Genomic DNA, 123,376 nt, shown 5'->3' on the forward strand with positions numbered 1-123,376 from the left:
CCCCTTAGGCTTGCCAGACCCTTAGTCCTAAGCCCATTACAAGCTTATGTGGACTAAGTTAAACTCGAGGGGAAACATTCCCTTATGCCCATACGGAGAATAAATTCACACGAAGACATAAGGTATATGAATCCCGAAGGTTACTTGCTAGGCCCATACGGAGAATAAATTCCCACGAAGGCGTCGCTTTCGCCCCCACTTAAAAGGGTTCAGAGCTCGGGTATAGAGCTAGAGATGACAATTTTGAAAAATCTGAAATCATTAAAAAACATCAGTACAACTATTTATTTGAAAAATAATCAAAGATAAATAATTGGAATTGAATAAATAAATTAAAATTTAAACTTACCATTTTCGCACAAAAAGACAACCGAAAAAATTAATTCTGGCCTGACTCACTTACCTTGTCCCCAGTGGAGTCGCCAAGCTGTCGTAACCGTCTTTCGGTTGGGCCCGGAATTGGGCTTCGACTTGAAAAATGTGGATTGGAGTTAGAGTCCGACCACTTTAAAACGAATTTAGGTGGGTCGGACACCATCTTACCTGATCTGCGTTGTACCAGAAACGTGTCAGGTTCGGGAGTCGTTTACAGTCAATGAAGGGTTAGCACCCTTGAACTACCATTTCGGTACCAATTAATTTGTCGATTGTCTTAATTGCGAAAATTAAAAAGTTTAAATTTAAATTTAAAAACCCGATTCAAATTAATTACCTTTGATTGATTGAAAATATCCCTAAAAAGTCAAAAATGTTAAATAAAGAATAATAAATAAATATTAAATAAATGAAAAGAAGGAAAAGAAAAAAAGTACTAAAATAAGGAAATAAAAACATTAAATAAATCAAAAGAAAAAAATGAAATAAAAAGTAATAAACTAAATGAAATAAATATAAAAAAGAACCCATAGATGAAGGACCATATGTTGAATTTACCAAAAGTTCAAAAGCATTGTATTTTTTTGTTTGATCTCACGCATGCAGGAGCCTTTTCTAAGGCATTTGCAATTTAATTTAAAACAAACTTTCCCTGTTAGTGCTAGCAACCAAGCAACCTTCAGTGGTAGCCATGGGAACCGAGAACTCTCCTCCATTAAGCAACAACAACCCAGCAATTCCCTCGGAAATCTGCAAGTACTTGATCGGCATCTCACAATGGAAACCCAAAATCGACTTGTAATCGAACCCCTCCAAGGGCAATCCAGACAATGACTTGCCCATTAATCTCTGTAACGACTCACGCCTAACTGCAACCGCTCTCTTGCAATCACCTAATTCCGATTCCAACGAATACGAAGGAATTGTTCCCGCCACAACAGATTTAATTATCTCCTCGTCTTCCTCCGTTAAATCTGTCAAAGGCTTTTCATCGAACAATTTCTGGACAGCTAATGTAGAGAGTTATAGATGAGTATTCGATTACGTCGATTCGATCATCATCAAGCCTTGCATAGTTAAATCCTAAAAGATAATCAACTTGTTCTAATTGATATTGCAGGGCCATGGAGAAGGAAATTAGTAAAGCCTAAATCTCAACTCCATAAGTGGTTCTCAGTATTGGAGAAATAGCAGTAATTTGAAGTGAACATTACCTTTCTTTTTTAATCAAATCAGAAATTGATAAACATAGATGCAATGATAACATCATATAATTATTGTAAGATAAGCACTCCAAATCATCCAAACAAACCCGTGAAGAAATTCAAACAAAAGATTATTGAAAAATAAAATAAGAAGTAGGCCAAATACAACAGATCTAAAGTTCACATCACTTATCTCAATAGCGATTCTTAGGCTCCTCGAGTTGCTGGTTTAACTGCACGATTTTAACAAGAAAGCTAGTAACAGAGAAAAGGATCCAGTACAGAATAAGGGCAGCGATGATGAGGAATGCGTGGCGTTGGCTTAGATAACGTCTTTGGTCAGTCCGCTAATTCGATTGCTGGTTCAAACCGGTGGCTCCTTGGTTTTCAGCAAGCAGTGATGGACATAATCCAGGTTCCAAGGATCCCAAAGTCGAGCCATCTATCAATCTTCTCTCCGTTGATGTTTTTGTTGTTGAAACTGGTGACGTTGAGACTCTAAAAAGCACTGATTGGAAGTGGAAAACGTGTAGCGTTGGTGGTGGAATCGGGTTGAAGAAAAATGTTGTTTAGTTTAATGTAAGATCAATGAAACCAAAATGCAGGTCGAATGGATCCCAGTATTGTTGTTGATGATCAGTTTGAACTCCCCCTTCTGTCATGGACATATCACCTTATAAGCACATCCTTTGCTTTGGCTTCCCCCCTTCCCAGATGTGAGTTGAGGAGATAATGGGTGGTTATGAATGTTGTAGGAGTAGTGGAGGCTGTTGAGTACTTGGAAATGGGCCCTGCAAAAAAATAAAAGAAATAATAATAATAATAATAATAATAATTAAATAAATAAATAAATAATACAATAAAAATAAAAATATAAAACCTGGTCAAAAATGGGTGTCTACAAGTGTTTTATTTTAAGATAAAAAACCTTGAGATTTGACTAAATAATCACTTGATTTTTTTAATATTTTGGTCTCTACTATTTCATTTTAGGGGGAAAAATATGTATTTTAGAGAATTGATAATTTGTTGACTAACGGTTTTTATCCATGGAGGGATCTTTTTTATTCCAAAATAAACTACTGAATTAAGAAATGCTTAAACTTGATATTTAATTTAAAAAATGCTTTTTCACAAGACAATATTTTTTTACACTAAAATCAATGATTTTGCATTAATCAATGCTAGAAGGCAATGTTTTTATAAGTATTAGTATACTTAAATATATTTTTGACATTGTATTAAATTATTTTTTGTTTAATTTAATAAAAAAATAATATAAATTTTATATTACATATTTTTTTTTGAATTAGAGGCTCATTTTTTATTTAGACTCGACCCAAAAAATAATCAAGACTGGCCTTAAGGGTTCACATATGGCTTTACCACCCAGTAGAATAGATATGAACCTAAATTTGTTGTTTAGCTGAGATTAGGTCATAACTCTATCGCATAATTTTTTTTTTGGGATAAGTAAACTCTATCGCATAATTGGTGGTTAGATGATATTTGATCTTTAAAATTATAGAATAATGATCCACCGGAGAGATGGTATATGACTTGTATGTATAAATTGTGGGTTTTTTTGGTATATCCAGTTGTAAAACAGTCTGGAACCGAGTTGAAAATGATGAGAAAAAGAAGACAATTATGGTACCAGAACATTTACGCGATACATGCACTGAATGAGAAAGAAAACTCGTTCTATTGCACTGAATATGAAGACAATTGTCTTTCCCTCGATGCAAGGCATTCAACATTGCTCGACAGTGCATTGATGTGCTCCATCCTTGTGATCTGAACACCACAAGGCATTGGACAACCCACAAACGTGTGGCCGGAAACACACATAATAAGAAACACTTTATCGTTGTTAACGTCACCAACAGAGTATAATTAAAAAAGTTTAAATAATCATAATTTTTAATTAAAATTTAAAACGATAATTCATTTAATTTTAAATATATATTTAAAAACGGATGAAAATACAATAATTTATGATGCATAAATGTCATATGATATCCATTTACAGCTACCAGCAAAAGCTGCCAATGTAGATATAGGGGACCCTACATTTATTCATAAAATAAAAGGAAATACGTTATTTCCCAAAACGCCATTACCTTTTACTCCAAATTCTGCCTAGAACCTGTATACGACATCAGGGATGAATTGGTCATTCAATAAGTCATCCACCTGCCGTTTTTTTCACATGCGGTAACTTCCCTATTTTAGCCCTACTGAGAATTTGTTGTCGGTGTTTTCTTGAACGGAATTTTCCACTAGCTTAAATGTCCAGCTCGTTACAGTCTGCCTAAAATTTGAAACCCTAATTTGTTTTCTTACAAAACCTAATTATTATTCTTATGCTTATCAATTATTGAATCCGAATTAGAAGTAGAATCAAAATCAGATTCATAACCAATGGAAATTGAAAGTTTTGTTAAATTCAATTGATCTCCATAGAAATTCAATTGTTTCGTGACAATAGATTGCTAAATCTCGACTGGCGGTTGTCAAATGGCGGATCAACAAGAAGAGGAGGACCTGAGAATGGCTCTACGGAAGAGCATGCAGAAATCCCCGCCAGAGCCTAAACGAAGCAAGCCCGGAGAAACTGCCATCTCACCGGCAACGACAACGCCGGAGGAGAGACGCCGGTTGCAGCGCGAGCTCATGGCAGCTGCAGCTGAGAAACGGATGATGACTGCTGCTAAAAGCTCTCCGTCTCCCAATTCTCCGTCGAAAAACGAAAGGAGCCGGGGTTTAGGAATCAAAGAGGCTGAAATGAAAGCCAAAGAAGTTAATTTAGGCAATAAATTGTCAGAGAGAGAAGAATATCATTTATTTTCAATGGTGTTTGGAAGTGGCGTTTCAAAGGATATACTTGCTCAGTGGAGCAATCAGGGTATAAGGTAAAGTGTCGTATTTTACTATTACTCCAGAATTTTATTTTTTATTTTCAAAAAAGCTTGCTGTTCGGAGATCAGGAGTTACTTAAAGAACTAAAATTGATGGCTCAGTTGAATTTTCCTTATTTATGATGGTTAAGGATATTGATCCCAGTATAAATGGGTGGCCTAAACTGCAATTTAAATTTGTTGCACTAGCATCAAGCTGCAATGGACTATCATGTGCTATAGACGGTTTTCTGCATATCAGAACGATGGAATTTTTGTACTTCATTTTGATCTCTTACACATAATGTAGTAGGGGGAAAGTTCATTCTTAGTTTTTGAGGCAAACAATTTTTTTTACTATGGAATAAAAAGAAATTTTAGGAATCTAATGTTTTCTTCATTGGTTTCTTTAGATAGCCCATAACGCTTTTTTAGTGAATTGCTGTTGTAATGAACACTTTCTAATATGCACATGCTTATTTCACAGCAAATTAATTCTGAAGGGATAGGATGATTAAGGTTAACTTCTAGGTTTTTTAATGAAAGACTCTGGTATAGTTGACTAATGATTAGAATTTGTTTCTGCATAGGATTAAGAACTGATGAATAATAGAAAACGACATTGGAGAGCTATTCTGGTATGGTAAACTATACCCATGAATAGTGTTGGGAACAATATCTAGCAGTTTCAAAGTTGAGTTTCGTGGTGTGCATATTTCAGTTAGCTTAAAATCATAAAGAGACTCTATTCAAGTTTAGGTCAGATAATGTCAGATACGTTAACTATTCAGCATGATTTTTAAGGTTATGTAGGCCTTTTATTCTTAAGGTGCTACATATTGAAAGAAGTTACATTGTACACAATGGCGGACGTATGTGTCTTTCAGGGTGGGCATGTGCCCACCTTGAAATCCAACTTTCTTTATGATAGTTGTTCATTTTACTGATGGTACCCACCCTGAAATTTTATTTGTGTCTACCCCATATTAAAAATTTCTATTATTAATACATTGTGCCCACCCTGAAAAAATATTTTTGGATCCGCCACTGATTGTACATGGTAATTTATTAAGTTACAGAATATCTTTATTAAATTGATGGTAAGATATCAAAATTGGCTAAACAACTCTTGAACAATAAGGTAAAGCCTAAAATATTTAGAAAACCGGAAATGAAAAGAATTTTTTTTTTACTATAATCATACAAGGATAAAAAATGTTTACTATAATCATTCAAGGATTCTCAATATGAACTGATAAAAGTTTATTCAAGGCTCTCCCTAAGCTTTTCATCATTTAGATGTTCCAAATTAAGGCTTGTGCAGTAGAGTCAGCCTTGAAACATGTTTCTAGCTGCTGTAGAAGCTGTTACATAAAGGTGCTATGCCATGCAACCCTTTATTGGAAAAACCTGACCATGTTGATAAAATTTTGGCTAAGTTACTGCATCTGTTGTTGAATCATGTCTAATTGGGATATGGTGCCTTGCCTTTTTATTGTGAAGAAACTGATGATTATGACTTCCTTGTGGAATGCACTAGCCAATCAACAATACAAGTATTCAAAGTAGAAGACATCACTTATTCTCATACCATTATAAAACTCAAGAGATTAAGTGTTTAAGATAATTTTCTTGAGAACCTTCTAGGGATAAAAGAACCCTTAAGTAAAGCTTTTTGTGTACATCTTCGAGATACCTTTTTGATAATTAACACGTGTTTTATAGATTTCATTGGTCATCATATTTTTCTTTGAACTTAAGAATGCACATCCATGTTTGTCAAGTCTGACTATGAGCACTATTCTTACTACTTCCCTTTTCAAACTAATCAAACAAATTTGTACCTCAATAACATTCTAACCCCTTCCAAATATCATGGCGCACTGAACAATGCAATTGCCTAACCATCTCTTCTTTCAAAGATGTTTCAGACAAATAAAGGTTAGTTTCCTTGAACAGATAACCATCACATTGGGAAAACCCATGATAAACTGCTTGTAGCAGCACTGATAATTTTGCATATATAGTGGTAAAGTTTTTGCCATATGGTTATTGGTTAGTTTCTCTTGAGCAACTAGGCCCATAACTTGGATACCATTGCAATTAGGGCCTACGCTAGTTGGTTCAGTGCTTCAGTTTCTTCTAGACATGTGCTTGATAACAAAGAATATTATTGCAAATACCATAGAGATGCTTGGTAGATTGAAGTTGGACTTTCATTCATTCATTGATTTCTTTGGAAATTGTAGAGGATATCTCATCCAAAAAGAATGATCTTTAGCTGTGAAATTTGTGATGACTATGTTGTGGTGCATAAATTCCCAACCAAATGCCTTTAAAACATTGCCAACCTGAAACCTATGATTTAGCATAGTCGGATCTGACCATTATTGAATAGAAGGTTTTTTTCCTTGCATCAACTTTAAAAATTTTATAATCACTAATGCACCCTAAAACAGAGTGGTTTTCTTATTAAGGAACCGCTAAAGTTGTTATGGAGCTTTCCATGCAAAGAACTCTTAACACTTCATCCTTTCTTGCTGGGTTAAAATGTCTATTTAAAAGAAACATGTAGAAGGCTGAAATATTATATGATTGGGCACACTGATAACAGCTCTAACGGTGTGGTTGTTTTAATGCCTAAGCTGAGGTTTTGTGCGTGTGTTTTATTCCAGACTTAAAGTTAAAAATGTTTAGTGGTATTATTCCACATTAGTTAAGTCTTGAAGTTGCTATGGCTTCATATTCAAGTTGAGCCTCTCCATTGTTTGTCACTTTTCTTTTAGGCCGGATGCTTGATGGGTGTCATTTGGTACTTGTTTGTTCACATGTTAAGCACTCTTTTTTAACTCTTAGTGTCGAGCTATTCAAGTTGAATCACCCATTGTCAATTGATTTTTAGTTGGATGCCTATAATAAATTCCCTTTTCCTTCTACCTTTAACGATCCTATAAATGAACCCCTGAAATTTTCATCAACCATGTTATCCACCTATCAAAAAGCTCAACCACACTGCAGTAGTTCCTGTCTTCAATGAACATAAATTCCGCACATGTTCATATGATGGTACTTTTATTGGTGACCTAACTAGTAAAAAACATGAAAAGGCTTAATAAATGTTAAATTAAAGGATCTTAAATATGATGCCATTTGTAAGTAAGTTTATCTAGAGTGATAAATCCAGCGTGTGCATCTTCCCATTATCTGGAATGTTAGCAGGCTATTTTTCATTTGTGATTCTTTGTGCTTAAAAATGCCTCATCTTGATGTATTATGATTACATGTTGTGAACCTGGCCTGGAAATTACTGGTCTAGCTGACTTTTTTTATTCTTCAGTGAACATAATTTATCTTTTATATCCATGTGGAGTTACTTCTTTTGCTTATTGTCTAATAACACATGCCTAAATATTATGTAGATTTAGCCCTGATCCAGAAACATCTATGGGCCTAGTACAACATAAAGGTGGGCCCTGTGGCGTCCTAGCAACTATACAAGTAATTCCTTTATTTCTCACTGTATACAAGTTTCATCTACCATGCTGCTTCTGAATTGTCAGTTGGTGTGCCATCTGAAGTTCTTAAGATTAGACAGTTATTCGATTTATTTTGTTTCTAAACCAGAAGTTATGTAATTATCATTTTATCTTCTGAGTGGGTTAATATTTATTTCTTTGGACAGCTAGTTTCATGTTTTTTTGTCATTGAATAGAACGAATGTATTACTGAATGGTTATTCAAATATAAGGAACATTCGATCCATTTAAAATATACCCATTAAATCTACTTAAACTTGTTACTTTTACCATTGATGTACTTTACTTATTTTTATGCAATCCTTTTGGTAAGTTAACTGTTAAGAAATCTTAGATTGATGCAAGTTGAGTTGATGACCTAATGCAAAGCTATTAGGTTGGACCTTGGGTCACCTTCTTAAATAACCTAGTTTGATTTCTGTTCTGCTGTTTATCACTTGATAAATAGTTAATACCGCTGCTGCTGACAGAATTTTGTCTCTGTACAGGCATTTGTTCTTAAACATCTTCTTTTCTTTCCGGATGAACTGGGTAAAGTTGCAGCAAACATGCCACATAATTTGAGTTCCAGGAGATCATCCAAAAGTCAGTATGTTGCGTCAAATAATTTTTCTGCTTTTACTGAAGATGCAAAAACAAGGTGATTAAATTTTGCAGGGCAAATTGTATGCTGTATTCTAAGCTGCATAAGGACACATCTTTTTAGCTTATTTGTCTTTAAAAGTTTTCTAGCTTATATTTCATGAAATGAAAGGATTAAACAGTTGAGCGCTTTTAATTGCATCTTTTTCCAACTGGGTAAATCCTTTTCCTGCCTATTCCTGCCTTTTTATTTACTTTATTAGTCATCTAATTATCTTCCACATGTCTCAATGTTCCTTCTATTGAATGCTTTCAAGAATGATAGAATCTCTATTGCCAAAACTGTCGGAAAAAGGTATAATGCTGATCCCAATAGATGAAGTCAAATCACATGTGTGATTTCTCATTTGTAGGTGTTTTTCCTGAGATGTATTGCTGTTTGTGTGGACTGCTAGTTGTATATGTTTTGAATTATTTCAGCTACATTTTTTTCCTGCTAGGAATATATTGTCTGATCTCAATAGGTGAAGTCAAATCGCATGTGTGATTTCTCATTTGTAGGTGTCTTTCCTGAGACGTATTGCGGTTTGTGTGGACTGCTAGTTTTATATGTTTAGCATTATTTCTGCAATTACCAGTTTGGAAGGATTTTTTTATTCATGTTTTGGAGCTGTTTCATAATTCATATTTTCTTCTTCCCTATTATCTATTTCAGCCAAAATTTTTGTTTCTGTGCACAGAGCCCTGGTTAAAAGTATGAATGAGATATTGTTTTTATGTGGAAATAACAAAAGGGCTGTAATTGCAAATTTAAACGTTGTTTCTGACAACATTGAAGGATCCGAAGGCAGCCCAAAGGATGTGGTTAGTGGAATTGGGTTGACCTGAATATGTTAATAATTTGCCACTATGCCCTTTTTTGTGTTATTACTGGCTGATAATTGTTTTTGTTTTTCAGATCATTGCACAAGCACTTGAAGGTCTTTCAATTGAATCAGCTTCTGATTTGCAGAAAGTGCTAAGAGTAGACACGTTCACATCCCCTACAAGTGCCTTTAAGAGGCTTGAAGGAATGATTACCATTTTTCAAAGTCGCATGGGAGCGCTGCTATTCCTTATCTCGGCATTACTTTCTCGAGGGCTGGTGAGTTTCTTGGCTTGAAAAGTCCATTTTATTTTCATCTTCATCAATATTCTGGTAGTTCAGAAAGAAAATTCGAGACGAAGGATGTACATGTTTGTCCAGAGCTAAAATTTTGTTTGCATGAGAATGTGACTTATCTGTGCTTCCTTTTTATACTTTAGGACCGTGTTCAAGCAGACAGGGACGATCCCAGCTTACCCCTAGTAACTGCACCATTTGGCCATGCTTCTCAGGTAGTAAATTTTGCATATATTCATTGAATGGATGGGGCTTCAATATCTCCAAATTGGTAGTGCTGTCTTTGATGCATTCTTTCATCGTAATACGAAATTATTTCAGGAAATTGTGAACTTATTGCTCTGTGGGCAAGCTGTTCCAAATGTATTTGACGGGAGGATGGATTTAGGTGGTGGCATGTTTCTGAAGGGTATACCTACAAGTGTGGAGGTTGGATTCCTCACTCTTCTAGAATCCCTTAATTTCTGTAAGGTTGGTCAAAATCTGAAGTGCCCGAAATGGCCAATATGGGTTGTTGGAAGTGAGTCCCATTATACGGTCCTATTTGCTCTGGATACAGCTGTTCAAGATGAGAATGAACTGGAAGAAAGGGAATCACAGATCCGGAAAGCCTTTGATGCCCAAGATCAGAGTGGAGGTGGTGGCTTTATCAGCGTCGAAGGTTTCCATCAAGTACTCAGGGAGACTAGTATCCAACTTCCATCTGACAAACTTGATAGCCTTTGCAGCTCAGGCTTCATCGTATGGAGTGAGTTCTGGCAGGTTATTTTGGATTTGGACAAAAACATGGGAGGCCTTAAGGATTCGACTGGACAGATGGGTAGAAAGATATTTGACCTTTACCATTTCAATGGTATTGCAAAATCAGATTTGAATGGCAGCCAAGCCGGAGGTGAGTCTCCGGTACAAAGACCCAGGCTTACAAAATTGAGGGTCTCAGTACCCCCAAGGTGGACCCCGGAGGAATTCATGGCAGGTTTAGCAGTTCCTTCTGGTACTGCAGGTGGTGGATCGAGTGGGAAAGACGCTGAAGTGGCTAAACCTGAACAACCTCCTCAGCATGCACCATTAGCAGACTGCATTAGAACACGCTGGCCTCGTGCTGTTTGTAACTGGATTGGGGACCCTCCTAGTATAGTCTGAATGTATGTTAGATCAATCACCTCTGGTATCCTTACCTTAGTGTTCCTGGTGTCAAATGAGATGGAAAATGCCGCGAGAAAGTGGTAAACCTGGTTGATTGCAAACGAGGAGGCAGGCAGAGTTATTTTCCTGGTTTATTTCATTTCAGGTTCTGTTGTGCATTTGTTGTAATGATTGACATTCGAGTTCAATTTTCATATGTTACATACCAAGGCAAAAAAAATGGATTTAACGTCAATCAAATGGGCATGCGTTCATGTTTGCGTTTGTTTTAGCGAGCAAATGTTAAAAATTTTCACTGCAATTTTGTACCGTGGGGCTCTTCAGTTTGGTTCACTTGATAAAAACTCATTCGAATATTGTACTAAACACGTACACATCATGGTCGATGGATTTAGTGGTAAAAACAACTTTTGTTCTGATGGAAGTTTTGATCGACACACGTGAATTTTGTAGTTATATTTTTCTACAATTAAATAAAAAATAATCAGTAAAATGTATGGTGAAACGATGTCTAATGCAAAGCGATTACAAAAGTAGCCGATATTCATGAAAAAACATCTATATGAGTAGTCAAGTCCAAGTGGTCTACGTTTGAAACTTGAGCAGACAATGAAAAAGAGTTCTCTCGTTGCCCCCTTTTGTCTGAAATAGATGATCAACAAAATTACCAATGATCTAAAAATGTGCAAATATTCCATCAATATGTAGGCAATAATCTTTTAAAGGGTCAATGAGACTACAGAATCAACAGACCAGAGTAAGAAATTTGACAAAAGACGGTTCATTCCCTGAAAGTGTGCTAGATACTTCCTTCTAATCAAGCAGTCCTTAGAGGTGGAGAAACCAGTATGACTCCATCACCCCTTACAAACAGAAATGGAACCGTGCGCTTTGTGGTCTGAAATGAGGAGAAAATAGGGTCATCGACTAAAAACGTGAAAGAAAAACCCTAATCTACAACAAAGACCCTGCCTCCCTTCTTTTAATCAGTCACTTAAAACAAAAACCCTAAATTCATGTTCACTTGAAATCTCCAGATTAATAGGAGAAATCCATGTTTGCTTCCACCCTGAAGTCGGATTCTTGCATTTCACCCAATATAAAATAAGTTCATCCCGTCAATCACTAAACAAAAAGTTAAGGTGGTACACTGGTACTAGCAAGGAATCAGAGAGAAAACTATTTATAACAAGCCAGTATGATTGTGGATGAGGAAGCATCTTTCTTCTAAGTTCTAATGCCTAATATAACTTATTAAAGCTCACCTTCTACATCTAGTTCATACATTAGTTTTCAAAACAAGCATTACACATATTGAAAGGGAACAGTGATGTGGTAACTTACCCGAACAATCTCCTCATAGGTTTCATCATCTATTTCAACTGTAGTAACAACCTCTTCAACATCCCCTAGAATCATATTCAAATGCTGATCATAAGCCTGCAAGACACATTAGAGAAGAACTAAGCATCAGAATGAAGAGCTACAAGCTCTTAACGTTATGGCCAATTATAACGGCAAGTAATAAGAACATAATTACTAATTCGTATTACTGAGTAAGAAAATACTCTCCCTGTAGAATCAAAGTGATCTGTATTCATATCATCACCTACAGTTCAGATGGTAAATAGCTATAAAAAGATATTTCCCTTGATGTCTTGCCAAAAATTAAAGAGAACTCTAAAATAATATTATAACAAATGAATAGCCATTGGCTGTTATGAACCAAAGTACGATGTTAACAAAACAACAAAATCATGTTGCAGTTGTTCTGACTAAACCAAACTTTCACGAAATTTGCAGACAAAAAATAAATACTCACGTCAATCTTTTCACAGAAAACATATGAAAATAATATGAGAGAAGCTAATTTATTTTTATGTTTAAAAAGGAAAATTAAAAGAGAGAAAAGGTAGGAAAACATAAACTTAAAGAGTTACTTAGGGGAAAGAGGAAAAAAAGAAACGAAAATGTAGTCGGAGGTCAGCATCAGACACATAACATCTCAATTCACACTGTTCCGGTAGCAAACAACTTCAGCAGCTGCTTAAAATGTTACCAAATCAATGTGAACAACAGATATCAGGCAGCAATTAAAACAAATAGATAAATAGACTTGCATGGAAGGAAGGCATAACGATCAGAAATGCTAGAATGAGAGAACTTAGATTATTGGTATAGAGTATCAATATCATAAATAAGATTAAACATTTAGAAACCATCCAATAAACAGACTAACAGTGTCATCTCAATCTCTCCATGAACAGGAAACAAAAGATTTAGAAAATTTATTAATCACCCAAAAATTTACACCATTGAAGCATAACAATTGAACAAGTCAAGTAATTTGAGGGGGGAAGATACCCAAGATTTTGATTGATCCTGGTTAGGCATATTCAAGTCGGAATATTCTCAATGGCTACCTAATACTACCTGAATTAACATACCCTAAATTACAAAGGGAGAGGAGAAGAATACCCAATTTAAGGAACCCTAAAATGGAATTAGAATATTTAACGTTGAAACTTAAGACTGGTAGAAAGGGGAGGCATAGAATTAACGTACATGGAGCTTGCCACGGAGTTCACGTTCAGAGCGGAGCTTGACGTAAATACGTTCGTCGAGGCTGAGCCTTATCAAATCCAAAGGCTCCTTCACCGCGCTCTCTTCTTCGCTTGCCATTCTCTCTCAGCTTTGCTCTTTCCTTACTCAGTACCAGTTTAGGGATAGCACTTTTAGGTTGCGAGCGAAATAAAATATAGTGAAGTCTTCAATTTATGATATTATAGGATAAATTACCTGTATGGTCACCTATATTTTAATTTTTTTCTATTCTAATCACTCAAAAATTTCAAGATAAAAACGAGTTAAGATTATAATATGATAATGATCTGTGTCTAATTTGGGATTATAATATGTACCTTAGTGATGGTGATATTATGAAACTCTATCGTGGCTGTACTATATTACGTGATTTTAAGGTAATATCTATTTATGTGATTTTAAAGACGTTGGAGAAACAATTAAATTAATGAAATTGAGTTAAGATAAGCATTAAGAAATATTAAGATTTTTATAAAAAAAATAATTGTATTATCCTCCGTTTAAAAATTTTAGTTACAATCATTAAATTCAATTAACCTAAGGATTTAAAAAATGTTAAACTTTAAAATTTTATATTGTAATATATATATATATATATATATATATATATATATATACAATTAGTTTTGTTTATTCAATTACATGACACGTATTTTTATAGGTAAAGTATAAAAATAGTCCCTGAACTTTTAGGATACTTGCATTTTGGTCATCTAACTTTTGAAACTTGTAATACAATCATCGAACTGTTAGTTCGTTTTCAGTAAGGTCTCTCGTTAGTTTTAGCTGACGTGACACTTAATTCTTGTTAACCCTCCCTCTTCTTCTTCTTCTCTCACCCCACTTCCAGTTAACGGTGGCTCACACTACCATTACCATCGTCACCGGCGTCGCCTCCTGACCACACCCCGACCCTTGATTCATACTCATCGTCCATCGTTCGTCCCAAATCGCAAAAAATCGTTCAAACACCCATTCTCGATCTTCGTTGTCAATCATTGGTACCAGTAGGAGCGTCGCTCCATTCCGACCAAAACCCGCTAGCCACTTGATTGGACTCACCTACATTCGTCGTGGAGAGGGCCTTGAATCTCGTCGAAAAACTCCAATACCTCTTTTATGTTTTTTTGGTCGATTGGGTCGTTCGTTCACCACACCACCACCACCGTTGTTGTCCTCACACCATTTTGACCAAAACCCAGTAAGTGGTGCATCATCCTCCTCGTCCTTCCTTTGTCCGTCGTTGTTTAAGAAGAAGGGGGTTAACGGGAGTTAAGTGTCACGCTAGGTAAAACTAACGGGAGGTAATGACAGTGACCTTACAGAAAACGAACTACAGTTTTGGTAATTGCATTGGAAGTTTTAAAAGTTAGGTGACCAAAATATAAGCACCCTAAAAGTTTGGGGACTATTTGTATATTTTACCCTTTTTAATATTCAGCCATACATGATTATGCATATGATTGATAGAGCCAAATTAAATAAAAATTATTAAATTATTAAAATTATGAATATTGATTTATTATTCAAATTTTATATTTAAAAAAATTGAATTGAAACGTGTCAACTGAGCCTTTATTCCTCATTGTAACTTTCTTATCCATATGAATGCGTTCCCTCTTAGCATTTTTGTTTTTTCAAGCCAATGCCCTTTGTTTCTGGCTCAATATGGGGCCTCCATTTAGTGCTTTCATTCGGCTCTTATGGGGTCACCTACATTCTCTTTGTTTTTACTATTAGAATTTGTCGAAAATATTTATTTATTTTATAAAATGTTACTATATACAGAAGCGCATACTTTGATGGTATAATTATTCTCAAAAGCGAATGTAAATGGCAGCTGTAATTGCTTATAATACATAAGCAATTAATTTAAGTCGCTGGGCACATGGTTTTGTGATTGCTGATTGCTGATTGCTTTCATTTTATTTTACTTTTTATTTCTTTAGAAAGGAAAATCACCCTAAATGAAACTTTATTTTATGCTTATAGATATAAATAAAAATGATTAATATTGAGAACAAAGAGTATCATTTTTTAATTTGAATTTTTAGTTAGAAGACAACAGAACCAATGGGATAAGTGTAAGATGTCATAATTGTTTGAAAAGTTTACTATTTATTGTAGAATTTTATTTTATAAGTTAAGTTAATCTAGATAAATAAAATAATAAAAATATATATTTAATTGATTACTTTTACTAATGTGATATAATAGACTTTAAATTATATATTTTTATATCGATTTTAATATGGCATCTCTCTATATAAGTCAGCTAGCAACCCTCATTAAATGTCTCCACTTATATGCTCTATTTTTAACTCTATATAAGGCTCAACAAAAAATATATATACTAAAACAATGTTTATATATATAGTATGTATACAAGATTTTATGTTAAGAGTATGAACTTATAAAATTTAGGAGATGTGAAATTATAAGAATTTTAAGGGGTGGAAATAGATTATCAATAAAAAAATATAAAGAAAATACTTACAATACATAAGAATTTAAAATTTTAAAGAGTGTAATTGTCTCTACACACCCTTTAAATTTATCCCTAGACTCATATATCTATATATATTACATCAATATTATAAAAGGTTAATCATGAAATGGAAAAATGCATCAGGAAAATTCTGTTTTTTTATATATATATTAAAGATTATGGTGCACATTGTATTCTTTTATAAAATGCATGAGGAAACCATCTCCCATATCTTTCGCTCTTGTATGATGGCACAAACACAAACAGTATGGATGGTTGTAATCAAAACCGAAGCTTTGGATGAATTTTCAATATTGCCGATAGTTGATTGGATTCAAATTAACATCACCCAGACAGATTATTTTGCAAAGAATAATGATGATTGTGATCTGCTATTTGGGTCACTAATTTGGAGTCTCTAGATCCGACCTAATATTTTTTATCCGAAATTTATAGAGATAGAAAATATTTTACAACATAGGAAACTCTCGCAAACTGAAGCACTTCATGCGATAACATTGCAGGCAACGAGCCAAATTCCTCGATGGTCGATGGATTAAAAGCTTCACGAAAGCAATTGGTGTTTGTTCGTATTAGATGCTGAATTGTAGGGAGTCTTCGTAGGATTGGAAATAACATGGGATATGGAACTTCGATCAATTGTCGTAGAAACTGATAGCAAGGATGCTTTGAACCTATTGACGAAACGTACAATGATGGATAATGTCTCGCCTATGGTTCCACGAATTATTGCACTAATCTACATGCCATGGAACTTAAAATTTGTTTATGCACCTCGCCAGGTAATAAAGTAATGGACAGTTTAGCTGAACTTGCATGATCATTCTTGTCTGGTCTCCGAATTTTTGAAGAACCACTAGATGACACTAAATTGCAGCTCAAAGAAGACTACATTATCAACTCCTAAGTAGCATTACTATTATCTCCTCTATCTTTGTGTATCCAATAAAGAAATTGATTTATATAATTTTCAAATATTTTAAATGAATAACCAATTGACTGAAAATATTAATTTTGACGTAACCACGTGTTGTGAGTTTTATTCTACTTACCATTTGTCTGATGTTACGTAATTTGTTAATGTGCCTATATGTTTGTGAATGTTAATTTTGTTAGTCTGTTTTGATAAATCGTCTTATGTGTGTCCATAGTTTATTTATTTATTTTGTTTATTGCATCTTTCAGATCACATAAACTTTCTAGTTTATCTTTTTCTTTTCAGATAATTTACGTGGTAAGGGATTGATATGATATTCGGATGATTTAGATTTTAGTTTTATAAATATAATAATAAATTTGATTCTTTATGTCTGTTTATAATCATGGTATAAGATGTCAAACTGATTTTGTAAAATAAATTTATCTTTCATTTGTAGTTTATTTTGTACCATTTCGATAATTACTATGGCTTAATGTTTGAATTGGATGTAAGAATTATAATCTAATTTTGAAATTTTAATTTAATATTTTATGTATTATGCAATTGATATTAAATTGTTTGAGTTAAAGAAGTTAATTAAGAAAATCTTTAAAACTTATAGATTTGGATGGGTAGGCATGGGAGTCACATCCCACACTAATTGTATGGTACAGTCACCTCTCCTAAGACAGAATTAGTGAAACACTCCAATCGATTCAACCAAGTTAAATGGTCCCAGAAATTCACAACAAATTAATTCTATTATAATTATTATTTTTAAAAACCTTGCAAATCACGGATCAATTGATAGAGCTTAAAATCGATTTATAGCCATGAAAATATGAAATTTAAAAAAAAAATTACGGTAGGTTTCAACCTAACAGAAAATGGCCACCGATTCTCTTCATAAATGGCTTGGCCCCTAATAACATGACCTACAACATGTTTTTATTTCAACAATGGATCCCATTACAACATGCTAATGTCTCATTTTTTTTTAAAATATACTAAGTTTATTTATATATAAATTACTATTATTGAGTAACATAATTTGAGTTCACGATTAAATATTACGTCAAAGATTAAAAGAATCGTCATTGAATGTGGAATTTTCATAAAATAATAATTTTAAAAAAATATATAATGTGCTAATATTTGATTGATTGAAGGATTTTTTTATTCAAATAATAATATATCCAAAGTAATTAACAAACTATAATATAGGTACATGATTCAACTAGAAAACAGTTTAGGTATTTAAAAAAATATATAGTTTGGGGCGTACCGATCAGTTAATCCATTTAAAAATAAATATAGTTTAGTATCTATAATATATTAAACAGCTACAGCAAAGTTATATGCATATTAAAGATAATTATGAGTACTAAACAGATTATTTTCCCAAGTACAATAATATTTTTGAAAACTACGTGCTTCAATGATTAAAAGTTCCGTAGGCGATTTATCGGGATCCATGTTAGGGGTATTTTAGTCAATTACGGAAAATGTTTGCTAAAGCTCTTTGAAAGCATGGAAAATCCCCCATTTTAACTTCAATTTCTTGATGGATCTTTTCACTCTAAGGAAACAGAATTTTAAATATAACAAAATAAATATATTTCGAAAAAATAAAAATGAAAAAGCAAGTAAAATAAGTTGAAGAAAACGGGTCGGCTTTTAGCTAAATATAGGAACACAAACACACAAAAAAAGTAATAATCACACTCAACGGTTTGCGCAGCTGTAAGATAAAACTTTGGAATTTATTTATTCTTTTTTTTATTTTCTCTATTATTATATCATGTCTTTCAGTGCAACCACTCAATTATTAAAGGGAAACGGAATAAATAATAATAATTTAAAATAAGATGTATATATTTAAAAATAATAATATATGTTGAAAATTTATAAAATGTTTCATATCTCAATCAAACCCATACCACTGTTTACTTTTTCCCCTTTAACAGACTGTCTTTTAAAAAATATAAAAATATATTGAAATTGACAATAAGATCCCACAAACAAGAATAAATTACTATTAAATTAACAATATACAAACTATCTTCTCTTTGAATATAATAAGTAATTCAACGTCTTATTTCCTCTGTTCATAGAGATAAGATCATAGGAATAGAGACACACAAAGTTAAATATTTATTTATGTTTATATTGGTTTATTTAAATTTTTTATTTTTTTTCCATTTCGTCATTGAAAGTAGCAAGTAAATCGCAAGCTCTTGCCAACCGGGGGGGGGGGCAAAGAAGTGAAAGAGAGGAAGAAAGTTGTCGTATCTACAAGATCATATATGCTGGGTGGTGGAGACACATCTGCTAGTGTTCTTGGGAGCGGCGGCGAAAGCACTGATGGAAACGTCGCCGCCGCTGCTGCCATGGTTAGTAGCGGTGGAGCTTGTGATGGAAGCAGTGAAGGTGGTGGTGCCGTGGTAGCGGCCAACATGTTTGGCTCCAACGGCAATAATAGCAATTCGGGTGATGATGAGAGAGTTAGGGTTGACGAAGGTGAGCGTTTTCTCAGCGGCAACCGGTGGCCGAGGCAAGAAACTTTGGCACTCTTGAAGATAAGGTCGGACATGGATGTTACCTTTCGTGACGCCAGCGTCAAGGGTCCATTATGGGAAGAGGTTTCCAGGTGATTATTATTTTTCCTTTTTTTTGTGATAATTCAATGGAAATTTGACGTTCATTTGAGTATAATGAGTGGGCGATCTGTATTTTCGAATTATATTCTTTCTGTTTATCTTTGTAAGTTCAAGTTGAGAGAATTTAAGCATCTTCAATGCCCACATAAGTAAGATATTTGGACACTTTGGGGTATGAGACTTGTTATCGATTCTGGCATTTTGCTTTTCCCAATATTTCCACAAGGAATCTTAAGCTGGATTTTGCTAATAAATTTAAGCATCTTCTATTAAAATTTTAATTTATGAATTAGGTTTAAATTTCAGTTCATGGTTTATTTTATGTGCGAATCGGTGTTTGTGTTTGTTTTACTGGGTTATATAATTTTTCTCTAATGTCGATATCAGGAAACTAGCAGAGCTTGGGTATCATCGAAATGCCAAAAAATGCAAGGAGAAATTCGAGAACGTTTTCAAGTATCACAAGAGAACCAAAGATGGCCGGACAAGTAAATCAGATGTCAAGACTTATCGTTTTTCTGATCAACTTCTAGCCCTCGAAACCCATTTTGCCGTTCAGTCCCCAGCAACAGTGCCGCCGCACTAAAGCTTCAAGCTCGGCCTCAGGCGACAATGGCAGTACCTAGTAGTCCTCCGTCTCACCCCAATAATGTCACTGTTTCATCAGCAACGACACTACACCCCAGTTTGCCTCAAAACATTGTACCGACTAGTGTAAACCCTACGATCCCTTCTTTTCCTAACGTCTCCGCAGATTTGATGTCGGATTCGACCTCCTCATCCACCTCGTCGGATTTAGTATCGGAAGGTCGGACGAAGAGGAAACGGAGGTGGAAGGACTTTTTCGAGAGGCTAATGAAGCAGGTGGTTCAACAGCAGGAGGAGATGCAGAAGAAATTCTTGGAAGCATTAGAGAAACACGAGCAGGAAAGAATGGTCCGTGAAGATGCTAGGCGAACGCAAGTGATGGCGAGAATCAATAGAGAACGCGAATTATTAGCCCAAGAAAGATCAATAGCAGCAGCAAAAGATGCAGCTCTAATGGAGTTGTTGCAAAAATTATCCGACCAACAAGTTACGGGGCAGACACAAAATAATCCGCCGCCGCCGCCTCAGCAAGCGCAACCACCTGTATCAGCGGCGGCACCAGCAGCAGTTCCTGATCCACAGCCTCCACCACTACCACTGCAACGGGTGCCAAAGACGGATAACGGGGATCAAAGGCCAAGCTCATCGAGATGGCCTAAAGTGGAGGTTCAAGCATTGATTGAGCTAAGGAGTAGGCTGGACAATAAATACCACGACAGTGGTCCAAAAGGACCATTATGGGAGGAGATATCAGGTGCGATGAAAAGGCTGGGTTACAATCGCAGCGCCAAACGATGCAAAGAGAAATGGGAGAACATAAACAAGTACTTCAAGAAGGTAAAAGATAACCAGAAGAAAAGGCCAGAGGATTCCAAGACATGTCCCTACTTTCACCAACTTGATGCTTTATACAGAGAAAAGAACAAACACGACAGCTCCTCCAATCAATCAAAATCCGATAACTCAGTCCCTTTGATGGTACGCCCCGAGCAGCAATGGCCACCTCCTTCCCAGCCTTATCTACAACAACAACGTGATCACACAATGGAAAGCGATCAGAACGACGAGGAGGAAGAAGACGAAGACGAAGTGGGTGAGTATGAAAACGTAGCCGGCGGACCGGTTTCCATGGGCTCGTGTGAGTGATGTCATTTTCAAAAGCAAATGCAATTAGCACCCTCGAAATGTCATCAGGAAACGGCGCATGAATTGAATGTTTGAAGGTGAGTACACACATTGGTGGGGTTGTAGCATATAGATATAATCAGCGGAATTTTACATGTTCATTTTCATTATATTATTTATTTTTGGGGGTTAAATAAATAAGTTGAGAGCAGATGTAGATCAGCGGAAGAGAGGTTCAAAATCTCATTCCACATAATAAATAAACAGGGAAAATAAATGGACCTGTGCTTTGTTTTTGTTTTGTACGTAAATCTTAGAATTGTTTCTACCATATTTCTTATAAGGTTTCCAAGTTTTCACACTAAGTTAATTTTATCCTTCTAAAAAATTTACAAGTTTATTTATAGTAAAATTAATCTTCTTAACGTAAAATCATATGTTCACCTTTGCAACAGAAAAAATAATGAATTAGTTCTGATTAAGTAAAGCTTAGACAAAAACACATTAAATAGTTTAAACGGTAAATGAGAGTGAAATCTCAAATTCAAATATTTACGTTTGTCGAATACACATATATCATCAATAAATTAAGAAAATATCAAAACACATACAACTTTATAATCATCTAACATAATTCAAAAAAAAAAACAAAGTTAGACAATGAGCACAATCACAGACTTTTTGCAGGGAATATCACATGTAGTGTCATGGTACCTCTTTCAACTTGAAGAGGAATCTTCCAAGTTTGTTAATCCAAAAACCTAATAAACTAACTTTATTTGATTGGGTATTCATTATTATTTTTATAAAAATTAAAGTTGATTAGTATATTCGTAATATAAAACAGTATTAGTTTTTTATGCATTAAAAGCAAATCATCCATTTATCTTTTATTTTAATAAAAAAAATCTCTTTTAATAAAAAATATTATTTTAACAAATCATTCATAATAGAAAATCTATTTCATGAAAAAAATAATGTTATATTTGATGTCATGGTGTCTTTCAACACAGTAAGATAATTTAAAGAAAGTGTAATTACTTATCATTTTAACTTTAAGAATTAAAAATATTATTGATGTGTTTCAATCATGCGTAATTTAATAGAATTTATTTATTATAATTTTTATTTAATTAAAAAATAATTTATAGTGGTTAAAGGAATCGTTGTTGTTCCTAGAGGTCATAGGTTTGAGCACCAACGACTACAAAGGTGATTGAACGTTTATTGTAAAATGATTGAGAATACTTGGAATAAATACTACTTTTTAATAATCTTTAGCTTAATAAAAATAATTTATTGAATTATTTTAATTAAAAATAATTTATTTAATTTACAACAACATAGATGTAATGAGTCTGAACACAATACATTTGAGGTATAATGTTAAAATCAACCACCAATATTTATTAAAATAATTACTTTGATCCTATTCCTTTTTTAGAGTATTTTGACATCTAATATTTCAATTTTTAGGAAACATGTCCCTAAAATTTGATAGGATAGTCACTTTGGCTCTTTTTTTTTTCTAGAGTATTTTGACCTTCAATGTTTTATTTTAGGGTAAAATGCTCATATTTTGGAGCATTAATCATGTGTTAACTAATGATTTTCATTTATAGAATGCCCTTTTTATCCTAAAATAAAACGTTATAGGTCAAAATGTTTCAAAAAGAACAATGAAGACCAAAATAATTATTTTAATAAACGTAAAGGCTAAATTAAAATTACGCCTATATTTAATGTATTTTATATTTGACACTAAAATGAAACACGAATAACTCGCATTAATATCCCTTGAATTTTCATGATTTTGATTGATGAGAGATGTTCTAGTTTATGGGTTAATTTGGTGGACAAATAACATTGTCTACGCAAACGACTTTAGTGTTCCTTCATTATTTAGGGTTATATTTTACTATTGTTTATGACTTTCAATGTTGATGACTTTATTATTATATGTTGAAAAATAATTATATAATAAATTATTTTTTATAATATATTTTATTGATAAATTTGAGTTAATACAAGGTAGAATATGTTCAAAGATTTAATATTTTAATAATGAATACTCGTATCTTCTTATATGTTATACTCGAACACGGAAATTCTAAAGATAATAACAAATCTTTTAATTACTGAAGTTATTTAATTTGTGTATTCTCATAATATATAATTGAATGATTAGGAAGTATAGATAACGTGATAGGTCTCTTTCAATGGGTTGCTTCTACCTTCAAATATGTGATTGATTCTCATTACTTAGCGTGACGTGTATAGATAATGTTTTCAGTTTTGGGCCCCAAATTTTTAGAATTCGATTCACTTTAAGGTAACTACAAGTTTAGTATTTTTACTATTGTTTTATTTTATTTTGATCACTCGACTATTATTATTTAAAATAATATATTTAATGTTATGTTTTATTTTATTTTGACCAGTCGTTGTTAAAAAATTAACAAACTTATAATGTGTTATTTTTTTAAAAAAAATTCAATAATGACGTGATATTATTTATTATAAAATATTAGCATCGCCGTTAAATAAAAATAATAGTTGAATAATTAAAATAAAATGAAAATATAATATTATATATATTTTAAAAAAATAGTTAAATAACTAAAACAAAATAAAAAATAATATTTGAAGTACTAAACATATAATTTACCCTTCATTTTATTATAAGCAAGAAAATGAGATTTCTCGCTGACGGCAGGAGCTTTTATTTATTTTGAGAAGATAATAACAATAAAAAAAAAGTAAGAGCTGAATACCTGTGATGTCCCAATTCAAAGTAGAGCATGACCGCTCAAAATTTGTGGGCATACATAGGTGAATTTTTAAAATTTTAAAAATAGATGAGTTATAAAATTTTAGGAATAATAATAAATTATTAATAAAAGATATAATTTTTTAAAAATAACTGATAAATAACTTTTTTAGATTGTCACCTTCAATCTATCCTTTTATAATACAATCACCCGGATTTGAACATGGGATTGCCAACAAAATGTCCCGATAATTATTTAGAGCGGGAAGTTAAAGAAATAAAGGATGGGGATTTATAAATTAGCTCGGAGACAATTGATTAAGTTTGTGGATATAGTTTTAGTATTAGTAGAAAACAATACATATTTTGGCAAATGTTATTCCCTTAAGGAACCCCTACAATTTGAAAAATACTTAACAAAATATAGTGTTCTACAAATTGGAGGGGTTCCTTAAGTATTTTACTAATCATATAAAATACTCCAACTATATAAATTTCCAAAGATGCTGTTTTCAGCCAAAAACAAATCACAAAAAGCCACGTCTTCCATTTGCACATTTGCAGCAATTATAACAGAAAGAAACCATACAATGCTTTTACTTTTTATACAGTATAAGCTCCATTACCCCACCGTATACCTTTTCCACACTATTAATGTATTTATTTAGCTAACAAATAATAAATTATAAAAAAGAGGAAAACGATTTAACCCCACTATATATAAAATTACATCCCATGTGCATGCGCTGTCAATCCAAGTCATCCCCGCCAGTTCCTGCTGAATCTGAACTCACTTTTACCCCCTCTTCGCAGTTCAGACCAACTGGGTTTTTCACTTCCCAGTCAAAAGACAAGATAAAAATAAAAATAAAAATCATGTTTTTATGATTATACGTATGTTTTTATATATTTATTACTACAGTAAACATAGTACTATAGTAAAAACAACCTCTGTCAGTGATGATGCCTCCAGTTAATGTCATCTTTGATTAGAAGTTTCCTTTGTTGTCTCTCACTCGCCGCCACTGCCGATTCGAGCAGTTTTCGCTACCAACTTGAAATCATTCCCTTCGTATTCATCCTCGGTATCACCATCGTCTTCGTTATCTTGAATCTGATCCGGGTTTTCCTTGTCAGCTTCTTCTTCCATCAGCGCCGCCGCCACCGCCTGGCGGCTAAATTCTTGCTGCGGCGGCCATTGCTGTTCCGGCCGTACCATTAGTGGTGCCATCGTCCTGCTGTCTGGCTTAGTTAACTTCTCTTTGTAAAGTGCATCCAGCTGGTGGAAGTATGGGCATGTCTTGGAATCTTCGGGCCTCGTCTTGTTGTTTTCTTTTACTTTCTTGTAGTATTTGTTGATGTTTTCCCATTTTTCTTTGCATCTCTTTGCGCTCCGATTATATCCCAGATTTCTCATGGCGGATGAGATCTCCTCCCAGAGAGGACCCTTTGGTCCGTTTTCTGGATACTTAATGTCGAGATTGGTTCTAAGCTTTATAAGAGCCTCGATTTCAGTTTTTGGCCATCGTGAAGGACTTGGTGAAAGTGAAACTGGAACCACATTATTATTATTGTTGTTTCCTCCATTATCGAAATTTAAGGCTTGGATTGGCGGTTGTGGTTTCGGCTGCTGCATAGGAGCTGGAAGCAATAACGAAGGATTCTCTTGTTGCAGTGGAGATTGCACTTGCACCGTACTCGGTGCCTGCTGAGCTGATATCTTTTGCAAGAATGAAAGCACCGCAGCATCTTTTGCAGCCGCCTTGGATCTTTCCTGGACTAAAATCTCATGTTCTTTATTGATCAATGTCATTTCCTGAATCCTCCAAGCTTCTTCTCGAGTCATCCTTTGCTGCTCGCACTTCTCAACGGCCTGCAAGAACTTGTTTTGCAACTCCTCTTGTTTCTCGATCACCTCCTTAGTCAGCCTCTTGAAAAACTCCTTCCATTTCCTCTTCTTCCCGCCGCTTCCCTGATACGAATCGTCGTTGGACGTGGTCGAAGAGGAGGTGGAAGTCGAGAAAAGATTCGACGACAGATTAAAAGAACAAGGGTTCGTAGGAACCGCCATCGATGGTACAGTGGCGTTGTTGGTTTGAGGTGCATTCAGCATCGGCTTCGAAGGTGATAATGATTGGAGTGAATGACTATTTTGAAAGGCTTCTAATTGATCGAAGAAACGGTAAGTCTTGGTCTTGCCATCCGCCTTGCTTGTTCGGCTATCTTTGGTCCTCTTGTGGTACTTATAAACATTCTCGAATTTCTCTTTGCATTTCTTGGCACTTCGATGATATCCAAGCTCGGCTAGTTTCCTGTTAACAGCAGCTTCTGTTTACTCTTTTCACAAATTCGGCAATAGAATAGAATATGCGACATTAATAAAAGAGAAAAATAACCCCACAAGAAAGTAAAAACCTAAGCAGCTAAGCTCACATGGGAAACTCATAACCCATGTTGGAAGTATGTGTTGACATTTATTAGATGGACAAAAGCTAAAACAAACCATAATTATCACCATCTGGGTTTTTTCTGTTAAGTTTTAAATGTTGAATTCAATTCCCAGTTTGTAAAGCACTGAATTCCATGAAACTGAATTATGCTTTCTCGGATTCCCAAAAAAACTATCAATACTTTTCATATCAGATGAAGCTATGAACTGTTGATATATATCAAAAGAGAAACCTAAATTCAGCTTGGAAATCAAAATCAAGAGATCTGCATGCAAACAGATTGCTTAACTTCTCCATCCAATGAAGCGAATAACAATAGATGAAGAATGAATTATAGCTCACCTGGAAATCTCTTCCCACAATGGACCTTTGAGAGTAGAGTCCCGGAAAACGGAATCCATGTCCGAACGTATCTTCAACAAAGCTAAAGTCTCTTGCCTCGGCCATCGATTTCCTCCGCAACTCCGGTCACCTTCATCAACCCTACCTTTATCTTCTTCACCTTCACTTCCGTTATGGATTCCGGCCACCGTCGCCGCTTTGGCGGAGCCTTCAACCATACTCGAGTCCCCCATCACAGGACTCTCCCTTAGCAATTAAGCACCAAAAAAGGAAAGAAAAAAAATATAAAGGAAATGGTATAAGAAGCGCAAGGTGAATATTATCAAAGGGTTTTATGTAAGATAGATGTATGGTGAATTTATTTATTTTATTTTTTTGGGTGTTGATCTGTCTGTCAATCTCAATCCCTTAATAAATAAAATAAAAATTAAAAGCAATTTGAGAACAACAACCTTTTTCTTTTCTTTTCTTTTTTCTAATTTTAATTTACATTAGATCTTTGGGGTTTTTTTTAGCTTTTGCTAATATGATTAAAATTTGATTTAATATTTTTTTAGTTTTAAGTTATTTAAATTAATTAATTATTTTAATTTTAAGTTTGATTAAGTTTAAATTTGTAAATGTTAAAAAAATAAAACAATATGTTTTAGTCAAATTATTTTATGGTTTAATTTTTAATTTGTTTTATTTCTTCAATTCATTTTTAACTGAAGATCATTTTTTTTATCAAATTTGAACAATATAATCTTCAATCAATGTACAATATATATGTAATTTCAATTTCATTTTTAACAATAAATTTCATTTCTTAATATAGTCATATAACTTTATATTTTATTCAGTTTGATCCTTCAATTATAGCTCTTTGTAAATTACCTCTTCTCGCCAATTCTTCAATTTATTTATACCCTTGTCAATATTTTATCTTTAAAATATATTTTAAAATATTATAAACATATTATATAATTTTAGATCACCTTTAATTTTTAAAAGACATGATACTTCATACTTATACAAGTGAAAAAGGATATGAATATCTGTATACCATTTGTCCATTTATGGTTAGGGAGAAATAGTTAACTTAGAACCGGTTAGTATCTTTATAATATAAATAATTATAATTAAATCTAAATAAAAACTAAAATAAATCTATTTGATTTGAATTTTATAATTAATTTAAAAAATAAATAAAATTTAAATAAAAATAATATTCGTAAACTAAAATAAATGTACTCAGGGTTTTATAGTAAAAAATATAAAAAAAATATGTAAGATAGATGAAATAAAAATAAAAATAGAGGAAAATGTATTTTTATTTAAATTTAAATATTAGAAATAGTAATGGGAAATTTATTAGCAACAATGACTACAGCTGCAGATAGCGACAATGGGGGAAATAAGTTGGGAAAAAGGCATGTAGGTCAGCTTTTGTTTTTGGGACGTTGTGGAATTAAGTGGCCGTTGCTGCACCTAAGACTTAAATTACTAATAACTCCCTATATGTATCCCGTTGTTAATGTCATGTATTTGTAATTTTTTATGGGTAAAGTACACATATGGTCCCCAGCCTATAAGATACTTTTTGTTGAATTCTCCAACTATTAAAAGTTACAAAATGATCTCTTAACTATAAGAAATTGCTTTGTTGAATCTTTTGACTATTAAAAGTTATAAAATGGCCACTCAATTATTCATTATGTTTCAAACTTGTTATTTTTCGTTAAAAAGTTAATTGTCATCCGAGCTAGACATTAATATACTGACTGAGGTATGATAGTCATTTAAGATTATGAGATCAGATTTTATCATATCTCAGTCAGCATATTAACGTCAAACTCGGAGTACTGTCAATTTTTTAATAGAAAATGACGAGTTTGGAACATAATGAATAGTTGGGTGACCATTTTGTAACATTTAATAGTCAATTGACTCAACAAAGTAGTATCTCATAATTGGGTGACCATTTATGTACTTTATCCATTTTTTATTATATTTAAAAAAAAGTGTTTTTCGAAGATTTATATATATTTTACAATATAATAGTTTGTGTTACAAAAATGTATTAGCTTTTTTTAATACGTACATCGTTTTTGTATTCTTTTAATATAAATATTTTTAATTAATATTTTTGTGTGACGAGCATTTATTTCTGGCATTGTCAACTAGCTTATGCGATTAAAGAAATAACATATTTGGAGTTTTAAATTCAATTTGACGGAAGTAACCCGTGAGTAAGCTTTATATTTATCACTTGCAAATAACGAAATCATTTCATATCAAATAATTTAATCCAAATCAATAAATTTAAAAATCGAACCTTATATCCTAAATCATGAAAATTCAAATCCGCTACTTAAAAAGGAAATATAACATCCTAAAATATATGTAGTACCTGCCGACAGTTCATACAGCCTTAACCCCCCTTTTGTTTAGTGTAAAAGAGGAAGTTAAATTTTACTATTTTTTTTATTAATTTGAGTAAGTGCAATATAATATATGTTTAAAGATAACTCTCGAACATTCGATATTGAACGCTCATATTTCTGATATCTATGGTGCTCGAACCCGAATCCTTAAAGAATAACAATAATTCTTTTACTACGAATGTCACTTAGTTCGTGCTCTATCTAAACTATTATCTTCGAATCTTGCTCCACTTCCAGCATGATTCTCAGCACGGTAGCTTCCACGCAAATTTTGCCTTGCGTTAGTGTTTCCAAACTTCATTTCTTTATTTATCTAGGAAATATAAAATAATATTTGTTTAAAGATAAATTTCAACTGTTAAACTTTGAGCGCTCATATCCTTGGCATTCCTGGTACTCAAACTCGAAACCTCAAAATTAACAACAATTCATTTACTATTAAGATCACTAAAATTCATGTCAAACTTCATTATTTAAATACATTGATTTTATAAATTATGTATAAATACAATACACTTCAAAAAATTCATAAAATATTTACTTTTATCATTAAAATAATAATGTATCTCATTAAAAATATCTTTTAAAAAAATATTTTATAAAACGTATCTTTTATCTTTTATGACAAGTCAACCAACAAATAATCCTATATATAAAGGCTTTTAAGAATTTTATAATTTAAATTTAGGTCGGAGAAGTTAGAAAATTGTGGAAGATAAAATAAGTTTTCCCGCCCAACATGTGCCCATGTGTTTTCCCCAATTGCTCTCCACCTTCACCACCCCTAAAAACTTTCTCCAATAAAAAGATTACAAACTTTAAAATAATTAGATTAAATCTTTCGAGTCTTAAAAAATTAAAATAAATTTTATTATTTATAAAAAATAATTGATTACAGTAACTGGTCTAAGAATGTGACATAAGCTATATGATATGATATAAGTAATTATATTCACATGTGATATACATGAGACATGACCCATGTGATTACTTGTGAAATGATATAAGTTATGTGATGATTTGTGTTACTATGTGAATATGTAACAAATATAAATGATAATACCCATGTTATGTGGTATGAGAGTTAGGGGTATAGTTGACATGCCAAGAGTCGATGGTTTTATGTGGTAATTCAGGACATATATGCATCCTTTGGAACATATATGTGGTAATCGGGACATATATGCATCCTTTGGAACATATATGCGGTCATTCGGGACATATATTTGGTCATTTTGGAACATATATGTGGTTATTTGGGACATTTATGTGGTCCTTCGGGACAAACCTATGTGGTCATTCGAGATAAACTTATGTGGTCATTTGGGATAATTATGTGACATTTCGGTGTAAATTATGAGTTGTGGTGACAATATTTGTGTACAACCTCAATGCACTCACATACCGGGCTATTAAAAGAGATAACAAATAAAATGTATGTGAGGTTATATGTATTGTTTTGTAAAATGTGTTATGATTCTATGTTATATGATGTTGTACAAAGATTAAGTATCAGTTATATAATAAAAGGGATTAATGATAATGATGAATGATGACATGATGGTATATGTGTGTGTATATTTCGTTATATGAAATGTTTTATGGTTCTGTAGGTTATTATGGTATGAAATGCTTGTGTATTGTGAAGTTTTAAAGTTTATATTATACTTTTTTATATGTCTCACTAAGTCAACAACTTAGCGTGTGAGTGTTTCACACGTAGGTTTCGAGAAGCAAGAAGGCAAAGCTAGGCAAGACAAGTTCGCTTCTCCTTTACAAAGATCAGATCAGAAAAGAATTTGAATTGTATGTATTTTTTATAAGGAATGTAGTTGCATGTAATTAAAGATTGAATTGTATATGCTTTGATCGGTTTGTAAACCTTTTGGTTTAAAATGTATAAATTAAGCAGTTTTATTTAAAATAGTTTAAATGTTCATTATCTTGTACAAGTATATGCATTGAAAAGTTAATGTGACACCTCAGACTTGTATCCGGGTCGAATACGGGTTTGAGGTGTTACAATATGAACCTTAACTATCATAGCACATGACCACTCGGATGCTCATTCAACAATTGTATAATATATAAGATGTGTTCATGATAGAATGTGCATTTATCTTATGTGGTAAAAATAGTGTCACTTTTGTAAATAAATTTTTAAGTATTATATTTATGAATCATTTATAAAATTGGTATGTTTGAATGTTAAAATTGTGTTTTCCCGTACGTTGGAATAATTTTTTTTTTTAATAACTTTTCTACACCTTTTTGTTTAGTTTACGTGAAATTTGGCAACCAAAGCGGTAAGGAAGTGATTCTTAACTCTATAAAGAAAAAGAAAATATGAAGGGCAAAGTGAAGAAAAATAAGAACAAAATCCAAAGGGAAAATAGAAAAGAAAAGGAGAGTAAATGATGATAATATAATTACGTATTTAGCTTATAAATATCGACATATTGCTGCTTAAATCGGATATAACAAAAATATTCATATAATTAATTAAATTCGGATATTTGAAAATTATAAATATTTGATTTACTATCATATTTAAATACATCATTAAATTTGAAAATTTTAGTATCTCATCCCATTAGATTAAAAACGTTTTATATTTTTAAAAGGTTACAAAAATCTTTTAGCGTTTTTAAAAACAATAGTAATTTATAAAATTTGTATTTGAATATATCTTTTAGTGCAACAAAAAACTATAGTAAATGTTACATACTAAAAGTTTGAGTGTAAATAATATTTTATTAAAGATTTTGGATTGTTAAGATATTTTGATAAAAAAAATAATTTTGATATGATTTTAATAGTTTTGATAAATTATTAGAAATTTTGGATGAATAAAATATTTTGGTACACAAAAACTTAACTGATATTAATTTTTTAAATATAAATTTTTTAACCTATACTAAACTTTCACTGTTTAATTTTTTTTATATAACTTCAAAATTGTTGATAAAACGTTATACAATTTGAAGTAAAATAAAAAATGTAATATTATGGATAAATAAGTTTCTAACATTTTTAAAAAATTATAATCTTGACTATTTATTTTTTGATCTTTTAAATTAACACATAAAGATCTCAAAGAAAATACTTTCGTTCAAATAACAAAATTCAAGATAAAATATAAAAATAAATCACCATTACTTAAAAAACAGTAAATTAGCCTTTAATTCGAAATTACAATAGTAAATAACAATAAAAACAATGTATATGGTAATTTTTTTAAATAACATGAGGTGATTATAAAATAATATTTGTCTAAAAATATTTCAACTTATTAACGATATACATATGCCCTACAGACACAAATGCTCAAATCCAATACTTTTAAGAAGAAGAATATTTCTCTTATACATTAAACTTAAAATTTCATAATTCGTCAAACCAATTACATAAATGGCATTAGATCGTACGGATTCATCTTCCAATCTAATTTCTTAAGCAATAAATGTTGCATGTATATACTTTTGAGGCATAGAATTTTGACTTTCATCATTTATGTGTGAATGATATCCTTTTTGAACTAATATTTTTTTTCTATGGCTTGAAACGGTTCCCACAATTCTGGAATAGGTTCAATGATGTTGAAGGCGCATATGAAATAAGACGGGATGAATTCTTAAAATTTTAGAAATAAAATATTGGTTTAAAATTTTATGAAGGGATTATTAATAAAAAATATTTAAAATATATAATAAATTTAAATTTTCAAGTGTCCCGCTTGCTCCTAATTAATTTATGTATAATTGGATCAATTTTTATTAAAGGAGTAAATTAAATAATTTGTTAAGTTGAACATAGGATAGTTGGGATGATAATGCCATAATTCAAGTTTTCAACTCAATTATTGACGGAAGAAATTAACAGAATGAAATAGGCGTGCAGCACATTCTTGTATATATAATGCAAGAAAGAGGGACCCCATTAATCAATATTATATGCTGGATTGTTCATGTTCAATACATACACGCAAAGAAAATTAAATGCAATGTTGTAATAATCAACTCGCAACCAACTGATTTGATAACGAATTCTCGGTTTAGTCCATTCATATGTTGGATAAATAACAAAAAGTAATTTATTAATTAATTTTTACTTTAGCAAGTTTAATTACTTACGAGGTATAGTAAATTATATATTTTCATTTTTAATTTTATCCAAGTATAAAATATTTAGATAAAGGAGAAACAATATTTTACAGATAGGTTTATAGATTATGTATTTTACATTTTTTGGTTTTCAGATCAAGAAAAACTTTACGTTGGCGTGCCAAACAAATCCAGGAAGTTAGATGGACGTTTCCTTAAACACAGGGATTCCAATAATTTGGTTTTATGGTATTTATTACTGATAAGCTAATTATAATTAATAATAATAACATAAAGTGTCGATTAATACATCTGAAATGTATTATTAATCATCAATTTCAGATCAAAGAAACAACAGCTACCAACAACCATTTGGTCTAGTGGGATGAGCCACTAATTCCTTAAGCAATATTAGGGGTTTGAATCATCGCGTTTGCGAAAGATTGTGAATTTTTAGATCTATTACCGATTTAAGGTCATGGTTACCATTTTGACATGTGTACTTATGTTATGTTAAAGGCATGATTGTGAATTTTATGATATGTTTATGCATGATAGTATCATATTATTGGTGTGAAAGTTATAAATCATGATAGTGTGTTATAGCTTGATATAATCACTGAGAAATGCATGGAAAGGTGTATGAGAAGTTATGAATACATGTTTTGATGCATTTTTTAAGTGTATGTGATATATGTGCTAGAGTAGAGTATTTATAATGTTGGAAAAGTAATTAGATAAATCATGATGTATAGAAATATGTAACGTAATAAAGGATGGCATTTATGCAATATGAAAAGATTTAGTAAATTGTGATAAGAGGTATTAATATATAAACTTGATAAATTACTAAAATGCATTTTACCTTTAATGTTTAAGTGGCAACGGATGATATGAAGTTGAAAGAAGATGATACCTACTTGTATGTGATATCTATGATAAGATCCTAATGTAAGTTTAGAAATCATTTTATCAAGTTTAAAATTTTTAAGTTATCTTAAAAAATGATTATATTAATACATATCATATGGTAACGATATTTAATTGTAAGATAACAATATCATATATTTAGTAAGTATTTTCTTTTATTTTGAATTTTATTTTCATACTGATACAATATTTACATAAGAGTGTCAATTTCGTAGCGACTGTATCGTACTCAAATAGAACTATTGATATTATAAATTTATATTATTTTTTATGATTTCTAAATGTAAAATCGACAACGATATCTCCAAGTGATGTTGATACATATGTTTATTCTTTTACAAATTAAATGATTTACTCGAGTCTCAAGTTATCTTTTTAGTATTTATTTGTAGTAAGTTATTTTCATGTGTATATTTAAATGTTGATTATGATCAATATTTATTCGTAAATTCAGCTATATTTCAAATAAAAATAAATTTTGATCGATTATTCAAATATGCGATATTATCTAATTAGTTTTTGCATGTTAACCTTGTGTGCATGACCCGACACCATTACATAATCGGATTAAAGGTAATACCATTTTAATTTAAAACTGTCATAATAGCTTTTCTTAACTTACAGGAAAATTGTTCTTGATGATTTTAAATTACAAGTGTATCCCAGCAGTAAAACCTAAAGAAATTTTGATTCTTCACTTTAAAATTTGGGAACGAAAAAAAAAGGAAATATTCGACTATTTAAACTTTTCAAGAAAATGTCGTTAGAACTGGAACTAAAGATCTGGTCTCGATATCTTTAAATAATCGAATATTCTTTATCTTTCTAATGGCTTGGTAATCCTAATTTAATTTATTTCATTGTTTTTGAATATTATAAATTTTGCATTGTTGTTTTAAGGGATCGTAAATCAAATTAAACTCGAACTTGTGAAATTCGTTGCAAATACATTAATTAACCGATTAGATACCGATTTAGGGCGATGTGGGGGTGCTAATCCTTCCCCACGCGTAACCGACTCCCGAACTCAGATTTTGATAACGCATACCTTGATTTGTTGTTTTAATTAAAATTAATTTTTATTTAAAATGACAACATTTTTTTGGCTCCAATCACACCCTAATCAAATATTGGTGGCGACTCCTCGAACCACATGTTTTTATCATAAAGGAATTTCCAAATTTTCGAAACGAGAGGTTTTCTAAAAACGCAATGTTTTTAATTAAAATTCAATCGAAAAGAGAATAATTAAAAATGATGCGGTTTTCAAAAATCTCGCTCTCCACGCGTTAAAAATCGTTTCGAAAGCTTGGCGACTCAGCTGGGGACTTTTTTAGAGAGTCAGGCCGATCGTAGATTAATTAATTGTCTTTGCAAACGAAATTTATAAGTTCGCTTTAATTTGGTTTTTGATCCCATCCCTTGTTTGTTTGAATTGTTTTATTTACATCTTAATTTGTAATTTGGTTAATGAATAAATAGTTGTACTAATGTGTGTTCTACATGTTACAGTTTTCTGACCTTCGTTTTAGTCTATTGTTTTTCTTGGATCGAGGCATAGGATTACGAGTTTCCCCACTGTTATTGTAAACCTTTAATATTTAGAGCCTTCTAACTGTGCTCTGTCCCGTTAGGTAGGTGTGAAAGCTACGCTTACGTGAGAAAAAATATTTTTCTCCGCATGGGCTTTAGCTAGTAACCTCTGGGGTACATGTCTTATGTCTATGAGAAAACATTGAGTTTCCTCGCATGGATATAGGGAAATGTATCCTCTCAAATTGAACTTGATTCGTTTTAAGCCTATAATGGGTGAGAATCGAGGGTCTGACAAGCCTAAGGGGGCACCAGTAAAGGACAATTCGAGGACCCTTTTTAGTGATACCAAAACTCTGCCCGTTTTATGCTGAATCTCTGTCCATGGTCATGGGGGGAAACTCATTCTAACCTTTTCCTCGAATATATTTATTTATGCAAAAAGTAAGCGAACTAGAGATCATGTGGTTAGGTTTATTTTTCGAGCAAGCATGGGAATTATATATCATGCAGTTAGGATTTTTTATGAATAACAAAGCATGTGGGTAGATATCATGTTGGGTATGATCTACTAAAGCATGACTGGGTAGATACCATGTTGGGTAGATATCACGTGAATAAGGTTTAGGATGTATATATTTTCTATCTCCATGTTGTTTATTTATTCTTCGACTATTCATTGTATATACTAACACAATCTTATTTTTGTTTATGTTTTGTGTTTCATTTATTATTGCTGCATTGCATCATCATTCATGAAGAAAGGTGTTGGTTCACGAGGTGGTCAGTCTAAAGCAAAACGATTTGCAGGAGTTACGCGAAATTTGGGAAAGTTAGAATTCTGATGTGAAGTACTCTTTAGAGCAAAAGTATAGTGACATCGCCCTTCTGTTGTACGTGAAAGTAAACGAACCCCTAATCAAAGCTCTCATCCAATTTTGGAATCCATCATATAGCTGCTTCACTTTCAACAAGGAAGACATGACTCCCACGTTAGAAAAATCACCTCCTTGTTTCATTTCGAGATGGTACACTTGGACCGAATCTACTCAAAGGCCTCAAGGACACAATTCTTCAAGAGCAAATTCGTAAGGATTACTGGAATGGGAGAGAAGTGGGTTGCTGATCGAATCCAAAAGAATGGAGAGTCCGATTGCTTCCCTTGGTCATGTCTCAAAGAGCTTATCGTCAAGTATAGAGATATCGAGAAGCGCATGGAGATGTTCGCCTTGGGAATTTATGGTTTGATGATTTTTCCGAAAGTTCTTTATCATGTGGAAGCCGCAGTGGTCGATTTATTCGAGCGTTTGGAAAGGAAAGTGAATCATGTTCCTGCAGTTTTGGCCGAGACATTCAGAGCACTTAGCAGTTGCAGAAGAGCTGAGAGTAGCCGCTTCACTGGGTGTGTCCAGTTACTTACTGTTTGGATACGCAGTCACTTCTGGAAGATTGACCTAGAGTATAGTCGACGGTTTTCTACGACCTATTCACCCTTAAAAGATTTCCTCACTAAATAGTGGCCAGAGCATCTCACCAAGAAGGATTGGGTTTCACTCTTCAGAAATCTACAGAAGCATGATATAGTGTGGCGTGTCCCATGGTTAGCTTTTTTGGATGTGATGTACAAATACGGGGATTTCGATTGGGTAACCCTATTAGGGTTATGAGGTGGAGTAGGCTATGCACCGCTGATGGTACTAAGGTAATTTGGGGCACGCCAATTCGCCCTAGCTACATCCGATCTGAAGACATCTAAATTTGTGTAATGTGGAGATCACTACAAGAAAATTACTCGTGCAATGTCAGATACGTGGAAGTCAACCTTTAGAACTGATTTGGTGGTAGCTGAGGTCATGCTGACACCAGATTATATGGCATGGAGAGCATGACGAAAAAATGATATCATTCTTTTAGCAGATCGTGATCAAGCAATTCCTTTGGAAGCACAGTTTAGATGCGTACCATCTAGGTTGGAGATACTAAAGTGCGAATTCGAAGCGGAAATCACCAGAAAGGAAGTAGAGTGTGAGGCCCTTAGACAAAAGAATTTCATGATGGACATCGATAAGGGGTTCTATAATACACGATTTGAGCTTATGCGCAAGAGAAAAGACGAAGTCGAGGCCAATCTGACTAGTTTACAGAGCGATTACCAAAAGATGAGTCGAGCTCGGGGAATTGCTGGCATCGGAAGAACTTCGGAGCAGTGGATGGTAGAACTCAGGACTGAGAGAGATCATCGAGTTAGAGACGTCCGAGCTAAAAGAGAGAGTCGAGTCAGAGAAATAGAGACAGAGAAGAAGAAAAGAAATCAAGAACTTGAGTCCGAGAAAAAGGTCATGGGTTAGGGTACTGAAGAGTGGAATGACAGAGGCTAAAGAGTTAAGACAAAGGTACACCTTGAGCAAGAAGCGAGAAGAAGAGTTGCGAGCTAATATTGAAGAACTCAGGATGAAGGCAAGTAGCATGCAACATGAACTTGAGATTAGAAAGCAAAGAATTGATGAGCTCGAAACTGAGAAGAGGCAAAGCCAAGAGGAGTTAAAATTAGAAAGACAACATCGGGAGAGTGTGCTCCAAGGCAAACAAGATAAAGTATTCCTCTGGATACAAAGGTGCGGAGCAAAGAACGAGCGAATAGAGGTACTCAATCAAGAGATGCATGAAATGAAATCAAGGCATGAGGAAGAGTTAGCTCGAGCCAAGGCAAAGAATGAAGAGTACAATGCTTACGTTATGCAGCTTGAAATTTCCTTATTTGCAGAAAGCAGTCAGCGTTGCCCAACGGATCAAAGTGTTGGCCTCGAGGAGAGCGCTACTCGGCAAAAGAAGATTCATGATTTAGAGGCTGCCTTACGAAACTGCCAGACATAAATCGCTGGTCTCGAGCGCACCATCCAAGGCACCAGGTTGTAATGGCAAAACTTAAACGATCACTTTAGAGACTGGAAGACAAACGTGAATCATGTGATCCGAGAAACCATGAATCAGTTAAGCGGTGTTGCGAGGCAGTTGGGAGAGATGAACCTCCAAGCAAAAGTCATCCAGAGCTACACAAATCCAGCATCAGATATGAGAAAGAGGGTCGATTGGCTTGTTAATGAGATAGTGGAGTTGAACATTAGAGCTAGGCATTTTTTGTAATGGATTTTTCTTGTAACGATGATGCTTTTGTCCTAAATGAAAGTTGTTCTAAGACTAATCACGTCTTATGAATCAATGCCTTTCTGCATGCATTTGCATTTTATTTTAAGTATTGTGTTCTATATTTTATTTACATTTCATCATTTTATTCTCGCATAATTTACATTCATCCTCGAAATATTAAAATTGACAATGAGGGATACATTACAGAATACTGGGACCTTCTAAGCATCCATACAATACAAGGAAGAGAGTCATGGATGATAAGATTGCTCAGATTGAAAGAACTCAACTGCAGTTGCAAGATTATCTAAGGAAAATGCAAGAAGATATGCTTAAGGCTCAAGAGGATATGTTGTCTAAATTGGTAAGTATGCTGGGAGGGAGAAATCCAGAGCACGGAAAGGCCCACGAGCAAACAAGTGAAGAACCACTTTACCCTCCGGGGTTTACCCTGGCACAGTCTACGAATATCCAAGGAACATCTGTCCCTATTAAAGTACACATAGATCCCGTCAGCATTGTTGTTAATCCGCAACCTGGATCTTGTTCGCATCCCGAAAAAAGCCCACATCACCAAGTCCCGAAACTTGATGAAAAATCAAAGAAGAACGAAAACAAGTTGTTGCAGGAGAAATATAAGCAGCTAGCAAACGAAGTACAAGCTATGAAAGAAGACACCAGCTTGTATGGTCTCGACGCTAAGGAATTGAGTTTAGTTCCTGATCTGGTCCTACCTCCCGAGTTCAAAACTCCTGACTTCGAGAAATACGATGGTACCCAATGCCCTTCTGCCCATATCACAATTTTCTACAGGAAAATGACTGGTTACATAGGGGACGACCAGCTATTGATCCACTGTTTCTAAGAAAGCTTGACAGGCTCAACATTGCGATGGTATAATCAACTAAGAAGGGCTGATTTAAGTCATGGAAAGATTTAGCCAATTTATTTCTTGACCAGTATAAACATGTAAAGTATGCCAGGCCCAACAGAATGGTGTTGCAAGCAATGGAAAAAAAAGCATAATGAAAGCTTTAGACAATATGCTAAAAGATGGAGGGAGGTAGCAGTGCAAGTCCACCCACCATTGGTAGAGGAGGAAACAAACCTTCTTTTCATTAATACCTTGAAGACTCCTTTTTTCTCGCACTTCATTGGCAATCCTTCTCGAAGTTTTGCTGACATAGTTACGGCGGGAGAAATGATTGAAATGGAAATTAAAAGCGAGAAGCTTGAGGGAGGAGAGTCTAGCAAGAAACCTCCAATGAGGAAGAAGGAAAATGAAGTCAGCAACGTAAGACAATATGATTCTCATAACATCACGGTGTCCCAACCTCAGGGAACGACAGCACCACCCCAAATTGACAATAGACAAGGGGCAGGGGATCCGAGGTGAGAGAGGCCTCAATTTGATCCAATTCCTATGCCCTATAAGGAGTTATTCCACGAGTTATACGATCGACATGTAGTCTCACCTTATCATGTGGACCCTATACAACCCCCTTATCCCAAATGGTATGATGCTAGTGCTAAATATGAATACCATGCGGGGGTTTCCGGACATTCCATTGAGAATTATTCCGATTTCAAAAAGGTCGTCCAAGCTCTGAGAAGAAGAAACGTCATCAATTTTGATGACAGTGAACAACCAAACGTAGTCCAAAATCCATTGCCAAACCATGCAGGAGCCGGGATTAATGCAGTCGTTGAAGAGAAAAGAATGATGACTATAAAGAATGTTAGGGAGGTGATATTGCCCATGTCTTGGGTATGGTGCCAAATGGTCAAAGTATGACTCTTAAAGACCAATCTACTATGTGAACAGTTCACAAATGAAGAGATGTGCCACTACCATAACTGCACAGGACATAGTATACAACAGTGTTCTGATTTCTTAGGGCTAATGCAAGAGATGATGGATAGTAAAAAAATCGAGTTCTTCAAAGACGTGGCTGAGGAAGAAGAAGCAGAAGTTTACGCTTCTGAGGGGTCATCCAAAGGGGTCTACAGTGCTAGTTGTCCCCTCGTCATTACTCCCAAGAATCGAGTGGCTGAGAAGGTATCTCCAAAGGTGATTATTACACCTCTATCTCCGTTCTCATACAAAGATAATAAACAGGTGCCCTGGAGATATACTTGTCAAATAGGAGAGGTGGCAAAGCAACAAGAAGAAGTAGACGAAGTGGGACGCATGACCAGGAGTGGTAGATGTTATCACAAGGAGCCTGAGAAGAAGATTACTGTCGAGAAAGGAAAAAGTATTGACGTGCAGATAAAAGAAGATGAGCCCGTCGTCAATGAGCCGGTAACGGAGAATGAAGTGGTGGAATTTTTAAAAATTTTGAAGCATAGTGAATACAGTATTGTTGAACAACTGCATAAGCTGCCTGCCCGTATTTCTGTCCTATCACTTCTTCTGAGTTCAGAGGCTCATCGCAACGCCTTGTTAAAAGTTTTGAACCAAACCTTTGTCCCGAAAGAGATACCCACAGAAAAGCTAGACCGACTAGTTGCCAACATACAAGCCGATAATTTTTTATCTTTTTCTGAGGACAAGATCCCTTCTGGAATGATTAGCAATCATAAGGCTCTGCACGTCACAGTTAGGTGCAAATGGCATGTTTTATCCAGAGTACTGATAGATAACGGTTTGGCGTTAAATGTGATGCCCTTGGTAACCCTGAAAAAACTATCAGTTGACAATACCCTGATGAGAAATTGTCAAAGTGTAGTTCGATCTTTTGATAGAACGAAAAGAGAAGTTCTAGGTAAGATTGATATTCCTCTGACTATTGGTCCAGCGATATATGAAGTGGAGTTTCTCGTGATAGACATCATACCTACATACAACTGTTTATTAGGAAGGCCCTGGATTCATCAGGCCGGTGCGGTTTCGTCAACTTTGTACCAAAAGATAAAATTTACAATTGATGGGAGTCTTATATGCATTCATGTTGAAGAAGACATTATCGCTTCGGTTTCTACTATGGCTCCATACATTGAAGTAGAAGAACAAGTTGTTGAATGTTCTTTCAGATCGTTGAAGTATGCCAATGCCACGTTTGTGGCAGAAGGAAGAAAAATCCCGAAGCCTAGATTGTCAAATTGCACCAAAATGGGGCTTAAACTAACTCTTGGAAGAGGAGCAAAAACTGACAAAGGGCTTGGATATTCATTGCAAGGACTGGGGCCCCCAATCTACCCTATAAATAAAAGAGACATGTTTGGTTTAGGGTATCAGCCAACTTTAAAGGAAAAATTGAGAAGCATCAAGAAGAGTCAAGAGTTAAGAAAAGCAAGATTGACTGGTGATGACTTAAGCTGGGAGCCCATGATATTTCCGCTATTAAGCAGCACTTTCGTGTCAGGGGTATATGTTTCAAGGGACTTTGGGAAGTAGTCAAGTGATAGTTGAGAATGCCTTTGGGGACTTGGACGTTAATGTCATAACCGATGAGGAGCTCAAAGAAGTGAGAGCTACGGGCATTTATCCTGCGCCACCGGGATTTGTGTTGACCAACTGGACTGCGTAAGAACTGCTTGTAGTTTACAAGTCTTTTACAGAGTAATACGCTAGAACTTTTCCCTATTGTTCATACCCTGGGGCAATAGGTGATCTGATGTAAAGGGCTAAGCTGTGTGTTTTTACTTGCTTTCAATAAAAGATGTGTTCTGTTAATTCCCAAATGGAAAACATTTTCTCATGCATTTTTGGTTGAATATATGCATATATTATTTCTTTCTATTCGTTTATATGGGAAAAGATTCTCACATATGTATATATGTATATATATCTTCTCTTCCGTTGTCCTTTCAGGAACTCAGATATCAATAATACGAATGCTAATGACTCTGACCCGGAGATTGATTTTGAGATGCCCATATGTCAAGGGGAAGTCGAAGGTTGTGACGATGATGAGGGATGTAAACTACCTTCAGAATTACTAAAGATGGTGGAACAAGAAGATAAGCAGATTCTGCCTCATGAAGAGCTTACAGAGATCTTGAATTTGGGTACGGATGAAGATAGAAAAGAAGTGAAGATTTGTACTACCCTGACTGTTGAGGGAAGACATAGTTTGATAGAACTATTTCAAGAATTCGATGATGTATTCGTTTGGTCGTACGAAGATATGCCAGGTCTGGATACGGAATTAGTGGTCTATAAACTGTCAATAAAGCCTGATTGCAAGCATGTACAACAGAAGCTGAGAAGAATGAGACCTAAGATGCTACTCAAAATTAAAGAAGAAATGAAGAAACAACTTGATGTCGGGTTTCTCACAGTGGCTAAATATCCCGAGTGGGTAGCGAATATTGTCCCAGTACCAAAGAAGGATGGGAAAGTACGAATGTGTGTCGACTATAGAGATTTGAATTGAGCTAGTCCAAAGGATAATTTCCCTTTACCCCATATAGATACGTTGGTGGACAATACTGCCAGAAATTCCTTATTCTCATTTATGGATGGTTTCTCTGACTATAATCAAATTAAAATGCACCCGAAAGATATGGAGAAAACGATGTTTGTCACTATGTGGGGAATGTTCTGTTATAAAGTCATGTCGTTTGGACTGAGGAATGTAGGGGCAACGTATCAGAGGGCCATGGTGACGTTATTTCATGACATGATGCATAAAGAAATAGAAGTCTACGTCGATGATATGATTGTCAAGGCCAAGACGGAGGAAGAACATATTGAGAATTTGATGAGGCTCTTTCAAAGGTTAAGGAAGTGCCAACTAAAACTTAACCCAAATAAGTGTACTTTTTGGATGACATCGGGAAAGCTGTTGGGATTCGTAGTGAGCCGAAAGGGAATTGAAATAGATCCCCATAAAGTAAAATCCATTCAAGATTTGCCAGCCCCAAGAACACAGAAAGAGGTTCGAGGATTTTTAGGGAGATTAAATTGCATCGCTCGGTTTATCTCGCAACTGATTGAAAAATGCGATCCTATATTCCGCCTTCTTCATAAGAATGATTCAGGGGAATGGAGTGAGGATTGTCAAGAGGCTTTTGAGGCGGTATAGAGATATCTTTCGAATACTCTGATCCTAGTGCCACCTATCCCATGCAAACCTTTAATTCTTTACTTGTCCGTTTATGACAATTTAATGGGATGTGTGTTGGGGTAACATGATCAAACCGAGAAGAGTGAGAGAGCTATCTATTACTCAGTAAGAAGTTCACTGAGTGTGAGGCCAGATACTCACCAATTGAAAAACTATGTTGCGCTTTAGTGTGGGCTACCAGAAGACTTAGACAATATATGTTGTATCATACTACATGGATCATATCCAAGCTGAACCCTTTAAAGTATCTAATGGGTATACCTGCATTGTTTGGAAGATTAGCCCGTTGGCAAATCCTGTTGTCCGAATTTGATATCTAGTATGTAAGCCAGAAGGCAGTTAAAGGGAGCGCCATAGCATAATTCATTGCAAGTAGGGCTTCAGAAGAATATGAACCGTTGAACTTCGATTTTCCAGATGAGGATTTAATGACTATCTCGGAAGAAGAAACAATTGCACTCATCGGTAAATACTGGAAGATGAACTTTGATGGTGCTTCAAATGCCTTGGGGCATGGGATTGGGGCAATCTTCGTCTCACCAAGTGAAGAGCATTATCCTTTTACCAGTCGGCTCAATTTTGATTGTACAAACAATATGGCTGAATATGAGGCTTGTGTTATGGGTCTTAGAGAAGCTATTGAACTCAAAGCAAAAATGCTGAGGGTATATGGGGATTCAGCTTTGGTAATTTACCAGCTCAGAAGAGAGTGGGAAACGAAAGATCCCAAACTTGTGGAATATCATAAATTAGTTCTGGTACTTATTGAAGAATTTGAAGAAGTGACTTTCAACTACCTCCCCAGAGAAGAAAATCAAATGGCGGATGCCTTGGCTACTTTGGCAGCGGCCTTTAAGATGAACGAGCATTCAAATATGATACCTATTGAGATGAAGGCTTATGAGTATCCAGCCCACTGCTTTAACATTGAAGAAGAAGATGATGGAAGACCTTGGTACTACGATATCTTACAATATATAAGATATCAAAGTTACCCCGAACAGGCAACTGAGAATGACAAAAGGACCATTAGAAGAATGACAGCGGGGTATGTGCTTAATGGTTAGACCTTATATAAGAAAAGCATGGATCATGTCTTATTAAGGTATGTGAACACTAAAGAAGCGAAAATGATTCTTAAAGAAGTACATGAAGGAATATGTGGCACCCATGCTAATGGGCATGTAATGGCCAGACAGATTATGAGATTTGGGTATTATTGGTCAACTATGGAAACTGATTGCATCAATTATGCCCGAAAGTTTCACAAGTGTCAGATTTATGGGGATAGAATGCACACCCCTCCTCATCCGTTGCAAGTGATGACGCTCTGTGGCCGTTTTCTATGTGGGGCATGGATGTTATTGGGCAAATTTTGCCGAAAGCGTCAAATGGCCATCGCTTCATTTTGGTAGCAATAGATTACTTCAACAAGTGGGTAGAAGCAGCTTCCTATGCGAGCGTTACCCAGTCAACGGTATGTAAGTTTTTGAAGAAGAAAATCATATGTAGATATGGCTTACCGGAGAGGATTATCTCTGACAATGCATTAAACTTAAATAACAATATGATGAAATCTGTATGTGAGAAATTCAAAATAAAGCATCATAATTCCACGGTTTATCGCCCAAAGATGAATGGGGCAGTGGAGGCGGCTAATAAGAACATTAAGAGGCTTATAGAGAAGATGACTGAAACTTATAAAGATTGGCATGAGAAGTTTCCATTTGCTCTGTTTGCCTATCGAACTTCTGTACGGACGTCAACTGGGGCAACTCTATTTTCTCTAGTTTATAGGATGGAAGTTGTCTTCCCTATTGAAGTGGAAATTCCCTCGCTTCGGGTTTTATCGGAGGTGAAGCTAAATGAGGCAGAATGGGTACAGGCCAGATATGACCAATTGAATCTGATTGAAGAAAAGAGATTGAAAGTTATTTGTCACGGTCAGATGGACCAGAAGCGGATGATACGAGCACATTATAAGAAAGTTCGCCCTCGAGAAATCCACGAAAGAGATCTAGTGCTCAGGAGGATATTGCCCATTCAAAAAGATTTCCGAGGGAAATGGATGCCCAAGCGGGAAGGACCCTATGTTGTCAAGAAAGCCTTCTCTGGGGGAGCTCTAGTCTTAACTGAGATGGATGGATCTGAATTACCTTATCCAGTGAATTCTGACGCAGTTAAGAGGTATTTTGCTTGAAAAAAAAAAGAAAAAATGAATAAAAAATGAAAAAAGAAAAAATAATAAAAAATGAATGAAAAAAGGAAAAGGAAAAAAAAAGAAACAAAAAAGAAGGGTTCAAGATGAAAACTCGAAAAGGGCGTCTTGAAACCAAAGGAGGTTTCGAGTTAAAAACCCGTAAAGTGAGGCTTGAGTTTTAATTTCAGAGTTCGTGCATGGTGGAGGATCTGAATTGTTTTTGGAAATATGAAGAGCTCCTGACATGGGTAACGACAATGGCAGTTGGTGATCGGGGTTGAGAACAAAGATTAATGAGTCTCGATGAAAATAACCAGAGGAGAAATTAAATGCACATGAGAGTCAATACTAGTTTATGTCATCCAGTAATGGGAGATTTGGGGGTTCATAAAGAGCTTCGCACTCTCAGGTGTCATCACAATTTTGGAGATCCTTTTGACAGAAGCTACACTCAAGTCATTCTAACGGCGTGCCAGCTCAAAAGAATTTGTGGTATTGATATTTGAAGACGCCTATCCTTTTGTTCTTTTTCCAATTAAAAGTTTGCCATATAGTTGCGTAAAAATTCTCTGCGTTTATATGAATAAAGAGATATTTTTCCTTTTCAATTCCCCTTTTGCAAGCATTTGATTTTGAAAAGGATAAAAACATATAGCTTAACTTGGGGTAAATGAGATCATTTTGTATTATTATGCAAAAGGTTTTGGAAAATGCAGGTATTCTGAAGCTAACATTGATTTTAGCATGTAAGTTTGTATGGTTGTGGGAAGCTAAAACATTGGAATTCATAGACAATCCCAGTCATTAATAGATGACCCAAAGAAATTGTCATTTATCAAGAAGTTGGTCATGTGTACTGGCAGGTTTCAAGAAAGAAAGAAGCCAAAGTCCTGTCAAGCCGAAAGTTATGATGTTGAGATTATCAACTGGGGTGAATTGGTCAAATGTTCTGTGCCCAAGACAAAGCCGAGATCCATCGAGAGATGGTGTTCCCTTGAAAAAAAAAGTGCATTAAATTGCATAATTGCATACATCGTAGGCATGAATAGGATCATAACATCACATAATGATTTAAAATGTCTACAGGTCCCCCAACGATTATTGAAGATTGTTCGAGTCTTATACTCTCTAAAGAAATAGGGAGCAGCCACGATCGTTGAAGAATTGTTCGAGTCTTATACTCTCTGAAGAAATAGAGAGCAGACACGATTGTTGAAGATTGCTCGAGTCTTATACTCTGTAAAGAAATAGAGAGCATACACGATTATTGAAGATTATTCGAGTCTTATACTCTCTGAACGAATAGAGAGCATACGTGATTGTTGAAGATTATTCGAGTCTTATACTCTCTGAAGAAATAGGGATCAAACACGATTGTTAAAGACGTTCGAGTTCTATACTCCCTAAAGAAAGAGGGAACAAACCTATCCCCAGAAGATTCTTCAAGTTCTATGTTCCCTGAAGAGATAGAGTGCGAACTCGATTTTGAAGAATTTTTCAAGTCTCACTTATCCTGAAGTTGAAGTGAGGCGATTTTATCTTTTGAATATTTCATGACCGGACAAATTTGACCATCTATTAATCTTTTCTCTATTCTCGTTACACGACAATGAGCAAAGAGAGGCAGCTGTTGATGCTTGATTTGTCCAGGGTGTCATTCAAATTTAATTTGGGATTTTATTATTGTTATTGTTGTTATAATTTTGGTTATTATTTTAAGTTTGGTATTTTGTAGGTATTAATATATATATATATATATATATATATATATATATATATATATATGCAAACAAAAAATTATTATTATAACATATACTAAAATTTATTATTGTTGTTATAGGCCAATGTTAATCCCTAAATAGATTGAACCAAACAAGCCCAAATTGAAGTAACAGGCTTGGAATTCAGCAGCCCAATGCTGCAGTCCACCCGTAGAGGCCCGAGACCGCTAGGGTTTTCCCTCGCCAGCTTTCATGCGTAGCTGAGCCTCATCCGTTGGATCTGGCTTCACGATCCAATGGTCCCGAGCTCTCTGTGATCCCCGAACCAACTGCAGACCAACGTGAAAGCCACCACCACACTACCAGATCACGCACACCCAACCAGACAATAGCTCGGCTCCCCAAAGCTGTCGCCCGTGACCTGCTCTCGCCAGTGCCCTACAAACACACCAAACAAGAAACAGAACGAGAGGCACATAAAATGGAGAGGGGAAATCAAGTAGAAATAACCACAAAGAAACCAGAGAAAAGGGGGATCATCGATTATCAGATAACTACCAGCCATCAACAAAAAAAACAGAAAAGTATCCATCAATAAAAACCCAAAGGATAACGAGAGACAATCAAAAAACAACTAGAGATCCAGAGACAGAAACCATCAGCAAAAAAAATATAACAGAGAAAAGAAGATTTATCTTCCCGATCCAGAAACCTTCAACCCCGTGGTTAGGAACTAAAACCCCATCGAATAGAAGGTAACCCCTTAGCTCCTTAGCCTTTAGCTTCCAGTTTCGGGGTAAGGTTGGTCGTCGGGGGTTTGGGTATAGGTTTGACTCCTCGTCAGAGTCTGATGACTACGACGGGTGGGGAGGTTTCTGTTAGGGTGAAATGTAAGGATCGGGTTCGTCTGTTTTAGCAGTGGGTTTTGAGGGTTTGAGTCTCGTGTTATGGTCAGGTTTTAGGTAGATGTCTATTTAGGGTCTTTGGGGCTTATGTGGCTCCTCATCAGAGCCGTTGAACTGCGGTGGCCATGGCGGTGACCTTTGGTTTCATTTGGGGTTGAGACGAAGAGGAAAAGAAAGAAAGTTTGGGGGAGAGAACAAAACGGTTGGGGGTTTGTCTATAAGCTGAGGGTAAGAATGAGGCTAGGTTAAGCTTTACCTTAAAATATCCTATATATTCATACGTCCAAACGACGTAGTTTTAACAGCTCCAAAACGGCAGCGTTCTGATAACTGAGGGAATTTGTGTTTTGAGTTTGTTAGGGGGTAATTGTGTGCGTGGCCATCCAAACTCTGTTTCGTTTCGATTTGGTCCTTAAATCAGGTTTATTGGGACTTTAATGTTGTCTCTTAACTTTTACGTGTTTCATTTTGATCCAGATTCATGTTAGGGCTATTTTGATGTTGATTATATATTGGATATGTAATTTGAAAAAATGTCATTTTGGTCCTGGATTATTGTTATGCTTTACTTTCGAATGTAACCTATAATTTTGGAGATTTGACATTTTCATCACTTAGTGCACTTTTTACTTTAGTGGGTAATTTCTATTTTGTTGGACAAATTTTATTTTCATGTTGTTTTGGTCCTGCATGGCAATTTCAAATTTGGGATTAAGTTATTAACAACATATTTAATTTTATATTGTTTCACTCCAGTGCATGTTCATTTTTTATGCATGTATGTACTGTGTCAGTGTTGAGTATGAGTTTGATGTTATTGGTAATATATTTAATTTTGTAGTGATCTATATTAATTTAGTGCATGGGTATGTGTTATTTTAGACTTAGATGTTTATTCAAATATGCAATATTATCTAATTAGTTTTTGCATGTTAACCTCGTGTGCATGACCCGACACCATTACATAATCGGATTAAAGGTAATACCATTTTAATTTAAAACTGTCATAATAGCTTTTCTTAACTTACATGAAAGTTGTTCTTGACGGTTTTAAATTACAAGTATATCCCAGCAGTAAAACCTAAAGAAATTTTGATTCTTCACTTTAAAATTTGGGAACGAAAGAAAAGGAAATATTCGACTATTTAAACTTTTCGAGAAAAGGTCGTTAGAACTGAACTAAAGATCTGGACTCGATATCTTTAAATAATCGAATATTCTTTATCTTTCTAATGGCTTGGTAATCCTAATTTAATTTATTTCGTTGTTTTTGAATATTATAAATTTTGCAATGTTGTTTTAAGGGATCGTAAATCAAATTAAACTCGAACTTGTGAAATTCGTTGCAAAGACATTAATTAACCGACTAAGTGCCGATTTAGGGCGCTGTGGGGGTGCTAATCCTTCCCCACGCGTAACCGACTCCCGAACTCGGATTTTGATAACGCATACCTTGATTTGTTATTTTAATTAAAATTAATTTTTATTTAAAATGACAACGTTTTTTGGTGTCCAATCACACCCTAATCAAAGATTGGTGGCGACTCCTCGAACCACATGTTTTTATCAAAAAAGAATTTCCAAATTTTCGAAACGAGATGTTTTCTAAAAACGCAATGTTTTTAATTAAAATTCAATCGAAAAGAGAATAATTAAAAATGACGCGATTTTCAAAAATCTCGCTCTCCGCGTTAAAAATCGTTTTGACAATTAGAATCTTAAAGGTTATTTTAATAAAGTTGAATTATTCATTAAGTTTTTTTTTTCTTCTTTTTTCTTGAGGAGATTTCGTTTTGATCAAAATTAAGTAGTGTAATGTTTCCATCTGTGTAACTCGTAATTATATGTTTAATATTATGTTTCCATTTGTTTTGGTTGGCAGACAGGTGATATCAATTTTGGTGTTGTTCGTCGATCGCCAGTGTTTATTTTTTTTATATTGTATATTTGATTTTTTTTAGTTTTTAATAATTTTGTTTTTATGACACGTTTTTATCTGTCTGTATGATACATTTTCATATGTCTTTTAGTACGTTTCACTCTTTTCTATCTATTGTTTAGTCTATCTTATCATTTAATTTTCTAGAGTTGAATTTGACTTCCCTTCGACTTATTAAGATGATGTTTATTTATTATCCTACTAATTTGTCATGCTTTAGACCCTTAGATGAAATTAGATATGCAGTTTGAGTTCAAATATAGTTTTCTTACGACGTTCGACTCTGATTCGCGATTGTCAGTGGTCTTCTAATAGTTTGATTCCCTGATTTGGTTTGTTTGTCGATACATCAGATCAATTTGTATCTTTAGCAATTTGTATCTTTATTTTGTTCGAATTTTTTTGGATGAGTTTTAAAATTTTCCTTGTATGATCTTTAGTGGCTAATTCCGTGTATATAATTATAGGAAATGTCCTAATTATATGTTTAATTTATACTTATAATCGTAAACTTTTATTGTAATTTTGGATTTTTCTATTTTAATAAAACTAACCGTTTTTATTTGCTTCAAAAATAATATGTTATAAATTTATTTTTTAAAAATTATATAATATTAATTAATTTAATATAAATTTTAATACAATCATTAACTTGTGTTATGTTACTCATTTCCTGAAGTAATGTAAGACATGATTTAATACTAATTTCTCATATACTTTAATTTATTTAATAGTCATTATTAACCAATTTGTTTTACTGCAGTACTATTAATCAAAGAGAAGTTTTGTTTGCTGTAGCAAGTGGCTGGGAAGGGATATCTGCTTCGGCAAACGAATCATAAAGTGGAACGTGCCTCGGCAATTCCGCTGCTGGCTGCTAATGTAGTGATGTGCTTCCATTATTGTCCGTCAAACACTTGGTTCTATATTTCAACTATTGCGAAATCAAAACAAAACATGTCTAAATTCCTGGGAAAGGACATGCAACCAGCTTCCGTTCTTTGCGGTATAGCCAATAAGCTCACATGTTCAATTTATTTTTTTATGTGAAGAGGATAAGAGTGGAGCATTGGTTCATGATTCCCCTGTTGACTTATGAATACTGCAATGATTCATGTCATGTCGGTGATATAAGATGTACTCAAAATTGACACAATATGTGCAACCTGCAATATCATAAAACGGGAAATTGAAACCTTGGACAAAGATTGCGATTGTGAATCGGATCACTGGCCTGTCATTCACATGAATACTGCAATATTGTATCCTACAATATGTTAGAAAGACTCTTTATTAGTGTCTGCACGCCTTGTCCTAAAAGAAGCCTATGCATAAAGCATTGTCCTTCGCCTCACAATCTGTCGTACCCAAAAAAAGGATCACTGAACGCCACTGGAATAGATTCATTTCTCTCGACATTACAACCGGTTCTTTCCGGATGACATTCCATAAGCAAAGCATAGCCTAGCCTACTCTAACCCAGGCAATGAACAATTCTTGCAGTTAATCCAAACCATTGTGTCCAAATTTAACTCGTGGGGTGCTCTTTGCCATATGCCATTGCCTTTAGATGGTATCCCTCCACCACCATAGGGGATATGCAGATGCTGAGTTTGCTTATGGCATATATGCAGTAAAAGTTTTTTTTCCCACTCTACTGTTCACTAATCCATGCTTCTGCCTACTCTTGAGTCATGAAAAGTAAGAAAAGAAGTGTTTTTTTCCCTAGTGGTCCACCATACCACTATGACAGGGCTCCGATAATTGTTTTAATAAAAAAAAAGTGCCAAAGAAGACTATTGAGTGCTGGGTTTTTCTATATATTGAAGATCTTATCAATAGAAGACTGACAAAAGGAAGCTAAGAGGCATCACCACAGCATGAAGAGTTCACTTAAGTATGCAGTGCTTGGGGAGAACCATAAGCCTTACATTGCAATGGTTTTTGTGCAGTTTATATATGCAGGCATGGCCTTGTTTGCCAAAGCAGCAATTTCCAAAGGAATGAACCCTTATGTGTTCGTGGTGTACCGGCAAGCCTTTGCCACGATCACGTTAGCTCCGTTTGCTTTCTTCTTCGAAAGGTTTCTTTCGGTGTACATAATATTTCTAGTTTGAATTAACCCTCAAGTCTATCCCATTTTTTCTCATTTTTTAGTTTGGGGAACTTATAATTTGCAGTAAGCAGACGTCTCTATCATACAATTTAATCTGGAAGATCTTCTTGATTTCGTTATTCGGGTAAGAACATGGTCTCATTCGATGTTATAATCCAGTATCAATCCATAATTCAGGATTTTCTAATAGTATTTCATATACCGAAAATGCCAGGCTCGCCTTGAGTTTAAATCTCTACTCTGTTGCAATCAAATACACTACTGCAACATTTGCTGCTGCCACAACCAACACCATTCCTGTTCTTACTTTAATCATTGCTGTTTGCTTAAGGTATTTTGCAAAAGGCGAAAAGAATATACTCTAAAGGTCTCTTTCACTAGCTGAATGGAACTAATTTCAAATATTTCAGGACGGAAAGCATATCGGTACAAAAACTTCCAGGATTCGCCAAGGTGTTAGGTTCAGTAAGTAGTCTCTCAGGAGCCTTGGTGTTTGCTTTTGTTAAGGGGCCAGCTATAAATTTCATGAATTGGTATCCATCAACGCATCACCAAACCGTGGACTCCGTGATCAAGAATCACTCGGTCGGGGAGTGGATAAAAGGTTGCTTTATCATGCTTGCAGGCAATACAGCTTGGTCTACGTGGCTTGTTTTGCAGGTTTGATCCGATTTAGTATACTCTCCTTTTCATTCTAATATATCCTTTTATCCATTGCTTTTGTATTCATCCTTTGACGATGCGTTTTTTATCTCTAGGGCCGCATAGTGAAGCAATATCCGGCCAAGCTACGCCTTACCGCTCTTCAATGCTTCTTTAGTTGCCTTCAATCAGCAATTTGGGCTATTGCATCAGAAAGAAATCCATCAGCTTGGAAGCTTGGATGGGATGTCCATCTTCTAGCTGTTCTATATTGTGTATGCTATTCATCTCATCCATTATAAACTAATTTGAATACACCACTTGCACAACATAATTCAACAGTAAATTCTAGATCATAAGTGCTTATCTAAGTACGAAATACTCCTCGAACTCGGCGTTTGACTAAACTGATTCATGCAATCACGTATCGGCAGGGTGTGATTGTGGCCGGCATCACATACTGGCTGCAAGTATGGACCATAGAGAAGAAAGGTCCAGTTTTCATAGCAATTTTCACTCCATTGTCTCTAGTGATAACAGCCATCTTCTCTGCATTCTTGTGGAAGGAGACCCTTCACTGGGGAAGGTACGGCATACTATTTACTCCCTCTATATATACATATTAACAATTTGATTACGAAATCACAACCATTCATTATGCGACGTTTTTCGAATCATTTTATACTTATTTATCCATTAATGTTGCAGTGTTGCTGGGGTTGTCCTACTGGTTGGAGGGCTGTACTGCGTGTTGTGGGGCAAGAAGAGAGAAGAAGGAGAAAGGGTTACAAATGAACAAAAGATAGATTCTAATAAAGAAGAAATTGTAGTGGAGTGCATTACACATCAGTAAACTGATGGGACTCGAATGTTTGGCCAATGGCTTTTAGTGATGACATTTTCCCACAATGTGGAGCTCCTCAAGGAAAGATGATGAAAATATATCTATTTTTTTCCACTTCCATTATTAGCTTCTTGTTGTCGACTTTGTCCTAACTTATTAGCGTTTTGGTTTGATCCGTTGAGCCACTTATGAATGCCTAAACTTCGTTATTATAGATATGTCTTTGTTGTTCAATGGATGTAATATTAAAGATTATATTTTAAATGTGATTATGTACAATTGTTTGAAACGAATTCACTCGATTTTTGTATAATTTTTTTCCAAGTATTTGTTTAAACATAGATTTAAACACATCAACAAAGTTCAAATTGAAATAAGAAACTTATTTGAATGTCATGATAAATCGATGTCCGAATAATATAATTTTATTTAAAAAATACATATTTGAACCCGTCAAGTGGTTAGAGTGGTAAAAAAGGATATTGTTCTCCCTAGCGGTTTGAATTTAAACAGTTACATCTACAAGGTGTATATTGTCTATTAATTGAGAAAGTTCTAAATATATAATACTTTGTAATCACAAATATTATTAGAAAAAAATATGTATTCATTAAAATCGATAAAAAGAAAGAAAGGTGGTGGGTGGAATGATCAGGTGACTAGATGGCCACATCTGACTGAATCAATTGAGGTGATCGATTTCATGGGAGGACTTCGCATGACGTTCGAGAATGGTTGGAAAAGTGTTATCATTGAAGGAGATGTTATCTCCATTGTCAACCGTTTAACCAATTCGAAAAGCAATATTTTAGTGATTGGATTTAGAGACGGGCATGAGACCCAAATTCGATGGGTTCTGATTTGACTTTACGTGTTGAGATTTTTTTTATAAAATAAATTGGGGTCAAGTTCGAGTTTATGGTGAAAAATATTCGACCGATCCGACTCGAAAAAAAATAGAATTTTACCTTATATATTTAGAAATAATTACAATAATATCCCTCTATATAATATTTTTTTTCAATTAAATTATTGTTTTTATTGAATAAAAATAATATTGTCGGGTCGAGTGAAATCTTGTTTCATGCGAGTCGGATCTCGAGTGGAGGATTCATTGTTCTCGGGTTTGGTGGACCAAAAATCCGACCCATACCCATCCCTAATTGGATTGACGCTCAACGAAGCGCACATGATCATGACCGACAAATTCGAGCCTGAGTATATTATGTTAACTGAGAGACTAATTGTGTTGCTTACTCTTTGGGGTTTCGTTGAAGATCAGTTCTCTTTGATTTATTTTTTATGTATTGAAATATATCTCAAATGATGTAATTGTTGGCGTCATTGATATCGGAATATATTTCTTCTATTTAAAAATAAAGAAAGAACGAATAATATTGATGATAAAATTTTTATTTAACTTTGTCACAATATGATAACTTAAAGTTTAGTGTTTAATAAATTATAAATATTTATAACTAAAATGGTTTAGTTTAGAATTGATTTAGTAGGATGAGATATTAAATTTTTAAATAATATTGAAAGTTTGATTTTTTTATTAAATATAGATATTACATTCGGCCAAACAAAATGAAATTTAAACTCAAATAAAATATTATAATATAGATATCCTTAATCATTCGGTTAATTAATAGATGTTGAAACTTTAAGGCCCACTAATTTGACCAAGCACGCCCACTTATACAAAATTGTGTTTTGTGGAGCAATTTTATGTCCAATTGCAAGCATGAATCACTGAGTGAAGTGTGAACAAAAATGTGTGTATGATGTGATCCTATACCAATTAACAAAGATACGCCAAGTGAAAAAAAAAAAGTGCTATGGTGACGGGAATCTCCATTTACGAAAGATGATCATTTAACATCTTGATTGATAAAATAATCTGTAAATAATATTTCTGTTATATAATATTTATTTAACCTTTCACAATGATTAATTGTCAGATGTTAAAAAGAATTTGGAGGAAAAACAATTAATGAAAAGAAATGTATAGTAAACTCTGAATAAAAGAGAGAATGAGGAGAGTATCTAACATCACTCCGAACAATATATCTAATGAGATGACATGTAAAGAAAAAGAGATGTTCCATTCCACCATTAAAAGCGCAGCGCATCTCTTCGACAAGACGCCACATAAAATGTTTTCCTTTTGGGAGATCTTGTGCTGTCCAAATAAGCTGCCACAATGGAGAAGAATGATTTCCACTCTTATAGTCTTATGTCAATTACACCAAATATCCAGATATTTTCTTGTACCAACCTGTTTCCCATCTCTCTTTAATCTTTCTTTCAAATCAATGAGCAGCAGCAAAAAGGCCATAAACTCTTTCTAAAGAATACAACCAAGAAAGCCCAACCCAGACATCGTTGGTGCATGCAGCCTAACAGAGGCCATATTGTAGTAAACCCCGAGCAGTAATATATATGAAAATCTAGGAAAGCAGCAGATATACCAAATGTTACATTGAAATCTTCATTGTTTCATTTTTAAAGTGTATGGGAAAATAGCATTTCATGGCAGGAATCATGGCGGCTTTTGCTCTACCATTTGTATTTATATAATAATATTTTGAACGTCATCTTCCTGGCGTACCTGCCAAGCAATTCAAACTTCTTTCTTAATAATATTCAACAAACCTTTTACTCGCAAACTTGAAATATTCAAAACAGCTACACGATTATGATTTCATTATTATTACGTTGCTTCGACATTGGGATGGTTGGGTTTTTGAACAGGACCGGCCCCAATACCTGTGCCACCTGGGTCTTAGCCTAGGGCAACATGTATTGAGGGGCATTAGTAGAACATAAAATCCCATATGTAGTCATTGAAATTCATTCATCAAAAAAAAAATGTGTAAACTCTGTTTTACTTCTAAACAGTAATGGAAAAGGCTATAAAACAGACCTTGTCTGATTCGTTTCAATTTGGTTTAAAATCCAAAATATTTAACCTACTACTTTCAAACTCTAGCCCTCTGGCCTCTTGGCTCTTGCTATAGCAACTTGGGCACTTGTACTGCTTGATATCAATATTATATGCTCTGCCTTTGCAGGTGTAATCTTCCATCAATCTATCTCTGGTATTGGTATGTTGACTTTCCTATGTGTTTTTTTTACTGAAAAGGACTTCACTTTATGTGTCTTGAATCTTTTGTTCAAAATTTGAGTGTTTTATCTATTTTGTTTCATATTCTGATTGGAAATTATGTTTTTTTTCGAATTTAATGAATCAAATTCATGAATTTAGCCTTTGATTAGAGCAAGTTTTAATTGAAATATTGATGTTTCTTTACGCACACCAACTGTTTGACAAAATGTTTATTTGAATTAGCTTTTTTTTTTTATCTAAGTGTGTATTTCATTAACACTTGAGCATCCACAATCTCAAATCCATTTAAAGTGGAACATATATATATATTTACAACGACATAGCAAAAGAAAGGTAGCCTGCAGCATTCACTTCCAGAAATAGGGAGTAGAAACTGATTCTTCAAACAAGTAAACCAGTAAAATAATCTTGTTCTGCAAACAAAGCTCTATAGAATTGATTATGATCCCTTTGACACCCCATAGCTTACACCATCTTTCTCTCGCTGATCTAAAAACTGACAAGAAAATATTCAACCACGGAAGAAGAGTATAGGGGCATAAAATTATTATCTCGCCCAGGACATTAAAACTCATTGGACTGGCCTTGGTTTTTAACAATATCTATCTCTATCTCTCTTTCATGTCTACTTCATTCTTTTGTGTTGCATTCCAGTTTTAATCCAACTGGACAATAATGTTCTTTTCTAAGCTTGAAGGATAAATAAAAAAACTAATACTAAAAAACAGGATAAATTATAAGTTTAATACTTAAATTAGCAGTTTTGTTTCGTTTTACCACCTAAACTTTCATTTGTTTAAAAAATGTATCTAACGTTTACTTTTTATTTTTTTTAGTACCCCGCCGTTAAAACTTAACGAAACTGCTGCACGTGACAATCTTTTACGGGTAAATTACATCATTCATCACTTAAATATCTTCTCACTCCTATTTTATTAATTAAAATTAAAAATGATAATTTAACTACTCAACTTTCAAATTGATCATGTTTTAATCACTCTAATTTATTGTATTAATAATTTGTGTGATATGGCATTTTTATTATTATATTATTCATATATAATTAAAATAAAAATAAATAAATTTGAAAGTTAAGTAATTAAATTTAATAAAATTAAACTTCATTTACCAAATAAGGAGTGAGAAGATAAATGAATGATGAATATGTAATTTACACATAAAAAAGTATCATGTTATAACAGTCCCGTTAAGTTTTTAACGGTGAGATACCAAAACATAATAAAAAGTAAATGTTAGGTACAAATTTAAAATAAATAAAAATTTAGGTACTAAAAAGAAAAAATTGATAGTCCAAATACTAAACGTGTAGTTTACCCTAAAAAATGATATAACCTATTAAGTGATATTAATGGTTAAAATGATTTTTTTAAAAAAAAATTCTTAATTCGAGTAGTTAAGTATAGTGTGTATGTACGTTGTCAATTATTAAGAAATATTGTTAATATATATTATATTATAATTAACTATAACTATTAAAAAAATTGAAAGATAAGTATATATTAAGAACTTAAGATCTACTTTTATCTTTCTAATTTTAATTTATTTTTTATTAAAAAAATATTTCTTACTGGCCTGGCGGAAAAATGATGATAGATTAAACTCACTAAATAATTGATCATTATTGTTTAAAAATAAATAAAGAATATTATAAATAAAATAATACAATTTTCTACTCATTTATTATAATTTTTATAATATTAAATTTAAAAAAATATAAATATAAATGAATTAATATTTTATATTTTTATAATTGTTAAATGAATAATTAATAATACAAATAATTTTATCTCCGTAGCCAAATTTCCAACATTGACAAGACATTATAACCATCCAAACACCGGCATTCATAAAATTTGATTAATTTATAAAATTTTCTATTGAAATATTAAATTAGTTGTCAGATAAACTCAAACAGTATATAAAAAATGTAAATAAGCTATGATGAAATTTAAATCAGCTCAAACGCTGTCATTCCTATTGAGATAGGGAATGATATTCAGGGAGGTGACCAACAAAATTAAATAACATGTATCAAAGGAAATATTAATACAATGATAATGTACATATTTCAAAAATAAAATTGAAAACATAAATTCAAATAAAATTAGTAAAAACACGAACTTACTTCACAATAGTATGTCGGAAAATATATAATTATTTTATCAATAAATCGAAAAATACAAGTTGAGACAAGCAATCTATTTTAAAAATATTAAAGTTGAAAAAAAGAGAGTAAATTAGATCATTAATTAAATCCTCGTTGTGGTAGGGGGGGGAATTAGACATTATTGGGAAAGATAAGATCAAATATTTTTTTTATAAAATAAAATCATGGTTTGGCCATTTTGTATGCGAAGGTGAAACATGCCACCATCAATTTTAGGAAACAAAATAAGGTCGGAGGACCATAATCCTGATTAAGACTTGTTAAAACAATATCTAAATCAAAGGATCCAACTCTGTTTCACATGTTTTCGCTAATGGAATTTCCTGGTGATTATTTTATTTCATCATGAAAATGGGTTTTATTTTTCCAAGTTCAAATTATTAACGAGAATTAAAAGAAATAGAGAGAGACATATATTATAAAAAATATGAAGAGTGTATGGAGATGAATCCAAGTAATAAGATTTATAAAATTCAAGGACTATAATAAACAAGAAAAAAAATATTACGATTAAAAAAGTTCATTTCAAATGTTAAGTTGTTAAGCCAATTCATTCATATATGTTTATGTTTACTAGTTGTTGTTTTAATTAAAAATAATTACAAATAAATAAGATAAATTGTATATGAAGAGGAAGAGGGACAAGGGCATAGGACAAATTACGGTGTGCAGTGTGCACCACTGTTTCTAATGTGCGCTACGTGTTCACGACGACGGAAGTGGCTAAGTTAGGAAAATGGCTGGGGCCTATGGAATCAATCAAACAGACATTGCATTGTAGCCAAAACGACGCGTTTAATTTACTCTTTGGTCAGATATACAAGTAGACAATCCGGAAAAGTCAACAGTTAAGGACAAAATAGTACTCTCCAGGAAATTTCGTTTAATAAACAAAAAGAAATAAAATAAAAAAATCATATAATAATTGTAAGTTGATTAATTAAATTAAAGGAGGAATTTGGATTAGAATTGATTAATTTATTTTGAGAGCAACTTAAAAATATAATTAAATCAAATAAAAAATTAAACTTCGATCGAAATCTAGATTCTTCAAGTTCAACATCGAACAACCAAAGTTTTAACCTCTGATATACTCTTGAAAATATAATCATTATAATCTGGGATCATAACTAATATGTCTTGAACTCATTCCTGGTCATCCGTGGTTTTGTTTTTCAGCAGAGAGAGAAAGCGCGTGTGGTAAAAGTGTTTGAGGATCTGACACTGAAGAGAGAGGAACGAAACATTGATGGTGAGCTCTGCTTGATTGTGATTTTCATTTCCTTGTTAGATCTCAAATTTCTCCTAGTATTTTGCTGCTTTGTTTGTTTCTTGAGAAAAAAAAAAAGAAAGCTTCCCTTTCAAGTAGGAAAGAGAAATCCATGCTTCCTTTAAGTTTCGCAAGTCCCTTCATTGTACCATTCTTCCAAAAGTTTCTAAATCTGATTTCTTTTCTTGAACATTTTTCCTTGCTTCCGGTGATTTGATACATTCCTTTTTATTATCTTCAATAGTTTTCTTTTCGGTGCTAAAAGAAACTCTACGTTCATTCTTCTCTTAATTTCTGGATTTTTTTTCGTGGTTTTCGTATAATTTGGAGTGTAATAATTAAATTCGAACTTTAATTTTTTTCCTATTTTTCAATTTCTAAAAGAGGTCTCATATTTCCTTCCTCGACGCTCAGAGGAGTAAAGAAGAGTTGACCTTTGCTTACGTTTAAGCTCTTCTTAGCTTCAGTTACTTTGATGAAGGTTAGATTTTATTCTAAATTACTTTGGCGAATTTTGGTGCTTATTTTTAAGGGTTTAAAAAGGTTTTTTTTTGTATTTCTTGTACTTTCGTGTTCCAGATTATAAGTTTGAATAAAGGTTTTATGGGAAGGACATGGAAACTAAGATTTTCAATTAAGAGAAACTAAGAGTTTTTTTTTTTGGGGGGGGGGGTGTGATTAGGGTTTTTAAAACCCCTCCAAAATAATAGTTTCTGATTTAGGTATTTTAGTTGCTTTTTATTGGGTCCATTTTGATTGAGCCTTTTTCTTTTATGAGAATCTTCTTTCCTTGCTTTGAGATTTTCCCCATTTCTTACTTTCTCATCAAGAAAATTTCAGTTTCGAAATTTTTAACTTTAAGCTGTTTGTGGTTTGATTTTGCAGCTGTTGCATGCGTGTGGATCTTCTGCACCATAACTGTAATTTAAGCAAACCATTTTGGAGGACATAATAATTCTTTTGGGGTTCTTTGTTAGTGCTAAGAGTAAATGTCGTTCCGAAGTATAGTTAACGACGTGAGGGATGCTATCGGGAGCTTATCTAGGCGTAGTTTTGAGGTGAGGTTGCCTGGTCATCATAGGGGAAAATCTCAGGGTTCAGTGCTTGAGTTGCATGATCAACCTATGGTTGTCCAGAATAGCCGCTGGGCAAGCCTTCCCCCAGAGCTGTTGCGTGATGTGATAAAGAGATTGGAAGCGAGTGAGAGCACGTGGCCTGCTCGCAAGCATGTTGTTGCTTGTGCCGCAGTATGCAGGTCATGGAGGGAAATGTGCAAAGAAATTGTTAGATGTCCTGAGTTCTCTGGGAAAATCACCTTTCCAGTTTCTCTGAAGCAGGTTAGGTCTCTAATCAATTATGATCCTTTGTCTTGGTAATCACATACGATTGCATATGTGTTTTAACTTTTGCAGTCGAATTTTCATTTATATACAATGGTGACTGACAATGTTTACATTTGCTAATTAATCACAGCCTGGACATAGGGATGGAACTATCCAATGCTTCATAAAGAGAGACAAATCTAATTTAACTTATCATCTTTTCCTTTGCCTTAGTCCTGGTAAGCTACTCTTGCAGTCTCGTCCTTCAAATTCATTGGCTTGGTCCTGAGACTTACGGACATCCTTTCTCTGGTGTTTTTACGTGTTTCTTTGGCATCCTTGGGCAATACCACAAATTTATTGTTAGCACTAATGTTTCTATTGTGATAAGTTTAAGTTCAGCGCTGTGAAAAAATGTATTTTATTTTATAAATTAAATTTCTCTTGTTCTTTGGATGCTAATATAGCTGTAAAAAGCATCCTATAGTTGTAATATTAATTCTTTGACTTGCAATAATGCTCCCTCTGTTCACTCTGGAAGGCCTTCTAGCAGAAACGGTTGTAATATGCAATAAATATATCTTGTAGCAGGTCTGTTCCTAGATATTTCCATAAACACTTCTTGGCTATTAGTAAGTAGTAACCTTGTAAATCTGCTTTCATTCGAATGCCTTGTTGATCCCTCTAGTCTTGCTAGGATTTTAATATATATATATATATATATTACGACAGAATGTTTTCAGCTAGTAATTCTAATAGTTGTGGTGCATTTATGTTAATCAGCTTGGTTTCAAGTATAAATGTCATTTGTTTATGGGTGGATTTTCTGTTGTCCTCTATGACCAGTGGCTGAGCTGTGTTACACAAATAGAATTGTTATGGTTGAGTTTATACCAAGTGGTTTACTTTAAGCGTTTAATAATACATGAATAAATTGGAATGGGCTCTAATGTCCTTTTTATGCTGGAATAAGTTGAACTTCATCATGTGTCTGCATGCAACTTAAATAAGGTTTTGTCGGCCATCTTTGCCTCATGGTGGCCGGGGATCATAACCCTCTATTTTTAATTCCCCTTGCACCAAGGGGAACTATTTCTCTAATTTTGTCTCCTTAATTCCAACTAGTTATAGATAGCACATTATCATGGTGTTATTTGTCCTACATGCATAGAATTTCTTGCTTTCTATTTACCATTTATATTTAGGTTTGTGACCCTGACTTTGGTATATTTCCCTTTGCAGCCTTGCTTGTTGAGAATGGGAAGTTTCTTCTTTCTGCAAAACGGACCCGTAGAACTACTTGCACAGAGTATGTAATCTCTATGGATGCAGATAGTATATCGAGATCTAGCAGCAAATACATTGGAAAACTTAGGTACGATTTCTATTATTTTATCAGGATTTGAATGCAAAATGTGCTAAACCACCTGTTGTATTATATTTTTATATTAAAGTTAGATGCTTGACAATTTTGAGGAAGGAAACAGTGTATAATATTCTCCTGTAAGTGCTCTCTAGTTTGTTTGTTGTTGACATTATTTGTTAGGTTGTAAATGTAAGTCTGTGAGGCTGATATTTTGATGCATAATGTAAGTGCAAAGTATGCACCATTGAGCTGATTTTCTATCTTAATTTTTACATATTCGCTAATTTTGCAAATAAGAACACCCTAAAGTTTGTTTTTCGTCTTCAGGTCTAATTTTCTTGGTACCAAATTCATAATTTATGACACTCACCCTCCATACAACAATGCTAAGCTTTCACCACCTGGTCAAAGCCGAAGGTTGTATTCAAAAAAGGTCTCTCCAAAGGTCCCCACCGGTAGCTACAACATTGCCCAGGTCTCCTATGAGCTGAATGTGCTAGGTACTAGGGGACCTCGTAGGATGCACTGTAGTATGTACACAATTCCTGCTTCAGCCCTCGAGCCAGGTGGCATTGTCCCTGGCCAGCGGGAGCTTATGCCCCGATCCCTTGAAGACTCGTTTCGAAGCATCTCTTTCTCAAAGGCCATTGACAACTCATCTGAGTTTAGTAGTGCAAGATTCTCGGACATTGTTGGAACCCGCGATGAAGAGGATGAAGGAAAGGAAAGGCCTTTGATTCTAAGGAACAAACAACCAAGATGGCATGAGCAGTTACAGTGTTGGTGCCTGAACTTTCGAGGAAGGGTTACAGTTGCATCGGTCAAGAACTTTCAGTTGATTGCTGCAAACCAACCAGCAGCTGGTGCACCAACCCCATCACAGCCAGCACAACCCGACCACGATAAGATAATCCTCCAGTTTGGTAAAGTTGGCAAGGACATGTTTACCATGGACTACAGATATCCACTCTCTGCATTCCAGGCGTTTGCAATCTGCTTGAGCAGCTTCGACACCAAATTGGCATGTGAGTAACAGAGAAAGCTACATGTTAAGCAAATACAACTGTTAGCTGGGTATCGGGTAACTTGCTTTCTAGAATCGGAATAGGATGGGTTGATTGTATGAAGTCTTATGTACAATTCGTGGCCAGGAACTGGCAAGGACACGAAAACATTTGTTCACCTTTCATTTCTCTTCCTCTGTTTTAATCTCCTTTGAGACGGATTTCTGTATTCTGTTCTATCTTTGAAAATGATCTGAAAACAACAGGTGAGAGTCGGACGTAGAGTTTACCACGTTTTTCTTGAAGATCTCATCCTCTCAGGCCTTGGGGCCCAGGCTTCTGGTTCCTATTAGGTACATATACATTTTCTTATAATGAATAGTCAATTACTATGTATAGAGAATGACCTGATTTTGAAGGCGGTAGCTTGTCGGAATTGTGCTTGGAATTCATGTGGTGGCAGAGTATGGTCTGTCGCAGACAGAACATTAGATTCCCAAATCCCATGTGTTGTCGTCCACGTCTTCATTTGTCTGGCCTTTTTAACTGGAACCCCCTGTCAGCAACCCATAGTCACGAAAATTCTGTTTAGATGCCAACATATTCCTTCTCACAACATTATGCGAGTCAAGTAACTTGCTCACATACAAACTACAATTTGCTTGACCTTATTATTTACTAAAGCTTACAGTAATTGCCAGACATGTATAGTTAATGTGGGTGACTAGCTATTTTAAGACGAAATTTGTTAGTATGTATTTTCCAACTTTGTTGGTGTGTTTTTGCCTAAATTAATTAATTTATTTTTTTAGATAAACTTAAAATCAACTGACGACAAGTGAAGAAATTTAATATATAAAGGGAATGGGGTAATCACAAATATATATATATATATATATATATATATAAACGACTTTTTGGTTTGATTCTCGAATATTTAAAGTTTAATTGTTTTCTTGTTTACACGAATTAATAGAATGTTTCACAACCGGTAATGGTGAATGCCATTAGTTCACCAACTTGATTTGATGATGGATATGATAAGATCTTATCAAATAATACAGAAAACAAGATGTTTGGTGGCCATTGAATGAGTGTATTTAAAAGAAAGAAAAAAAAATAGAGTTAATACTATGATTCAGGGAAAGTTATTGCGCTGCAAGTACATTTGTCGATCACAGTATATTTATACGAGGCAATTGCATTATATGTCCCCCAAATTATATTTTTTTAAATTAGTATTTAAAGTTTTGAATGTTCTAATTTGATTGTCAAATTATGACTTTCATTCTAAATTAGTCCTTAAACTTTTGAATATTTCAATTTCATTCCCACACTATGATCATCACTCTAAATTGGTCCCAAACTTTTGAATCTTTCATTTTGTCCCCAAAGTAAACCAAATATGTAATTAGTTTCAACCATAGTTTAATTTGAATTTTTTTCCAAACATAATAATAATAATAATAATATAATTTGGCCTAACGATTTTATTAACAAAGGATGTGATTAGTATTTTCATATAGTTTAGGATGAAATTGAAATGTTCAAAAAGTTTAGGGACTAATTTAGAATGATGATCATAGTTTAGGGATGAAATTAGAACTTTCAAAAGTTTAAAGATTAATTTAAAATAAATTACGATTAACACGTTCATATAACAAATTTTACCAAAAAAATTCATGTAACGAAAATAAAAACATTATTAATATAATATACAAATACAAGTTTAATTATAATCAATATATATACATGATAAAATTCAAATATAAAATTTCAAATTTATCGTAATTTGAACAATACTAATAACTTAAGATCTTAGTAACAAATATTAATTTAAGGGTAAACAATAATTAAGTATTAAGAAAATCAAATAAGAGAAATCGGTAATCCCCACCAAAATATTTTAGAGCTTACCAAACTTTGACCGAGACCGCCTCAACCCTAAACGTGTCAATCCACACCCAAATATTTGAGCTAGATCCCGATATTACCCTCTCAAACCAATGGCAAACTCGGTAATTCAATCCTTTGCGTTTTCCGCTTTTAAACCCCCGACATCTTTTGCTCTCCATCTCTTGATTTTTTTTTTTAAATAAATAAAATTGGTTAAACCCACGATGTAGAAATTTGGATCTTTTTCTCACCGCCGCCGCCTTTACCTCCACCACTTCCACGATTAATTCCACTTCACACGATTCGTACATGCGTTCAGGTAGACGTTTATATTAGTTGTGTTATGTGAACTGTAAAGTCTATGAAGAACTATCGTCAATTGGAGAATACCACGGCTGATATGCTCGATAGTCAAGATCTATGATGTGTTAGGGTTTTTCATTTATTTATTTTATCTCTTTCGCAAAATACCCATTTTTTTGTATTTGATTCCTAAAACCATTTTTTCAGTTTAAGATGCAGGCACAGTGGAAGAAAATGTAATCTTGATGTAAATGCAGGCTGGAAAGCTTTATCTGATTCATCAGTTTTTTTGGTTTTGGGTTAAAAACATGGTATCAAATTTAAAAGTTTGGTTGATTGGGCCCAATGATGGAAAACTCATTGAATGGAGCAGTTTTTCTGATTTTCGTTTTAGAGAGTCTACAATCATCATCTGTTGTTCAATTGCCTCTCTTTCTGTTTCCCATTTCTCTACTTTTTTCTACTCTCTCTCTCTCTCTCTCTCTATCTCTATTCTTTCTAAATTCTATATTTCTTCTTATGGACACGGCTGTTGGTTGGTAAATCCTCTCGATGAAAACCAGATTGTTAATACTGCAAATGACCAAATATAGCTATGAGATCTGAGGGCACTGTTGAACCTTTTGAATCTGAGTTTATTATCCTGTTTATTATTTCTTAGTTTTATTGCATCTAATTTACTTCTTGATCGTACTTCTACGTGTAATTTGCTTAATGTGTTTATTAGCAGTTTTCAACAAGGGGATTTTTTTGTTCTGTTATTTGATCGTTTGTAATTACAGTTTGGAAAGGTAGTGCTACAGGGTCTTAGTATGACATCAGTAGATGTGCTTCATTACTCTTATAAACTATGTTAATCTCTTACTATATCATACATGCAATTAGTTTTTCTGTTGCTAGATGAAATGTTTGAAGCCTCACTGAGAACTGTGGTAAACCAAAATGCAGCTTTGTTTATTTTAAATGCTTGATATATTTGCTTGGGTCGGTAGTGTCTGATTTAACTTTAATCATGTACTCCTTGATGTGCTTTTTATGTCTTTTTCTATCAATTATTGTATCATCCTCTACTTAATTTGCTGCATTGAAAAGCGTTATAAAATTTATTGTTTGAAAAATTATTGTCACTCTTTTCTTGTTTAACCTTAACTAGTATTTCTCCTGTCCATTATCTTATAATACTTAAGAGAGTATGTTATTTCCTTAGTGGTTCATCTTGGTTCAAGTCTATCTCACTGCTTTTTATACCAATTTTTTAAGATTTGCTTAATGAATGTAAAATGCTTTAACATGTAGAGGATAATGTGACGAATTTGTTATTTAAGATAGTTATTTCGTTTATTGTTGTTTTCTTTTTTCTTTTGACCTCTGTGGATGTAGATTTTAATGAAAGTTGTGAGCTTCACTGTCGTTAGATTGTGTTGTTGAGTTTATTTTGCTTTATTTGAAATATTTTGTCCTCTTAAAACGTTATTGGCCTTTTAGGATATTGTAAACTAGATTAGAGCCACTGTGACCATTGTGCTTTTTCTCTCGTAGTTCATAGTTTCTTCTTTGTTAATGTTATGTATGTATTTAGAAACCTGTATCTTTGGTTTCATTGAGACTTAGCTGATTTTTGCCCAATGATGGAAAACTCATATTTTCTTGGATGGTTATGGTTTTCAATTCATCTTTGGCTTTTGCACACCACCTCCTTTCATTCTCTCTCTCTCTCTCTCTCTCCATGTGCAATGTATTGCATAATCTATACATATGTATACATACACACATGCATACATATATATACATATATATATTTATCTTTGCTGGCCAGGTGATGTGTGAGAAGCTATTGATGAATGGGTTTAGTGAACTGTACATGATCCTGACATAGCTATGAGTTCTGAGGGCTTCTTTTAGTTGCACTTTTGGAGAGTTTTTGAAGGTAGCTGTCTTCATGCATAGGATGCTAATGTAGTCTGAGTAGAACTGTCTGTGTTGTTTATATTTTGACATCTGGCTTCAACTAATGCCATATAATGTGCCAAACTATTAACATAAGCATGTGTGTTTTTCACTTTACTTTCTGAGTATACTTTTTCATGCACTGTTAGTGATATCTTATATTGTTTTATAAATGTATTGAAGCTTATTTAAAAGTTTAATTAATGCATCACAAAAATGAAGACATAGTATTTAAATTATTTGTTAAATAAAAAAATGTGTTATACTTGCATTATAAATTTATTTAAGCTTCTTTAAATTTTTTATTAATGAATCATGTTATTGTAGACAGTATTTAAATTTAATCGTAACCTCCATGCAACTAATTCATTCTGTTCACTTCCCCCTCTTTTGCGTGGATTTTGTTGTGATGATATTTTCCCCCCAATGATGGAAAACCCATTTTATGGAGCTATTTTTTTCTGATTTTTGTTTTGAGTCTTTACCATCATCTGTTGTCCAATTGCTCTCTCTCTCTGTATTGCTGTTTCTTTATCCTGTCTAGTTTCTATCTATAATTCTCTCTCTCTCTCCCTCTCTCTCTCTCTCTCCCTCCTCCCCTCAATTCCTCAGTTATTCCTATCATTAATATATATATTTAAGGACATGGATGATGATTGGTTAATTCTCTTAATCAAAGCCAGGTTTGTTAACACCGCAAATGACTACATATAACTACGAGATCTGAGGGCTTTGTTTAACTTTTTGAATCTTTTAATTTTTCTGTGTTTGTATACGATTTACATGTTAACCATAGCCTTGCACTCCCTTAGTTGAATGCATTGTTAATAGTGGTTTTCTATTTCTTTTTGCTGTTAATATGTTTTCTTAATAACTAGAGTATGATGTAATGCTACCGAATGGTAATGTGTCCTCATTTGATATGTTATGTATTTCTCTAGCTACATTAATCTTATGAACTATGTCAATCTCAATATAGTATTTCCAGTTGATATCACATTCTCTAAGCTGTTTTTGGATATTAGTTTGTACATCAACCTGCCCTCCCCGATGATGAATGCTATATGTACATGGAGGTTGCTATTCCATTGTTGTTGGCCTCCATCCTTTCTACTATTTGTAATCACTAGTCTTGGCTTCTTTCTCATCTTCTCTCTTACTTGGCGGAGCTGCTTTTGTTGTTGTTGTTGTTGTTGTTGTTATTATTATTATTATTATTTGTTGGTCTTATGACTATTGATGGCAGTTGTGGAAAAGGATGTGGAGAGCCTTGGGAATACAATTACTCTGAGGGGATCTCTGTCTGTTTTTGCTGCATATATTTTATAATACTTTTGATTAAATTTATATTCCTTTATTATTTTTAATTGCTGGTGTTAAAATATGTAATTTTTTTTATTGTGCAATCTCCTCTAATATGTTTCATGTTCGTTATCTGGCTAATAGAAATAACCTATTACCGTGTTGTTGGTTGCGGATCCATATTTTCCATGACTGCTGTAAAGCTAACAGAAAGCACCGTAAATCTTCGATGGTGTTGCTGTTCCACTCGTTAATTTGTAAATGCTCTGTTGGTTCTTGAATTGAAGTATGTAATTTCTTTTAAGTGTGTAGTTACGAATCCTGAATTTTATGGCTTTGTAATTTTATAATATAGCACTGCATTGAACATTGGAACTGGGTAATGAAACATTAACTTCATATCTTGAATTATGAAATAAAGATATATTGGTCTAATTATGCTTTTCATCCTTATATTGTTTCCATATTTGAGATTAAATGTCACGTCACCATTGAATTTCAATAAAAATTGAATTGCGCTGGAAGTCATGTGAGCAAAATGATAAATATTTCTCTACTTTGAAAAGGAAATTCAAAGTCACATCAACCTAAAAAATATTATGAAAAATTTAATATTTTTTTGTTGGGTGTTATTTTGAAAATGTTATTTTTTTCTTAACATTTTTTAATTGTACACATTCTTCGTAACATTCAATTGAAAATGTTATATTTTTTGTAACATTTTAGGTTGTGTTCAATTGAAATGTTATATTTTTTATAATAATTTTTATTTTGTTTATGTTATGTTGTTATTTAACCTAAATTAGGCTGCTGATGTATAACTTCCCACTTTGAAGAGCTTGAAAATATTTTAACCTAAAATTCAGAGTTGAAAATCTTATCATTGTTTACGTTTTTGGTATGGCTTTAAATTGATAATTATTCTTTTAAAAGATGTATCAAATAGTCTTATTTAACAGAAGAATTTTGATAGAATTATAATTGAATTCCAATAATTAAATCGAACTAAATCAGTGAACTAAAAGTTAGCGTCAATTACTCTCTACTGATCTTGTCCAGCGTGTGTTAGGAACTTCTCCTCCCCTCGAATGATTTGAGCAAGGATCTTTCAGTGTAGCGTTGGGACCAGTTGGGATTGTGCTCTATGAAATTTGCCTTTGTGTGTACTCAGAAGAATAGTTGGGATGAGCCTGATACAAAATGGAAGTTAGCGTGTAGTTTCGATGGCCCACAGAGGATTTGGCAGTTCATATGGTTGCTTCTCCGCCGCCGACTTATGACCAATACCGAACGGAAAAGACGGGGTCTTACGGATGATGATCGTTGTCTGTTGTGTGGCGCTGAGAAGGAATCAATTACCCATATCCTTGGGGACTGTCACCAAGCCCGAGCAATATGGTACCATATTATTCCAGCACAATCTTCTTCTTTATTTTTTTTCACAACCATTATTTGATTGGCTCACTTCTAACTTTGCAGGGAACGATACTATGGATTATCACTAGAGACACCTTTTTGGGATCCTTATTTGGAAGCTTTGGAAGCATCACAATATGTAGTGTTTAACGGGCAAATTGATGCTTCCTCCGATATCCTTCTATCGGCCAAAGCTTGGGCAGGCTAGATCAAGGCAAGGCAATTTATACAACCCAACCTGTTCAACATAGATGCTCCACCAAATGGAAGCATACTCCTCCGAGAGTTATAAAGTTAAACACGGATGGAGCGATGCAACCGAACTCCATGAAAGTGGCGAGTGGAGGTGTATTTCGAGATGAGAATGGTAAGTGCATCGTTGAATATAGCAGGATAATCGACAAATGCACTGCCCTCTTAGCAACATAGCTTCCGACATATAGGTGATCAACACCAATAATATTCAAGTTGCCCGCAATCTCAACTCTCCTCCCCAATCGTTTGAGCCTACACTTCTTAGGAGAATCTTGCTCTTCTCAACCGGTCCTGGAGCGTTAGAATCAGTCACACTCCGAAGGAATTTAATCGGCTTGCTGACTGCCTTGCTCGCATGGGATATTACCGAAGCATGGAGATTTCCACGTTTACTCACCCCCCTCAGCAAGCTCATCACATTTTTAATTCAGACATGTCTAATATGCTAGATTGATCTACCCACTAATTTTATGGCTATCCATGTTAACAAAAAAAGAAAAAAAGTAAAGAGTTCCAAGATCTGGGGATGTCTAAGGAAAGACATCCTAATATAAGGCAAATGAAATATTAATATTTTTTTAACATTTTCGGTAGAACGCTATCTAAAATGTTATTTTTTTTCTACCGGAAATGTTAATATCGGAATATTCATTTTAGGTAGCAAAATTAACATCTTCGATAAAAAAATAATATTTTAAGTAGCGCTCTACCAGAAATGTTAAAAAATATTAATATTTTTAATAGCGTCTTTCCTTAACCTTAAATTAAGTTGTCATACAACAAAACTACCACTAAGATCTATGGGTACCGATCAAATGGAACGCGTCGTTTTCGCGTCAAAATAATTCCTTAATCCCAAAAGAAATATAAAGAAAATATAGCAAATGGAAAGTAATGATCGATCTCAAAGAGACTATGCAGTTTCAGATTTAATTATTTTTTTTGTTTTTGAACATTAGAGTTTGGATAGGGATAAAATTCAAGATTAAAAATATATATAAAAATAAAAATAAAGGTGAGATAATAATAAGATAAAATAGGGAGATTTTGAAAGATTGTTTGAAAATAAGATAAAGACAATTAATAATAATAAATAATAAATAGAATAAAATAATAATTTGATTTTGAAAAGAAAACTTATTGTGAAAAGTAACCTTAAGCTTTCAGCTTTGACTCAGATCATCGAAATAGATCTTTATTTCAGGATTCACATCGGTTACTTGTCTAAAAGGACAAATCCTTCTGACTATGCTTTGTATACCGAATACTCAAGTGCAATCTTTAATATCGGTTTGTGAATTGATCTAAGCAACAACAATGCTACAGATCTAAAAACGTTGATGCTCGAAAAGTTGCCGACTCAGATTATGTTGTTTCAACAATAACTTATTACGATCTTAATTTTCTCTTAGCAAACAATTTTGCTAAATGTGTTCCCAGGAAGTCGAATGTGCTTCAATAAGTCGATCATTCCTCCCACGTTAACCATAACAACATCCAGACCAACGTCGATTTTTGGTTTTGAAAATTGTTTTGATTTAAAAATAAGCCCAGAAAACAGAAAGATATATCTGAAGCGATTTAAGTGTCTTACAATTCTCACGTTTGGAGTTAATTCTCACGTTTGGAGTTAAATCATCGCTTTAGCTTTCGGCTTAAGAGAAAATTAGCTTATCATAACAAAAGTCATAATTAACATATTTAAAAATGAAACTTAAAATAAAATAAAATAAATAAAAACTTGAAAAAGAAAAGAGAAGAGAGAATTTTATAAAACTAGAAAGAAGAAAAAAAGTAAATTCTTTGAGAGATATATTTCTAGATTTATCCTGAGAGAGTTTTTATAGCCTTCAAAATCCTAAAAATAAGATAAAGATAATCATAAAATAAAGAAATAAACCCTAATAAAAATACTTAAAATTATTTAAACTAAAATACTAAAAACAAAGATAAGATAAAATATAAAATAATATTTAAAATAATATCTTAAAATATGATTGTAATTTAAATCTAGATTGCAGAAACGTGCGAATGATCTATTCATTCTTCTAGAAGTGCTAACTGAACATTTTAAAAGGTGTTAACATCGTCGCCTTTTAAGATGCGTCATGTCTGAAGTTATGCACACTAATCCAATTTTAATTCCGAAAAATAAAAAAAATTACAGAATTATATTATTCTAATGTAATTTCTAAAATTTAGTGTCATATCCAAAAAAAAATCAAATTGAATAAATATACCACAAATATCAAGATTAAATAAAAATTTAAAATCGAAATAACAGATAAATAAAGCAATTATCATCTACCCATTAATTTTGTGGCTATCTTTGTTAACCCAAAAAAAAAGTACAGAGTTTCAAGATCTACGGGTACGAATAGCATAGGTAAAACTTGAGACTGACACTTGAGTTGTCTAGTCTTTCTGTCTTTGTTTCCGATCAATATCGTGTTCCATCCGGCGGATGCTTGTTTCACGGTGAGTACTATTTCATTGTTCTTTTCGGCTTTTGATTCATCATTGTGTGCGAGATCTGCCCATTTTAGACTCCAATTTCAGATGGTTGAAATTCTGTCTCTCTCTCTCTCTCTTTAAGTATTTGATCCAGAACTACTAGAAAATGGATCAGTTATTTCTGATCTTCACTTTGGCCGTTTCCTTTCAGCAATGGCCTCGAGAGCATCTTTCTTTTCTTTTCTTTCTCTCTGGGTTCATTTGATGAACATCTCTTTCTTTCTTCATACGGACACTGCTGCTGTGTGGTTGGTGCTCTTAAGGAAAATTAGTTTTGTTGGTTAAAACCACGAATTACAAACCATAGCTACGAGATCTGAGGGCTTTTTGTCATGCCATGCTGTGCTCTTGCGGTATTTGTTTAATTGGCTTATAATTCATGCAATGGATTAACTAGCAGTAGTTTACGGTAAATAATTGTGGGTTATCGGTTTTGTTCTATGCTTGACTACAGTTTACAAGTAATTGATGGGTGGTAATTGGTTTTGCCTACCTGTTCCTGTTTTTGTCTACTCCAGAAGCTGTGCCCTTTCGCAAAAATTATAAGCTTTACTACCATAAAAGACCACATCGATCTTTAATGTTTCAGCTAGTGTTTGGTTTTTTTTTTATGAAATTTGTGGTAAAAGGCTTTAGATGTGGCCTGGATTATAAAATTACTTGTATGCTATGAATATTCTTAGACTGATTACAAGTATAAACAGCCTGACTATTTAATTTTAAATTATGGTTTTCCAGGTTCTGTAAAAGATGTTTTAAACTATAGTTTCTTCCTACACGAATGCATTCCATTATTCGATTGTGGTTTTCGTTTTTCCCCCTATGATTTGAATCTTGTCTTGAATATGTGACGACGTACTTGGGTATAATTTTCTTCTATAGTGACTACAGGTTAGAAAAGTTTATGCTACTGCTTCTGCTGCTGTTGCTGTCATTGTTATTGTAATAGTGGCCTACATGGCATGTTCTATAGGATTGCTTGGTTAAGACTTTTATGGAATACGTATGCGGTTTATAGTTGGTGTAATGGTATATCTTGTATTGCAGTTTACCAATGCAAGCTGCGCGAGAGAAATTGCTTGAAACACAGTATTTTGTGAACAGAAGAGAAGCCAAAAACTGAGAAATAAAAGTAGCTCTCTCTGCCCTTCTTATAGATTCTGTTGTTATCGGACTGCATTGTTGATGGAGAAATAGGCTGACACACTACTGGGGTGAATTTCTTGACCGCGGATTAACTGAAATGGAAAGAAAAATACAAAGTTCCCTAAACAAGGTATCGTTTGTATCAATCACCATAGCCACACTTATTGCCTTTTCTCTCTTCCTCCAAACCCCAAAAACAAGCATCCCACCAAGCACTCCCCAAAAGCCTCGCTTGAGGTTCCCTAACTCCACCTGTGACTCTACCCCTCGCCACTATCTTCCTCTTTCCAAGAAGAATGCCCGCCTCTGGTCCTCCAAATCTTGGATGACCCAGGTCTCTTCCTTTACTGAATTCTTCACCCAACTGTACCAAATGAGACTCCTAAAGAAGCACTCCAAAGTCCTCTGTGTCTCTGCTGGAGCCGGCCACGAGGTCATGGCTTTATCTAAAATGGGTCTGGAGAATGTCATAGGTGTTGAACTGATAGAATCCTTGCCTTTGGTTAGCAGGGCCAATCCACATAATCTTCCTTTCTTTGATGGGGCTTTCGATGTTGCCTTTTCTGGTCATTTGGTGGAGGCCTTGTATCCTATGCGGTATGCAGGGGAGATGGAGAGGACAGTCAGGAAAGGCGGACTGTGTGTGGTGGTTGTGGATGAATGTAGCGAGGAGGAAGTCAAGGAGATTGCCAGGTTGTTTAGGAAGTCTTGGCTTCTCGGTTCGTCCAATGTGACCTTGAATGGAAGGAGAGTAACAACGATTATAATGAGACATAAAGCTAGTGATTAATCAGGTTCTTCGTTTTTAAAACACTGTAGTGGTTTGTATGTAGTATTGGATTCATGTTCATTAGTGTATATCAGTACATTTGAAAATGACAAACATGGATGTAATCTGAGGAAAGATTGGAGCAACTCTTTTCTTTCCAGTTTTGCATTGATTTAAACTGTTCCTAGCTAGCTTGTTAGCCACGGATGGAAGTCATGTAACTAGTCTTTATGGTAATTAATGCCAGCAATCTCCCACGAGTGATATGCTTGATACGTGGTGTGAGATTTGTGGTTGAAGTTGAGCATGGATGGATTGAGAGGGTTTGGGGGATGCTCGTTTCTCATGAAAAATATAAATTTTAGTATAATCTAATTATTATTTTTTTGTATTTTTTATTGATTAACTGTTTTATCTTAAAATTTCATTCTCCTAGATTTTTATAAGTTTATTCATAGAAGGTAGAAGAGAGCTGGAAATGTGACGTTAATTAATGCATTTTACGGGTGGCAGTGGTGGTTTATTGTCATTTTCAGGCAAGTCAAGCCGTCCAATTAAAGGCATAATCCTTGTACCAAATATTTGATTCTTCTAACTAACAGATAAAATCAAGCTGAACTATCGCATTCATCTGTAACAAATCACCAAACAATTAAACTATTATCGCAAAATATAATTAAACGTTTTTATCATAAATACCTAACTAAAAATTGTACTTTTAATGAAACCAAGAAGAGAAAGGAACTTGCCGTCTTCCATTTCCGATTAAGGACGATGTACACGTGGCTCTTTTATATCCTGAAACTTCCAACTTATTAATTTGAAAAATCTTATCCGTTCTAAATAGCACTAAAATAGTAGTTTTTAAGTTTAAAATGAAAAAATTATAAAATAATCATTATATGTATCAAATTATTATAAAATGATCATTAAATTTTATCAAAATATTACAAAATAATTATTAAATTTATGAACTCCACAGTGACAAGTTTATAATATGTTGATAATCTAGTTATTATTTTGTAACTTTTGAAAGTTTGATGCTCAAAAGGATTATTTAAATATAGTTTAGTGACTTCATATTGTATTTTATCAAAAGTATTTATAATAGGCTGTTAGGTTCGGTCCCTTTCAGGATCTGCCATATACTTCCATCACTTGATTTCTGACATTTTACAATTATTAGCACCCACTTGCCAGAAGAATAAAGGTATCAAATGGCTTTTAAACAAATATACGTTATATATAATATTTAGGGTAAACTAATCAAATGGCTACTTAACTATGAGATTAATACTGACATGACCATTATACTTTCAATTTTAGTAATATAACCACATAACTATTTAAGTGATTTCAAATAACCACTTGCCGTTACAAAACAAACGACATAACTGCTGTGGTTGTTATTGACTAATGACGAGTCAGAAGTCCACATCAATTATTTCATTTATTTTGTAATTAAAATAACTTAAATAGTTATATAGTCATATTACCAAAATTAAAAATATAATGATCGTATTGACACTAATCTCATAATTAAATAATCCTTTGACTAATTTATTCTAATATTTATTATACAAACTTTAACTTAGTTCGAGGGTCACATGTTAATTAGAATATTAAGTTAATTGAAAAGTAATATTATATTTTTCTTTTAAATAATAATAAAAATAAAAGCAAAATAATTTATATATTTATTCTGTATTTCTATATCAATAATTATTTTTACCCTAAAAAATAGTTTTCACTCTCAACATAATTACAATAAACTCTAGTTTGGATAATTATGTTGATTAATTATTTATAATACTTAAGCCATAAGAAAGTTTTAATAATATTATTTTACATTTGATTTAACTTGCTGGTAAAATCACTTAAGCTTTCCATTAAAAAATACATCTAATTTAATTCAAATTTAAAACTTGTAATTAATTATTTTAACTTACAAAAATATTTTTAATTATTATTATACTGATGTGATCTTAAATGGTACTGATATGATATATTCAAATATTAATTAATTCCTGACGTGATATTGAAAATTAATTAATTTTGAAATAAAAATTAAAATGCTATTTATTTCCAAAAATAAAAAAATTATTAAACAATTCACTATATTAAAAATAAAAATAAAAAATTGTGAAATTGAAAAACTTAAAGAAAATTTCACAACAAAAGTATTTTAAAAGTCAAAACTTAACCTATTTTTTCGTGAGTTTTTTTTAAATCTAAGGTGAAATAAAATGATATATGTTCAAATACTCTCAATCATTTAACAATGAGCGTTCATACTCTACCGCTTGAGCTTAAGTCATGGGATAACAACAAATTCATTAACTACTAATATCCATGTGATTTGGATGAGATAGATAACGTGGGAGATCAGTGTTACCAAAAAAAAGTTTAGGTATCAAATTTGAAAAAAAATATAATATGGAGAGAAATTTGTCAAGTAAATTAAAAAAAATTATTTAACTAGATAACGATATGTGTCATGACATGTGTCACTAGTAACACAAACATGTATATTAAAGAGTTAAGATTAAATTGATAGAATATGTAAATAATAAAGATCAAATATATAAATATATTAATTTATTAATCATCAGTTTTTCATTCAAATGTTACAAAATAATTTAATTGACATTATTTAGATAATTAAATGATATGACTTATAAAATTAAAAGATTAATAGTTCAATTAAAATTCACTTATAATTAAAAAATTGAATGTATAATTTACCCTATAAAATTGTATCTTTGGTCGACCACAGATTAGACCTTTCAGTTTCCCAACAACTATAATCAAACGCAGTCCAAAAGTCCCCAATCAAATGCCATCTCCTTTACTAGGGTTTCTTCGTCTATCTCACATCTTCTAAACTTTAATATTAAATCCAATTTAAACCTGAATTTGATTTATTCAGTTTCGTAATTGTTGATATTCGATGTTAGTATCTCAGGTGCAGGCGATGGAATCGCATTCAGTTTCGTAATTGATGATATTCGATGTTAGTATCTCAGGTGCACGCGATGGAATCGCCGAACTATGTATCGGCTTCGCACGAGATGGAGTCGTTTCAAAGGCAAGTTGCCGACAGATTTCATGATTTATCTTCGGTGTCTTCCGATGAATTGCTTTCACTTCCTTCGGTTCGAAAGTTGCTCGACGTTTTCCTTTGTTGTCAAGAGGAATTTCGGGTCATCCTTTTTAACAACAAAGCTCAACTGACGAAACCTCCCCTGGACCGTCTGATTGCCGATTTTTACGAACGTGGTGTTAAGGCTCTTGATGTTTGTAATGCGGTTCGAGATGGAATAGAACAGATCAGGCAATGGCAGAAGCTGCTAGAAATCGTGCTTTGCGCTTTGGGTGATAGTAATGTTAATAATAATGGTAGTGAAAGCTGCTTTCGGAGAAGTCTAGGAGAAGGGCAATTTCGTCGCGCGAAAAAGGCGTTGATAGATTTAGCCATTATGATACTTGATGAGAAAGATTCCGGTCAAGCTTTGGCTTATCGGAATCGTTCCTTTGGAAGAAACAATCATAGCAGCAGTCACTCCAAGGATCATCCTCATCGTTCTTTGGGTCATTTCAGGTCGTTATCTTGGAGTGTTTCGAGGTCTTGGTCTGCGGCTAGGCAGCTCCAGGCCATAGGGAACAACTTGAATGTGCCACGAGGGAATGAGGTTGTGGCTACCAATGGACTTGCAATCCCTGTTTACACAATGGGTTCTGTTTTGTTGTTTGTAATGTGGGCGTTGGTGGCTGCAATTCCATGCCAGGATCGCGGTTTGCAAGTTCATTTTTATGTACCCAAGCAGTTTCCATGGGCGGCTCCGATACTTTCGTTGCACGACCGGATTATGGAAGAGTCGAGGAAGAGGGAGAGGAGAAGTTCTTGTGGACTGTTGAGGGAGATTTATCAAGTTGAGAAGTGTTCGCGGTTGTTAGGTGAACTTGCCGACTCTGTTCAGTTTCCGTTGAGCGAGGAAAAGGAAGTGGAGGTTAGGCAGAGAGTGAAGGAACTGAGGAACGTTTGCGAAGCAATGAAGGAAGGTTTAGAACCATTGGAAAGGCAAGTTAGGGAGGTGTTTCATAGGATCGTTCGGAGCCGAACTGACGGTCTTGACTCTTTTGGAAGGGGACACAATCCTGAATAAAACACTGTTGTTGGGTTGGATTTGGCTTAAATTGTAAGTGTCAAATGTACAACTTGCAAATATGTTTTGATTTTGGCCTCGACGGAATTCCAGGATCATGGAAAAAGGAGATGAAGTTGGAAAAGAAATGGAGGAGGATTTTGAGGCATGCACCACCAAAATTTGAAAAAGGAAAAAAGGCTGAGGAGGAAAACAAGGATGATTTTCTTGTCTGCCACCACTATCAGTAAATTTGTGTTATTATGTGTAATCAAATTTCTCAGTAAATTTGCATCTTGGTTCTGTAGTTGATTTTTTGTTCAAATTTTTTGTCTATTTGTCAGTGTTATATACCTTTTGGGCGACTTTGTTAATAGTCTGCACTTAGATACAATAATAAGATGAACGCTTATGAACCAGTGTTCAATTTATTTGCCAAGTTTTTGGCCAAAGTTGTATCTACGGGATGAAATGAAAAATTTTGTGTGATGGTTTCCTCATGAAAATACTATCCGTTTGCTCTCTCGGCTTATTCCTAGTATTTGCAGGACTTCTATTTACTTGATTTTATCCTTGTTTCTTGCATTGGACACTTAATACTTCTTTAAAGCAGAAGTCATTTCTGTTTTGCTTTCTACCCCACTGTCCAGCATGACTATTGAGAAAATTGTGGCATTTCATCTTGGTTGAAGTCCTTGGACTAACTTTTAATGTGCATGCGTGTTTGTGGCTCGTCTGGCGAGGGTTGCTGGACATCAATTCTGTCTGTGCAAGCAGAATTTCATTGTCCAGTGGTGAGTAATGCAACGTGTCATGTTTGCTGTATCCAGTAGTGGAATGATGATGATTGATTTTAGTGTTGGATGTGTGTGGTTTAGACATCTGTAGTCCTATAGCAACAGCTCCTGTAACTATTGTGGAAGGGACTCACTGTCCCATTTGTTGATAATAAGCGGAACATAACATGTGCATAATCCAGAGGGAGCATATTCAACCCCTTTTGCTACCTACCAAACGGGCTTGGAGAGACTGCCACCACACTCTGCTCCTTGCAACACTTCAAAGTAGGGCTGTAAAAATAGGTAATCAGTCAGATTTCAGTTGGATCTTGACATCAGATCCAGATCGGGTTCAGGTCGGGTGATTTTCAGTTCGGATCGATTTCAGTTCAGGTCAAAACAATTCAGGTCCGAAGCAGATAAATACCAGGTTAATTCAGGTTCGGGTTGACTTCAGTCAGATCTCGTTCAGATCGGGTCACATCATTGACAGATAAAATTCAGGTCAAATGTTTATCGGATACGAATTGAGTTCAGGTCGGGTCGTTTTTATTTTTTTGGATTAATTAATTTTTCATCTTTCGTGATTGTTGAATTGAAAGTTGTAATTGTATTTGATTTCGAGTAAAATAAGAGAAAAATAAATAATCATGGATCAATTTTGTAAAAAAATAAAATTAATGACAAAATTGAAGAAATGTAAAATTACAAATAAAATCTTAAAATATAAATTAAACAACACACATAGGTAAGGGACTAAATCGAAATAAATTTAAAATGTAAATGGACTATCACTAATTCATATATATTTTTAATAAAAGAGTGGGCTTGCATTGGGCCTATCTAAATTAATGTTAATGGACTAGCACTATTACAAATGGACTTATTTTTGGATTTTATTATTACTTATTTATAATAACAAAATAAATGGGCTATTAACGTGAATTAACCTAACATGCAACTAAAATTTGTAATAAAAGAGTGGGCTTGCATTGGGCCTATCTAAATTAATGTTAATGGACTAGCACTATTACAAATGGACTTATTTTTGGGTTTTATTATTACTTATTCATAATAACAAAATAAATGGGCTATTAATGTGAATTAACCTAACATGCAACTAAAATACTAATTATGCAAATGAAATTAATATGACATGTACTACTATTTATGAACCATATAATATAGAATGTGACATACTAATTATTTAACACCTAATTAATCATGTTTTATATAGTTTACATTTAAATAATTTTATTAATTTGATTAAATAATTTTATATAATATGTATGTATAAACCATGTATAGTATATAAACTATATATATATATATATATATATATATATTATAAATATAAACTATATAAAGTAAATTACTTATATAGTTTATAGAAACACTATACATAAACTATATAAAGTAGTAAAATATATAGTTTATAGAAACCTTAAATCATAAACCACAAACACTAAACTTTAAACCACAAACACTAAATACTAAATCATAAACCCTAATATAAATATACTAGCACTAATGCATATATATTTGTAATAAATGAGTGGACTTGCACTAGGTCTATGTAAACTAATGTTAATGGACTAGCACTATTACAAATGGACTTATTTTTGGGTTTTATTATTACTTATTCATAACAACAAAATAAATGAGCCATTAATGTGAATTAACCTAACATGCAACTAAAATACAAATTATGCAATTTAAATTAATATGACATGTACTACTATTTATGAACCATAAATATGCAATGTGACATACTAATTATTTAACACCTAATTAATCATGTTTTATATAATTTACATTTAAATAATTTTATTAATGTTATTAAATAATTTTATATAATATGTATGTATAAACCATGTATAGTATATATAAACTATATATATATAAACTATATAAAGTAAATTACTTATATAGTTTATAGAAATACTATGCATAAACTATATAAAGTAATAAAATATATAATTTATAAAAACCCTAAACCCTAAACCATAAACCCTAATTCTAAACTTTAAACCATAAACCATAATTTAAATGGACTAGCACTAATGCATATATATTTGTAATAAAAGAGTGGGCTTGCATTGGGCCTATGTAAACTAATGTTAATGGACTAGCACTATTGCAAATGGACTTATTTTTTGGTTTTATTATTAATTATTCATAACAACAAAATAAATGAGCTATTAATGTGAATTAACCTAACATGCAACTAAAATACAAATTATGCAATTTAAATTAATATGACATGTACTACTATTTATGAACCATATAATATGCAATGTGACATACTAATTATTTAACACCTAATTAATCATGCTTTATATAATTTACATTTAAATAATTTTTTAATTTTATTAAATAATTTATATAATATGTATGTATAAACCATGTATAGTATATATAAACTCTATATATATAAACTATATAAAGTAAATTACTTATATAGTTTATAGAAACACTATGCATAAACTCTATAAAGTAATAAAATATATAGTTTATAGAAACCCTAAATCCTAAATCGTAAACCCTAATTCTAAACTTTAAACCATAAACACTAAACCATAAACACTAAACCATAAACCCTAATTTAAATAGACTAGCACTAATGCATATATATTTGTAATAAAAGAGTGGACTTGCATTGGGCCTATGTAAACTAGTGTTAATGGACTAGCACTATTGCAAATGGACTTATTTTTGGGTTTTATTATTACTTATTCATAACAACAAAATAAATGAGCCATTAATGTGAATTAACCTAACATGCAACTAAAATACAAATTATGCAATTTAAATTAATATGACATGTACTACTATTTATGAACCATATAATATGCAATGTGACATACTAATTATTTAACACCTAATTAATCATGTTTTATATAATTTACATTTAAATAATTTTATTAATTTTATTAAATAATTTTATATAATATGTATGTATAAACCATGTATAGTATATATAAACTATATATATATAAACTATATAAAGTAAATTACTTATATAGTTTATAGAAACACTATGCATAAACTATATAAAGTAATAAAATATATAATTTATAAAAACCCTAAACCCTAAACCATAAACCCTAATTCTAAACTTTAAACAGGTCAGGTTGAAAACAGGTCAGGTTGAAAACAGGTCGGGTAATACCAGTTATTTACCAGGTCAATCTCGGGTTCGGTTTCATATCAGTCGGATGCAGTTCGGGTTCGGATATCATATTTTCGGTTCAATTCGGGTTCAGGTCGTTCTCAGGTCGCATGCAGGTCGAGTTCGGATCCACAATTTTCAGGTCAAACTCGGGTTCAGGTCAACACCAGTTCCGACTCGAGTCGGTTTCGGATCGCCACAGCGCAGGTCAAAAACAGTTTTGACTCAAGTCAATTTCAGTCAATTTTACGAATCAAATCAACTTTTTACAGCCCTACTTCAAAGTTTGTATAAACTCTCTAGTTCAAGCACTAGAAGCGTCTTGTTTTTGTTTATCCACTGGTAAATTTTTTGGCTAAGATTTTAAATTTGCTTTCTTGATGCCTAAGACATCAGTAGAAGAATATATGTAGTTGCCAATTCAAGTAGGTAGGCCGTATGCCTTGTGCTTTTCATGTGACTGTAAATGACTGCGCATGATGTGGCCTTGAAAATAATCCCCCCATATGTTTTTTCTTTCGGTTGTAAAAGTCTGATTAAACAGAAATCTCTCATTGGATTAATCAAATTATTTTCTTGACTTTTGCTGCATCTGTTCCATGCTTTTTCCATTGGATAAGGCATTAGTAACTAATTTCCCTGTTCTGTCAAGATAACATCCAAAAATAATGGCTAATCAGCCGTCAGTTCTAAACCAAATTTCTCAACTTTGTACCATGTTCTTATGGAACTAATGTTAATTGGAGTCATGTTTGCACTCCCAAGCCAGAGAGAGGACTAGGGATTAAATAAACTTCCAGGGTGGAAAAAAAAGTCTGCATTATTTTGCTAATCAGGAACATTATGGCTACTCAGGGTTCTCTATCAGTGAATAAACATGAAAAAAATGTAAAATCTTATCTTAGGGACTTTTAAGAAGTTATATTAGAACTTAAAGGATGTAAATTTGTAAAAAATTTAAAATTTAAAATTAAATCACCGATAAATATATAAAAAAAATTAAATTATATAATAATTTGAAAATTTCTCCAAACATCTGCTTAATATTAGCCCTTTGGAGGAGAATATTCTCAAGTCTGATTTTTTTTTTTGCAGGTGTCAGTGAAGAGAAATGCCAACTGGTGTTGGAGAAAAATCCTGAAATGGAGAGGGGAAGTTGCTGGTATTTTATCTCGAACTGGGAGTAATTTTGCAATTACTAGAATTTGGAATGCAACAAGAGGCCGATGAGCAAAAGTAGAATGACAGAATTTTTTATTAAATTATTGATATTTAATATATTGATGAACTAATTCAAATTAAAATATATAAAAAATAAATTTTTTTAATTTAACTTATCTCATTTTTAACATTAGAATTTAAAATATAGACATTATTTTAAAATTGAACATCTTATTTAATTAGATCAGATGATAGTTAAAATATATTAATATTTGAACCATCTATATGTATATAAGTTTGGTACTTATAGTATTTGTGATATTTTTGTATGTGAGCAGAATTTAATTATAAAGGGAGAAAAAGGAAAGGTAAAAGTTGAAAAAGGTAAGCAAATGATTACAAAGTGGGAACTGGTAGCAATGGGAATGCCCTGGCATCGCCTTTCACACACGCGCAAATATAATCTAATGGTCCACTTGATCCTACCTACTTTACCCTCTAAATCACTCAATTTTTTTATAAATAAATTTACAACAAAATTTCACTACTCTCCTTTTACAGCAGTACTAGAAATGCCACACAAAATACAGTCATGGGAGCTGCCGCCGCTGGTGGTGCCACAAGGAATCCCTTCGCCGCCTGCAACCACCAAACAAAAGAGCTTTATAAATAAAAAATACCTTCCCCTTTAAAAATATAAAAACTTAAAATTACACAAAAAAACCTTATATTAATTTGCAAGTGTATATTTTTTTTTAATTTGCGAGAAAAATTACCTCTTCATTATATTAAAATTTCAAATCATAAATCGATAATAAGATATATAAACATCTATATAAAAAGAGAATTTAAGTAAATACTGTACCTGTCCTCCATGATCAGAGGTGGGCAACGGTCGAATAGTTGCAGAATCAACTTCATCAGTCGGCAATGGAACTGCAGGGTTACTGTTGATAAAAGAGATGCCGCCACCTTTATCTGGCACTAAACTCGGCACCGTTACCGGCGACCTAGCACTTGGCGCAGGCGAAACCGCCTCCTGGCGAGGCCTAAACGGCCATGGATATGCCGGAGAAGATGGCACGACTGGTCCACCCGAAGTTGGTGCCGGAGACGCTTCTGGAGACAATTCTGGTGAAGGGGTTTTGGTAGCTTTTCCGGGAAGCAGCGCCGGAGATGCTTTAATGGAGAGCTTCTGAGAGCCTTGGCACGTTTTAAGAGAGCCATTGTTGAAAGCAAAGTAGAAGAAACCAGGGCGAGAAGGGTGCCACTGCAATGGTGTAAACAAGAACGACACCGCCTTAAACGCAGTTAGCCTCGAAAACCACTTAGAAAATAGAGAGTTCCATACCGTATAGGAAGTGGAGTTTGGTTTGGTGAGGATAGTAGCTTGGGTGAAATTGCAGAGATTGAAGGCCTTGTTGTTCTGGAAAATGTAGAGCTTGCACCCATACTTGTGTTTGAAAACTGACAAGACGTTAAAGACAAAAGTAATAGAATAATGTTAGTAAAATCAGAACCCAAAATACTAAACTCGTTGAATAAATACTCACTTATGGAGTCTCCCACATGAACAGTGGGATTCTTCCACTGTGAAACACCATCCACCAGAATTGTTGCAGCCTGAGAGGCTAAGAAGAAGGTGAAGATAAGAGAAATGAGGAAGATCAGCATGGAGAAGATGTTCATCAGCTGTTCAACTTTTCAGTAGGGTTTAGCTTTGATTTTAGACCACTGAACTTGGTTTATATTGGTTGGGTGATAGTGGAGCAACAAAAAGAGAGCTCTTGAAAAATGTGTGCAGAAAGAGAGAGGGAACAGTGTCAGTTGTGTTTGTTTTTTTTTGTATGAAAGAGTTTGAATGGATGACAGACATGGAAATGTTGGAGATTTTGTAAAGATGCAAAATGATGGGGATTATTATTCTAAAATGATTACTTAAAGTCATTATCTTTCTTCAGCTTTTAAAACAATTTCCTTTTTTTTCCTAAGGGAACTGGGGAATCTTCAATGCAATCTTTCCCTTTGATTTCCCCCCATTTAGGTTTAATTTAATATGATGTAGAGAAGGTGATAAGCTCAAAACAAGAATCAAATCCTTCTTCTTAAACTTATTAAAGTGACTTTATTTTACAAATTAGAATCCACCGATGAGAAAAGAATGGGAGAATAAAACGCACGTAAGAAAACGACAAGTGCAGAGCAACAGCCTTAATACAAATTGTGACTTTCGAAGCCAAATTTATGTTATGTAAAAAGAAGAAGATTACTACAAGACAAGGGATAAAATGACAAAATGCACCTAAGACAACTACAACACAACATAATATTTACCAAAAGATTATCAGTAAAGACATTATAAAGTAATTGAAATGCTCAATAAAATAGCATGCCCTTTAAACTGATGTATCATTTGAAGATAATTTTCATGCCGAAACTATTAGCTTAGCTAGCTTTTGACTTGATTCCGAAACTATTAGATAGCTTTGTTCTAGCAATAGGACATGAGAGTTGTTATGTATGTGGATCTTAAGGGATTTCAGACAGGGTTGCAGGAAATGTTCTTATTATGGTTAGCATATCCTTCTTATTAGTCCTCGAGGATTAAATCGTGAAAATAATGCACAGAAAGTTCAAATAAATTCCTTTAAAATAAATGCGTTGTAATATCTGATTCTTTATTTGCAATCATCTGCTGGAATCTATGGAAGAAAAGGAACATGGTATTTTCTTAGGATAATTATGCTGAGAAAGAGCTTAATTGCTGGGAGCTTTCGCCTGGATGGGAGATTGGCTTCGCATCTGGTTACAGGTGCGAGTCAACTAGATACAACAAAATTGAAACTTTAATCTCTTAGCAAATGATTGGGATGTGAGAATATATCGTATGAATGGAGAGAGGAATTCGGTGGCGAGTTTATCGGCGTCGTTGACTTGCGAGAAACCAGTCGGTGAGAATGAGATAACCTACGTTGAACCCCCAGGTCTAGTGACGACACTATGCATCGGGAAGTTGCTGTAGCTTTAAATATCTTAGCAATAAATATCTTAGACATACATATAAGTGGTTGCAAGCAAAGATGGTAGCATTAAATAGAAATATAAATATAAATTTATATTATTATTTTTATTTATTTTATTTTATTTTCATGTCTCTTCGTATATCAATCTATAAAATTTGTATGTATTTATTGAAAGTGAAAAATGTGTCACAGAATAATCAAAATTGTGATAATTAAAACATACATAATTTATTAACCTAAAATTATAGTCATAGTCTTCAATTCAAAATATTAAAATGATTATTTGTTCTCTTTGCTAATATTATTATTTTTCTTTTAATATTAGCATTACTTATGATGCTATTAAAATCAAATTTATAAAAGAAATTCTCAAGCAAAGCAGAAAATTATACTAGAAATTATTTATATGAATTAATATATTTATAAAATAAATATAATTAATTTTAATATCATTCTATTTAAAAATCGTTTATTTATATCGTATAATAATATTATAGTGAGTCTAACGATAATATGTGTCATTGTTTTATTTAAACTATGTGCTAAATTAAGATGTTATTAAGTGTTTACCAATTTTCAATTACAATGATTAAATTGAAAATATCTTAAAAATTATGTAACTATTAGATACTTTATACTAGATGGAATGTAGATTTTGAATTGATAAAAATAATTATGTATTTTTTATATTATTTTAATAGGGTAAACTACACAAATGGTCACTAATTTTGAGTAAGTTTTCATTTTTCCTATTAAAGTTTCAAAAGTAACAAATTAGTCGCTAACGATTTCAATTTATAATAAATCGATCACTTACCGTTAACAATCGTTATTGCACTGAAAGGCTAGCGTGGCGCATTAAACCGACTCTACTCCTCGCAGGATAAACGTGCCTCTCATAAATAAAGATAAGATGGTAAGGGCTAGTGTAGTAACGGATTCTCCACAAGAATGAGAAAATTAATAAAATTTGTATGAAGTACAATATTTTTAAGGAAATATAATTAATTTATGCATGCATGTATGGTTTAATTTTTATGAAAACAAGAAATGTCTGACATAATAGTTTTAAGAAACCACAGTACCTTAGAACGAAGTATGTCAAAGAAGCACAAGCGGAACAACTGCATTGGACCAGAATGCCAACGATGCTGCTATTTCTTATATGCCTCATAGGAATCGGGAAGCTCACAAAGGCACTGCAGCCAGAAAGATTAGGTCACCTTTCCTTACTCTCTCAAGTGATGAAGGAATTTTTATATTATAAATGATAGTCACACACCTTAACATCATTCAGATATACAAACTTCCATCCAGAAAGGTGAGCCGTGAGCACGAACGGCAATATACATGTCCTCAACAGTTGTTCGTTCCAGCCATCCACCACATCCCTCAAGGGCCTTAAATCGCCACACGTGACACACCAGCAGTTCCATTGAAACTAAAGAAGTTGATAAACACACCATTGACCGGCTGTTCAACCTCAAAATGGAATGATCAATTTACGTTCTGTAGTCTTGTGAGCAAGTTCTCATCCTTATTCACAAAGGCCCACCTTGTCTGAACCAATGCAATTTTGTCATTCCCCTAGAAGAATACAGGGAAACAATGCTGATCAGACAGAAATATATGAGAGCTAACAATTCAACAGAACAACACCAAGGAAATGTATATTTTCTACAGAGAAAAATCAATACTAGTACCAACACATACAAATAGGAAATTCCAACCAAGATCTGGAGTTCCATCATTCAATTAATTTCGGCAGAAGCACTGTGCTTCTTAATGTCTCAATGGGTGTCATTAGATACCAGTTACGCAATAACTGACATCACTATTACTAAAAATAAGCATTGCAAAGAAATTGAGAAATGTCGAGCATTTAAAAAACCAAGTATGTTCCTAAAAGGCCGATGTTACATCATTGGATAATTAATTCATCTGTGCATATTTTTAAAAAAAAGTGCAGCTCAATATGAAAGTTAAATTTGGATACAAGGAAAAGATGAAAACAGAAGATTTTAAACCGTGTTTGATCTCTAGCAGCATCCACATTGTTATCTTGGGCTTCCAACTGGATTTATTGCAAGGAAGAAACAAATACACATAACATTGATGACCAAGGATCCGGGAATCTTCATCTTAAGTTTCAAATGCCCCTGGAATAAATCTTTATGTCAAAGACTACGTTTGATAGTAACAATTCAACAAGGTTTATCTACACAACCAGATTGTAAATAAAGACCACATTGGTGTAAATTGCCGAACACTATGGTATTTCTTCTCTTGGACTAACAAGCACTATTACAAAGTAATCCTAAACTTATTCAAGCTAGCTTTATCTTGAATAAGTGACAACGATAGTAAGGATCATCTTGGGGGACACACCAAAATTATATGAGAAGCATGTCAGTAAAGAAAAAGAAGAAGAAGAATAGTAGTCAAACGGTTGGTTGTCAAACGTGCTAAGTCAATTGGTTTAACATGCCACATCATCATTAAGTTATTACATTAACGACGAGTGAATGATTTGTTATAAATCGATAACGTTAATGACTAATTTGTTAATTTTGAAATTTCAACAGGAAAAACAAAAACTTAAACATTAATGACCATTTGTGTAGTTTACCCTTTTTAATAATATTAATAGAATGAATAAATATTAATAAAATACTAATATGAAATAAACCGAAATTTATATACCCAACTCTCGAATATGTCAAAACTGAGAGATGCATTACTTAATCATTAAAAATAAGAAGAGTTGTATAAAAAAGTTTCCTTTTTATTTACACAGTAATAAAATTGATTTTATTAAATGATTTTAATAATAAATAAAAATATTTTATTAAAATATTTAAATTTGAACAGTTAATTTATTGAATATTTGCATCGTGAATAAATTAAAAAATTATAAACATATTTATAATTCAAGTTAATAAAAAAAATTAATATATTTTTAAAAATAATATTTACAACAAAATCTAGTAGTATTTAATTACATATATTTGGTTATTTTAAACCTTAATCGAAGTTAATTACTCAGTTTGTTAGCGGAATTGAGACACACTGGAGTTTCTTCTTCTTGCACGACACAGTCTCTGCCTTGAATGCGATCGTCAATCAAAAAACATCGTCGTCACTTTAGACCCCCAAACCCCACAACTTCGAATTATCTCGTTTTCCACGGCTAATTATCAAATATTTGATTGGGAGAATATGAACAGATATGTCCATCGGAGGTGAGTACTGATTACAGAGTAGTTATTCGCTTTTCTTCATTTAATGCAAATATACATGCCTTCCATTTATAGCTGGTATATGTGTATTTTTCTATTGACTCGTCTAATATGGTGCTAGAAAACGTGTATTTTCCTTAATTTTCGTTAAGAATACTTTGGTTCACTGCTGGAGAGTTTTTTCACCTAACGCTCCACGGTACTTTGGTTAATTTGACTGGTTGATGCTTTGTTCTGTCCCTTTTTTCATTTGCTGGTTCATTTTCCTTCTTTCCTTGGTTATTCGAATTTGCTAATTATATCAGCCAAAACCCTGATTGCTTCTTAATTCTCTTTGGACTTTGACGTCTAGTTATTTTGTTTCTTATATTAACTGGTCTTTGCAAGGTTCTGGATCTAATGAGATGTTTCTTGAGGATTTTGTTGTTCTGGGTTTTTCTTATTTGGTTTATTTTTCCTCTTTTTACGGCTGGAAGGTTTAGAAATTGCAAGGTTTTTTAATTTTGGGAACTGTTTCTTTGCAGATTTTTAGAGTATTTGGATCAACTTGGATGTCCTCAGTGATTAAGTTTTTAGTCATTCAGCTAAATGTGTAATCTTTGAAGTTGTAGGCATAGTGGGGTTTTAGTTTTGAATTTGGTTCTTCGCGTTTGAGGCATTAGTTTATTAAACTGTTGTATTTGGACATTGAGAACCAAATTTTAGAGGGTTCCGTTTGGGGATTAGGACTTGAAGCTTTGCATTGGATACAATGGGGAGTAACGGGATTGGTAATCCAAGGAAGGATTTACAAAAGGAAAATGTTGTCAATAGCGGAGTGGTTAAGGAGTGAATACAAATGAAGTAGGCGAATCCATGACAATGGATCATAAGTTTTCTGATGAGCAATCTTTTTCAAGTTCTTATGAAATTGAAGAGAGCCAGAAGGCATCAATTATAGAGGTTTCCAGGATGAAAGAATTGAGTGTCTCAGCTACACCCAGAAGAGGTTAGTATTCCAGTCTCCTGATTTCCTTTTCTCGCCTAAGGGACTTGTGAGTTGTACCTTGTCAATTCTGCTTGGAAATTTGAGATTTATCATTGATCTTCAAATTCAAGGTTAAACTTCAGGGTGCCTCTCTTCCATGATGTCATGGTTAAATTGCTCTATGTCCCATGGGACTTGCATTTTGTTATGTCTGATTCAGCGGCATAGGGTAACAACTAAAGGGTGGAACCTTTCACCTCCTGCTTGACTTTTTGTATTATGTATAAAAGTGAACAATATTAGGTGAATATCTTATTTTACAAGCATGGAAATCACATGGGAGATGTTTATTTACTTTACATGTGTTGCAAGGAAAGCACTCAAGTTACCAGAAAAAACATTCTTTCCTGTATTTTTTTAACCAAATGACTCTGAATTATTCAAATGGCTATAAATATCATTATGCATTTTGATAAACCATTTCCTTGTTGTGTAATATCTATATGCAATGCCCCTATTTTCGGCTAAAATAAACAATGTAACGAACTTTAGTTAAATTTTGATAAATTTTATTGAGACAAAATGGAGTATTAAAAAAAGGGTCACTGTGAGTATGGTCTTTATGCAATTATAGGCTAGTTGATCTTAAAGAGTAGAGATCCTTTTTTCTTTTTTCATGTTGTAAAGTTCAATAGTCTGATGTCAAATTATTTTCTCTTGAAGGCTTGGATCATTGTATCACTGCACCAGTTGGTGCTCATGAAAACCTGTTAATCGATGCCAATGAGATTAAATTCTCTAGGTCAATGACAGAGAAGAAAACTTCAAGACATGATCTGAAAATAGATAGACTCTCAGATCGGGAAAAGGTAGATAACTGAGTTACATTTATCTGACTGTAGTTTACATTTTCCTTCCTGCTTATGCATGAATTGGCATCATTTCAAAACAACTAGAAATCTACAATATTTGGGATTTTTGTATAATGCATGTTAGATGCTGTATCTGTTTTGCTATTGTATTGCTTTGATATGTGGTCAGAAGATAGCAGCTAGGTTAATTATGGCAGGGGATTTTCTGTCAAGAAAGCTTAAAATTTTGAGTATTTTATTACCATGTTAAACATTACAATTTGGTTTGTTGATGAAGTGATCCTTCTTTCAGGTGATTGAGAGACTTACACGATGGGTTTGCCCTTTTTGCCTTGTCCTTTATGTTCTTTCTGTGACTCGTGATACTCATTCTTTTTTGTTCACAATTCTCTGTTTTGGTGTTCATTCTGCAGAAAAATCTCATTGTTAACCTTATCACGATCCAAATGACGGGACAGTAGAAGTTGATCTAGCTAAAAATTCACCTGTAGCTTCAGAATTGTTAGAACTTTCCTCTTTTGAAGGGGCACCCTTTGATCTTGATGATACTTCATTCTTTGAAACTAATAAATCTATACCGAGATTGAATATTGTCATCCTTGTGGTTGGAACAAGAGGAGATGTACAACCTTTTGTGGCTATGGCAAAGAGACTTCAGGTATGTTTAACATCATTTGTTGATTCACCTTATTGCACTGATTCTTACGGTATCCCTTTCTCTCTGTATTCGTAGTTTTAGAATTGGATCTATGCTTTATGATTAGAAAGAATTAGCTTCCTTCACAACTATATGTAGAATGCACCTGTGAGTCATAGAGCATGAACTTGAACGGTCCTTATGAAACCCAATGTTCTTATGGCCTAATAACACCTACATGCAAAACCAGAACGGTTGATCCATATCATAGTTTATCAGCAGAGACACCTGATCATACTACATATCCTTATTTTCAGCCATACTAAGTCATATAACCAATTCATTTTATTGTTCATTTATTTTAATTTGAAAATCTTTTACTTTCTATTTCAGGAGTTTGGTCATGTAGGTTGGCAACTCATGCCAACTTTCGCAACTTTGTAAAGTTGGCTGACATAGACTTTTATCCTCTGGGAGGTGATCCTCGGGTTTTGGCTGGATGTAAGTTCCTAATGGTGAAACTCTTTCTATTTATCATATTTATGTTGGTATCTATGTTGGTAATGGCTTTTAACATAAATCCCACCTAGTCAAATAATATGGAACATTTGCCTGAAATACTGCATCTTGTTTGATTGCTTAACTTCATTTAATTGATAAAAGATTGTGTCCAGAAACTATAAGAGCAAGAGAAGGAGAGGAAAACAAGGGGAAGGAGAGGCTAAGGCTCCTTTTGGTTTCCAAAACAATTTATGTTTTTATTTCCTATTTTCATTTTTGAAAATAATTCGCATATTCTATTTTTGGAGTCTACAAACATATTTGGTAATATAAATAAAAAATCTTTCAGTATTTGAAAGTATGAAAACACGTTTGGTTATTTGTTTTCTTATAATAGAAACATGATAAAGAAAATTCTTAAATTTACATGGATTTGAGGTAGAGACAGAGAATTAATATTAAAAAATATAGAATTTTTATTTTGATTGCGTTTACTTGAATTTGAACCCGAGTCAATTCATTAAAATTAAAAAAAAAACCTCGTTTTCAACTTTTTCAATTTTACAAAACATTTTTAGTGTAAACAATGAAATCAACTTTTTATTGTTTTCTAATTTTACATATTTTCATTGTTTTCCATTTTCTAAGAAAGTGAAAACAAAAATGGCCTTTGTTTCCTGAAACCAAATGGACCTTAATTATTCCTTTGTCTGAATTGCTTTAAAGAAGAGGAAAAGGAAAGGAAGGGGTATTTCATCAAGCTTATCAAACGTTATTTGGCTAAGGAGTAGGGATGAAAATAAATTATATCTCTTATATTTCATGATGCAATGTCAAAATAAGGTTTTAATTGTATGTATCGTAACAATAATAATAATTTCATGCTCCTCCAAGTCCCTCCATTCTGGAGCTTTTAATTAAAGATGAAGGTTTGGGGGCTTTTGAGGGATATACATGTGCACCTCCAGAACCTTCGTTTCAATTAAAGTATCTTTGAACGAGAGAATGCCTAGCACTCCCCTCCATTTGCTTCTCTTTCTGCCCCTTCCCCAAATCCTATCAAGCATTCATGAACTAAGACGTTGTTTTCTACATATTCATTCAAAGCGGGTACAGCTTGTTGTTTACCTTGAGCTCATGAAAACCTAATTTCTCGAAACTCTGTTTGGTTTTCAATACTTGGCTTGATCTTAACATTTCTAAGCATGTTTCATTTTATGCAGTTGCTGTGATTGTATTTTTCTCTTTCTTTCTTTGCTATTCATTTTTAACTTTTATTTACTATTATTTAAGTTGTCTGTATAGTATTAATACATTTGAATGATTGTGTATGGTAGATATGGCCAGAAATAAAGGTCTGATCCCATCTGGACCTAGGGAAATATCGATACAGAGAAAGCAACTGAAGTCCATTATGAATCTCTTCTTCCTGCATGCACAGAGCCTGATATAGAAACAGGCATGCCATTCAGAGCACAAGCAATCATTGCAAACCCGCCCGCATATGGTGAGTCCATATGGTATTTTCTTTTGATGCCAAACAATGTTAATTATTTTATTCAAAATTTGATATCACCTTATTTCGTAAGATGCATATATCTAAGGTATTTTCGGAATAATGTGTATGTACTTCCGAATGCAGGACATTCTCATGTTGCAGAGGCTCTTGGTGTACCCCTTCACATATTCTTCACCATGCCTTGGACGTGAGTTGGCTTTTCTTTTTTTGATTTGTCTTCCATATCCCTTCTCATAATTGAATTCTATCTTTTTTAAAGGAGATGGAGGGTACTTTATTATATGCATTGATTATTCTAAAACATGTAAAAATTAAGGGAAAATCTGCGAGGTTATTCTTCTCACTTCTGTTTTTGAATAGGCAGGCCAACATATGAATTTCCTCATCCATTGGCACGGGTACCTCAGAGTGCCGGATACTGGGTAAGTCCTTGGGTTTTGGGCTTACTTTTCTTCTTTTTTTTCCTCCTCTGAACTAGCTGTTGGACAACTTGCAATGACGAATCTGTCCATTCCTATTTGGATTCAGCTTTCTATATAGTTGTGGACTTACTGATATGGTGGGGCATAAGGGCACATATTAATGACTTCAGAAAAAAGAAGTTGAAGCTTGCTCCTATCGCGTACTTCAGTGCATATAATGGATCAATATCTCATTTGCCAACTGGCTACATGTGGAGTCCTCATCTTGTGCCTAAGCCAAAAGGTAGTGATGTTACATGTGCATTTTAAATGAATTTTCTCCTTAATGATGATACTTTCCAAGGATAAGAAATCCTTGAATAAACGAAAGATATTTAGGAATTTCTTTCTCTTTCCTTTTATTAACTTCAATATGGTTGCGTAGCAATCTTTATCCGTGATTATGCAAAGTGATGGTTTTTTTCTTCTTCTATGTATTCCCTATTCATATACTTCTTCTATCATTCTACAAGAATTCCTTCTTCCTCTGTAGCTTTTAACGTTCTTTTTACACAAGTCTCTCTCTCTCTCTCTTAAATGCTTTATTTGATATGGTGGATTTAAATTTTATCTTTATTATGTTTATTCTATACCCATAAACTTTTTTTTTTTGTTCTAAAGTCAGTCATTCTAATACCATTTAAGCCTTAAGGGTCTTCATTATGAAATAATTTGCAGATTGGGGTCCTTTGGTTGATGTTGTTGGTTACTGTTTTTTGAACTTGGGGTCAAAGTATCATCCTCGAGAAGAGTTTCTGCAGTGGATTCAGAAAGGACCACAACCCATGTATATCGGATTTGGAAGCATGGTATGATATCTCTCATGGATGTTTGAAGTAACTTAAGTTATGATCTATCTTTTCTTTTATGAGATATGCCATTGTTTGCCAAGGTTATTTCTAAATTATTTGAAAAGGAAGATCAACTGAATGAAACTTTACTAGGTTATCGAAGCATTTTATCTTGAAAAATAAAATACGAGTGTGCATATGCATTTGCACCCTGCCTAATATTTTAATTGAAAGAAACTTAGGTGAGCTTTACATTCTGTTTGTTTGACTTTGACTGGTATGGGGATTGAATATAATATCTAGATGCAAAGTCTAGGAATTGACAAAATATGTATCAAGTATGCAAGGGTTGCTTCAGTTTCTAATGCGAATGCTATGAAGCTCACTGTTAATAGAAATCCTGATTAAGTTAATACAATTGAAAGAGATCAGGGCTGAACTAAAATGGAAGACGTGTCAAATTTTCTTGAGGTGGAAGTTAATGAGGATCATTTTATGATATATGCTTTTGTGCTTCTAAAAACTAAATACTCAAATAATTTATTATTGCCTGTGAAGCCTCTTGATGATTCCAAGAAAACAACAGATGTTATTTGGAAGCATTAAAAGATACAGGACAAAGAGGAATAATTGACCGAGGCTGGGGAGATCTAGGGCACTGTAAGTAACTTTTGCATGCTGTTTGGTTATCCTTACTTATTGTCTTGACCCTTGAGAGCTCATTTCTGATTATTCTATCTTGTTTTGTTACATCTATTTGTGGTATGTTGCTATTTTGAATTTGAACTCATTGTTTACTTTGTCAATGTAAGACCGTTGAATATTGTCATTATCTTGAATCAAGGAATTGGAACTTGGTGTTCAAAATGCTCTAATCGAATTTTAGTCATTATTGAGATAAACTTGTTGGTAAATGGATGTTATGTCGTTATAAGTGCTTATCTGTTGAGGACATTACGGGACCCGCACTAGTATTCACTATTCAGAATTACAAGCAGAGTTTTCTTATATTTTATTTGTCCTGCAGTTGCAGAAGTTACTGATAATATTTTCCTCCTGGAAGACTGCCCTCATGATTGGTGTTTCCTCAATGTTCAGCAGTGGTAAGTACTTAATTAATCGACTCCATGTTTTCTACTTTGAAGGGATTCTTGACATGCTTAGATGTAACAAATGCAATATGATTTTCGTGGAATTGAAAAAACGACCAGATATCTGATCATAAGATCACCTGAATGTAGCAGGTGTGTCTAATGATGAAGAGTTCATAATCTTTTTGATACTTTTTTTTTCATTTGTCTATTAAAAATGGTTCATAAATATGCAGGTGCATCATGGTGGTGCTGGAACTACAGCCACGGGACTTAAAGCGGGGGAATTTTTTCTTGTACTTGCTTTTGTTATAACATTTTTATTGCGCTTCTACTTTTGTATGTGTATTGTTTGTTTGTTTGTTTGAAGAAAGTCTCTAGTTATTAATACAAAGATTGAGTGAGATCTTGCTCCAAAGCTATTTAAATTAACCTTCTAACGGGTCTTATATTTGTAATCTGAATTGTGTTTTAATGCCAAATTTTGAATGATTAGTGCCCAACGACCATAGTGCCATTCTTCGGAGATCAGTTCTTTTGGGGTGATAGAGTACATCAGAGAGGGCTTGGACCTGCACAATACCGATATCAGAGCTCTGTGTTGAGAAGCTTTCAAATGCTATCAGATTCATGCTCCAGCCAGAGGTAACTCAAGTATTGTTTCCTAAAGTTAATCTGATTCATCACATTATTAATCACTTATCTCATTGATTACACCATCCATGTAGAATCATATCCGGATATATGTAGTTGATGGATGCTGAGGTAATTATTCTATAAATTTTGTTTCCAAAAAGTTGTAATACTTTATGATATATGAGAGTAGTTATTTTCACCCTCAAAATTTCTCCTTTAAAACCTTTATGCATACTCTTTTGGCAAGCATCTAATTCTACATCGTTACTGCTTTTGAAATATAACCTTCTATTGAATGTCAATGTGTTATAGCCTTTGCTTAAATATACTCTCGTAAGAACATTTCAACTTCTGGAAATTATAATTGTCTTAACAACCGAGGAGTACATTGAGCAGTTGCAAGCTCCTCTGCTATAAAGAGGGAGATGAAAGTTGTTGGATTTGCATTAGATGCATACTTCATGTTTCCTGAAAAAATATGAGAAAGTTGAAAAGCTAAATGAAAGTAAAATGCTTCATGGCAGATTGAATTTGCCTTTGCCCAATTCGGTAAAGGCTAGTTCTAATCTGGAGGAATACCTAAGGAATAACAATGCTTAAACGTGCCATTTTTGTTATGGAGAAAAATCATAAAACAAAAGGCTTTAGAAATTAATTTTCTTTTTTATCCATTTGAGTGTTGATTTAAATTTGCTTACTCCAAGAGTGGCTTATGTGCTCTGTTGTTAAAAAGCTTCCCATGTTCAGCATCATTCTTCCAGCTGACAAGTTTACGATCCGTTGCACCGGATTCCATTTCCACTGAACATTTTTCTGATATGTGGAGTAATCGTACCTTCCATATGCCAATGATAATTAAATTCAAGTTGGAACTTTTCGATGGAACTTGGTTTCTCGCAGGTGAAATCCCATGCGATGGAGTGGCAAAACTGATAGAAAACGAGGATGGTGTTGCTGCTGCAGTCGATGCATTTCACGGCATTTGCCTCCGGAGGTGCCATTGCCTACCGCACCGTTGGAGGGAAATGATCATCCGAACCCTTTACAGTGGTTCTTTCTACAAATTGGAAAACTGTGCTGCATGCCTTGTGGATTGTGGAATTCTTAGATATCTTACAGATGAGTTAATTTTCTTAACCTTTGCCCCTTAGATCATTTTCGAGTATTTGTTCATTACATTGGGTTTGAGAAAAGTTGAGAGCAGGGAATTGCATGAGTTTTAGATTTCCCCCATTGTGTGCAATGGCATTAGGCTTTCTTCTGTACCATTTGTAAAGCTAGCTTTGATAGTAATAATCATTACCTTCCATTTTGTTCACTTTTCTTCTTTTTTGGTAGCAATTGCTTGTGTTCTTGTTTCCTTTCAGCAATTGTGATTTTCTAGTTGGAACATCAATTTTAAATTTGAATTTAGATTATTTACTATGTAAATGGTAAGATTGAGATATATATATTTAAGATTCAAACGATAGTTGAAAATTTTAAATACGTGGATTTATTGAATCCAAATTTATATTAAGAATTTCAAACTATCAAAAATTAATATAATAAATTTATGAATTTGAAAAATAATTGATATATTTTTAATATATTATTATTCACATATACTAGATTTGAAATCAAAATCCAATATTCGAATTATATCGTGAAAGAAACAAATTGAATTGAGAGTTTATAATAGGTTTTTGTAATAATCGATCCTGAATAATCGATCAGTAAATTAAACATGGTTGAAAAATAAATTTTGAAATTTATTAAGCTAAAGGTGATTACAAATAGTATTTGTTCAAAGTACTCTCCGTCATTTGACAATAAATGTACAATCACCGTTGCAGCTGTTGATGCTCGAACTTGAACCTCTAAATAATAATGATTTTATTTTGTTATAATTATTTAATTTAGAAAAAACACATTTGTGTAGTATGCCGGATAGTTGTTTTATTTGTGCGTATTTTAAGATAATAAATTTTATAATTTTTTAAACTGAAATTTTATAACTGAATAATATATTTCATATAAATTTAATATGTTTGTGTGCATGCATCACATTTGATATTATTATTTATATGGTTTCAAGATTTAGCTATTTTAACTTAACCATATATAATATGGTTAAGATAATATTATTTTCAAGAAATACATTGATAAACATGGAAAATGTGAACAGATAATTTTTTTTTTTTTGAGTTATAAACTCAATCAATAAAAAATATATGAAATAAATTATTTTGGTTAGTCGGGATCATGCTAATGTGATGAGGAGGATGTAGCGTATACTTTGTTTTTTGCTGATGGATATGGATTCAACGCAGCGCCACGTCACCAAATGTAAGTTCAATTTAAGATCTGATACAACATTGTTCATCAGAAGGCCCGTAGGCCACCCAAATATAGTCGGAGATCCCAAAGTCAAACAAGATAATACAGCCGGGTGGCACCATCCATCGGCTATAATTACGATTCCAATGTATAATACCAAAGAAATAACCACAACACTTGTTCCTCAATTTCGTATTTTTCTCTTTTACCAAACCAAACAGATATTTTTCCCTTCGGATTAAAAATCCACACCCAAACAGCAGATAAGCTAAGCTTACACATTTTCCTCCAACGACGCTAGGATTAGAAATCGGATTCTTCAAATTCCGGGGAAAATGGCGATCTCAGTTTCCGCATCAGCAACTGTTCCTTCACTGAATCGACGAAGCTCAAGGGTTCTCCATCCCCCCTTTTTATTGTTCTTCCAACCTATATTTTTCGTCTTCTTCGATTTCAACCCATTCGATTCGTTAATAGATCAGTTTCCTCTCGCTATCGTCCTCTGCAAGTAAGCGCTGTTATACCTTCTCTCTTTACTACTATTGCTATCATTTCCTGTTGTCTTTCCAATTTCGTTACATAAATTGAATGCGAACATCATTTTTTTCTTGGTTAAACTCAATTAGTTCTTATTAAAGTTCAGGTTAAATCAACTTGGTGAAATGTATTGCTATTCTTTATGTTTATCTTAAGTTGTAGTTTAAGTAGAATATGTTTTGTAGAATGATAATTTTGACAGGTTTGATGAAATGGTTTCTATAGGTTCAAGCAAAGAAGCAAACATTTAAATCCTTTGATGATTTGTTGGAGAATTCCAAGAAACCTGTATTGGTGACTTCTATGCAACCTGGTAACTTTTTTTCTTAAAAAAAGAAATCACTTGAATGCGAAACCTAATTCATAAATGTATATAAGTTTGACGAAAAATTAGATTTTCTGTTAAAGGATTGAAATTCTATGAAGAAGGCCTGATTTTGTAGGTGTGGACTTGTCAGTTCATGGTTCCGGAACTTGAGGAAGTGAGCGCCACTCTGAAGATAAGATTCGGGTTGTGAAAATCGACACCGAGAAGTACCCAAGTATTGCTGATAAATATCAAATACAAGGATTGCCCACTTTCATCCTATTTAAGAGAAAACCTTTTGATCGTTTTGTAAGTTGATTTAGTACATTTATGCTCGCTTGAACATTTCTTTCTTAGAAGTTCTGCCAGTTTTTATGAGGTGAAAAAGCAAAAGATTATTCGAGGAGTGCTGCTATTTAGTCATATTTTATAATCTGAAAATGGTCTGATTGCTTCTAACAGCATGGGATGTAATGAAATAAAATCGAAAAAAGCATGTTTTATATGAGTGATCGGAGTCAGACAGCTTACAGGAAGAAAAACATATCATTTCCTTTACGATAAATTTGTAAAAAACCTTTGCTGGTTCATCTTTAATGCCTTGGGATGCTTGTCCTAAGTAGTTATTGTGAAATTGCGAATCATTCAGATATATGCAGTTCTTACTGTTCCCCTCCTGGTTTATTTACACCTGGACTTTCCATCTCTTTGACTTTAACCATGGAGCTGACGTTTTATTGCTTGGGATGGGAGGTCCATTTTGTGTAACCTTTGCAGTTAATCCCACTAATAGGCTGCAACAATCATGAATTTCAATATTCTCTTCGAGTTAATTTGTGTTGTTTCTAAATCCATAGCAACTCATCTGGTTTGTAATCCAACTATTTTTGACTTGTTCGAGCTATGATCATCAGAGGGTGCCTTGGGTGCTGATCAGCTCATTCAACGCATTGAAACTTCGTTAGGTGTAAAGCAATAGCACTGGTGAGCCTTGGATAAGAGATTTGTTCCCCTTCACTTGGGTGTATGCAGACTGAGAGACTCCATTTGAATCACTTCCTCTCTGCCTCTTGTTCTAATGTTATTTCTGCTGCTCAGGATTTCAACTGTTTCATGTTAAGATACTGGATTGGAGTATGATACTGGATTTAGAGACCCCCACATACCTTTCTTTTCTTTTTGATTTTTTTCATATAGACGATTTTGTTGTTTATATGACTTTGAATAAATTCTAGTTTGATCAATAATCGGTTGGCTATAATTCGAAGAGCATTCCTTTGAGGAAGTACAATACTTATAGTTTATATAGATGATTGTGTTTATATTCGAGCTTCCCTACCAATTCCATAGTTGGTGAACTGCTTGGTTGGCAACCGCTTGTTAACTATTATAGTTTGGTTCATAGCGAGTCCATAGAGCTACGCGATACTTTGGGTCTGTTCCTTACGCCATGCATTTTAGGAAATCTATTGTGTTACATCTCAAAACAACTTAATGTATATATTCTTATTTTTTTTGTTGATTCAACAGTGTTCAACTATGATGCTACCAAAGATTATAGCGTGGCAGAGGTGACAACAGTGTAAGTTCATTGCTTGCAATGCAAGTAATGATGTGTTCTTCGACAAGAGCGGGGAACAGCACGATCACACTGGTGGAGTCGGCCAACATAACTTTAAATTCAAGGCCTTGATTACTTTTTTTACAAAAAATTCAAACTAATATTTAAAATTGGGTACGAACCAAACTACCTCAATAATTAAAGTGATGATTGCTATCCCTAGAGGTCTCGTTCGAGTATTAGAAATTACAAGGGTGTTTGAGCTTTCATTATCTAATAGTTGTGAATTTTTAGAATAGACGTATAATCAACTTAGGATAATCAAAAAATATTTAAATAATTAAAATAAATAGATACTACCACGTGGGCTTTCTTAAATATCTTTGTGTTAGCTCTTTCATTTCTTTATTTTCTATTCAATAACCAATAGGTTCAGAATGGGCTCAAAAACCCACTGTATCAATAAATCATCATTACATCTATAGGTTTCATACAAAATCTCAGTGGTTTCTACACAGCTTTATATTGTGATAAATTAATATAATACAATAGTTTTGGACTATATGCTTTTAAAATTCATTTCATCACCGATAATCAGTTTGGTTAATAGAATGATATTAAATTTTTTAAGTAAAGTTAATAAGTAAATTGAATTTTGATATTGAGATAGTAAGATTAAAACGATTATTTCCTGATAAATTAATAATAATAAATTTCAATTACACTACCAATGATTAAATATTAATAATCAAATTTAAAAAATAATATGTCATGTATATATTTCAAAGAACCGCAAAACTTTCAAACGAAAAATATAAAATTAACAAAAACATATTCATAAATTATTTCATATAATAATAATAATATAAAGAAGAAAGAAAACCTTTGATTTGGGGTTATAACCCGACGCGGTCCGCCTCTTTTCCTCCCCACCGACAGAATGCTATTTTAGTATAAAAATAATCTAATTAATCATTAAGAAAAATGTTTAGTATTTAAATTATTGATTTTATTTTTATTTTAGTATCTAAAGTTTTATTTATTTTAAAATCATACTTAAAGTTTACTTTTTATTTCATTTTAATATCTTGTGTTAAAAACTTAATGAAATTACTTCACGAGTCATTTTTATAGATAAATTACATCATCATATAAACTATCTTTTCACTCTTATTTTGACCATTAAAGTTTAATTTTTTAATTTAACTACACAATTTTAAATTAATTATGTTATAATTACTCTAATTTATTTTATTAATAATTTTCGTTACATGAATTTTTGATATTATTAAAATATTATTAAAATAAAAAAATAAATTTAAAAGTTATAATGATTAAATTATGAGTAATTTGAAAGTTAAGTAATTAAATTAAACTTCAGTGACCAAAATAGGAGTGAGAAGATAGTTGAATGAGAAATAATGTAATTTACCCATTAAAAAGTGCCATGTAACAACTCCATTAAATTTTTAATTACGAGATGAAAAAATAAAACAAAAAGAATATTAGGTATGATTATGAAACAAATGAAAGTTTAAGTACTTAAACGAAATAACACTATTAATTTAGGTACTTAACGTATTGCTTTCCCAATCACTAAAACCTGACATCACCTTCAGACGCTTTCTTTTGGGAGACCGCTTTTTGAAAGCGACAGATAAATGACAAATCACCGTTCCCATACGCTCAAAACCAAAAAATGAAAAATAATGGCCCACTCATGACACGTGTTCCCTTATTAAGCAACTGATCTAATGATAGGTTTCTTTGATATTTAATTGGGCAATTGCATTACATTTTTCAAAATTTTAGCGTTTATCCCGAAAAATCATCTTTTCTATTAAATATTTTTAATCAGACATCGTTTAGATTATATTTTTTAATCTAACACCCTTTGTAAAAGGGTGAGCCCTTGCAGCGCGTTTAACACTGATTTGGGATCACGTGGGGTAAGTCGCCCCCGTGAGGCGCGCATTATGCTGACATAGGATACACGTGTGTATAATGCAGCTCCTGGGGCGCGCCTTAGGCCACGTAAGGTATAGCGCGGGGCATGGGTCGCGCCTTACCTGTGAATCTGCCACATGTCAATAAGTCGCGCCCCTTACAGCGCGCCTTAGATTTAATTACCCACTTACCCCGACGCTTCACACTCCAATTCTTCCCTATAAATACCCATCCTCAACCACTTTTATCACACTAAATTCTCTCAACTTCTCTCAAATACTCTTATATTCTCTGTTTAAAGTATATTTTATTATATTTTAAATATTTTGTACTTAATATATTTAAGTATTTAATTTATTTAATATTTTACTTATATAATTTTTTTGCAGATATATCATGGAAGGAAATCTACTTCGCTTAGATGAAAATCATATATCTCGACACTTTGCTGATACGGTAACATTTTAACGTTTTAATTTAATTTAAATTATTAGTAATAATTTGTTGATTTATTTAATGCATGATTATTAGATTAAGAATTAATTTTTTAATTATTTAATTTTAGGAGAATGATCGTGTATTAGATCCTTTTATTAGGAACCTTAAGTTAGTGGCACCTAGTTGTATCTTGTCGTATTTAGTAGACGTTGGATTCGGTTACATAGGTAGATATCAGAGTCACTGTAAGATAGAACCAGACCTTATTTCTGCCTTAGTAGAGCGGTGGAGGCCGGAGACCCACACATTCCATCTTCCGTGCGGAGAGTGCACGACTACACTTGAGGATGTTGCTATGCACATGGGGCTTCCGATGGATAGAGATGTGATATCAGGGATCACGCAGGGTTCCTGGACTACTTTGTGCCGGGAAAATCTAAGATATGTCCCGAAAAATTTTAACAGTGGTCGGATACCGTTAAATTGGTTAGATGCAAATTTTCGGGAGTTGAGCGATGACGCCTCTGATGATGAAGTTAAAATGTATGCACGGGCATGCATACTACAGCTGATAGGAGGGTTGCTGATGCCGGACAAATCTCGCAACCAAGTTCACTGCATGTGGTTGCGACATCTTAGCGACTTTCATCTGGTCGGATCACTCAGTTGGGGCTCGTCAGTTTTGACTTTCTTGTATAGGGAGATGTGTCGAGTCATTGACTATAGGAAAAATGCTATCGGCAGATGTCTCATGTTATTGCAGTCTTTGGCATGGTATCGATTACCTCATTTATGTCTCGTTGTCAAGAACACATTCGTATTTCCATTACTATTGAGGTAATTGTAAAACTAATTTCATATATTAATCATTTGATACAACGTATAATAATTTTCCCCCTTGAATAGGTGGTCTTCTGATAGGAAAAATCATCATGAGCTACCTGATGATTTAGAAAAAATTAGGGTGTTAATCGATCAAAAGGTTGACACACAAGTATGAATTTTAATGTTTAAAAATCGATTTTAGATTATAGTTATATAATTAGATTATTATTTTGATAAAAATTATATATATTTGTTTTAGTTTGAATGGGTATCATATTCTACTGGTGATGTGAGGACGGTGATTCCATCTGAGTTTAGGGGTCCATCAGATGTTTGGATGGCGATGGTCCCTTTGATCTGTTATGCGACTGTCGAGTGACACTCCACTGATCGCGTGCTCTGGCAATTTGGTTGTTTTCAACCAATTCCGGAAGCACCTCGCAATATGGACGAGTTGCATAGCACGGATAGACGTGTCAAGACATATACAGATTGGTTGGTGAGGCAACATGAGTGGCTCGTGTCGTGGGAGAATCAATATCGGTGCCTTCCCTGTAGAGAGCCCATTTTACTTGACCTATTGATGGTTGCTGATGGTTATTATGAGTGGTTCAACAGTAACGGGAAACCGTTTCTGCTTCCCGAGGATGCACGAGGGCAGACCTTTCCACAACGTCGATAGAGACGTTCACCGACACAGCACCATCGTCCATCGACTCGTGGACGGAGAGTAGGTGCTTCCGGTTCATCCTCAGCTGCACCATCATGACCTTCCAGTAGCCATCGTATCCATCGACTTACATACCGCGACCATATATGATGCCACCACCGCCTTTGCATTACCAGATGTCGTCGCCGCCGTCTTCACCTGGTTTTATGACCCCGTCGCCACCACCGTCACAGAGTTTTATGACCCCTCATGGAGGCTATTATGGGTCTATGTTTGCATATCTGACTTGGGGTTCATATGATGGATATTTGGTGGGTTCAGCCTCATCACCCATGGCTGCAGCACAGAGACCTCATGTACAGTTTTCACACTCAGCGATGTCTGGGTTTTATGAGTTTTCCCAATTTTCGCAGGCCAGTGGGATAGTCAGTCATACACCTCGAGGGTCCTTATTTTATGGAGGTGCTTCATCGTCATTAACTCCTCATCAACAAAATGTAACTGCTCAGGACGACGACGACGACGACTGCGATGATGATGACAGCGAGGAATCACAACCAGTGATACGAAAACAACGCCGATTTCATCTTCTCGAATTTCACAATCATAATAAACAATAGCTGAAAGTCGCGTCATTCTTTAATTTAAAAGTGCGGCAATATTATATCTGCAAAAAAAAAACTGAAACAAACATGATTAAATAAATAATATAATAACGAAAATATAACACAATAAATTTTTTACGTATAAACGTAAATAATTTAAATAATATAATTTTATATTATTACCTGCACTGCAAAACTATTTCGACGTATGCTCCCGCTTTCTAATTTTACAAATACAAATTAATTGACAACAATTAGTATAATATTTTTTCATATAATCATAATAAACAATAAGTATAATAAAAAAATATAACAAAATTACCTTATAACGAAAAATCGAACGAACTTCTGAATTAAATATGAGAAGATTGTCGGATTGTTGTATTAATTTTTTTTTTCTGTTGAGAGGATATGTGAGGAGTTCATGGGGGAAGGGTATTTATAGCCGAGAAAAATTATTATAATTATACAAGATGCGGTACTTACACCGCGCCTTACATAATTATATCAGATAAAGCTAAGGCGCGGCCCCAGGACCGCACCGAATATAATTGTGTCAGATTCAAATTAAGTAGCAGCTCCTGCCCCGCGCTATACCCTACGTGGTCTAAGGCGCGCTCCAGGGGTCGCGCTATACACACGTGTATCCAATGTCAACATAAGGCGCGCTTCACGGGACACGTCTTACCTCATGTGACGCCAAATCAACGTTAAGCACACTGCAAGGATCACGTCTTTCTGCAAATTGTATTAAATTAAAAAATATAATCTAAATAGTGTCTGATCCATAATATTAAATGAAAAATGTGATTTTTCGAGATAAATTTCCAAAATTTTATTTGTTAATGGAAATATCATTATTTTATTAGTAATCTCCGCCACCGACAGTTGTTAACTCAAAGTCATACTAGATATGGGACCCATATCATTCCTGTCAGATTACGTGGATTCTTTCTGTACTTTCTTTAAGAATTTATTCAACGGATTTAATGACAGAAGGAATTACTATTTTTTTAATAGAGATTTTGAATTTATGTTATGGTGTATGTAAAGTTTGTTTATCGTTAATAGTAATAAAAAAATTATAAATAAATATTATATTATAATTATATTAAAATATTTAAAAAGAAATTATTTGCCAAATTCCACATGTGATACAAACTCATCAACGTGGTAAATTCTTTATTCTCGACTACTTGACGTGGAATTTTTTTATAACGACTATATTATTGTTATTATTATTGTTGAAGATGATGTCAAAGTAGAAGTAATATGTGATTGAAATGCAATGTTGAAGAAAGAGTAAGGTATTGATGATTGATTAGATGACAATGTTGAATAAATGAAAACGTAGCACGTGTTTATTTTCAAAGAAGGCAATTATGAATAATCACTTTCCAAATAGGCCAACCGACAAAAGAACGAAGCATCCAGAGACAAAGTTTTAATTAATTGGACACATGCTTCTTATTGGCGGCCTACGTGGTGTTTACATTTTTACTACCACGTAGACTGCCAAATTCAGTTCTACCCTACCACCTAGGCTGTCAACTCAATTCTAACATATTCGAATGTAGTCTCAACCCAAAAAAAACAATATTTCCCATTTTTGCTTACCTATACGTTTGTTTCCTCTGTAACATTATCGTTTCTTTAAATTAAAATTAGAGCAATGGGTTGGTATCAATGCAAAAAGGGTATAGTAAGAGTATTGGATTGGTTCATAACTACATTTACAAATTCCTAATTATAGCTACTCATATTTATGCGATGATTGTCGTCTCATTTTTCTCAATTATCACATTATTAATTCTTTAACGGCGGATTATCATAATAAAATTAAAATGTAATATTAGATATAGCTTTTTAGAAAAAAGAAAGATAATTGGATGACCAAATGGAATTGTTTAAATAGTTTGATGATTAAATATAATTTATCCATAAATAAATAATAGTTTAAATGTAATTAATACATATTATAATGGCAGAGTTTCGGGGAAACAAAAGTACAGAAAATGCCAACTGCCTTCCATTTTAGAATATATGTAAGCAGATACGGTGTTCCATTCATGCCAATAGTTTAAATTGTGTGTGTCTGATCCTACAAATTCATTCCTACGAGTAATTTTTGACGCTGAAACTGCTTTTGACACTTTTTTTTTCTTCATTTTCTTTGTAAATTTAGTATCGTCTGAATAAAGTTTGTTATTAAATTTATTTTTAAACTCATTTAATAGTAACAACTGTTATTTATCCTCCGCTCAAATAAATAATGTTTGGCATTTGATTAGAAGGATAGACCAAGACGGTGGGTGGGGTTGTCCTGAAAATTTTAAATTCTTATATATTTTAAATTTTTTAATATTTTCAATTAAAAAAATATATTTTTATCTTTTAAAATTTGATAAGTTTGTTTTCCTTTAAAATTTAATAAGTTTTTTCCTAATATAAAATTATGCATCGGTTCCTATTTAATTAGCTAAATAAGGCGGACCAACGCTAAGAAGAGCACGATTTGGAAGCTTTTGTTTCATTTAATCAACCTCTAATCTGTTGAAATGTTAACGTGCAAGCTAGCTGATGATAAACAAATAAGACCACTATGTTAGCCACGCAATAAATTTGAATCTTCGGGCATCTTCAACCCTATCTCTATTCTAAAGATGAAATAATAATTCATCTATAGCATTATCTCTACAATACCACAAACTCTATTTTATTCACAATATTTAACTATTAGTATGTGTAGACACTCATTTTCACCCGAATTTGAGTTTTTTATTTTTATTTATTATAGGCATATATACGATAATATAATATAATTTTTGAAAGTGTTTTTGAAAAATATAACATATAGTTTTCAAAAAACGGTTTCCAAAAATATATATATAATATAGTTTTTTTAAAATGTTTTTGAAAACTTATATACAATATATAAGTTTTAAAACATTTTGAAAATTATATAACATATATTTTTGAAATCATTTTGAAAATATAATGTATAGTTTAAAAAAACATTTTGAAAAATATATATATATAGTTTTAAAAATATTTTGGAAAACTTATATATTTTTAAAATCATTTTTGAAAATTATATGGTATTAGTTTGAAAACGTTTTTAAATATATATAGTTTAAAAAAATATCTTTTGATATATATTATATAGTCTATATTATTATTAGTATTTTTATTATTATTATTTCTTTTCATTTTATTCATTTAATTTCATTTATTCTGTTTTGTGGTCTAGGGTATAAGAGAAGTCCACTGTTCGGGTCTAATATGTTTGGGGCCTGAACCAGCCCAAACCCTACAAATTAGGGTTTACACATCCAAGCAACAGGCGCCGCATGGGGAGTTACCCAGTCAAAGAGGAGAATCGGCCGGCCGGGAAAACCGGGACTGCACCATCCCGGGATTCCCGGCCACGTGAAGCAATGATAGGCCCGAAAGGTACGGGAACGACCCCGCCATCACCGGAAATAGCCCGTGGAGGGCGGAACAGATAGCATCAGTGGTGGGTATAAATACCCACCAAGCCACGGTACTCAAGGGGGGAGATCGGTAACAGAACCGGGATACACCACGTAAAACCATCAACGACAGTACACCACCAACGATCAACAACACAAAACCCACAAACACGGTACCAAAACAACCGAGAACCATCAGAACATCATCACAACCAAAGAACCAAACACCCAACGAAAACAAAAATCATCAAAACGCTTTGAAACAACCGAATACAACACCACAAAAAACCAAAAATAGTAAACATAAACAACCGAAAGCCAAGCAAAATAAAGAGCAAGCACCGGGAAGACGAAGGGCCTCGCCGGAAAAGGTAAAAGCCGAATGGGTTTTCCTTAGATCTACACGATTTGGGTTTGGTTACGGTGATTCGGGGCTCGGATCTGACCTAAGGGTAACGAGGGGAACATTTTGGTGGTTTTGGGTTCTTTCCGCGCGGCGGTGGCGGCCGGAGCGGCGGAGCGACGGCGGTTGACCATCGGTAGTGGCGGCCGAATCTTGGCCGGGTTCGAGAGAGGCGAGAGAAACATATGGTTCTCGTTGAGGAGAGAGAGAGCAAAGTGAGAAATGGCCAAGGTTGGGCCATTTTGGCCTTGGAAACGGCCATATATAACGATAACAAAACTACGTCGTTTTGCAAGGAGGGACTTCGGTGTAATTTCGTGAGGGGTAAACTCGGTCCTCGGCCATCAGATTTTATCATATTTGTACTTTGGTCACTGAATTTCATTTTCAGTATTTTAATTTGGAATTTTAATTTATTATGCTTATATTTTAGTCCCAAGTTATATATTTTGAATTTGGCCCAGATTTTATGCAGGTTTTATTTTGGTCACTAATTAACATCCATTTTTTTATTATTATTTCTTAAAACCTTTTTATATTCAATTTCGTTTTTATTTCATTCTTCTATTGTTTTGTTTTTTATTTATTTATCTATTTGATATTTAATTATTATTTTACCCCTAACATTTTTGACATTTTCAGTGGTAATTTCAATCGATCAAAGGTAAGCAATTTGAATCGGGTAGTTTAATTTAATTTAATTTCAAATTTTAATTAAAGACACCGATAAATTAATTGGTACGAAAGGGCGGTTCAAGGGTGCTAATCCTTCCTTGACCGTAATCGACTCCGAACCCGACACATTTTTGGTACAACGCAGATCCGGTAAGATGGTGTCCGACCTACCTAAATTCGTTTTAAAATGGTCGGTGGCGACTCCAACCCAATCAATCCACGTCGAAGCCCAATTCCAGGGCCAAACCGAAAGGCGGTTGCGACAGCTTGGCGACTCCGCTGGGGACAGGTAAGTGAGTCAGGCCAGAATTAATTTATGGTTGTCTTTTTATGCGAAAATTGTAAGTTTAAATTTTAATTTATTATTCGGTTCCGATTATTTACCTTTGATTATTTTTCAAATAAATAGTTGTACTAACATTTTTTTCAATGATTTCAGATTTTTGAAAAGTTTCCATCTCAGGCTCTATACCCGAGCTCCAAACCCTATTAAGTGGGGGTGAAAGCGACGCCTTCGTGTGAATTTATTCACGTGCGGGCCTAGCAAGTAGCCTTCGGGATTCATATACCTTATGTCTTCGTGTGAATTTATTCTCCGTATGGGCATAAGGGAATGTTTCCTCTCGAGTTTAACTTAGTCCACACAAGCCTGTGATGGGTTTAGGACTAAGGGTCTGGTAAGCCTAGGGAGGCACCAGCAAGGAGAACTCGAGTACCTTTTTAGAACCTAAACCGGGAGAGTACAGGGAATTAGAGCCCACCCCGAAACCTCATTCCAAACCCTAGGCTGTTTTATTTCCTGCTTTATTTTCTGTTCAAAGCATGCGAACTAGACAAACATGCGGCTAGGATTTGTTTGAAAAGCATGCGGGATAGAAATCATGTCTGTGTAGGAATATTAAGCATGTTCGGGAGATTATCATGTGGGGTAAGACTTTCATTTTCATCATTTTATTATTATCATCATTATCTCACTAACTTTTCTGTTTCTCTTCCTCCTTTCATTTTTATTCTTGGCATTTTTTATCATTCGCATCATTAAAACGAGGTATTGATCCACAAAAAATGTGTTTGTTAAACATGAATAATTTGTATTAATGGACAAAGGGGTTATAATACAAAGAGATAAAAAGCTCAGAAGTACAGCCGTGGTCAAAGAATGCTCAGAAGCAAAGGTTGCAGGGGCAAGACGAGGAAAATGTTGCTGGCCCAGAAACTCCTTTTGAAAACTACGATAACAGGTGGCGGAACCCCAGCTAAGCTGCAGACCATTAATTGATGAATTCCAAAGACAAGTCGACAAACTTCGGATGGAAGGCTCCAAAGACACTTTCGTTTGAAACAAGAAAGTGAAAGTCGGAGATGCAGTCCTTCGAGATCTTTTTTGGGGCAAGCATCTCATTTGCACATTTAGCCAAAGGAGCCGGAATGGTTCAACAGGATATTCAATAGTGAAAAAGATGAATCAATTGTCAGAGCTGTACAGGATTTGTACGCCAAAAAGAGTTTTTGTCTCTTCAGATGTAACACTTTGTCACCAATAAGGGTTATTCAGAATAACAGGCACATTTTTTTGGATCAATGCCTCGGAAATTTCATGCATCATATATTAGACATTTTGCATTTCTTATTTCTTTGCATTTTGTTATTTCTTTGCATTCACATTAACTAATATATGCATGTCTCATCAAAAGGAGTAAAACTGGATACAACCGCCTCAAGTATTGGACACCCCATCCACATAACACTCGTTTGAAGAAGAAGAGGATGGAAGCCAGAATTACACAAATCGAGGAGAATATGTTAAAAACTACAAAAGGAGCTAGAGGACAAATAAACCAGAACAGTCGAAATACTTAGAAACAATCACAAAGAACCAAGAGTCCTTGGTTGATCAGATCGTTGCCAGTTAATTGGCCTACAACAGACCAGTGCGCCTGGGGCAGGTTCATCGGAAGGGGGTAATATACAACCTACCCCGCAAGTGGTTATCTCACCTGAAATCCTACCAGAACTTCGAGGGGATTCATCTGCTGCAAAATCAAAGCCCTTGTCCTCTGTATTTAACCCTAGGAACAATCCGGGTTTACCATGTACCGGATTTGGACGAAGAGGAAAAAGCGAGGAAGATGGAGGAAAAAATCAAAACAATTGGAGGACCAATGAATATAGTCAAAGGAGACCGTGACTACCATGAAATTGATGCAGCAGAACTTAGTCTAGTCCCGGACTTGGTTCTTCCCCGAAATTTAAGTCCCCGGAGTTCGAGAAGTTTGACGGGAATAGTTGCCCATCCGCTCACATCACCATGTTCTGCCGAAAGATGACAGGATATGGAGGAGGAAACGACCAACTCCTGATCCACTGCTTTCAGGATAGTCTGTCGGGCTCAGCCATTCGGTGGTACAACCAGTCAGCCGATCAAACATCAAGACCTGGAAGGACCTGGCCAAGTCATTTCTGGAACAATACAAGCATAACAATGATAAGGCCAGATCGAGTTATGCTACAAAACATGGAAAAGAAGCATAACGAGAGTTTCAGGCAGTACGCACAAAAATGGAGGGACTGGCTGTGCAAGTTCATCCACCGTTAGATGAAAAGGAAACCGGAAACTTTTCGTGCAGACTCTGAAGGCTCCATACTTCGGCATTTGGTGGCGATCACATCAGGAAGCTTTTCAGACTTGGTTGGCCGGAGAAATGATTGAGTCGGCCATAAGCAAGGCAAGATTAAGGATGGGGAAGCCAGTAAGAAGCCTCCTACGAGGGAGAGGGATGGAGAGGTTAACAACATCAAACTCCAGCAAAGGTGTTACAATCTCCAACCCAAAACCGACTGCGGCTGTACCGTTAGGTACTTCTAAACAAGAGTCCAGAAGGGAAAGGGAACATTTCGACCCTATTCCCATGACCTACAAAGAGCTTTACCAGCAACTTCTTGACACCCCATGTGGTGTCACCATATCCAGTAGAACCCATGAAGCCCCCATACCCCAAATGGTATGACGAGAATGCGTATTGTGAATATCACGGCGGAGTCCAGGGCACACAATGAGAACTTACGCATTTAAGAGGGTCGTACAAAAGATGCGTAACCAGAACTGGATCGACTTCAACAACTTGGGGGCATCCAAGTGAGGAATGTCATTTCATCATTTGAGGCATTCTGTTTGACTTTGTTTTTCTTCCATTTTTTCTCAAAGTTTTTGTAAGAACATTTTAATCAAATTTATGTTACTTTAAAAGATGTCAAGCAATGGATATTTGCAAATTTGTAATTCTTTGCATATCATTGAATTAAGAAACTCTGTAAACGATTCAAAGTTATGAATCTTTGACGAAAGTAACATGATTTAATAACAATGACTTTGACCTTATCCAGAATATACCCTCAAACACCATACCCCGCTCTTGTAACCAATATACCCTTTTCCTTTCATAAGGTGCGGACAACATGGGGGCATCATTTGCATATGACAATTACTATGTTTGTTATTTAAGACGTTCAATGACGATGATGATCTTTACAATGAAAGAGTCGAGTAGGTGAATCCAGTTTAGGTCAGTTGCTTGAAAATTGAACTCTAAAGATGAGATTCCTTGAATTTCAAAAACACCTAGGCTATAACAGGTTCTTCTTGACAATCTTAGGAAATTAAATCCGTAAAAACTGAGCTATTCCGCTAAGGCAATTGGTTATAGAGGGAACTTGAAAGCCCTAGCCTTATGAGTAGATTACGTTCAAACCATGACATTGCTCGGACACTTGGCAATTCAGTGTTTGCTCCACTGCTCTTGTCAGGCTGAAGACTCTGTGATGAGATGAACCCTTCAGTTAACTGATAAGAGTGATTATAATATTAAGTTGTCCCTCTAAAGCAATTGGTCAAACGCCCCGGCTTTATGGATTCAGCTAGCCAGACAATGGTAAACTAAACCAAATTTATCTAAGCAAGAACTTTTCGGTAATGAGGACTAAGGGAGTTAAGGAACACCTGTTATAGTCAACTACACATGAGCACTCAAGAATTTCATTTAGATCGATATTTTTGCACTGCCTTTGTTAGAGGAGCCTACAAAGCTTGAACAAATAGAATATTTCAGAGGACCGAAATAAAATGTCTAGTAATTGGTCATTCTAGTTGCGTCATTTTGTCCGCACCCAAATGAAATGCCAAAGCATGGTTTGATATTTCAAAAAAAATGACATTTTGGGTTACCAAAACCTTAGAAAGGAGGCCAACCTAAAGCCAACTCATCCATTTGAACATTTGTCAAAGATTTGTAACTCTGAAAGCATTAAAGAGCTCTTGATTCCTTTGATATTTTTTGAACTCACGTTTACATTTGATTCAATTGCGAACAATACTTTACAACATTTTATCATTCTCTCTCCTGAACAAGAAAAGGAGAAAAACGTTTTCAAACAGAACAATCTCAGATGTGAAATGTCTGTAAAGCCCAAGCTCGAGAAGCAAATGGGGCACGATCGATTCCATGGACCAGATTGGCAGGCAAAGCACGAGACTCCATCCAAGAAATAACACATAATTCATTCATGATTGCATGCATCTTAGACATACTTAGGTGCATCACATCATTTTTAGCATACATAATTTTGCAGCTTTCAGAGTCAAGCTTCGACTTCAGGATGAAGGTTACTCGACTTGCAAGCACCTTTAAAGAACGATGGTGTAACTCAGCAGCAAGAAGTTATACCTCAACCGACTTTACATAACTACAGATCTCAGAACCAATGTCAGATGGGTTCGAGAACCAATTCAGATCGAATCTAGTTCGGTTCAAACTCACCAGGAGCAACATGTTTTCAGTTAACACTTTCAAGCCAGATTTCAATTCCACGACGGAAGATATCCGGCTGTCAGAATTTATCAGTAGGTTTTCCCAGACCAGCTTAGGGGAACCACCGGAAGTATCATGACCGTTTTCGACCCGTAAAGGGAAGCCATTTTTAAACAAACTATTTGCAGCTTAGCTCAAGGCCAGAAGGGCTACCTGCCACTAAGACCTTCGGGTTCGACTACGCTCAGCTCCAAGGCACATCATTTGCAGCATAGCTTAAGTCGAGAAGGGCTATCTGCCAAAGACCCCCGAGTTCGATTACACTCAGCTTCGAGGGCACATCATTTACAGCATAACTCAAGGCTAGAAGGGTTATCTGTAACCAAAAGACCTTCGAGTTCGACTACGCTCAGCTCCAAGGCACATCATTTGCAGCATAGCTTAAGTCGAGAAGGGCTATGCCAAGACCCCCGAGTTCGATTACACTCAGCTTCGAGGGCACATCATTTACAGCATAACTCAAGGCTAGGAGGGTTATCTGTGACCAAAAGACCGTCGAGTTCGATTACACTCAGCTTCGAGGGCACATCATTTACAGCATAACTCAAGGCTAGAAGGGTTATCTGTAACCAAAAGACCTTCGAGTTCGACTACGCTCAGCTCCAAGGCACATCATTTGCAGCATAGCTTAAGTCGAGAAGGGCTATCTGCCAAAGACCCCCGAGTTCGATTACATCAGCTTCGAGGGCACATCATTTACAGCATAACTCAAGGCTAGGAGGGTTATCTGTGACCAAAAGACCGTCGAGTTCGACTACGCTCAGCTCCAAGGCACATCATTTGCAGCATAGCTTAAGTCGAGAAGGGCTATCTGCCAAAGACCCCCGAGTTCGATTACACTCAGCTTCGAGGGCACATCATTTACAGCATAACTCAAGGCTAGGAGGGTATCTGTGACCAAAAGACCTTCGAGTTCGACTCCGCTCAGCTCCAAGGCACATCATTTGCAGCATAGCTTAAGTCGAGAAGGGCTATCTGCTAAAGACCTCCGAGTTCGATTATATTCAACTTAGAGGCAAATCAAGCTTACATAATAGCTCAATGCAAGAAGGGCTATCTGTCAATAAAACTGTCGAGTTTGACTCTATTCAGCTCGACGATACCTCAATCACACTGCTGTTCGGCTGCAATCAAGGTTTTCAAATCGAGAAGAAGACCTGGGTTAACCGTGCCTTAGTGACAAGAAACTGCTTTCCGACAGCATAGCTTAAATCGAGAAAAGCTATCTGTCAACGAATACCTTTCGAGTTCAGTTTCATTCAGCTCGAGGGCCTATCAAACACATGGTGGAGTCCGAGAACTACTTTACCGCCAAATTTTTTTTAACCAAGGTCTTTAAACCAAGAAGAAGACCGAAGTTGACTACAATTGGGCAATAAAAGCCGCATCCCGATTCAAATTTCGAACTACGGTATCAATTCCATATTATTTCGAGATGTACTTGACTTCGCGACGGAGGGGTCATCCGCAGCTCAATTCGACAGGGAGTTATTCTTCAACTCTACTGAGCGAAAATTTGTGTCTTTTTATCTTGTCCTTTTTCGTTCCACGAAAAGGACAAAGAGGGGCAACTGTAGACACTCATTTTCACCCGAATTTGAGTTTTTTTATTTATTATAGGCATATATCGATAATATAATATAATTTTTGAAAGTGTTTTGAAAAATATAACATATAGTTTTCAAAAACGGTTTCCAAAAATATATATATAATATAGTTTTTTAAAATGTTTTTGAAACTTATATACAATATATAAGTTTTAAAACATTTTGAAAATATATAACATATTTTTGAAATCATTTTGAAAATATAATGTATAGTTAAAAAAAAACATTTTTGAAAAATTTATATAATATATAGTTTTAAAAATTTTGGAAAACTTATATAATTTTAAAATCATTTTTGAAAATTATGGTATATAGTTTTGAAAACGTTTTTAAATAAATTATAGTTTAAAAAAATATCTTTTGAGATATATATATTATATAGTCTATATTATTATTAGTATTTTTATTATTATTATTTCTTTTCATTTTATTCATTTAATTTCATTTATTCTGTTTTGTGGTCTAGGGTATAAGAGAAGTCCACTGTTCGGGTCTAATATGGTTGGGGCCTGAACCAGCCCAAACCCTACAAATTAGGGTTTACACATCCAAGCAACAGGCGCCGCATGGGGAGTTACCCAGTCAAAGAGGAGAATCGGCCGGCCGGGAAAACCGTGACTGCACCATCCCGGGATTCCCGGCCACGTGAAGCAATGATAGGCCCGAAAGGTACGGGAACGACCCCGCCATCACCGGAAATAGCCCGTGGAGGGCGGAACAGATAGCATCAGTGGTGGGTATAAATACCCACCAAGCCACGGTACTCAAGGGGGGAGATCGGTAACAGAACCGGGATACACCACGTAAAACCATCAACGACAGTACACCACCAACGATCAACAACACAAAACCCACAAACACGGTACCAAAACAACCGAGAACCATCAGAACATCATCACAACCAAAGAACCAAACACCCAACGAAAACAAAAATCATCAAAACGCTTTGAAACAACCGAATACAACACAAAAAACCAAAAAGTAAACAAAACAACCGAAAGCCAAGCAAAAATAAAGAGCAAGCACCGGGAAGACGAAGGGCCTCGCCGGAAAAGGTAAAAGCCGAATGGGTTTTCCTTAGATCTACACGATTGGGTTTGGTTACGGTGATTCGGGCTCGGATCTGACCTAAGGGTAACGAGGGGAACATTTTGGTGGTTTTGGGTTCTTTCCGGCCGCCGGCGGTGGCGGCCGGAGCGGCGGAGCGACGGCGGTTGACCATCGGTAGTGGCGGCCGAATCTTGGCCGGGTTCGAGAGAGGCGAGAGAACATATGGTTCTCTCGTGAGGAGAGAGAGAGCAAAGTGAGAAATGGCCAAGGTTGGGCCATTTTGGCCTTGGAAACGGCCATATATAACGATAACAAAACTACGTCGTTTTGCAAGGAGGGACTTCGGTGTATTTGTGAGGGGTAAACTCGGTCCTCGGCCATCAGATTTTATCATATTTGTACTTTGGTCACTGAATTTCATTTTTCAGTATTTTAATTGGAATTTTAATTTATTATGCTTTATTTTAGTCCCCAAGTTATATATTTTGAATTTGGCCCAAGATTTATGCAGGTTTTATTTTGGTCACTAATTAACATCCATTTTTTTATTATTATTTCTTAAAACCTTTTTATATTCAATTTCGTTTTTTATTTCTCATTCTCTATTGTTTTGTTTTTTATTTATTTATCTATTTGATATTTAATTATTATTTACCCCTAACATTTTTTGACATTTTCAGTGGTAATTTCAATCGATCAAAGGTAAGCAATTTGAATCGGGTAGTTTAAATTTTAATTTAAATTTCAAATTTTCGCAATTAAAGACAACCGATAAATTAATTGGTACCGAAAGGGCGGTTCAAGGGTGCTAATCCTTCCTTGACCGTAATCGACTCCCGAACCCGACACATTTTTGGTACAACGCAGATCCGGTAAGATGGTGTCCGACCCACCTAAATTCGTTTTAAAATGGTCGGTGGCGACTCCAACCCAATCAATCCACGTCGAAGCCCAATTCCAGGGCCAAACCGAAAGGCGGTTGCGACAGTATGTTTATTTATCTAATTTTAATGTATTTTTATCTATCTTGTAATTTAATCTACTTGAATTTATTATATTATGTTTAATTTTTATTTTATTTTGTAGAAATTACAATAAAAAAACATAAAAGATAGAATAAGAGAAAATAATTTAACAAAGAAGAGAAAAAGAAAATAACAAAAGAAAGTAAAAATACAAAAACCAGAAATCATAAAAATAACAAAAAAATATGTAGCGCAGTTACAGTACAACTCTAGATGTAGAATATCAATGTAGTTTTTCTCTACTCTAACGTTGAAAATAGAGATGGACTGGAGTTAAAATTAATTTCCAAAGTGAAGATTTTCTCTACTCTAACGATGCGCTGAAGATAGTCTAACCATATATTATTTAATTAATACAAACAATAAATCTGAATCTCGTTTTACTTCAAGACAGGGTGTCGAAAACAGAATTAATCAATCGCGAAAATTACTAACTTTTAGTACCTAACCTAATCTTAGCCACGCAATAAGACAATAAATAAATACTTAATTGATCTGCCAATGACTCGCCTTCTTAACAGAACAAAATTTATACTAATTAAAAACCCTATTTCTTTCAAAGGAATTTTTATGCCCTCTAAATATGATTCTTATTTTAATTTAATTCCTAAACTTTTAAAAGGAGTAACCGAAAATGTTAATATTTTATTTAATATTTTCGGTTGAACGCAACTTAAAATGTTAATTTTTTAACATTTATGGTAGCAACCTGAACTGTTACGAAAAAGGTAACATTTTATGTTACAAAAATATTATAAAATTAATATTTTAGGTTGCGTTCAACCGGAAATGTTAAAAAAATTAACATTTTCGATTACATATTTCTTTAATCTTAAATTAGAGTGTTGTACAACACAACTACCCAAGCAAAAAATAATCTATAATCATTTAGACTGAACCCAATTACAATAAAATTTGACTACAATGAATTATTAGTATTTTTCACAAATTATTATATCTTCTTAAAATAAAGGGTAAACTATTTGTTTTAGTACATAAACTTTCATTTTCTTTTTAAAATCATGTCTACCATTTAGTTTTTGTTTCATTCTAGCACACAATCATTAAAAAATCAATGAACGGGCTGACGTAGCATAGTTATGACGAGTCGATCAACATAGTCCAGTTTCAAGCCCATCGAATGGTGGACCATGGAGATCGAAGGATGAAGAAATCGAATAGTTCATTGTCGATTTGGGAGATTGAGACATTTCACAATGAAATGGAGGTCAGAATCACGTTCAGGAGGTCGAAAAAAGTATGGACTATAAAATTTGGGCTTAATCAATCACCGAATGTGATGACCGGCGACTATAGACATGATACGATAGTTTAGATATTATTATTTTTTAAATAAAAGTTTAAATAATAAAACAGACTAAAACTTATAATTTAGATGGTAAATATATAATTTACCCTAAGAATGATACAATTACAATTGGACCCTTCTTGAATAATCAATGGATAGATCTACTTTCAATTATTCGTCAAATAAAAAACGCGGATAAACACGGGTCTAATCAATTTTGTTATAACCTAATATTTGTCTAAAATTAGTTAAAGGAATAGTTTTTAAAAAGGTTGTTGACCAATTATTGTAATTGTGAGGAAAATATATAGTAAGAGCAGATGCCGACACTAACGGAATCAATAAAAGGAATATGCTTTTGGCGTTATTGCATGACCAATATTATTACCATTCATTTCTACCAACACATTACAATTGACAAGCTGAAGAACTACAAATATACCATAGACCATAAATTACTCCCAGCTTTACCAAAGAAATC

At 33.9% G+C, this 123,376-nt stretch overlaps 9 protein-coding genes, 1 long non-coding RNA gene and 3 pseudogenes across 15 annotated transcripts; 8 read left to right on the top strand and 5 right to left on the bottom strand.

Annotated features, from left to right (window-relative positions):
- Nucleotides 1-1,011: 1,011 nt before the first annotated feature.
- On the bottom strand, nt 1,012-1,501 carry LOC120180442 (3-hydroxy-3-methylglutaryl-coenzyme A reductase 2-like). The gene is made up of 2 exons (XM_039185762.1): nt 1,421-1,501; nt 1,012-1,377 (listed from the first exon to the last, which is right to left on the bottom strand). The coding sequence occupies exons 1-2, from the start codon at nt 1,499-1,501 to the stop codon at nt 1,012-1,014; spliced, it is 447 nt and encodes a 148-aa protein (XP_039041693.1).
- Nucleotides 1,502-3,755: 2,254 nt separating this feature from the next.
- Nucleotides 3,756-11,146, top strand: LOC120180458 (ubiquitin carboxyl-terminal hydrolase MINDY-3-like). The gene is made up of 7 exons (XM_039185776.1): nt 3,756-4,495; nt 7,900-7,978; nt 8,505-8,656; nt 9,339-9,462; nt 9,557-9,742; nt 9,904-9,975; nt 10,082-11,146. Exons 1-7 carry the CDS (start codon nt 4,101-4,103, stop codon nt 10,901-10,903), a joined length of 1,830 nt encoding a protein of 609 aa, XP_039041707.1. The 5' UTR covers nt 3,756-4,100; the 3' UTR covers nt 10,904-11,146.
- Nucleotides 11,147-11,566: 420 nt separating this feature from the next.
- Nucleotides 11,567-13,639, bottom strand: LOC120180438 (sm-like protein LSM3B). Its single transcript, XM_039185760.1, has 3 exons — nt 13,472-13,639; nt 12,251-12,346; nt 11,567-11,804 (listed from the first exon to the last, which is right to left on the bottom strand). Exons 1-3 carry the CDS (start codon nt 13,586-13,588, stop codon nt 11,724-11,726), a joined length of 294 nt encoding a protein of 97 aa, XP_039041691.1. The 5' UTR covers nt 13,589-13,639; the 3' UTR covers nt 11,567-11,723.
- A 5,499-nt stretch (nt 13,640-19,138) lies between these two features.
- On the top strand, nt 19,139-21,615 carry LOC120180436 (annotated as a pseudogene).
- A 3,329-nt stretch (nt 21,616-24,944) lies between these two features.
- On the bottom strand, nt 24,945-27,240 carry LOC120180437 (trihelix transcription factor GT-2-like). The gene is made up of 2 exons (XM_039185758.1): nt 26,874-27,240; nt 24,945-26,393 (listed from the first exon to the last, which is right to left on the bottom strand). The coding sequence occupies exons 1-2, from the start codon at nt 27,104-27,106 to the stop codon at nt 25,094-25,096; spliced, it is 1,533 nt and encodes a 510-aa protein (XP_039041689.1). The 5' UTR covers nt 27,107-27,240; the 3' UTR covers nt 24,945-25,093.
- Nucleotides 27,241-52,718: 25,478 nt separating this feature from the next.
- LOC120180449 (WAT1-related protein At1g43650-like) lies at nt 52,719-54,550 on the top strand. Of its 2 annotated transcripts, XM_039185771.1 has the most exons (7): nt 52,719-52,935; nt 53,033-53,092; nt 53,183-53,299; nt 53,379-53,628; nt 53,727-53,885; nt 54,045-54,196; nt 54,319-54,548. In XM_039185771.1, the coding sequence occupies exons 1-7, from the start codon at nt 52,733-52,735 to the stop codon at nt 54,461-54,463; spliced, it is 1,086 nt and encodes a 361-aa protein (XP_039041702.1). In that variant the 5' UTR covers nt 52,719-52,732; the 3' UTR covers nt 54,464-54,548. The 2 variants fall into 2 exon arrangements, with proteins under 2 accessions (XP_039041702.1, XP_039041703.1); XM_039185772.1 differs by lacking the exon at nt 53,033-53,092 and having other exon boundaries at nt 54,319-54,550.
- A 6,332-nt stretch (nt 54,551-60,882) lies between these two features.
- On the top strand, nt 60,883-64,810 carry LOC120180448 (tubby-like F-box protein 8). Of its 5 annotated transcripts, XM_039185768.1 has the most exons (6): nt 61,065-61,526; nt 61,625-61,767; nt 61,931-62,382; nt 62,519-62,606; nt 63,610-63,742; nt 64,061-64,809. In XM_039185768.1, the coding sequence occupies exons 3-6, from the start codon at nt 62,035-62,037 to the stop codon at nt 64,764-64,766; spliced, it is 1,275 nt and encodes a 424-aa protein (XP_039041699.1). In that variant the 5' UTR covers nt 61,065-61,526; nt 61,625-61,767; nt 61,931-62,034; the 3' UTR covers nt 64,767-64,809. The 5 variants fall into 5 exon arrangements, with proteins under 5 accessions (XP_039041698.1, XP_039041700.1, XP_039041699.1 ...); XM_039185767.1 differs by lacking the exons at nt 61,065-61,526; nt 61,625-61,767 and adding an exon at nt 60,883-61,027; XM_039185769.1 differs by lacking the exon at nt 61,625-61,767 and having other exon boundaries at nt 61,063-61,526; nt 62,009-62,382.
- A 9,386-nt stretch (nt 64,811-74,196) lies between these two features.
- LOC120180440 lies at nt 74,197-76,457 on the top strand. The gene is made up of 2 exons (XM_039185761.1): nt 74,197-74,334; nt 75,418-76,457. The coding sequence occupies exon 2, from the start codon at nt 75,614-75,616 to the stop codon at nt 76,304-76,306; it is 693 nt and encodes a 230-aa protein (XP_039041692.1). The 5' UTR covers nt 74,197-74,334; nt 75,418-75,613; the 3' UTR covers nt 76,307-76,457.
- Nucleotides 76,458-79,292: 2,835 nt separating this feature from the next.
- LOC120180464 (UPF0496 protein 4-like) lies at nt 79,293-80,629 on the top strand. Its single transcript, XM_039185783.1, has one exon. It carries the CDS (start codon nt 79,297-79,299, stop codon nt 80,449-80,451), a length of 1,155 nt encoding a protein of 384 aa, XP_039041714.1. The 5' UTR covers nt 79,293-79,296; the 3' UTR covers nt 80,452-80,629.
- A 5,348-nt stretch (nt 80,630-85,977) lies between these two features.
- On the bottom strand, nt 85,978-87,266 carry LOC120180435 (early nodulin-like protein 1). Its single transcript, XM_039185757.1, has 4 exons — nt 87,096-87,266; nt 86,894-87,009; nt 86,408-86,812; nt 85,978-86,181 (listed from the first exon to the last, which is right to left on the bottom strand). Exons 1-4 carry the CDS (start codon nt 87,229-87,231, stop codon nt 86,098-86,100), a joined length of 741 nt encoding a protein of 246 aa, XP_039041688.1. The 5' UTR covers nt 87,232-87,266; the 3' UTR covers nt 85,978-86,097.
- Nucleotides 87,267-92,296: 5,030 nt separating this feature from the next.
- Nucleotides 92,297-100,549, top strand: LOC120180467 (annotated as a pseudogene).
- Nucleotides 100,550-101,767: 1,218 nt separating this feature from the next.
- Nucleotides 101,768-103,622, top strand: LOC120180466 (annotated as a pseudogene).
- Nucleotides 101,963-106,294, bottom strand: LOC120180468. Its single transcript, XR_005521688.1, has 3 exons — nt 106,283-106,294; nt 105,060-105,069; nt 101,963-102,143 (listed from the first exon to the last, which is right to left on the bottom strand). It is a non-coding gene; the product is annotated as an uncharacterized LOC120180468 (long non-coding RNA).
- Between the last annotated feature and the right edge of the window lie 17,082 nt (nt 106,295-123,376).

Source organism: Hibiscus syriacus, unplaced genomic scaffold (assembly GCF_006381635.1).
Source record: "Hibiscus syriacus cultivar Baekdansim isolate YM2019G1 unplaced genomic scaffold, ASM638163v2 tig00112496_pilon, whole genome shotgun sequence".
In the NCBI taxonomy this organism is placed as follows: domain Eukaryota; kingdom Viridiplantae; phylum Streptophyta; class Magnoliopsida; order Malvales; family Malvaceae; genus Hibiscus; species Hibiscus syriacus.

Excerpts from the sequence above, each read along its gene's own strand:
- LOC120180442 (XM_039185762.1), bottom strand. The coding sequence starts at position 1,501 with ATGGCCCTGCAATATCAATTAGAACAAGTTGATTATCTTTTAGGATTT. Across the intron at positions 1,378-1,420 it reads TTGATGATGATCGAATCGAC|AAATTGTTCGATGAAAAGCC; the intron begins GTAATCGAATAC and ends TTAGCTGTCCAG.
- LOC120180458 (XM_039185776.1), top strand. The coding sequence starts at position 4,101 with ATGGCGGATCAACAAGAAGAGGAGGACCTGAGAATGGCTCTACGGAAG. Across the intron at positions 8,657-9,338 it reads ACTGAAGATGCAAAAACAAG|AGCCCTGGTTAAAAGTATGA; the intron begins GTGATTAAATTT and ends TTCTGTGCACAG. Across the intron at positions 9,743-9,903 it reads CATTACTTTCTCGAGGGCTG|GACCGTGTTCAAGCAGACAG; the intron begins GTGAGTTTCTTG and ends TTTATACTTTAG.
- LOC120180438 (XM_039185760.1), bottom strand. The coding sequence starts at position 13,588 with ATGGCAAGCGAAGAAGAGAGCGCGGTGAAGGAGCCTTTGGATTTGATA. Across the intron at positions 12,347-13,471 it reads AACTCCGTGGCAAGCTCCAT|GCTTATGATCAGCATTTGAA; the intron begins GTACGTTAATTC and ends TGTGTCTTGCAG. Across the intron at positions 11,805-12,250 it reads CCTATGAGGAGATTGTTCGG|ACCACAAAGCGCACGGTTCC; the intron begins GTAAGTTACCAC and ends TCCTCATTTCAG.
- LOC120180437 (XM_039185758.1), bottom strand. The coding sequence starts at position 27,106 with ATGGGGGACTCGAGTATGGTTGAAGGCTCCGCCAAAGCGGCGACGGTG. Across the intron at positions 26,394-26,873 it reads TTGTGGGAAGAGATTTCCAG|GAAACTAGCCGAGCTTGGAT; the intron begins GTGAGCTATAAT and ends TGCTGTTAACAG.
- LOC120180449 (XM_039185771.1), top strand. The coding sequence starts at position 52,733 with ATGAAGAGTTCACTTAAGTATGCAGTGCTTGGGGAGAACCATAAGCCT. Across the intron at positions 53,093-53,182 it reads TTCTTGATTTCGTTATTCGG|GCTCGCCTTGAGTTTAAATC; the intron begins GTAAGAACATGG and ends CGAAAATGCCAG. Across the intron at positions 53,300-53,378 it reads ATCATTGCTGTTTGCTTAAG|GACGGAAAGCATATCGGTAC; the intron begins GTATTTTGCAAA and ends CAAATATTTCAG.
- LOC120180448 (XM_039185767.1), top strand. The coding sequence starts at position 62,035 with ATGTCGTTCCGAAGTATAGTTAACGACGTGAGGGATGCTATCGGGAGC. Across the intron at positions 62,607-63,609 it reads TTTCCTTTGCCTTAGTCCTG|CCTTGCTTGTTGAGAATGGG; the intron begins GTAAGCTACTCT and ends TTCCCTTTGCAG. Across the intron at positions 63,743-64,060 it reads AAATACATTGGAAAACTTAG|GTCTAATTTTCTTGGTACCA; the intron begins GTACGATTTCTA and ends TTTCGTCTTCAG.
- LOC120180440 (XM_039185761.1), top strand. The coding sequence starts at position 75,614 with ATGGAAAGAAAAATACAAAGTTCCCTAAACAAGGTATCGTTTGTATCA.
- LOC120180464 (XM_039185783.1), top strand. The coding sequence starts at position 79,297 with ATGTTAGTATCTCAGGTGCACGCGATGGAATCGCCGAACTATGTATCG.
- LOC120180435 (XM_039185757.1), bottom strand. The coding sequence starts at position 87,231 with ATGAACATCTTCTCCATGCTGATCTTCCTCATTTCTCTTATCTTCACC. Across the intron at positions 87,010-87,095 it reads TCATGTGGGAGACTCCATAA|TTTTCAAACACAAGTATGGG; the intron begins GTGAGTATTTAT and ends ACGTCTTGTCAG. Across the intron at positions 86,182-86,407 it reads CCTCTGATCATGGAGGACAG|GCGGCGAAGGGATTCCTTGT; the intron begins GTACAGTATTTA and ends TGGTGGTTGCAG.